General features: G+C 47.8%; 2 protein-coding genes across 4 annotated transcripts; one reads left to right on the forward strand and one right to left on the reverse strand.

The window, feature by feature from the left end:
• Window positions 1-20,496: 20,496 nt before the first annotated feature.
• On the reverse strand, window positions 20,497-40,401 carry LOC144170583 (uncharacterized). The gene is made up of 5 exons (XM_077700471.1): window positions 40,123-40,401; window positions 31,720-31,779; window positions 30,124-30,241; window positions 27,483-27,847; window positions 20,497-21,488 (listed from the first exon to the last, which is right to left on the reverse strand). The coding sequence occupies exons 1-5, from the start codon at window positions 40,235-40,237 to the stop codon at window positions 21,304-21,306; spliced, it is 843 nt and encodes a 280-aa protein (XP_077556597.1). The 5' UTR covers window positions 40,238-40,401; the 3' UTR covers window positions 20,497-21,303.
• A 12,377-nt stretch (window positions 40,402-52,778) lies between these two features.
• LOC144170591 (uncharacterized) lies at window positions 52,779-110,690 on the forward strand. 3 transcript variants are annotated; one of them, XM_077700483.1, is made up of 4 exons: window positions 52,779-52,860; window positions 105,094-105,332; window positions 108,302-108,721; window positions 110,089-110,690. In XM_077700483.1, the coding sequence occupies exons 2-4, from the start codon at window positions 105,155-105,157 to the stop codon at window positions 110,331-110,333; spliced, it is 843 nt and encodes a 280-aa protein (XP_077556609.1). In that variant the 5' UTR covers window positions 52,779-52,860; window positions 105,094-105,154; the 3' UTR covers window positions 110,334-110,690. The 3 variants fall into 3 exon arrangements, with proteins under 3 accessions (XP_077556609.1, XP_077556618.1, XP_077556627.1); XM_077700492.1 differs by lacking the exon at window positions 52,779-52,860 and adding an exon at window positions 101,038-101,171; XM_077700501.1 differs by lacking the exon at window positions 52,779-52,860 and adding an exon at window positions 101,038-101,171 and having other exon boundaries at window positions 108,305-108,721.
• Window positions 110,691-144,179: the final 33,489 nt, after the last annotated feature.

Genomic DNA, 144,179 nt, shown 5'->3' on the forward strand with positions numbered 1-144,179 from the left:
ATGGAGTTAGAGCCGTTTTAGGAATCGGCTGAAGCCGGCGGTTTGCGCTTCGTGTCTTTCTGCCATTCACCTGTGTACTGTGCGGAGTGTTCGCTTTCTTGTGGTAAAAAGTGGCGAAGAAGGAACAACCTGATGAGTGATTTGACCTTGACTGGGCGGAGTGGTGTGTCGCGCGGTATGGGCGTGAACATCGAGTGTCGATTCCGGGAATTCTCGCGCGAAACGGTGCCGTTCACTACGAACTCCACTTTTCCAGCCGGATGGCGTTCTTACAGTGGACAGTCAGCTGTCATGCATGGTCGCTTGGAATATCCAGGCGTGGATAACCTCTCGGCCTTTCCGTTTGCTTTTCTCTCAGGTAAGCAAATTATTTCCGAATGTCTTTGCTGATAATATATTGAACTATTTTTCTGAATAACGGCGTTTTTGCTGTATTGTGTAGATATACCTATTGACCTCAGAACTTCGCATTAGTTATAGTGTCAGACCTAGTTCTCTATCTAGCTTCTGTTGGACACGGATCACGCGGTCGACCGGGAAAGTTGAGAAGGAAGAAGGAAGAGGTACGTTTCTCGTTGTGGCTGGAAGTCGTTTCTCTCGTTAGCCGTCCGGTTTCCGTCGGTCTCGGCGTATGGCGTTCGGCATGTTTGGCTTATTGGCGGTAAACTTCGCGGCCGCGCTTGCGGTTCGCGTCGGTGGCCGTTCTCGGGCAAGGAGGCGCTACACCGCGGGTGAACGAGCCACCTGCTCACTCCGTTTCTCCGCAGAGCACTTCGAAAATGACGAAAAATATCGTATACCGCAATGCAGACAGTCAACGCCCGCATTACGAAGCGTTGATAATCATGTTCCATTGTGCATAACCGCCGCTTTAAGGCCACCTTAAAAATGTGCTCGTTTGTGCTGCACATCGCGGCAGACTTTCGCGTGTTGCTTGAGAGTGAAAACGCATCAGATTATAAGTATTATATTGAAGCTGCATGCTTTTTATCTTCGCCAGGTTTCACCCATGGACGTCGTTTGCCGGGGAACTGTATGAGGCGACGTGAAGCAGCTGGTATGCGGCAGAACCCTGAAAAATCGTGAAGATGCAACTGGACACGCCACTGGAAAAAGCCTTGGTGCTGTGTTTGTGTGTGTGTGTTACGTAAAGGACGTTACGTATCGGACTGCTTTCAGGCAGTTGCTAGGATTCATTCGGGTAGCAGTTACACGTGATGGAATCGACGAAATTCAATGGGCGCTAAAAATGCTACGCCCTTTGTAGATGAGACTACGCTTCGTCCGTGTTAAGTTCATAGCAATATTCACGTGCTGCTTTAAAGTGGCATCAAGAGTTCATTTGGAAACTATTTCATAGTCCCTTTCTTCCTTTCTCAGATTTCTCTGTTTGGAAGCATTCTTGTAAGTTATTGTGAATAAAAAGTTTCACTCAAATTTAAATTTGTTTTACTTGCTTGGTCTGTGTTGTTCCTAAACGTTGATTCAAATTCTCAACCTTCGCAGCAATCCTCACCAGACTTCCTTACTTAATTTTTTTCGCAAACGTACGGGTATATGTGCCGAAAGAATGGACATCACTGACTTAGTTGTGTAAGATTCGCTAGGTGCACTTGTTTAAGATGCTTCATGAACATTTGTGTTGGACTGCCTTCAACAACGCTTGGGTTTATCACAACCGGACTTAAGCGGCAATCATAAACCCATCTTATTCTACAAACACTACAAACTTTTCGACCGTGTAGAACGAAGAATTAACGCCGTAATCGCAACGTGAGGTCTGTCGATCCATGACTGGTGACTTTCTTAACGCTTAGTGAAGATGAAAAAGAGGATTTGTCCTTACCTGATGCCACATTCTCCAGCTGTGTATGAGACGCCTCTCTGACCGTCAGAAATTATTTTTGAAAAGCTGAAATAAGAATATTGTTTTGCCGTATTTAAGTGCTTGGTGGGTGCTCCAATCTACCCGTACCATAATTACGGCACAGCAACTATTGTCTTCTTTCAGCGTTTTTTCTAATCGATTTCTGATGGTCTTATAAACAGCTGGAGAATGCCGCATCAGGTGAGGACAGTCCTTTTTTTCACCTTCACTAAGCGTTAAGAAGGTCGCCAGTCACGGATGGCAAACGTGAGCGCTTAGCGTGATTATTCACCCCACCTAAAGCAAGCGTGCAAAAAATATCTTGTACTCACGCTTCACAAGCGTTAGGCGTCCCGCGAGTCGTGCTTAGAAAGCGTGATTTTTCAGCGTGAAAACATGTCATTCTTGTAACAAGCGTGCAAAAAATCGTCGACACTCACGCTTATTAAGCGTGAAAAAATTTAGAGTGTATGGCTCGGCTTTGATTACGTCTTGTAGGTCTTTTAAAAAATCCGTTAGGGGTGTAATCTGAAAAATAATTGTCGCCCTTTTAGCCGCGTTTCACGGTGAAGTCCTTAAAATTGTTAATGTGTATTTGCATGAGTGATACGTTTCAGCAGAAACCAATCCGATATATCAATCGGTCAGACGTATTACCGGAGAGTCTGTAAAAAAAACGCAATATATTTCAAAACGCAGAAGCGCAAGACGGGGTTCAATAGCGAAACCATTAAAACTTTTTGGGAGGATTTTTACGGATTACATATATAAGCTAAAAGGAGTTCGATATCTCAACGGGAAAGCGAAATAACCACAAATTTGCGAGAAAAAAAAACACTTTCTTCCTTTCCCCCATAGGGGTTGAGTTTCCGAAAATACAGCCTTAGTGAGCCCTTAAAGGAAACTAAAGGGTGGAAACAGGTTGGCCTGTATCGATAGATTAAGGCGCCGAGAATCTAAATTCACCATTCTCATAACTAGCAGTTGTTTAATATGGTAGAATATGCCATAAACATGAAAACGGGTGCCCACACCCCGCACGCTTTCGGGTACTATCGGTCTGTGACGTCACAATATTTGTGCATGGCGAGAGCTCATTGTAGAGGCGTCTATAAATGTTTTCCCGGGGATAAACAGTTATAAAGTGGTTGAGCACGTGAAATAAATGTAAATCAAATAGTTACATTAGCGTACGTAATTTAAAAACGTAGACTACAGATTTTATACAGTGAGAGAAAGGCTGCTTCCCTCCCGCTTGTCCGCCATCACGCTTTCAGTTTCTTTTTGTAAAAGGATTGGTGCGCAATTAGAGAAGCCAATAACCTACCACGGTGAGCTCCCAAACTATCGCAAGCGATATACCTGACAGGAAGCAGCTGAAGTGCCCTCATTAGAATCGGCGAAAGGATCAAGATGCACTACAGGTGGTTAAAGGAGCCATGAAGACAAAATACAAGTTGGGTTTATTAGAAAGACTGCTTAGACCCGATAACAATGATACCAATATCATCGCAATCTTCGAACAAATAACGGAGATATTACAGAAAACGTGTGAAGCAGTCGCGATCCCCTAGCCAATTTCCCGCAACTTTTCTATGACGTCACGGAACCTTGTTTGTGCGATTGGCGGCCGCCTAACTGACATGTCGCGACGACACATGACTTGACGTCTGTAATGGGGCCTCTAGTTCCATTTGACCGCATCACTTGAATGCTAACGTGCAGTTAACGCACTGAAAATTATGTTTTATTGTTGGCCCGTATGACGTCATTCTTGCTCATAACACGTTACTGTGGCGCAAAATTTGAAAGTTTCAAATACTTCTTGCTTTTTTTCGTTAAAAAACATCTTTTGTGGCTGTAATGGAGCTGAGTAAGATACTGAATCCTAGTTCTTTCAAATTAAACGAATTTGTATTTTCTCTTCATGGCTCCTTTAAACGAGCCGACCCAGCTTCCAATCTCCTGTTCTCTGCCGCCGGGGGAGTAGGAGGAGGATTAATATTTAATATGTTACTATGAGTAAATCGCGCGAGGTTCGAACATGATCGCCCGTGAATAGAACTTACTGCGAGTGGTTAGCTGACCGATCCACCCGTTCGCTTCGGGCCGCTGTTGATAATCCGTAAAGACTCCGCCGCTCTGCCCTTGTTACGTTTGAGCCAGGGGGAGCGCGGGCAATGACTGCCGACACGGCTGCAGTGAAGAGAGTGCATTTCACAATCGGTTCGCGCCGCTCGAGAAAAGATGGTATGAGATGGATGTGATCGCCAGACGAGGTGAAATTAAGGTGCCTTCCTGAGAACGCCAACCGGGAGCCGGGGACGCCGTTCTTGATAGTCGAAACGGCACTTGTTGCTTCAAAAAGGCTTCGTTGGCAGCGGGCTGGATGGGGTCTTGGAGTTTGGTGTAGTCGGGCACACCGGCCACTCGAGCATTTGAAAGTGTTTTTCATTCCGTCGGCGAAAAATCATAAACGTCGAATCTTCAGCCAGAGAAACGAGCCGTAGTCCGCCACGGCTCGAGACGTAAAAGCTACCGTTGCGGGCGTTGACGCTCAAGACCGCACCGGTGCTGCCGGTGCTTCGCTCCTAGTTTGTGACGCGATGGCTCGGTCACGAAAAACTGAACGGGAAGCGGGTGAGAGAAATGCCAGCTTTGTTTGCTCATTTCTCAGCAAATAATGCATCGTTGCTCGTCGAAAAGCTAAGAAAGATGTGACCTTTCAGTTAAAACAAAATTTCGTTCAGTCTTTAGTGCTCCTGTGCGCCATGGTAAAAAAGTACTTCCGAAATTTCAAGTCTCTAGGGTCAGCAGTTTCGTCTGGGCGCTGATGAGTCAGTCAGTCAGCCAGTCAGTCAGTCAGCAGTCGGTCGGTTGGTCGGTCGGTCGGTCGGTCGGTCGGTCAGTCGCTCACTTCTCTTTACACAGGGTGTCCCAGCTATCATGCAGAAGATTTTTAAAAAAGAGCAATGGTACTAATCGAAGAGAACCTCGGGCTAAATGTTTCTAGCACAGTGGAGTAGCGGTCAGTATTTTTTCTGTATGAGATTTAACTACGTAATCTCAATTAATTATCCGACTCGAGAAGTACTGTCCCAATCACTAAAGGGTCAATGATACACTTGTATATGTACCCACGAGAGGAATCTAACTGTAGTATTTTCAGCGAAGTACTAATTGTGTTCTCATTTATTCTCACTGATAAAGAAACCCCTGCCCTGATAAGAAACCACTGCCCTGCAAGGGCAGTGGCGCAATTGCAAAGCAAACTTTAAACAATTACGAGATATTAGAAAAACCGATGAAGTGTCGACGATTTACCGCCTACTTTCTCGCCCAGACTTGATGTTGTCCTAGCGACTATTCATAAAGCCACCGCCAAGAGATATGACGGTGGGATATATTTTCCGCCCTTTACATTTTTTTTTTTTTTTGAAATCGCAATCGTCGCTATGGAATCGCCCATCACGCTAACCTTTAAGCCTTCAATTTAGGTCTGCGTGCTGGCGCGTTCAAATACCAGTGCTTAATACCAATGGCACACGTTTTTTTTTATTTGTAACAAAACAGAAAGATCCTACAACAGGCACATAAATACTACCAAGGAATCAGATTATTTGGTCACCCTTAATAATTTGTTAGCTGTCACCTTATCGAATGTGCTAGCCACACTTTTGTTAAAAGTAAGCTTTAGTTAACGCTTAGTCACTGCATTATAGCTCTGACCACTGCAATTCCTTTTGCGATCGCTATACCGGATGTGTATTTCATACAATCAGTATGTCATCGTACCGCCTGACCCCCCGGCTATCGTTCCGTGTGCTACATTGCGGAATCTTATAAAAGATTATGCTGTTACAAAATGAAAAGAAAATTTGACGCGCGGAGCATGAGATGGGACTTTTTTTTTATAGACGCTCTTTAATTCGTCCACAGCAGTACTCCCCTCCGGAACGAGTAGCAGTAGAAGTAATGTGGCGAGTTGGGCAGTCAGTACAAGTGCACCTTCGAAAAAAAACACATCTGAAAGAGACAAAACTGCCTCATCAGCGAACGGCTTAGCCACTGGGCAGCTCCTGCGGTCACACTTGTCAAGTATTAACAATTTGCTGGTGTCGGACCTTTTAAACAAATTATGAAATGCAAAAAGTTTGCACAGATCGGGTGTGGGCTTCCGCTGTTGCGCAGTGGAGCACTCCTGCAGCCTGATTGCTCCAATAAAGTCGCAGCTAGGGAAGGGCAAAGTCGTTTTATATCCCCTGCAAGCTGCCGAGAATGACATTTCGTTTGGTCAGCTTGCACTACGCTCGCGCTTCCAGCAGCAACAGACCATTGCTACATTGGTGCTCATTCATTTCCCCTGTTGTAACATAGAGCGTGATAGTGTTCAGTTGTCTGGAGGGGAAAGTGCGCGAGCGGGTACGAAGTTGATGGTACGTGAAAAAAAAAAAAAAAGGCCTGATTTGCATTGACTGCGCAATATCAACAACGGAGGGTCGAAACGTTTCCGCATGAACCGGTAACCGTTATTTCTTTTTTTGGTTCAGTTCCGGTTCGGGTTCAGCGTGCTCAAAAAATAATGGTTTAGGTTCGGGTTCACTTCCGGCAAAAATACCGGTTCAGTTCCGGTTCGACACCCTGGTTTTTTCGGATATAAGTGCTCATCCCGACTTATGAATGGAAGTGTTCGTCTGAATTTTTCTAAGTGTTGTTGCTTCAATGGCGGTGAAGCTCCTGTGAGGCACAGGGAAAGAACGTCCCCGTAGGGTGAGGAGACGCTTGCAAAGTTTGTGGGGAGGGGAACGTGGTTGTCGTAGTCATAAGCGGCGCTGTGCGTGAGATAGCGAGCCGCCCGGTCAGCTGCCTCGTTCCCCTCCAAGCCCTTGTGCCTTGGCGCCCAAGTAATGTCATGCGCCTTTTTCACGTTTGAGGGGAGAAGCCCCCTGAAGGGCTTTGGAATTCTTCCTGCGGCCAGGAATCGCACATCCCATTGCGAGTCTTCCATAATTTTGAGACTGCGGTTTGAGCCGTTCTCTAGACGAAGAGCTGACAGGATATCCCCCCCCCCCCCCGCCACCGCCTTCTCTGTTCCACTGTAGAGGAGGGCCATAGTCTTAAATTGCTCCTCTGTAGTCCACTACTACAATCGGGAATTTGGTGCCATCGTACATGCGAGCATCCGTATACACTGCATTTTCGTGATCTTTAAATTTCCGACGCAGGAACTTGGCCCCACCTGTTTCCTTTTTTTGTTTTGTCTGGGCTCCAGTTTCCTCAGCAGGGGTAGTCTTTTAAATGTAGGCGTTGTTCAGCTGCCATATTTGTCATGGCATCGAGTCGTTTTCGTTCTGGGGGGGGGGGGCCTGATTTCCAGATAATGGCGCGGCCCGTCTTAGTGCTTTAGAGGCTCCTTTTTTTTTGCGCTGTGAACGTCGCTCACCCGGATTTCTTCAAAGGTGTTGTGGAGTGTTATAGAGACCTAGTTGAAGGAGTTTCTCATTCGCTGTGAAGATTGGGAGATTCAACGCCGCTTTGCAAGTCTTTCGGATAATGGCGTTGATTTGGTCCGAGGCCATCATTGATTTGGTCCGAGGCCGCACAACCTGAACCCGGTATCTCAACAAAAAGTCTCCTCTCTCTCTCTCTCTCTCTCTCTCTCTCTCTCTCTCTCTCTCTCTCTCTCTCTCTCTCTCTCTCTCTCTCTCTCTCTCTCTCTCTCTCTCTCTCTCTCTCTCTATCTATCTATCTATCTATCTATCTCTCCGTCGCATGTGATTGAGCCAATGATAGGGCAGGCTCTACGATATTCGACTCATGATTAATGCTTGAATGTGTCCAGTCGTGTCTCCCTCCCTTATTCTTGCTCTTCCCCTTGTGATGTGTTTTACTATTTGATCTATCTGGTTCGTGGTTTTCTGTAGTTTGGCTATTGTAATGTCGACTCTACCGTTTCTGTGAAGGTTATTCCAAGAATTCTGAGGTGGTTGTTATCGGAAATGGTGTTTTGGTAGATACTAATGTTGATCTTCTCTTCTTCGTCCGTGCGGATATGGCCGTGCACCCTTAGGATTTCAAGTTTTTCGGGAGCACAGCTAAGGCCGTTACGTGTCGCAAGCTTCACGGCACAGTTTACGGCGCTTTGCAGGTTTTCTTTCTTCGGTTTAATGGAGCCGTGTGTAGCCCATGACATTGCCATAATCATAAATAATGACGTGTCCAATTTTAACTATTGTTATATTAAATCATAGCTAAATAGTGGGGAAATAAAATAGTGGGGAAATAACTGAGCACTCAGAGGTCCCTACATTCGTAAACCCTATGGGATCAGAACGAAGTTCGTCTACGCCCGATCCACCGCAGCAGCGCCATCCTCTAGCGCGCCCCAAAGTCATAGCCTCCCAATATGCGGAAATCTTTCGTTAGCCCTGTGCAGGCGGCGCCACGAGTTTTGTTCGTTAGCACGGGTGTTGCTCTGGGCGTTTCACGTGGACCTTCGTTGCTGCATTTGGACATTTAAATAGATGCGAGTTGCAGAAAAGGAATGTATGCAAAGGAGTTTACTAAAGGGGATACAGGCCTGCATTGCAGTAACAATAAGGAAAACTGCATCGGCAGTTTGACAAAGCACTCGCCCTCCTACTGGTCTATTCGGGGCACGTGAACCTTTCTACAGTTTCCCAACTTTCCAGGCGTTCTTTTTTTTTCTGTTTTTGGGAGCCCGAGCGCGCGAATTTTGTACCGGATGGTTGGCTCTGCGTATGTGGGCGCGCTGCTCGGGCACATTTCGATGCGATTCATTTACTCCGAAAACGGGAGAAAACACACGGACACGTCCGAGTTCGGCCGGGGATAACCGAACAGCTTCCTGATAGCTCTAAAATCAAATTTCACATCAACCACCGATAACAGAAGAAACCGTTGCGTTAGGTTTGTTTGTATGTTTCTTTGTTTCTTTGATCTCATCAACAAAACTGCTTACCGTAAAGGCTAAATTTTGTTTACAAATACTGCTTCTATGTATGTTAGAAATATCCCGCACGTGTCATGAAAAGCAAAAATACGTAGAAACAATGACCCCCTCCTCTCCTTTTCGGTACACTGTGCAAAAGCAAAGGGAAACTTACATCACGTATAATTCATGTCTCAACAATACAACTTCTTCGGCATGCGAAGAAATAGAAGCTTGACGAAGCTGACATTTGGCGGTCAGTTTTTTTTTAACGTGAAACATTCATACGAAAGCCATGAAGGCAAAATATGTTTCGTTCATTCGAAATATTGCCTCCTTGGAATAATACTCACGCCCCATTTAACGCAGTAGTCCCTGAAACAAGCTACATAATGAGAAAAAGAGGAAAACAAAGAAGTGACAGGCAACTGACCGGCTACTAACATCAACTAGAATTATGACGCTTTACAGAACGCTTATGCGATCGGCTGAAACCATTGAAATCTAACACAAACTAACAGTAATAATAAACTTGCAGAATGAGCTATTAGCGCTTGAAATGTAATTTCTGACGCAAATCTAACGCAAACTAACAGTAATAATGAACTTGCAGAATGACCTATTAGCGCTTGAAATGTAATTTCTGCCCTTTTCTAGCAATAAGAATCATGAGGCGAACCGTGGGAGTTTCGAACTAGCAAGTAAACATATACGCCTCAAGCTTCGCGATCGCTGCGCCGCTTGCCGCCGCTTCTCCGCGGCGTTGACGGGATTTGAGCTGCGTGGCTGACAGGGGCGTGTGCAGTGTTTTGGTTCTGTTTTGCTTCTTTTCGCCTTTCCGCTTGTTATGGTGACGTCTATAAGCAAAGAGTACGTTTAGGTCACTTAAAAAGCAGCTGCGCCTTCGTAGAATACGCAATCGCCTGCAAGAGCTACCCGGGGACGCGGTTCTGCGCCGCTCTTTCGGGCATCGGCGACGGTAGCAGCATATCACCACTGTCACCTCCAAATACGTCAAGTACAAATGAATTCTGGTGCCTCGTTTAGACCTGATACTGGCGCAGTGAGAGGTTAACTTCATTTTGCAGCGTGGACGACGAATGCGGCTTCGTTTCGAATATATACGTAGTAGAAAAATGTTTCGAGGATATGATTACCCGATCCCGGACAACAACTTATGCCCTTGATAAGAATATAAACCACGCGAAAATATTAAGTGTATTGCAAGCCTGTGCGTCGTTAAATCTTTGCCCACACACGCCTTATAGCAAGAACCAAGACAAGTTAATGAAACAACTGAAAAATAAATGCTGTGCAAGTGCGGAAGAAATATAATAGCTCTAACGGAAATGAAAAAAAAAAAACAGTACAGCATCTGTCATGCTAAAGACGTTCGTCGAAACTTAAGCCAGGTAGGGTTCACCAGACCAACTATACGCGAAGTGCACTGCTATTTCGCGAAACATAGGTGGGGGGGAGCGGAGGGGGACGCTGTGTACAAATGCGGAACGGAATCAAGCAATTGACGTTTTAGTAATCACACACACAAATCTCGCGTTCACTGTCCTTTTGTTTTTCGGCTTCAACGAACAGCTGATCGTACATCGGGCGCATTTTTGGAAGTATACAGGGTAGGTAGTTCAACAAGCGAAGAAAGGGGTCGTTAGAAGAGTGTGGCATGTAATAACGCCCTCTGATTTCCGTTTCTACTTTGTTCTACAGGCTCCCTGTGCCATATGACGATATTTCGAAGAAGCATTTAGTCGCGGACGCGGATTATATCTAAGCCCGTCTCCACCCTGCTCGCAGAGGATATATATATGTAGCAGATGAATGTTTGTGAGCGCTCAGCTCACAAGACGACTCTGTCGTGTGCTGATCCCCGAGTATAATTATGCATTGCCCATCGTACTTTTCTTGAATATTCCCGAAAATAACACAGAATGGTTTGTACACGGTGATCAATATCAGAGGTATAATATTGGCAAACGTAACTGGCGTGCTGTCAGGTATGAGTGCTCCGCTGAATATGTAAGCGCACAAAACTGATTTACATCGTAGTGTATACCCGTAGCATGAAGATCTGAGGAACCGGTGGTTATGGAGACACTGCTAGTAAATTCAGGGCAGTGTAACTACAATCGGCTCCATCATACGCCGGTTCCTCGACGCTGGCCTGTGACACACACCTGGCGCTTATACAGACCGAATAATACCACACTAAGATCGCGCCAGAAACATTTACACTCTCGTAAACACACCCCATTTGCGAACACAGTGACTGCTCCACATAGACGCGGATTTCAAACGCCCGCAAACGGTAAATCTCGGTCATGAACATGCCGCAAAAGCAGCGGCGACAGTGGGTAGCGGGACGCGGACTTCCGCGGCTGCTTTCAAAACGGGCCGCTAGGGGGATTTCAGTGGCGCCCCTACTAGGGCCCCTACAGGCCGCGCTCGAGGCGTATACGCACTATATAGGGACCGGGCGGCCGTTGTATGTCACCACCGTCGCTTCAGAGAACAGCGCCGCCCGTGGCGAACCCCTCGTTAGTGGAATGCCGGTGGCGGTCAGCGCAGCGTTATTGTGCATGACTTTCTGTCGTTCTGCTGCGGTGCGGCTTGCAAAGCGTGCATAACCACAAGGAGATTTTTCAGATCGGTAAATCTTGAGCGTGGAGGTGACCTTTACGAGGCATGCCATGTGTGCGATTTACGCCCATACTCAGTAATTACAAATAGCAGACGACGCTCAATGCGCCAAGCTGGAAGTCAAGCTGGAAGTCAAGCTGGAAGTGAGGGTGTAGCCCGAAAGAACCCATTCCCGTTTGACCCCTCCCCGTTTGAACCCATTCCCGAAACGCCCTTCCCGCTTGACCCGTCCCGTGTGCGCCCGTTCCCGAAACGACCTTCCCGCTTGGGCGCTTCCTGTTTCAGCCCGTTCCCAAAACGCCCTTCCCGTTACAACCCGCTCCCAAAGCGCCCTTCTCATTTCAACCCGCATTGTTGCAAACCATTTGAATTTCTGAAAGTATGCGTTACCGTCTTCGAAACTGTTCCCCAAAATGTGCTTACAAGCAACGGGTCATGCACTAAAAACTTGTATGCACCAAATTTTCCGGAATCGACCGGTATTTCCGGCCGATAAAAGTTTCTGAATGCCTTAGGTCGATACTGCCCTCTTGACACAAAATTTGTAGCGGCGAAAGTGTACTATAAAGATACCCAATATCTTGAGGAATGCACGCATTGGATTTTTCTGCAGTTGGTGTTCGTACGTGCGGCTGAAATTTATTTATCAGCCGCTCTTATGCTCATTGTTTGGAGCGTAGCTTTGTCTTCGGGTTCGAGAGATCTATAGATCAAAGATGTCCGTAGGAGAGACTTTAAAAAAAGGCAAAAACATGTGCAGAAATCTGATAATTGGCTACAAATGCCTTTCCTACGTGAGTAATGGGCAGATATTTTTATTTATTTACTGATACTTTACGGCCTGGTCGGGCTCATGCAGGAGTGAACATAAAAGCACATCAGTATTGGTTAGCGTAGTTTAAAAACGCCCCACACAAATAAGTAAAAGACATAAATATGTAAAAGACGCAAAGGGGTCCGCACAAGGCTATGCATTCGTAATGTATTCCAATTTTAAAATGCGACGATTCAACCAGAACACATATTTACAATACGTGGGGAAAATTCATCTAACGATACCGAGTTCACTGTTCGTTCAGTTAACGTATTCCAGTAAGAAATTGCACGAGGAAACAAAGAGAACGTTCGAATAGTAATTCAGCTGATTGGCTGCCTAATAGTCTTACTATGATGTCTTCTGGCTGAACGTCTGAAAGGCCCTTGGAGGTAGTATTCCCGCGACAATTTTAAGTTTCTGTAGTAAAGAAAATTTAGGCTAGAGACGACCCTGCACTGCTTAAGTTTTTGAAGGTTTGCCCTATTATGCAAATTGAGTACGCTATAGTAACGGGAATAAACAGAATCAATAAAACGCAAAGCTAAGTTTATAATTTTCGCCGCTTCTCATGACTGTGATTTTTTTATAGCCAGATGTGGCATATGTATCCAGATACATAGAGTTACTTTATTTTTATACATCTTTTTATCTTTTATAGTTTTCATCTGGTTCTTTTCGACATTGATGTATGTGCACTTGCGCTAATATAACGATTAAATGTGTTAGTCCGCCACATACGATTTCTTTCAAAGTGAGGGTGTTTTTGCGATTTTTTGTTTGTTTTGGTTTTTGGTTTTATCATATTTGGTTTGTTAATTTAAAAGACCTGTTTGTTAATTTAAAAGATTTGTATATTAATTTGTTAATTGTTAATTTGTTTGTTAGGCTTTGTTAATTTAAAAAATTTGTATATTGGTATGACTTGAATTTAAACCAAATTTCGTCGTCTGTAGATTCAAAAAGTGAAGCCCAGGTTTGAAAAGCAGTCAAGGACTCTGGATGTACTGAGCATGCTATCGCAGCGACAAACGGAAATAAATGAAAAATAATATGAAAATGTTTTTTATAACGTTTCATAAACTGGGTACGTTATTCCGGGAACGGGCCAAATAAATAGGAAAATACGAAACGGCAAGGTTCTTTCGCCCCAGGTTGAAATGGGAAGGAACAAACGGGAAGGTTGAAATGGGAACGGGTTCAAACGGGAACGGGCCAAGTGGGAAAGGGCGAAACGGGAAGGTCGTTTTGCGCCGGGTTGAAACGGGAAGGAACAAGCGGGAAGGGTGAAATGGGAATGGGTTCAAACGGGAACCTCCCGAAAGTGAAAGTCCGTTCCTTCGTGCAATTTTTTCATGCCTGTATGCAGTTTGGCGTATCGAGGAGTATATTGCAGCTAATGCTCCCACAAAGCCGGTGTGTGCAACCGATCCAGGAATGCTGCGGCGCTGGCCTTTGCCAGTTGATGACGAAACGGCGTCTTGCACAAGCGAAAGACAAGGGGGGGGGGGGGGGGTTCTTTCTAAGATTTACCTCAAAAACCACATTGTGATGGACGACGCTTTCGTAACTTCATTACTTACGGCTGAAACGTGTTTAGTTTCACAGAAATGCTCTTACTACAGTCATCGGGAATCGTTTACAGAATAAATACCACATGATAGCAGAACGTTATTGCTTGTCGTGGAAAAGCATTGCTTTACAAGAATTGCAATAGTTGCTGACTAGTTGGTCAATGCTTTTTAAAAAACCAATTCCTGCGTGCCTGAAGGACGCGAGACAGGCGGGTGCCGAAAACCTGCATTCAGGTTCACAACTGAATGCTGCGGCCGGTTTACAAGCTGCTACCTACGCTTGAAAAATCATGCACACCTCCGTCTAACGACGATGATGGTTTATAGCTACGCTTTCTCGTGTGGGTTTCCTTGGTTGCCTTCTGAATTTAAACTTTGACTAGTTGAGCATTGAATCTGACCAGCACGCAGTTTGGTCTTTTGATCGCAGGGTCTTTGAATTTGACCATTTACCATTCTATTTCGCACGAAGAAAGCTTCGCGTTCAACCATCGCAATCGTTAGGCGGAGGGCTGGATGATTTTGCTGTTTAATTTTGAACTTCTATGCACCCCTCTCTAAATCCGAACTGCTTCCAGCGTGTCCCAAATGTGTCTATGCTGGAGGGCTCGGGCTGGTGCATCCATATTTGAGGCAACTATCGCGCGTTTTTAGTGTCTTCACAAGGCATTTCACGATTTTTTTGGTACTCTGTAAAGAATACTTAGGCATTAAAAAACACAGACTGACGTTAACACTGCCACATTTTTTTAACTATCAGTGCCAGATTTTTGTCCACGAAAATGACAAAACGAGAAGGGGAGAGGGGATGGTTTGTAGCTTGGGTGGTTGAATAACTTTGGCTTCTGACTACAAACGTGGGAGTTCCACTTAGGCTCTCAGGCTCCCATGCTGTCACAGTGTCGCTCACCAAACCCGAACGCACAAAACTCACGGTTACAGAAAAAAGTGTTAACTACCGCGACATTTCCACGGCTGTACGGTAATCCATCTCGTACGCAAGTGCCTTTCTCATCAAAGCACACGTATCGAGGTATCGCAGCGTTAAGGCTGGTGTGGAAACTGTAGTCATCAAAACCAGTGAAGAAAATTTAAAGTGGTTGTAATGACTACTAATAATAGTTTTGTGCGGAGCCATGCGCAGAGCGCGGCAAAAAGCGCTCATGTCAATTTTGCCCATCCCCAAACTTAGAAGCGTCAAATAAGTTTACGTAGCCGTTAGTGAATTTAAGAAGAAATGAATACTAATAATAGTATTTCTATTCATACTCATAATGGGTGGAGCCAAGCGTAGATCGCTGCAAAAAGCACCCATGTCATTGTACCCGATACAAACTTTAGAAGCGTCCGACAAGTTTACGTAGCCGTTGCTACATCTAAGAACCAAACGCATCTGTCTAGACTTAGTTTCACCGCACACATCCACTGACAACAACACCAGAACATTCAAAGCACCGAAGCAAACATGGCAAAAACAACGGGAGCTGTGTAGTCCAATGCACCGGCTCATTCCACTAACGAGGGGAGTGCCGAGTGGTGGCGCCACCCGTCCAGCTGCCCGGTCCCTATACGGACTTACCTGGGGCCAACGCCGCGAAGCACACCATCGTGCAGACAATTTTGGTCCTCGCTTAGCCTATGTACCACGAAAGCGGCCAACTGGCATAAGCGACACTGCCGCTTACGTGACCATGCATGTCGAGTAATACCTACTGTTTCCATGTATGACGCGCAACAAAATACGGGACGTGCAGGTCCGAGCAGAAGCAAGGTGAGCACGGGAACGGTGGCCGAGCGGCATCACTGCGCTGCTTAGGAAGGCCGATAGTTACCACACGCGTTTTGGCATGGCCTTCTGTCAGCCTCAGTTTCGGTTCCTGTTGGATTGCAGGGTTAACTTTGGATGCTACGTGGAGTCAAAATACTATCTATTTTAGGCACCTCGGTCTAACCCATCCTTGCTGACGTCACGAACCGTGCGATACAGCTGGAAATTTTCAATTTTGGCTGCAATAGCAAAATATCTGAGGGAATAACAATCGTTTGCTGCCGTACAAAGGGTACTGAACAACACCAACCTTTCGAATAAAACAAAGTTGCATGTTGTCGTCATGGCCCGTTTAAGCTACTCGCTTAATGTTTCTGCTACACTACACGCGATGCACGGTGACTCGCCTTGAGCTGAATGAGGTGGAATGAAAAGGAATATATGGTATTGATCTGGTTTAGATTATTTCCATACCTTTTACACAGGTTGACCTGGGAGCTGTCGAGTTTGACAAAACAAATGCTATCGCTTCTGTTTAGTTGGCGATTCAGCATACTTATGAGATAATTAACTGAAAGTACCATGAAGAGACCATACAACTTCGCTACAACCGGAAGATTGCCCTGTCTGAATAACGCCCATGCCAATTTTAGCGCAAACTTGAATAAATTAAAGTTAAGTACTGACGATAAAAAGAACAATAATTGCTGACTAAGTAGCTACATTATGCACTAACTTGGGACGAAATACATCTGGCTTTAGCGACTGGCTGATGGCGACTACATTTGTGGATTGCAGCTGTAGCTCGTACGTATAGTTTTAAAATTGAGCTTTATTTTCTGAAGAAAAGATGATAAAAATACCTATAGGGAAATAACGCAAGGGAAAAAAATGAATCGGAGGCGGCTGCTACAAGCGGCTTTACGAGCTGTGGCGACGCTTTGTGATCCCTTGAGTGGATACATAGTTTGAAATCTAAAGGACTGCAAACAAATTGGGCCCACTGTTTTCTCACGGGGCAATGAGAGCAAATACTATGGTCACGCCATTACGCCGCATAGGGTTATTACACGCGGAAGCCGCCTACTGTGTTTTTCTCGGTTTGATCAGGGATTTTAAATTTCCGCCTCTTCACGATGGCGTCAAGTCAGTGCACTGATTGCCTATTTAAGGCTGCTACCAAGGCTACTTCACAGGGGCTCTGTCCCGTCCCATAGTGGTGCTACAAGTAGGTAGTTTTAAATTCATCCCGTTACACGTTAATTACCGAGTTACAGCAGCAACGTATCACGTCGAACAAAGTTGTAGCGAGAAATGTACTGCCCAACCAATCAAATAAAGCAAAGTTATGTGTTGTTTCCATGGCTTCTTAAAGAAAATTCGTAGAATTATCGTCTTGCCCCAGAAAACGAACACGGGGTGGTTAAAACCCATTTTACGGCTGTTTTCCGAGCCTGACAAGGAACTGTTTCATAAGGCGCGAACTTCGCGTTATTTGCATTGAAACTGCGACTGCTCGTGATCCATAATACCGATGTAAATAGGTGTTTCGACATATGTGGAGCAGTATGAGAAGTAAAATTCACCCGCATGCTGAGGGATGAGCGCGTAATGTGCATGTTTTGAAATTAGATTGAATTGGACAAGCAGGTGTGACAATGTCACGGAGAAACTGAAAATTACCAGTGGTTTAAGCCGTGTGTGTTATCATGTTTGGTCTGCGTTGCGCACGTTTCATGTATCCGTCCCTGTTGCCTAGCATATCTTGCTCAATTTTTCCGGCCGTTTGTTTTTTGCGTGTATGTACGGTCGACAACGAGCCTTCGTTCTCGATACGCCGTTGTCTTTGGCTTCTGTTGACTCGCGGGGCAGCTGCTCGGCGAACAGATCGCCTCTCGCGTCGCCTATATACTGCCGCCGACTGGACCGTATGAAGGCTGAGGCCATTCAACACACCAGCTAGTCTCGTTCCGATGCAACCCACTGTTCGTTCTCTTTTCCTGTGCACTCCTGTACGCCTGACTTGGCTGAAATGTTCCTTTCGCGATTCATCGGCCCGTGTCACGTGCTTGAGCAACCGCTTGATCGCGTATTGCGAGGCTCAGAACAATGCCATCAACAATCGTTGCTACCGTAGGCCTGAAATAGTTCATGTTTCCCTGCTCAAACCGTGCGCATAGGTATAGCGTGCGTTCATGTGACCTCTTTTGCCTGAACGGGAGTAAGAGGGAGCGCCATCGCGACCTACTCATTTGAGCGCCAGTAAAAACACCTTATTTCTAGTTTTACACGCCTGTCATCATCGCATTATTGTCATCTTTTCGTTTTTCTCACTCATCACCATTGATTTTGGCTAGAACTTCCAGGGGCTGCCATTTTGCGAATAAAGCGTCTCCCTTCAAGAGGCCTCTAGTTTCTCAATACATGTGCGTGCATGTGCGCGTGTTTTCGTGGCTGCGCGCGTGTGCCTGCGTGTGTGTTACTGGCGTGACAATTTCTACCACATTAGGCTTCCTTGAGAGAAGTAATTGATTCAGCCCATGTTTAATTTTGTCTTTCGGCTTAGTCGATTTACAAATAAGTGTCCGATGGCAGCGGTCCCCAGAATGACATGGGAAAGGAGCTGAATTGCTGGAAAGCCACCTTTTTTGTTAAAGCCGACTTGGAAGCAAAGCTATCGATGTCCACTGGTGAAAGTGGCGTTGTAACCTTATGCGCTCGTCATCGACATGCACCTGTCCCAGTTGCGCAAGAAGCAGCCATATCAAAGCAATCGGAAGGACGCTTCTGTTATGGGCAGATGTCCGACGCGAACCGCTGACGAGACACAACTGGAAGCATCAGCGCAGTGGAGTGGTTGGAAGTTGCGCCATCTGTACTTACGTTGCCGAAAGTGTCATTGCCGATAGTGTGACATGACATAACTGTTAACTCGGCGCACTGCCATGAAGTAGCAGGCGGTCACTAAGAGGATATTGGGACCGAAGACAACCAGGAAGGGACGAAGAAGTCTCTTAACCTCGCACACATTTGATGAACAGGTATTGGTCGACAGCGTTCGTAGATCTCACAATGTGTTGAGACATTTTTTGGTTATTTAAATGGAGATACACAGCATGGCGGAGGAAAAAAGTTCCTTTCTTTCCAGCTGGTTCCCCGGCGAAATTTTGTGTTATCGTTCTTTATGTTCCCAATAGAATTTCTTACTCTATAAAAAACTGTATGATGTTCCCTTTTGTCGTTCAATGCTATTCTCAAGTACAGAGGGATTAAAAGAAATACGAACAACGGAGCACCCAGCCTCCGACTCATACCGCTCCGTCTGCCTGAATTGTCAGTAAACTGCGCGCATCCGTAGTTCTTTCAGAGGGTTTGAGAGTGTGGCCTACTGTTTGGGGAAATAATCGACGCCGGTCATTTATTTTGAGGCGTCTTTTAATACTGTGTCGACACTGAAGAGCCTGTTATCTACTACATTCGGGAGCAAGCGCGCAGCAGGCTGATTGCAGCTAGCACGATGCCGTCCAATGATCATCCCGCTCAGTAGCGACGCAGCGTGAAAAGGCGCCTCAAAATAAACGACCGGCGTCGCTTCTTGATGAAGCATTTCCTATAAATGTAGCCCACACTCTAAGACGCTCTTGAAGAAGTCCGCGTGCGCGCAGTTTACTGACTTTGCAGCCAGATGGTGCAGCATGTGTCGGAGGCTGTGGGCTCCGTTGTTCGTATTTCTTTTAATCCCCCCTTCACATTTAAGCTCCCGTCATGTGGCGACCACCGCGAGCAATTGCATCACCAGGCACTCTTCTAGCTCTACGCCCTGCGAAGCCCGTTTCTGGTCAAATCTGCGCACTTGTAAGCAGCGGCGCCAACGCTGACAAACAAGAAAAAAAGTGCCCTTCGAGGTGGCATCTAGAAGTTTTGAGACAAAATTTTAAGACGCCAGCAGAGGGCAGCACAAGGTATACTTACTGGCTTATGCAGTTTTGTTGCGTCGCTATAGCGTGTCGTCGGGGTGCAGGGAAGAAGGTATAGGCTACCTCTTTCCGCATCCGAGGCATGCAGAAAACAGGTCCCGAAGGGCGTTATGGATACCTAGTTGTAGATTCGGAAAGCAAGAGGTGACCATCACGGTGGTTGGCTAGAAATACTGCACTCGGGATCACCACCTTCTGACAGTAAGTAGAAAGGTCCGAACAATGGTTCTGCACGAAGGGATCTCTTGAGTTATTTGTTAGCTTCACCCATGCATGCTGGAAGGGCTCTGTATTCTTTGGGCTACAAACGAAAACGCTCGCGTGTCACGAGTGCGGCGCATGGTTGTCCCATTTAATCTTACTCCCGCTACGGCCTCATTGCTTCGACACGTAAGCTGTTTCTGTGGAGCGAAACGCAGGTAGTATCTTCCAACGGCTAGTAGGCTTAAAATTTACAAAATATTGCTGCGATGTCAGTGCTTGGAGGGAACCACAGGCAGACATCCCATGTATGCATGGGTGGTCGCTCTGGCTAGAAAAGAATTGACATGTTTGTGAACGAAAGTCGATTATAAGAAATTGATGGGCCGCCGGCAGGCCCGAAGCTTCGATTGCGTACAACGACAAGGGTCGGCTGTATTTTGTTGCTGCGAACTGTACTACCTTGTTGCTTGATCACCGCAGCCTTCTTTTTTGTTTCGTTTTATTTCGCACAATTTCGCTTGGACACGTCACAGAGCTTGCGGACATCGCGCCATCGCGTGTAGCCATGCCAACAATGACGGGCTCCGCATTTGTACTTGCACATACGTAGTTAAAGCAACGTATCCTTACATTAAGCCTAACTGCACAGCTTGAGAGCGCCTTACGTTTTTATTCATGAAACTAGCGCATTAGGGGGAGGGTGATAAGATGGCGTTGCACGAAACCAACAGGATATCTGCTCACATGTATTTCTCACATCGTGCAGCAAGTGAACTTTTGTTAGGCCTAGGAAGCGTGATTCTGGGCAGGCGCGGATCAAAAAATCAACGGAAGCTCGCTGTGACGGTCATCCATGGTGGCTCGCCTTATTGTACGAACCTGCGGAGTTTCAGATGAAGCTGTCGTTACAGCTATCACTCTGAGGTCCCCCTTCAGCTCTAAAGCATTTTCTGGTGCTCTTCTCTCCAACTGAGTTTTTAAAACACAAGACGACACCGCGGTGACAGGTGGATGCGGTACTGCCTCTGCTTAATAGGGGTGCGACGCAACTCAATCTCTTAGAAAAGGCAGGACAGTACACTGCACTGTGATACGTGAATCCACAATACCTTTGACAAAGACTCGAGAATAGCTGTGTGGAAAGCCTTGGGATACAGACCACCTTCTTGTGAACATTGTCGCCATCGGTGGGCACTGCAAAAGGGGTCTCAGGTACTTGATATTGGTAAGCTATTTGTATAAGGAATGAAAATATTTGAGAACAAAATGTATTTATCATTTGCATACTTTGGTTTATAGCAACGTATAATTCGCCCCCTTCCAGTGTGTGACGCTTTAGCGCACCTGGAGTGAGAAGCATGTCCACTGCGCGATACAGGCAAAGTAAAGCCGCATATTGATGCAGAATTTCCTCGTTGATTCTCTTGAGACTAGCGCCATCGGTGGTCGAGATCTTCGTTTGTGTACGGGCCCTTCACGATGACCTCGCGCCCTGTCAACGTGCCGCACCTAGATGCTGCGTGTCGTTGTGCCTGCGAAGGTCCACTTTCCTCTGGAAGGCCCGGCCGCACACATCGCAGGCGAACGGCTTGAAGCCTGTGTGCTTCCGGCTGTGGGTGATGAGGTTCGACGACTGGCTGAACGCCTTGCCGCAGACCTTGCATTTGTGAGGCTTTTCTCCTGCGAACGGACGAAGGAAGAACTCCGTGAGTGAATGCAGATGATGGAACTGCTTAGTGTTTCCCGAAAGTTCTCGCCTTACTCCGACATGGCTTACAAGGCACACGCCGCCGACATTTAGCAGCAAAGAATTGGTGCCTTGAAAATGATATTTTACCCATTCACTTGGTATGGTTCTGCGCCTCTGATTCGTTTTATTAACTCCGATAAACACCGTACAAACGCCTTCCTTATTCTGACCGGCCCAAAAAACTAATTTTGGAGAAATTCGTAACCTACGAACTCCTGTCCTTCTTTGTCTTTATATTTCAATGTATGAAATGTTCAATAAAAAGTGGAAGTTGAATTGGAAACTAGCCATTTCCCATGTTGTTGCTCCTAGTCCCGCCCCTCCTTTTCGCATGAGAAAATGCAGTATTCAAGTAACTAACAAGAGAACTGTCAGCGCGAAATCTGTTCATAAAATGGAAAAGAGTATCGGAAATGCTCTCCGGCTAATTTTTCCTTTCGTCTTAGCGATGCGCTCTTAACATGGTGGAGTCCGAATGTGCAAAGACAACATAAGGTGAAAGATGAAGCCGAGCATTCGATTTGACTAGAAAAATTGGCTCTGCACCTCGACATTACGCTATCCTAAGCACGGTGGTTTGCGTTGCACTATGTCACAGCACTCACAGCACCAAAGAAATTGCTGGTTGAAACTGTAGGCCGAGCCTATTTAGTCTTCAAATGTGGCTTCCTTAGCAGCACTGATTGACCATTCGAATGCACTGCGCTGCAAGAGTCCCACCGACAGTTTTTTTTTTTTTTTTTTTTTTAGAGAACGTGATTTCTGAAGTCCTTTGAACTATAGCCACATATTTAAACCGAAGAAATTTATACCGCAGAATGATTTTGTACTCTCATCGCGAACAAGAGCATAACAAATCAAACCAGAAAGATTGTTCTTGTATCGGCGAACACTGGGAAAGTGATTGTGGATACAGATGCATGCCACTTCAGGCCGTTTTATAGTTGCGGCAGTCCCTTCACGGTTCGCGCATTTTTCAAGGCGGTTAAGGTTGAATGCTCGTTTTTACAAAAGTGCAACCGAGAATGAGAGATTCGCCAGCTCTACGCGGCTCTCCCACCCACCTCCTCAGCTGAGACGTAGTTTAGTTGAGTGCAGCGGCCGATCGTTTTGCCTGAAAGGGATAACGGATGCAAATCTTGAGGCTGAGTCTTCTCAAGCCAAATGAGGTGTACACTTGACCAACAATCACCTTTCGAACGGACCTGGGTTTTATTGATGTTTGACGGCAAAAAAAAAAAAAAAGAAAAGAAAACTGGTTTTGAAGCAACGCCCAAAAGTAACGCCCGCTTTTGCAATATATTGGTCTGTATACTGAGGCAAAATTATCTGTATAGGTATAATGTCTCACATTGTTTATTTGGGTGCGTAGTGGTGCAATCATAAAAGTAGTTCATTACGTTCTTTCTCTTTTTTTCTTGTAAGCCGCGCATCCTGACTTCAGTTCACGACTTTAATGCTAGGAAGGTGAAGCTTGTGACTGTAAGCATAGTTTAGATTTGAAATCGCACCCCATTTCTTCTTCTCGTGTATGCTTCTCCCTCTATCAGCATTCCTCCCGGAAAGACATTTCTCGAAATAACAGCTCTTGTCGTAATTTGGTAAGGTTCACCATATTTGCTGCTCTCCGCCCCCCCCCCTCTCTCCCCCCCCCCCCCTCTCTCTCTCTCTCTCTCTCTCTCTCTCTCTCTCTCTCTCTGTATTTTCGTTTTGATTCGCACTTCCTTCTAGACCAAAAATTCACAAGTTGTTTAATGGCACTTGCAGTTACTCTGCCTTTGAGCGTATACCATTCATTGTTTACTTGTTACGCCCGAACGCGTAACAAGTAAAATCCTGAACGCTGGGCTCTAGTGCATTGCTCTTTAAAAATATGCCACTGCCTACCTTTAAAGCTATCAGGCTAACAGCCTACACGTCATTTGATTAATACTTCACTTGCAAACTATTCAGATTTCCCGCTTCTTCCGAGGAATCGTGCCATTATTTTTTGGGGTATTCTTGCCGTTGCTTTTGCTGTGGCGCTTTATATTTGGTTGATATTCCAGCTTTTAAATTGTTTGGTTGATACTTTTAGGTGCGATCCCCTACATTTCAACTGCGTTGAGATCCTCGATATGTTCCCTGGTGCTTCACCCCAAGGGCCCTTGCCCCACTTTATTATGGTGCCCATCTGCCGGCTTCGACCCGCAACACAGTTCTCGATCGATGCGCGGAACTTTCGCCGCTGCCGTGCAGATGGCGAGAGCGGCCCAGCGCTTTCGAGGCCGGGCAATGCTGACACGCGACTCCAGGTTCGTGGTCACCACGTGGTGGCAACCGTATATTGGCCAATTTCCATCGAATCGTTTCAAAATAACGCCACGCGTTACGAAGCCCTTAGGCCTCTCTTTTTGATTGGCATCCGTAGACTGCCTACCACATGATATGACAGGGCAATTTAATAGCTTTTTTCCGTGGTTGTGTTCTCTCCCTGGCTGGCGGGGTTTTAGATTCGAGGACGAAGCTTAAATGAGCCATAAAGACAAAACTCAAGTTTGGTTCATTCAAAAGACTGCCTCGTTAGAATCATACTGACACCACTTTTAACGCAAACTTCGCTCAAATAAGCTATATAATTAGGAAAAAAATGGAATGTCCATGCGACCCACTCGCTCATTTCCCGCAACAGAACCTATGATGTCATACCAACCAGCTGTGCGATTGGCGGAGGCCGGCAAAAGCAAACGCAAAGTAGGCTGAGCTTATAAGCTTGCAGAACGAGCTATTTGAGCTTAAATTTAGGGCACATTCTTTTTAAAGCTATAAGAATGGTGGAACAAACAGTGGAAGTTACGAAAGCACATGTAAACATAGAAGTACTGGTGCGTACTGCTGTTGGTACTGCGCGCACTATGCCTGGTTTAGCTGCACAGCACTGCGGGACATTGGGGTTGTCTCAGACGACCCTGCCGATTGACTCAAGCAACTGTGTCTTACGTGACCATATTTGTCGAGCGAGCACTATGTTTCACGAAACGATTATTTTCTCCCAGAACAAAAACGAGCCAGGTTTAAATACGGTCAAAAACAAACCAAATGCAGAAAATGGCTTGCCACGATATGGTGGCGCCATCTAGATTCAGTAATGTAAACAAACGCGCGAACGCCGCCCGGCCGTGCGCAATCGGCTGCAGAGTGGTCGGTTCCTGTGATGTCATTGCAGACCACGAAAACACGCGATTTAGCGGGGAAATCATAATTTTAACTTAAATCGATTAATTTTTCAGTGAATAAAGTATCGTTTGCATCTGTACAAGCGCTGGGGGCACTATAAAACACGAAATCTTTCAAAATAAAACAAACTTGTATTTTGTCTTCATGGCCCCTTTTAGCAGTGAATTACTTCTCTCCATTGAGTGCGGCTCAGTGAGCTGGTGGAAAGAGTTGGTTAGGAAGGAAAACTCGTGTTAAGATTAGATGAACGGCTTCATCTAATGGAGCTTCATCTATACAATATGGAGTCTCCTCACTCCATATTGTATAGACCATTGGATAAGGAAATGGGGGAAAGTATAAACTTTTGTAATTGGCTTGGCCGACTCCAATCATGATTGTTCTAGTCCTCTGAACGGTTACCCACCCTACTCCACCTATTTCTTTCCGATGCGCTTGTGCCTCTTTCGCTTAATAAAGGTACTACTACTATTCCCCGCATGTTTCTCAGAGAAAACAACGACAGCGTTGCCCAATGGAACGCGTAATTATCGTGTTCACGTAACATCTTGTGCCCTGTAGCGCAAGTGCCATCTCTTCCACAACCTCAAACTCTCTGGAAAAGCTTTCCACCTTGATCAAAATACCACAAATGACCTCTCGGCTGCCGGCAAGTCGTCTGCTCCCACCAAGCGACGATTTCGGGGCTGTCAATGGTACGGCTTTTAAAGCCGTTCCAGAAGATTCGGTGTTTTATTGAGGCAGCGTAATAATGCACTCCACCTCGATTAAACACCGAGATTAGACTGCAACGAAAAAAAGCAAGAAACCTCATCCCGGGAGAAAAGGAAAGTTGCGGCGCGAACCTGCGTACGCCGGCCATCGTAATTGTATTGCACATTATTGCCAAACAACGTCACTAACTTCGAGTTGGAGTTGCGAGTAGTCAAACAATGCGTTCCCACAACGTACAGCTGTCGCCATCCTTAGCTATGGTAATCTAAATGATGTGTGTTACGGGACTGGGAACATGATATGGATAGAAAAAAAGTAAAAAGAACGACAACAACAAAATCACATCACACGTAAAAAAACGAAAAATTCGGGACGCATGACCTTCCAATTGCTATTTACAATTTTCGTTTTTCTTCACAGGCATCGCAAAATGCTGATCATAAGGGGAGAGCAAACGTCGAAGCCTGAAAACTTTGATGCACGGCATGTGACCGGAAAATAATTACCGGTAATAGTTAATGGATGATAGACTTACACTGTAAAGAGAAGGTGCATGTTTCCTGCGTGCTTACACCTCGCATACAGGATTTACAATACAGTGCATTGCGCGTGGGGAAAAAAAGTCGGCGGATTAACTATCCTAACACAAGACAGGTAATCTGAAAGTCCAGAAAACATACGAGAATTTGGTCGCCGATACATAGCATTCGGTACTTTCCCTTCAAACGAGGGCAACTCGAGCGCGCAACAAATCTTTTTCTTTCAGTTTTCGCCTACTCTCCTATTCTCTTCCCGCCACACGGAGAGCATGGTATATACGCTGCATATCCAAAGAAAAGCCAAAGCAAGCTGTTCTATTCGGTTAGGATCTCTAAAAGTTTAGCGAGTTCGGAAATTGCCTGTAAATTTTTGCAGAACGTCTAAATATTTAAGGTGTGCCTATACTCGTAGTCAAAGCGCGTGGAGCAAGGCGTCTGCCATCAAGCCCTATTTATGGCCCACATTCGCCCAGGGCTGGCACTTAACTGAAAAAACGCGAAGTCTACCGGAACTGCGGTGCGTATTAAAAAAACTGGCGTAAACTTTCGACGTAGGTCCCTATAACCTGTGGACTCTCACTGTTGTTCCATTTCTCTTGAAAGAGTAATTATGACGTTCACCAGGGGTGAAGTTTTTAATTGCGTAATTAAGTACACGCTACTCAGAGTATTTTTCGGGCAACAGTACTTTGTAATGCGCTTTCTAAAAGCAATACTCAGTCTTAGCTTCGGAATTTCAAAATTCTTATGAGTGTTTGTGAGGCGCGAGGACGTTTTGGTTTGAAGAAAATTGGCGCAGCGTGCACTATTGGTGCAAAACTGTAAAAACAGCAGAGCCGCGGCCCCTCTCCCTTCGTGAGAGACCCGGCTGTTGCACCCCGCATTTATTTACGAACATGCCGCTGAAAGTTCGTTATGACTGGCAGGCCCGGATCGTTCGTCCGCAGGCTTTCACATCTCTCCCAAAGTGGACCGCGTTAACACGCGCTAGAACACGCAGCCAAGTCCAAAGGCAACGCCCGCGATACAAACCCAAAGTATGTGCTGTGCTCCCTGAATGCGATGATAGCTCAGTCGGGTAGACGCCGGTTGCAAAACGCGAGACAACCATGCTAGATTGCGACCACGGGAAGCGTTTTTTTTTTTTTTTTAATTGGCTGCACATGTCAATGCTCCACGCCGCTGCTATCCCCGCACCCCTCGGGCCCTTGGGGTGGCCCAGTGGCTAGGTTGCTATTTTCGCGGCGTAAAGGTCGTGGGTGCGATTCCCGGGACCTCCCTAACCATATTTTTTTCTTGGGGCTTCGAAGTTCTTTCGTGCGACGGATGGACAAAGCTCCGCCTATACAGCTCCGCTGTTACAAAAGATCATCCTGTATTCCATTTCTCATCCCAATGAGGAGCGTCGAAAACGTTATAAGCGAGGCGGCGGTATATGGGGCGCGTGAGACTCACCGGTGTGTATGTAGGTGTGCTTCTTCATGTCCGACTTTTGGTGGAAGCGCTTGCCGCAGTACTCGCACGGGTAGGGCCGCGTGTCCGAGTGGATGAGCAGGTGCGTGGAGAGCGTGGAGGAGCGCTTGAACGTCTTGCCGCACTGCTTGCACTCGAAGATGCGGCCAGAGCACGTGCGCAAAGCCCTGTCGCGAGGCGCGCCCGCTGCGGCCACGGCCACGACTCCCGCAGCCGTTGCCGCTGCGCCCAGACCCCGCCGTTTGATGGGCGCGTAGTTGGCAGACAGCAGAACAGTGCTCCGCACGGTCGGCAGAGACTCCAGTGGGTGATACCGCTCCGCATTCGTGGATACGCCACCAGGAGCGCTGAAAATGGACCAACGGGTAAGCTACGTGGCAAGCCTGGCCTTTCCTTGTGAAAGAAATTCAAATTAAACAAAGACACCACTTTGTGCCCGAACGAAATAAAAACCATAGAGTATATAGTGTGTGCGTGTGTGTGCAACATTGCTTGGCTGCCTATAAAAACCATTTGGTTGTGAGTTTAAATGTACAGTTGCACGCATGGCCATTTATCTTGGCTCCTCCTTGCTTTGGGAGGATGGTGCGTCTAGGGGGAGGGGAGTATAGGTACAGGGCCCCGCGGTTGGGTTTGCTTTTATGGGCATCCGTTGAAATATACCACTTTTGGACAGAGTTTGCAGTGAGGCAACCAAACAAGCACGCATTTTTAAAATTTACGAAGGTGCGTTCAACTCGGCAGTGATACGTTCATACTATCATTTCACTGTTACCGAAACAAATTACAAACAACTGAAAGTTTATCCGATTGGACGCATGGGTTACTCCTCTGCGCTGAACTAAACAAAGTATGAACCTCATAAAACACGAAAATAATCGTATTCTTCGCACATGGCGCCTTCGCCTTATATTAACCGTGATTGGGTAGTAATTATACAAAAATATAAAGGATGCTATGGCTTTCACTGAAGAAATATATACCGGAGACAGCTGTACAGTTTTGATTTTCACACGACCAGCCTGTGTGCCCGTGCCCGATGAGCTCGTTATCTACCACAGATGGGCCCCAAAGAAAACGGCAGCGGCGCTATCGCTGGTGAGTCATTCTTAAGAACGCTTTATGGGGCAGAAGTTGAAACGTCCGGAATTGAAAGCAACCATGACGATTCCGATGATGCCTTTAACGTTTGCTCACCAGAACTCATTTTTCAGAATAGCCCTCCATCGATTGGTTTTATTTTACAGGCAAGCGCCCCTCGTTTCGAAGAGGGATTGGTAAGCAATTAATTCTCATGTTGGGTAGACAAAAAAAAAAACGTGCCGACAAGTTTCAGCAGTTTGAGCTAAAGAAGGAAGCTGACGGGCATCTGCAATTGTTGTGTAGTTCGTGTTGCATGGGAGACACGTAAACATATATGCGATCTTTCGGCAAGTAATCTCTGAAGATTAGTTTCTGGAAAAATGGGTATAGAATGGCTATTCGTTGTCGAATAAAATCGTGCACCCCTCCGTCTAACGACGAGGATGGTTGAACACGAAGCTTTCTCTTGAGGGATTCCTTGGTTGTTGTCTGAGTTTGGACTTTGACTCGCAGACGTTTTACACTTTGACTTGTTGAGCTTTGACTTTGACTCGCACGCAGTTTGGACATTATATCGCCGCAGCTTTGACTTTGACCATTGGCCATTTGATTTCGTATGAAGAAAGCATCGCGTACAACCACCGTCGTCGTTATATGAAGGGGTGCATGATTTTTTGTCTAATTTTGCACGTCCATGCACCCCTCCCCAAATCCAAACTGCGTCTACCGTGCTGGAATGGAGATTTTGGATAGGCGTCGAATTTATAACGTGAGGGGCCGAGGTTCAATTCCGAACACGTGCAGCGTATTAATTTTTCTTCACTTCCCCCACGATCATCACCATCGTCAGAGAAAGCCGGCTTTTCTGCCGTGTGTTTTGGTTAAACTACAGACGACATCTGTCAGAGTTTGCTTCGCTTTAAAATTACACGGTGCACATGAGGCAGAGAAGATTAGGATGCTCCTCACCGTACAGGGCATGAGACACTAGACGTACAGACTTACAGACACTACAGCGCGGCTGTAGTGTCTGGCCTCTTTTATTATGTCTATTCGCGTTTTTAGTCTTTAGTAAAGTTATGCGGGCATCGCAAGAAAAATAAGGAATAAAGCCATCTTTAGGCTCGTTTGGTGCATATAATGGCGCATAGTAAATATTGGAAGCCCAGCCTATCGTGGGACACCGCGCTGTGTTGTCATATACGCATGCAGCCTTAGAGAATGTAAGATATACCTAGTGCCGGGTTTTGTTGTTTTTAAAATTAAATATTCAATAACTGCTTTATTTTCCCCGATCTTGTTCATTCTTTTTGCGTCTATCTCTGCACTGCAAGAACATAAGTGGTGTTCGAAAAGTACGTAAACGAAAAGGTTGCGGAGGTCCTTTGAATTCGTAATGATACCCTCTACATAATTTCAGTTCAACTCTTACCGTGCCAATGCACCTCTACATCAATAGGGGAGGGGGGGGGGGGGGCGAAGTGCACAAAGCACCTAGTAGGCAGAAAAATGGGCTCGCTTATTGTTGGTGCTTTTTTACCTTGTTGGCTCCGTCTTCAAACCGAGGAGTGCTTGAATGGAGTAGTCTGTCAGCGCGGTCGTCACGCTTCCGCTGGTTTCTTGGCAAGGTGGAGTGAGGCTTGGACTTCTGGAGAGCTCTGCGATTCATTGTTTGCGGATATTTTCTTTTGCATTCTCGTGCTCTGTACTACACTGCGGTATAATATAGGTACTACACTGCATTATATATATGTGCTACGCTCTGCTATACCGGCTATACTAAATCATACGTATTATACTGTACTACACTATCCTAAAAATACACTGTACTATACTACATAATACTATACGATACTACTGAATTGACCCAAGAGCGTGAGGGTGCCGGATAGTTGCTAATCCATGAGCTTCACAGCGCGAAAGCGGATCAGGGGCAAATCAGAAGAGGGACTACAAACACCCACGTGCCACGTGTATACAGCGCTTGTTTGTAGTCCCCCTTCCTATCTGTCCCTCGTCCGCTTTCGCGCTGTTAAGCTTATTAAATTAAATTCGGTTTAATCGACCAGATTTAGGGGAACTCCCCAAGGTGGAGTAAGTTTCTACGAAGAAAATGTTGACATACACTTCAATGCAGCCGTGCGGCTACAAAGGAAAGTTGTACAGCTTTCTCAGAAACTTCGCAGTTGAAGAAAAATTCGTCCTGGTCCAGGATTCGAACCCGGGACCACCGCTTAACCGGAGCAGTCGCTCTACCAACTGAGCTAACCTGGAGGCTAGCAGTTTGTAGCGCGAGAGCGAATTGATCAACAACTCGAAGTGACGGACAGGTGTTAATCGACCAGATTTAGGGGAAATCCCCAAGGTGGAGTATGTTTCTACGAAGGAAACGAAAGGAAACGAAAGGAAAGGAAAGGAAAGGAAAGGAAAGGAAAGGAAAGGAAAGGAAAAGAAGGAAACTTTCCTTCGTAAATTTGGTTTATTTTTTGCAAAATCTAGATATATCACGCAAAGAAAAAAAAACTGAAAAAGAGCTTGACTAGCCCGGGTACTCCGGTGCGAGATGGGCTATCTCTATACCATACTATACTATATACTATGCTACGATGCACTGTACTATACGGCGCAACACTATACTATACCGCCCTATACTGTACCATAATTTGCTACACTATTCTAGAGTATACTTCGAAGTAGTAATGTACTATCCAAGAAATATAATAACAATTTCAGTGAGAAAGCTCTGAAGCGCACTAAATGCGATGTGAGAGTTCTGGGTGCGCAAGCTGATATGTTTGCTTGCTCGCCCGGAGCGGTCATATCCACGTTAAGGGACTTGATTAACCTTGGTTAAATCAATGATGAATAAGGACCGTTAGAGCTACTAGTTTAGATTAACAAATGAGTTCTTCGATTTTCTTCCTTTTAACGCGTAGCGGCGCATAAATAAGTTGTGATAATAATTTTAGTTCATTTCTGCAGTTGGTGCGCTACACAAATTTTACAGCGTTCGTCACCACTGCTAGCGTACGTTAAAACGTCCAATCGCCGCAAAATAACTGCATATTCTGTTTACTTTTTGCAAGGAAACTAATACGTCGCAGGGATAGAAGTCAAGTTGTACTAATGGCCTTACCTTCATCACTCAAAGAAGGAGACCACTTGAAACCTGGATACCTTTCTGTTGCGGCAAGGGCTGCAAAAAGTAGAAAAATAAAGACAATGAAAGCAAATGCGAAACAAAAAAGCACGGACGTCCACCTAAAGATGATGCGACCAACAGCTTCAGCCGTTATCCTATGCGCCTATTCAAATGCACAGCCCTCCATAGACGATATTCCGTACGAAACATCTCAAAGTTGTCAATTTAGCTCGTGTTACATTGGAACGATCATCTGTTAGTTCTATTTGTAACCTAAGACATCAAACAAGAAACAAATTCTAGAAATAATACAAGGAAAAAAGTTTGACCAATTGTGAATGCTACACGTCCGAAAGCGTGAACTTACCGCGTGAAAGTTCAGTGGGAAGGCAGCGTATCGTGGCTCTCTATAACCTTTTCGTTGTAACCACTGAATTTTACTACTGCGAGTCTCAAGCCGCAATGATTATTTTGTTTTTCTGTGTATTTTTTTTAGGCGCGGAGAAATCCGCACGCCATTATAAATTTTCTTCCGCCTCCAGGGCCTCAAAAAAGGTCATAAAATGGAGATATAAAGCGCCGTGTTATGGCTCGTTATCAATAAAGGCTGGAGCCTGCCGACTTGCTTAGGAAGCATGGATTCCTCCGTTTGGATACCTTGAACTTCTAAACTGGCAAAAGCATTTCATTTTCGACTTTTTTTGCTTAGAGGCACATGCACCGTGATACCGGAGACAAACGCAGTCCTAGCTAGTGGTGATTTACACACGACGATTGACACATAGTCCCACTTTCCACCGATAAAAAGAGCTCTCCACACCAAACAACTGCTAACGCTGTAAAATCGGAATGAGCGTATACGCCGAAAGGTACGTTGTTGGTGCATATCATTTTATAAGCAAACTCCAACGTCATGAGTAGCTCAATTTTTCGGAACATCTCGATTTCTTGACTCCAAGAGACAGATGGCAAGACTGGGCATACTACATCGGTCTGTGCACGGGCGGCTTTATATGTTTTCGAGTAGCACTTATAGGCATTTTTTTGTGGGGGGAATTGATTGCGAGCAAATAAACGGTTTTAATGTTGTCTGATTCTTTATTGAATTTTTATGTGACTGTTGTATTGGTAGCTCCTGTTCTTGCAATATCGTATGAGCACTCTAGTTCACTACCATGTACTGCCAGACCTGCAACACTGTGTGGTGAACTTTATTAGGGTCAGGGTTTTGGAAACTGAATGGTCTGCTTTTTTAATGACCGGAGCCCCAATAATTTTTTCCTTTATTTCCTAAGTTGGCCTCACGCCCGATAGATGGCGCCAGTCACCGCTTCGTGTCGGTCTCCCGCACGTCCCATACAACATTTTGTTTGTCTCTTCCTTTCTATTGAGCAGGAAAGGCGCATCGTGAGAACTAAACCAGCACTCCAATATTTCTAGAGGTATGCTGTTTATTAACAAAATACAAACAGGACATGGTATTCAAAAACCTAATAGTTGTCAGCGTGTATTGTTAAATCGTAAACAACGATGACAGTTTGCAGCGAAGTGAGCACCCGGGTCAGTCAGTGGAAGGGAGCGCGCTGTAGACCCTCCTCGTCGTTGTTCGGCATCAAACACAGCTGAAGGTAACTCTGTTTTTTTTTTAAAACCTGTTCCCAAGCCTGTTTCTGCCTTCAGCACTTTTCGCACGTTACCACTAGTTTTCCCCATTTAGTTAAACGAACTTTTTCCCTCGAGTTCACCCCTATTCACACTTGAATGAAGGTCAGCTGCTTTTTGCAGTCATCGCCGCCTATAATCTCTAGGATTTGTATACACTGTGTCAGCAGGTCTACTGGATGGCACTAGTCCTCGCGCAATATTTCCACAGCGGCTGCTTTCTTCTGTTTCAGGGTGTAGGGACAGGTCCAGCCCCAACAGTGAGTTGAAGACAACTGCTGCAGTAAGCTAAAAAGGAGTTGAGCTACATGAATAACACTTTGCCTGTCCTGTTGGCGTCGCATCTACGCTTGAACATTTTTGGCGCTTTTTTTACACACTTATCCGTGTTTAATTTAGGACAGTACTTCCCGAGGTGGGCCCAGTTTCTGTTAGCGCGATACAAAATAATAGGATTTTTCGCGGTGTTATGCTGTTACGCGTGTTACGCTGCGAAATCAAGTACAAGTTCATGCTAGGGTTTCCCGCACAGAATCCACACCTTGGCTTTGAGAGAAGCCGTAGTGGACGGCTACGCATGAATTTAGGCTACCCAGGGGCCTTAACTATATCGCGACATCGCGTACGCACATGCGTTTTCGTTTTTAGCCACCGCCAAAAAACAACAGCCGCTGCGGCTTGGAAGCAAACCCGCGACCTTGTCCTCAATAGGTCAATGCTTCATCTACCGATCCACTGAGGCATGAGTGGATGTGTAGTAGAGCACTGCAGTTGCAAAGGCCGCAATTTCTAGGCCCGACCAGACCCGGCCCGGTAGGGACACCGCACGGGCCCCGCCCGACGAAGCCCGACAAAGTCTTTAATTAAAAGCCTGAGCACAGCCCTGGCCCTGCAGAATTTATTAAAATAAGCCAGAGCCCACCAGCCTGTTTTTAATTATCAGCCAGAGTCCGACAGGCTATAAATAGGAGCCCGAAAAAGTTTGCTGTCTTTAGCCTATAAACGTAAGCATAGAGCGAGTATATCGAATTTAATTTCCCCTGGACTTGGACCGAGCTTTCTAGAACATAAATATTCTGACTTAGAAGATGCTTTTTCAACAATCTCGGCGAAATATGCACTTCATTCGCGACAGTCTAGGCACGTAGAGGAGCCTGTGCACTTCGCTTTTTTGTTTTCATTAAACCTGGAAATATCAGCGAGCAATCTTTTTGTTATCAACAATTTGGAATTTGTGGCACACGTCTGCCGGGCCTCAGGCACCGCCCGTGCCGACTCGGGTCCGAGAAAATGCATGCTACCTGGCCCGAGCCCGGCGCACGGGCCAGGCTCGGACTTTCGGGCAGGCCCGGGCCCGTGCGGTGTGTGTAGTACGGCCCGAGAGCAGATTTTTTTATTGACACCAAATGATCAAACTCGCTCGACCCTCATATGAAAATGGCAGTCGGCTCTTTTCATACTGTTATCCATGTCAGTTCCTAAAACATACACATCTAAAATGCAGGCTGAACTATATCTTCCGCCTTTTCGGTCTCGCAGCAACCCATAAATCTGGTACATGCAAACACTGCTGTCGTGCCTCCATAAGCCTTTGTAGGAAGAGATGGAGCATGGGTGTGGTCCGTAGCACTGGCAAATGCACTATAGTTTTCTAATTTGGGCGAAAAGCCACTACGCAAGCACGCGCAAACAAAAGTTTGAGGGATGGGTCGGATGCTATAAATACGCACCGCGAATAATTTTAGCGAGAACTTTATTATTCGCCGATTCTGTCGCTTGGCTGAATGGAAAAGGAAGGCGCAAAAAAAAAAATATAGTGTTCGCTGTTTGCCGTGCATTTGCCTATTCACGAAAAGCGGGGAGAAAAAGAAAAACAATCTCCCTTTTTATCGATGAGAAAAAATCGGTTAAAAATGCTGATGAGAATACGACGTTAGAGAAACTCGCAAATAAAATCGAACATATAAGTCTCCCGCCCATGTCCTGGAGCGTGTGCTCATACAGCAAACTCGAAGCCTGCACAACAGGTGTCGAGAGCTTGCTGCAGTAAATTAAAAAAAGAAACTCAGAAAACGAAATCGACCTCTCGCTTGCATGCCTCGGCGCTATCACACTGCATTTCTGATCTCGCCCGATTGGGTTGGGTATATGGCGGGGGACCCCTGCGGAGCTATGCATCGGCACTGCACCGGTGCTTGTCGTGCTAAAGCAGGTGAACAAAGAGCTTTGTCGGTGATTAGGTACCTCGCTGAAATTAAAAGCGGCGCAATATAAGGAAATCTGCCACGTGTGCAAGCCGAGCTTCGTTTCTCTGCGGTAATGGCGTCACCATTGGGCCCATGGCACCCGTCAAGCGTTGAGCAAGAAACAGGTGGTCTCCGCAGAGGGTTTTTGTAATGGTGCTAAAGGATTCACAGCGCGAAACAGTTGTGGCGCCAAGAGGTTTCCTCGTGAGCGCTGCAACTGTGCTGCTTTCACTATTGGGCAATGTCAACGAAGATTTGCGCAAACGCGGTGCCACGGTTCAACTTTGATTCCACGCGTTTGGTGCGCCAGCTGCGCGCGCGCAATCTTTCAGGAACTTTCAAGTCTAGCTGTTCCCTTCCGTTGCCTTTTGATAGCGATTTCGGCGTCCCCTTATATGTGAAACCCTTTTTACGAATACTACGGCGTATTAGTAGTACGACATGTAGTCGATCTGGTTAAATCGCAATTGCTACCCTGTCAGAGTAACAAATATCTCGCATTTAATGTAAACTGCTTTTGACGAAGCCAGCTGGGTAGGAATATATAACAAAATGGAAAGGGGGGGGGGTGATTTCATGTGAACTAAACTTCCAATCTTCGCCAAATGATGTGATAGACACCCAGGTGTGCACTGCACATTTCCGATAAAACCCAACTACCAATTAAATTAGTTTTCCGGCACGAAAAACGAAGTACGTCTCGTTGAAATTCGAAATAGGTCGCCCCTCGGAGCGATCTCTGGGTGGTTCTCATAACAACTTGCGCGAGAACTAACTTCCCTCGTCTGAGCACGTTTTAAAGGCTGTCGTACGGCCCCTCCAGCCTACCACTCGATTAGAAGCACTGCGCGCTGGCATGGCTGAAGTTGTCGAAATCTAGCTCTATGATGGCCTGAACGACAGTATCATCGTCTAACGAAACTGTAGAACTCATGGTCGTGCTATAATGCACACGATTTTTCATGCTAGGCTTCATCGTAGTTGAGTCATGGATTAGTTCTGTCTGATAGGCGGAAAGTTATGGCTAGGCAGGAACTCAGCTCACTGGCTGCCTTTCTGACCCCCGCCCCCTTCCCCCGCCCAAAGTGCGCGCCATCAGTTACAGTGAAGGAGTTGCCGCGTTCCAAATCTACCACTTTTAATGAAGAACTACTAAGAGGTAGCCGCACCGTTTCCTGCCAAACAATGAAATAAACTTATGTGCTGTATTTGGCCATATTTTTAAAGGATAGCATATTCTGATGCAAGAAAATAGCTCACTTCAAAGTTTAAACTGTTTGCGTCAAGAGATAAACACGCGATTCCCTACACACTGTAACAAGCAGTAATTCACCAGCGTTCATGTTACAGTTCCGTCAGGGCAAAATCACTAATAAATTCAAACTCGCTCTCCCGTTTACATTAGTGCTTTTCTTTTTGCACAGTGCACACCATGTGTGTTCCTTTCTGCTGCAATTACAATTCAGGACGACAAAACATGGGGACCGGAACTTCCGCGGAAATAGTACACTTTACTATTAAAGCGGCTTTAGCTAAAAGGAATTTCTGCTCCGATTATTTAGGATTTATTTGATTAAATGCCGTAGTATATTGTATTTTCAATGATCATTTGCGAAAACAAGCTCCTGTAACTTACTCTTAGTGCCTCCAAAGTTCGGGGGAAAATTGGCAGACGACCGAGTGCGGTACAATTCCGGTGCAGCTGTAGCTGATTTTGACTCACGTTCCTGATGGCCGCCAGACGTCGCTGAGCATTGCGACGCACTCAAGTTGGACGCACCGTTTGTGCGACCACGCCACCCCAAAAGCGCAAACGATGCCGCCGGCGACAGTTATGATGGCTTTATATTTAGTTTCTCTGTCAATAGCCTACCTCGACGAAAACGACGAGGATCATGACGATCATTGGTTTCTATTGCTGACTGCCCACGCATCACCCACGGCGAAAGCGGCATTTATGATGGTCAACACACTGCCTCGTCGACCGATTTATGTCGAAGACTTCACCGAAAACGACTGCGCTTGTTCTGTGCCCACCGACCGACTGACCGAGCGGAGTGCTCCGTGATAACCCGACAACAAGGGGCAGAAGGCTGCCCTTTACAAAGCATTTTTTACAAAATCACAGAGCTTGTAAAGTAACACGAACGGCCAAAGTCCAGCACAAGTATGTCCTGAGCTTACACGCTGTTTATGTCGTTTCTACAACCAATACTACGGTATGAGCACCCCTACTGAGGAGGTAATCTTGAGCTCAGGCAAGGAAGTCTTCGCGGAGATGCGTTGAACACAAACTACAAACTGTACATAAAGAGCTTATTCATTCGCTCAATTGATTGATTGATTTATTATGAGGTTTAACACGGCGATGCTACACAGGCAATGAGGCTCGCCGCAGTGGAGGGCTCCGGATTAATTTTGACCACCTGGGGGATAACGTGCGCCGAAATCTCGAACACACGGGCGTTCTCGCTTTTCACCTACATCAGATAATTCGCACAATAAGAATGCGCTCATGAAGAATTTATCCGAAAGAGGCAATGCAAGAACGCCGAATAAACATTACGGCTGTGAGACGCTCGACACGTTACACCCATGTTCGCATACGAAGTTTGGAGCACAAAAATATGGTAAAAGCCTTATAGCAGAGATAAAGACGAAAAGCAAAAGAAGGAAATGGAAACAAGGGACAACATATGTTTCGAAGAAGACACTTTTCACGGTCATGTTTCTACGGATCATATCCCTGAAACCGCGTTTGTAAGAGTAGCAATGGCATCCGCACACCAACGGGAACAGCCCGCATGGGTAGGCACCATGCGTCACCCCATAGCGTTCCTGCAAACCCATAAAAAGAGCGCTTTGTGCCAAGGCCAAAAGGTGGCACGAGACGCTGAACGCGCACCGCTTGCCATCGAATAGGCCATAATGGTACCCCGCATGTAGAGGAAAAACAGCCCGGCTAGGACACAATAGACCGAGTAACACACAGTGGATCTCCCTCTGTCTACTGTGCTTTAGCGGCAGTGAATTCGGGAGCATTTGTTTTTGCACACATTCAACCTAATTCGGATACCCAACCAGTGAAGCACACTTTGTTCGGAGCTCCATTTTTCCTCCTCTGCACGATGACAATTGGCAAACGGGATAACGTGGGCACTGGCCCTGTCTAGCCAATCAATGCGTTCTCATTTCACGCGAACACTCAGCTTTATTGAGAGCGCAGCCTGATGGGACGAAACTTTCAGAAAATTTCAGAACAGGAAAGCTCCCTTGCACTTCTTAAGCCACGTCCGTTAGGGAGGACACATGCGAAGCCCAAGTATCCGTCCATAATAGTCACAATATCACGATGATAGCATGTATGGGCAGTGCTGTCACCAAAACACTTACATGAGCTGTGCTGCCCGAGCACGGTTGCAGAACAAACATTCGTACAACTGTGGTCGGGGAGGGGAGCACACTACATGTGAGTGTTTTGGTGACAGCACTGCGCATACATGCCATCATGTTGTCGCAATGTCGCAAGTGAGTTAAAAGCAGCTCCTTCACATCGTACGCTATGCGCCGATTTGAACAACTGTTAAAATGGCTGGCGGAAAAAAAAGAGAGAGGGCAGTCAGAAGTGAAAGGCGATAACTATAAGTTGAAATGAACTTCGTAGTGAACGGAATCAGACAAATGCTTTTTTTTACTCTTAGTGACCAACGTGCAACGACTACGTTCTAGCACAGTAAGAACACCAAATCTATCTACACGTTTAGTGGCGTCGGTGGCGTTTATAATCTTCTAGAGGTGACAGACTACTAAGGCCAGCTGAATAAATTGAACAACACGCGGAGATAACTGAAAATGTTTAATCATACTGTGCAATATACCGATTACGAATGTCAATTAGATGTGACAAATATTCTCCTCATCCCCCAGGAACACCCTCTGGACCCGCAGTCACTGGCCGCTAGAAATACCCAAACTATCACTAGCGTACACACTAAGATGCTAAAGCTCATATTGCGTAAATTACAACCGGCTGCTGCAATTATTTTCACAGCGAGTTCTTGCCCGCGATAGAAGTAATGGCACTGTAATGGCACTGCTCGCATGCCATTACAGTAAAAGATGGTGCATGCGCTTGGGGAAACTGAAATGACGAGCAGCCTTAACAATATTTACGTGCGAATGGGAGAAGAATGGCATGCGCCCCGAGCCAGTTGTCATCCTTCCCATCTTGCTAGAACACCCTGAAGCCTTCCTCCCGGAGCGGCGTCGGACAGAAAACTGGTTTTATACAGCCCACAGGCCGGCACTTCACGTCAGCACGTGGATTTCGTCCGGGTGAAATCAGTGCCAGTGCCCCGATTGTACGCGCATGCGAACTCTTCAGCAGCCAAAAGCGCGCCAACAGGCAACAATGCGCCGCTGCTGCCCCGGCCAGGAGTGCCGTTAGTGGGTCCCCCCTGCAGTAGCGGGCCCGCGTCGCCCCACTCACCGTGCTCGGGTCGGCGCAGCTGCTGCGACAGGAGCGCCTCGTCGGCGAGAGCCCTGACGGCGGCCCGCCAGCGCGCGAAGCTGCCGCAGCGGCGCACCAAGAAGGACCGGGGCATCCTGGCCGCGGCTTAATCACGGCCCTACTGCTGGCCGACACGCGGTCGCGCCGACGGCTCCTCCGGGAACGCCCGCCCGCGTGCCCGCCCTGGGCGACCGACGTCGCGCGCCGCTCTCCCCCTCACCGCTCCCTATCTAGCGAAGCGCCCCGGAACGCACCACAGCACACAGCTGGGGGAAGAGCGCCGAGACGCGCTCTTCCCATCCGTGTAGCCGCACGCCCCCTCCTCGTCCTCTCGGAACCACTCTGCGACGGCAAGCACCCCCTCCCCTTCGAGCGCCCTTCCCTTCGCGCGACAACTCAGTTTGCGCATCCAGCAACTTGTGGCTGCGGCGCCATTGACAGACACAGAAACAGCGCTGTCGTTTCATCATTGCCCCTCCTCACCCACTTTTATTTCCCCCTTCCCCCACAACTTCTTTAAGCTTCTCACTTGGTCCTGTACGCTCTCCACAGCCGGACACATTGTCTGTCGAAAGGGGGGTCCTCATTACCGAAGTTTACAACCCACTCACCCATATAATTACACAAAACCGTCCCGAATGTACGAGGTTACAATCTGGTGCCACAAGTGTCCTATCAGCACAAAACATTTTAGCCGCCTATCCAGGTATCTTTCGGAGGTTGTATTCGTGATGAAGACGCCCGTGTGCACAGTATATGGGTGCAAGTCTATACACCCCGGGTGGCATCAATCCGTAGCGCTTCCATACGGCGTGCCTCATAGCCAAACTCTATCTACCAGCGTTATGCCCCAGAACATTATTCTTCAGCTCGCTCTAGACCAGAACCATTCCCAACTGGGCGTTAAAATATCACAGACGGTTTGTCTGCGACAACCACGGAATATCGCGCGAAAGCAGCAAGGTGACCTGCCTAGAAGGCGTTTTCCAGTACGCCTGTGCGGGTTTGTGCTTCTCTGCGGGTATGTAGGCCTTCGTAGGCTTCAGAGAGCGCACACATAATTCAGAGCATACGGACAGAGATTTCCTGGGCCCGACCCTCCTAGTGCCTGCCCTCTAAGTGACTCATTGATTGATTCACTGACTGCTTCCCATCTGCCCCAGCATGCACCACGCCCCGCAGCGCCTGTTTCACTGTGCTCTTCAGCAGCGTACGCTCCAGCTTATAAGGAGTTGTCTAATGCACCACCGCGGGTGTGTGCTACCTGCGGGTCTGAATCGCTTTGTTCGAATAACAGCAGCATGTGGGCGATGCGCGCCAGAACTTAGGCCTAACGTTTCGCTTTGAGGTCTTACAATGTGCACCGGTATACGTAGCTTGAATATGTACTATTTTCAATGGGCACGGGTGACGACGTTGGGCCTAAAAGCGTGTGGGGAAGTCTTAACATCGTGTGATGTTATCAGGTTACGGGGACTGAAGGCGAGGTACTGAGACGCACCGGTCAAAGAATGCAACACGGGGTTTTGGAATTATGCGTGGAAGAATATTTATGGAGACAATGCAGACGGTAAAAAGAACAACATACAAAGCAGGACAAGGAGACGGAAAAAAAGTTCAGGTAGAGGAAAGTATTAGGAGAAATGTTTTAGATTCAAGCTGTCCAAGCGGGTTCTAATTGTGTAAGAAAGAAGCGCACAGTCGTACGAATTAAATGTCCAGCTGTGGTTGAAGAAGCAGATGACGACAGGCCGTTCAAACCACGATGGGGACATCAATGTATCAGGTCAAACAGCGCAGTAAAGAACGGTGGCACGATGTTCCGACCTCGGGCCGTTGTTCAGGATGGGGACGTGGTGCCTGGCTGTCCGGTCGACATCCGCAGGACAACGTGGCTCTAACCGTACGGTCTACAGGCCGCAGAACTTGACGACTCGCTCGCCGACAGGGCCCTGGGCTACCCGATGATGATGATGATGATGATGTTGTTGATGATGATGGTCTTTAGTGAATAGCACATACCCAAAGAGGGGATCGGCCAAACATCAGGGGTATGAAAAAAGGGGTTATTTAAATACAGGCTCCTGTAAATAGTAAATTTAGAGAGGTTGGCAATACTTTTTGAAAGCAAAATCCAAGATTAAAAAAAATAATAACAATAATGAACTGGGAAGACCTTAAACCAATTACGTAACTTTCAGCGTGTAGGAATCCAGTCAGAGCGGGAATCGATTAGAGTTTTCTGTGAAGCTCAGAAGGGCTGAGCACACATCCCGCCGGCAGAACCCCGCCCCGGACGCCCCAAGCGAGAGGAGGCTCGGCACAGATAATGTAATCCCCAGGCTGCGAAGTGGCCATGTAAGAAGCTGTAATTCCAGATCGCCTTCCTCATCTTCTCGGGCTTCCTTGTGGTAATGACGATGACGCTCAACCAGAATTGCCTTCTTCGTTGCGTTGCACACTGCATCCACTCTGGATTGGCCATACAGTTTTTTGATTTTGCCCTCCTGTCACATCACAGACACGCGTTTAGGTTTAACGTTGGGCAGACTTCAAAAAGGGCCTTACGACGAGCCAAGCAACGTCGTGCTCGCTGTACTTGGGGCTGCGGATACCGGCGTGCGCCAGACAAAAACTCGCACGGGGTCCCTAAGCATATGAGATGAGGACTCGAAAGCGCTTCTTTTGGCTAGGTGAATCATTCACGAGTCTTCTACCATTGTCAACGCTAAGCACATTACCTCTACATCGGAGTCACTGCAGATACCTGCTGTATAATGATTATTTATGCTGCTTTGACACCACCTCCAAAGAAGCTCAAGCCAACTGAGTATGAGTGCGAGATTTATGACGCACGAGCTTTTCATTGTGTTTTATGTTTTCGTATGCCCGCGCTGTAGAAATCGTCGCAGCCAATAGGGATTGGGCACGCACCGGGAGTTAGGTGCTTTGTGACGCTTTTTGCGGACGCCGGTCGGGTACCCCTTTTGAGAACGCAGCCGGGTGCGCGCTTTCGCCAACCTTGCAAACAAGCGTTCGTATCAATATAAAACACAAAGAAAAACACGTGCATGAGAAACCTCGGCAGCTGTCTCGGTTAGACATCAGCTCCTGTGCAGGCAGTTTCACAGAAGTATGGATAGTTATTGAAGTTCTTGCACTGATTCCGTTGTCGCCGTTGTCCAGGCGTGGCCTCGCAATCGCCACAAGACCGTCGACGAACCTAGCCAGGAGAAACGCTTTCGCTCTCTCATCTCGTGAGGATAGGCTTAGGGGTATTCTGCAACTTTTTAAAGGTGCCCTGTGCTATTTATTTCGCTCCCATTTCTTTCTTTGTGTAGGGCATTAAAAGCAATAATTCCCTTTCAAATAAAAAGCGGCATCTGCGCTTTGCAATAAAGCTTTCAGGCTCTATTCTAGACTTCGTGAATTTTTCGCGCCATGTTGTTTTATGTAAGAGATCAGCGACGTATGCACGGAAAAGTCTAAAGAAATGCCACGTAATTTGACGCCTATTTTACGAAAATATACCGAGGGAAGTACCTAATATTGAGCACAAGAGACATAAAATGACCTGATACGTATTTTTATTTTATTTTTATTTTATTTAGGGAACCCTTACAGGCTCCAGGTGGAGCATGGGATAAGGGGAGCTATACAAAACAGAAACTTTGGGGCTCACAGCCAACACATGAAAAAAGGATGTATAAACATGATTATCAAAACATAAGTATACATTTCTTAATGAAAAAGCACCCTGAAAAAATTGTAAACAATCACTTAAGAGCAAAATTCAAGGAAGGAATAAGCAGACATACAAAGACATAGTTATCGAGTATGTGGAAAGCACAAATATGAAACAAAAATATTAGGAAAAATGTGTATTTAGGTGTTCACGCAAACGGTTTTATATAGCAGCGATAGCGTCAGAAGGATCATTCCAATGAGACATGGCACGAGATAGAGCCGATGAAATGAATGCAAGCGTTTTTCCATAGATACGCTTGAAGGTGAATTGACCATGCAAACGTAGCGACATGCTTGAAGGGGGTTCGAGGGGGAGTGGGGATGGGTTATCACTGGGGACGTATTTGTGATTGATTGATTGTAGGGGTTAACGCGCCGACGCTAAACAGGCGACGAGTAGCGCCGTAATGGAAGGCTCCGGATTGATTTTGACCTCCTGGGGATCTTTAACGTGAGCGGAAATCTCGAACACATGGGCGTTTTTGCTTTTCGCCTCCATCAGAAAAGCGGGCGCCGCGGCCGGTATTTGTGAAACAGACACAGAAGAGCGATCATGCGACGAATTTGTAATGGTTGTAATGAATTGCGAATTTCTATCTGTGTGAGGCTTGAATTGCGATTATAGTTGTGAGAAATGAACGGGCGGCTCCATTTTGGATGGACTCAACCAGATTAAGTAAGTAACTTTGATGAGGTGACCATATCGATGAGGTGAATTCTAGCTGCGGGCGGACGAATGTGAAGTAGGACACTTTGCGAATATCTGTTGGCGCGTTTCGCAGGTTACGGCGCACGTAACCCCTTGTTTTAGATGCTTCTTGCGGAGATTGAAGTACTGTGAGTGGACCAGGAAAGTGCAGAAGTGAAGTTGATACCTAAATATCTGTAGGTAGTGGCTCGTGATATATAATGCTGAGTTATTGACACAGTAAGAGAAATCAGAGTACGCATGCTTACGAGAACAAGAGATAGTTTTGCACTTAGTTGTGTTTAAGATCATTTGCCAAGTCGTGCAACAGGAAATAATTTCGTCAAGATTTTTTTGCAAGATAACCTCATCTTGGGTGGTGTTAATTACACGATGTATGACAGAGTCATTCGTGAGAAGCCGCACGCATGATGAAATTGTTTGGCAAGTGGTTAATATAAATTAAAAACAGTAATAGACCAAGAACGCTGCCTTGACGTCAGGAACGCTGCCAATAACGCTACCAGAGGTGACGTCAGTTACTGTTGAAGAAGAATCACTCACAATGGTGAACAGTTGGCGAAGCAACCAGAAGTTTCGCATTCAGGATAAAGTTAAGGAGTCTATGCGGAGAGCTCATAATTTAAAAATAATGCGACAATGAGCCACATGATCAAATGCCTTGGAAAAGTCGAGGAATATGCAGTCGGTTTGTTGATTATGAATGAAGTTGAAATGTAACTCGAAGGAAAATTCAAGCAACTGCGCGTCACAAGACAAAGCCTTCTCTGAAGCCATGCTGATTATTGTAAAAGTACTCATTTTTCTCGAGGTTACTAAATATGTGCCATGCAATGATGTGCTCAAGCAACTTGCAGAAAATGCATGGTAATGAAATGGATCGATAGTTTTGACGTGAGGTTTTATTACCAATTTTGAATACGGGAATGACTTTAGTTATTTTCCAGTCTGTTGGTAGCTGGCCGCAAGTTTAAGCCTGTTTGAAAATATGAAATAGTATTTGACTTGAGGCGTGTACTGTGTTTTTTAGTATCTTAGTGTTGATGTTATCAGTGCCGCTAGAAGTGGATATTTTTACATTATTAATGAGGCAAGCGATGATTTCAGGAGTGATATTTATTTCTTCCATAAAAGGGTAATCAAGGTCGGCAACAATGAGAACATTAGAATGAACTTCCCTGGTGAAAATACTAGTGAAAAACGAGTTGAATGCGGATGCGCACTGTTCATCAGAAAGCGGAGTGTCGTTGTCGTCAAACAAGCAGATTTTATATCCATTAACACAAGGTGAAATTGTGCGCCAACATTTTCTGGGGTTGTTTTTGAGAATAGAAGAAAGATCCTGAGTGAAGCACTTGTTTTTTTGCCCCGTCCAACTCATGCTTGTATATTTTCAGGACGTTGGTGTATTTTTTCCATGAGGATGCGCAAGGCCCGTTTGTTGCGTTTTTGCATAATCGTTTCTTTTTATTTCTCAACGTTCGAAGATTTTTATTAGACCATGGGTTAGTTTTATGGTTACTAATACTAATTAAGGATATGCACTTATCGACTAACGTGCACAATTTGTCCTTAAAAACGAGCCAGTTGGATTTCATAGTACGGACGTTAAATGTGGGCAGAAATACTTCATGAAGAAGGACATCCAAAACAGTGTTCATGCCATCGTAATTTCCTCGCCTATAATCGCGAATTTTTTTATTACTGAATCCTCTTTCCGGAGTAGGGATTTAAACGGTTAACTGCATTGGTTTGTGGTCACTAAATCCACGCAAAAAGATAACGGGCATATGGTTTCAGGTGCAGGGGTTTAAACTAAATCTAAAACATTGTAGCCCCGGGTTGGTTGGCCTATAATTTGAGAGAAATTGAAGTCCAGAGTTAAATTGAAGAAATCAGTTTAGCTGCTACAGGTGGGTGACAACAAGGACCGATCCATTCGCGGGTATTTGAAGTCTCCAAGAAGGTAAACTTCATGTCCCCGGTATTTCTTCAAAGCGAGGTTGGTACTGTCATGCAAGTCGTCAATAAATGAATGGGATATATCGGGGGGATGGTAGCAAACACCAATTAAGATGTCGGTAGTTGAGGTAATGCAAGAGGCCCAGATTATTTCGATAGGTGACTCAGCTTCAATGACGAAGGATGCAATTGTTTTTTTGACAGCAAGAAGAACACCCCCACCCCGTTTTCGGTGGCGGTCCCATCGGTGTATGTTAAAGTTAAAGTTATATCTACCCGGAAGCATCTCACTAGTGGTTATTTGGACCTCTAACCACGTCTCGGTTAATGCCAAAATATCTGTGTCGCTGTCGTCAAAAAAATTACAGATATATTCTCGTTTAGACAGCAGGCTGCGGATATTAGTGAACCATATGTTCAAAGAAGGATGCGTAGAATGTGACCGAGGCGGCTTGGGGACATGCGAACATGTTATTTTTTTAGCTATCTTGTTAATAACTCAACAGTGTTGAAATCGTGATTGTACACAAAAGTTTCTTCACACATACGCAGTTTGTCAGCTGACAAGTTAATTTTTTTTTTCGTATTTTCACAAAATCCTCCAGTTTGCGCCTTGCTATGCTAGTCTTGTCGATGGTGAAACAATGCCTATAGACCGAGAAATAGAGAAAAAATTTCTGAGCCAGTTTTTAATTTATCTGATGGACGTGGAGTAGTAACGTTTGGTTTGAGTACTTTGGGGCCACCTAAACTAAGTACTGGACGCGGTTGTTGACTGTCCTTTAGAAGCATTCCAGTTTTAGAAAGAGGAAGTTGAAAATATTTTTTTAAATGATAAGCGTTAGTGGCGGATGCATTTTTCGGGACCATAAATCGGATCCTCTGGCCCTCACGCCCCGTGATCACCGTGCTTACGTTTCATCGTGAGCAACCCCTCCCTTATTTCGTGCTTTTGCCGTCTCGCCAGGTATCAAACAGGCTTATTCCGTAAACTTGTTGCTCCCATGCTCTTTAAAGTACGGTGGGTATGCTTCACCACAACTCACCTGAGCGACGAAAAATTGTGACAATAGGGCAGGCTTATGCGAATCCCATATGGGCTATGAGTCCATACGGGATTTGACTCGGAAAACTGCACGACGCAATGCAAGCGTCAAGTTTTTCATTGCGCCATAAAACAGTGCACGTCAAATTATGGAGCCTAATCGTGTGCCTGGACTCGTTCTACGCCATACCAACACCTTTAGACGCAGCGATTATTTTCTCAAGGGCATTGCGGCTAAGCCTATTCTCAGCCTTTTATTTTTATGGATTCTCTGCCACGTGTTGTTGGAATGCCGATGTTTTCTTTAACCTACTATCTGCCTAATATAAGGTTCTATAGCTATTAACCGCCGTTGATCACACGATCGTTGTTTGGAAACGTGTGTCTCACCCAACTATTTTCGTATGCCAACAGCCGCGGCCATTATCTGTGCAGTGTTTCTTCTTTTTTTCCATGTCTTTTGCTCTTACCGACTCGGGCTGGCTGCGCAAGCTATGAAAAATTCCCTTCTTGGCAAGTAAACTTTAAATGGGACTAGTCGTCCGTAAAGGTGCTGCATCTTGAGTCAGCAAGCCTAAAAGCGCGAATCTCAGCCCTTCAACGGACTCGCAACCCGTGGTATGTGCTGGCGAGTAGCGGGCAGAAGTCAATCCGCGCGGCGTTGTTACGGGCCCGGCCAGCGGCAGCCGCGGCCCCGCCGGCGGCTGTGTAGGGGGCGAGGCGCGGGTTGCGGGAAGGTCCACTGACCACGGAGCGGATGCGCGCGGCTGTGCCATCTGCCACATTAGGAAAACAGTCGGCCGATTACAGCCTATTAGGGACCTATCCGGGCTGACCGGTGGACCGTTTCGCGCATGCGCCGCTGGCCCGGACCACGCCTGGTATTTATTAATAGAGCCCCTAATCAGGGCGCGCTGCACTGTCCCCATTAGGACGGACGGGAATAGGGGCAGAGCGGCGGTCCTTTTACGGCCCGGGGTCTCTGCCCCCCTTTCATTAGCGTCATTGATCCTCCCGCACGATGCCCGTCCCGACGCGTTCGTGCTGACAGCGAGCAGGGCGTATTGACTCACGCTGGCAGATTTGAGACGCCGCAGTGACCGGGTGCGTATGGGCTTGCACGTGGTCTTGTGGTGGCTACAAGTGTCCATAGGAGACATGCAGATTTCTTCCGTCTTATTGTAAGAACCCCCAAGTTGAATGATTTTTCGACAGTTCCTCTTGTTTCCTGCGTATGCCGCGGAAAGCAGCTTCGTTAGAACTTTTGCCTAAAGTGGACTATATGGTCTTCAAAAGAGCCTAACGCACGTGCTGTTGTTTACGTTGTAGCGTAACATATCCTGTTAAAGGACGATCGTTCGATTATAGTGGCGTACTAAACGACGTCTTATAGCTCCGCGCCTTCTAAATACATACGTTTTTGCTTTAGAAACTGACTGCCTGCACTACCATTATTATTTTTGAGAGAGAGAGAGAGAGAGAGAGAGAGAGAGAGAGAGAGAGAGAGAGAGAGAGAGAGAGAGAGAGAGAGAGAGAGAGAGAGAGAGAGAGAGAGAGAGAGAGAGAGAGAGAGAGAGAGAGACTTTAATCAGAGTTGAAATGAGCACATTTGTGGGGTCCGGGTCTTCAGTCCAAGACTTCGTTGGTACGGCCGGATCTCTTCGCCCTTTCCGCCAGCAAAAGCTGCGTTTCTGGGCAGGTGCTGGTCAGCGTACTCTCCCATTCGGTGGCTCGCGTGAGGGGTTGGGTGTGGGGGGAATATCTAGGTTTAGTTGACATTCCCAGACTATATGGTGCAGTGTGCCTGTGGCTTGGCCACGAGCACATAGAGGATCATAAAGAGTAGGATGGATGGCGTGTAGTCGTGTTGAGTGTGGGCAGGTATTAATCTGTAGTCGCAGGATGACTTTCTGTTCTCACGTGGCCTGATCGGTGACGGGTGGATATAATGTCTCGCTAGTCGGTAAGGTTGGGTGATGTCGGCGTATGTGAGAAGCGGTTGCCAGGTCCGCTCCGACTCTTCGTGCGGTGCCCGGTGGGCGAGTTCTCTGGCCAGGACGTGTGCCGTCTGTCTGCCGCGAAGAGCAGAGTAGGCCGGCGTCCATATGAATCTGACCTGCTTTTGTGGGGGTCGTTGGAGGAGAACCCGAAGCGCGTGTCTCGAAATCCTACCTGCTTGGTATGCTCGGCAGGAGGCTTGACTGTCCGTAATAATTACTTTGGCCTTTGTCCGGAAGAGGGCAAGAGCGATAGCCGTCTCTTCAACCTGCTGGGTGTTCGACGACTGAATCGTCAGACTTGAAATAATGTCGGTTTCGGAGGTAACGACCACCGGATCTTACCCCGTACCTTGCGTATTCCGCCGCGTCTGTATACACGTGGTCTTGGCCTCCATAGTGTTTTTCTAACGCAGTAGCTCTTGCTACGCGTCTTCCCTCATGATGTTGCGGGATATCGGTCGGACAAGAATTCTGGTCCTTATGTCAGGCGGGATGTCCACTACGTTCTCCGTGATATGCGGCGCCGTGTACCCAAGCTTACGTAGTGTTTCCCTTCGCGTTGGGTTTGTTCTGTCTTACATTCTGCGACGTTAGCTGGGCCTCTACGACTTCTCGATGGTGTTGTGCAGGTCCTAAGCCGTGTCGTAGGAAGTGCCAGGGCTCGTTTGTATGCCTTTCTAAGAACTGCGTCTCAAGCTTTTCGCGCTCCGATGTCTCCAGAACCGCATAGGGAGCCACGTAAATTCTTCTGACGCCGAAGGCCTGAACAAGACGGACAATGTCGTTTTCTTTCAATTCAATGCTCCTGTTCGCTATCCTACGCAGCATCCGAACAATTTGAGCCGTGGTTTCTTGAAGTCTGTTGAGGAGCAGAGTGGTACGTCTTTCCTAATATCTTGTTTGAGGATGTCGGTTTGATTACTCGACTGTGGCAGTAATCGTTACCTGCTGCGTATTCAGCGGCATGTATCAGAACTTACTGCCGTTTTACCTCGGATGGCTTTGATCTTTGTACACTGTCATTATTTGTGAGACAGAGGAACATTAAAAGTGCGGAATAAGGCGAGCGACGAGTCATTTTTATTCCGTGGTTGAACACCTATCCAAGCGAGTGCTCAGCGCACTGCAACATTACGTCTCTTCCTTGAAGCAAGCTTGTAAAGAGCGAGCACCGCAACACCGCCGCACACAGCGCATCACCGGGGGCGTCCATGCAACGAATACAAACTCCCAGCCCTCAAAGCCTCCATAAACGCGGTCGTGCCAGTCTTCATCGGCTTCCCTTCATTTGCCACGAGGCCGGGCAGATTATTAATCTCGGCGCTCGGCGGCGCTCATCAGGGCAGCACATAGCGGTCGTGCCTTCTCACGGCTGCTGCTCGGAGAGCGACGTCTAGCGCCGAAACGTCATTAATATACCAGCACAAATATGTGCCACACAGAACCACACGCAAAGCGCTGTCGGCCCTCCTGCTCCCAACCTTCACTCATGGCCCACAACACGCTGCCGCCTTTGGCAGTAAGGGGGACCCGCTAAAGAGGGCCCGCGGAGCGCCGCAGATCGCGACCATGTTTGCTCAGCCGAGCCTCGTGGCCTGGGATCGCCGAGTGCCCCATTATGGTGCCCGAAGCGCGCGAACCTTGCGGGTCTTCGTCAGCGCTGCCGACGGGGGGAGCACGTCGGTAGCGGGTGCGCATCGCTCGGTAGCGTGCGGGCTTTCCAAGGGGCCGGCCGCTCCAAAACGTTGCGGCAGATCTTGCCATACAATGGGACCATTGCATACGAGGTGAAGATTTATGGACAACGTTTGCCGCTGCGCCACGCGTACACACATATAAGGATAAGCCGCCAGGAAGGCTTAACTCTCGGAAGGGGCTAAAAATGTGACGCCTTTATTAAAGTCGCTCATACTCACGCATCTAGTAGGGAGCGGCGTTTCAGGGGAATATTGTTTCCCACAAGTGCTACGATACGAGAAGACAAAATCCACCTTTGTTCCAGGTTGATCAACATCAGTTTATTTTTATCAATGTGCACACGCATGGGCTCATGTTTTCGGTTGACATCGTTGTGTCGTCAAATGGAGCCAAAATACATAGGCATACTTAAGGCAGTTTCTCATGGCCAATCGCTTCTACTCGCAGGTAACAAAAGTTTCTGTGGTGTCGAGACTCCTCACCTATGTTTCATATTTTTTTAGGTGCCCAGAAAAATCTCGCCCGCATTAAGCAACAATCGCTAGACTGCCTTGAGGGAATTGCTGCCTGTCACAAGCCGCGCGAGCGAGACGAAGACCACGGCAGCACGACTACGTAAACCGCACCGAAGGCTCAAAAACATGCCAGGTTCTGCTACGGCTATATAACGGAAAAAACGCTAAGAAAAACTGGTGGCAGCCGAGCAACCACGGCAAACATAACATAAGTGCGGCGACACGCCTTCTCCTCTCCCTCGTGTAGATGGCCGCTGGTCAATACCAATTCTAATTAACTTTCACGGGCAGATCGGCCGGGAAAGTAAGTTGTAATTTTCTGCACGCACGTAGCGTGCGTAATGAGGCGTTCTGTGCCTCTCAGTTAGTACGGTCTTGAACTGCGGACGCCTGTTGCGGAGCAGTTGCAACTTAATTCGAATTCGGCCGGCGTTAAGACAGCGATTAGGACTACTCGGCACGACACCGAAATAATCGCGTCAGACGTCGACGAAGGCCTTTTTGAGAGCCCAGCTTCGTCCTTACACCCACTAAGAGGCCCCCCTTTCATCGGAAGAACCTCCACAAACTTCGAGGCAGCTGACGATCTTCTGTCCCCGCTGCCCTGTGACTAGGCCCAAAAACTTTTGCGAACTTTTTGAGAAGGCTAGTCACGGACCCTTGCAGTAGATTTAGTTTTCGTTAGTTGTACATATAGTGTAGTATTATTTCTTTCTAACATTCGAAATTGTATGGCAGCATGCACAAGGGAAAGATTTGGAAGAGGGAAAAGACGGTTTACAATACGCGAAGTTAATGGGTTCAGATAATCATGTCATCTATCTTCACTCAGTGTAAGGGGGCCTAATCTTAGTTCCACTGTGTTCGTAACTTTCAACGAAGAGCCATAAAAGAGATAAGTTCTTGTACAGCGTTCATCGTTATACGAGGTGCTTCGCCCCATAAAACTTCCTGACTCCCTTTTTTTGCGGCTTGCATTTGCAATCCCACCGCTGCGCTGTAATGCATCGCCGCTGCGCCTCACTGAACACATGTTTAACGGTACGTTTTTGCTGTTGTCGTTTGTTGTGATCCAACGATATTCGCCGCTCTGGCTCTATCATACCTTCATATTGCGAGGCTACAGGTGCATGTGTTTTTTCTTGCTGCTGTCACATACGTTCTTCAGCGCTTATCGTCGTTCATTATACACAGGGCACTTTTGTCCTGCTTGAGAGTACATACAATCACGGGCTGAAGAAACTTGCGCTCTTTATTGATAAAATCTGGGTGGATTTTATTATAAACTATGGCCTTAACTGGTTAATAATCAGTTCCAGCATTAGGCTGCTGCACAGTTTTCTATCTCTGTGAAGCCGAGCTTGCTTATGTGCAATGAACGACTACACGACTATAGTTCTGCCTCACCAGGCTATGCGCGTGGTCCGTGATTTGAGCGATGTTCTTCCTCAGCGACTTGATGTATTTGTACCTTTGCCGTTCTTTTATCATGCTCGCTCGGTCATCGGAGAGGTGGAAAAGGTGGGCGCCGACTTTGGGTTCCATCAACATCCTCTCAACTCATTTCCTGTTGCTCTTGCGAACGTTGTTTGTCATGTTACTCGATGGAAGCCGTGTTTGTCATGTCATGTTTGTCATGTGCTCGATGGAAGCCATTGAGGTCGAGTGAGTGGCTCCCGGAACGTGTTCCAGTGGGTAACCATAGCTTCGCTGGTTTTCTTTTTGAGTGGTGTGGTATAGACATAGTTGGGATTGCTATTAGTGGTCGTTGCCCAAGTCTTCCGCTGTGTCGCATCTCTCCGCGTGCCTCATGTTCTTGGTGAGAGAGAGGTCCGGGCAGGTGCCTCGTTTCATTGCGTTCAGCCCTACCCACGTTAGCTTTGTATGACCAGTGATAGGTACCATGCCAGCTTCCTCCATGACACTGGCCAAGTTCCCTACGGCGAGAAGTGTAATCATAAAGGACGTTTTTGGCCCCTGGAACAGCAAAGACAGAGCGGTGCGGGGTTTTAAAGCTCTTGTGCGTTTCCTTAGCGAGACTGACCTAGACGCCAGCTTGTGACTGCCTCTCTCACTAACTTTTTTCTGTAGATATGTGTGCGGCTGTTCGTCTGATGGTTTTTCTTTTTTCTTTATTTTCATTATTACAATTCGTTTTAGCCTTTAATCCTCGTTACATGTTCCCCACCATCTCAAGTAGCAAGCCCAGCATTTTGCAGGGCGGACCTCTTCGGTCTCAACGAAGAACCCTCCCTCCCTTCCTCCCTTCTTCCCTCCCTCCCTTTCCCCCGCTCTATTTCTATTTCTCTCCCTCTCCCAATCTCTATTTCTATTTCACGTTTCATGCATCTATTTCACGTTTCATGTCTACGTTTCATACATCTCCTGCATTTCATGCTTGGTTTGTTTGTGAAGAAAAACAATTTCCTTTCCATCTCCGTAATAAACATGCGGACAGCGTTTCGCCACTGAAGATCACCGTCTTGCTCTTGCCAAGTATTCTCACTCCCACAATTGCGATCCCTTGGGTGCGCGTCCACAGGTCGGTCATGAGTTCTCGCATGAGCACAAGGATGATGGGAATGACTCCCCACAGCAGATATTCTTTAAGAATCACATAGTTGTCGACTTCGTACGTTTTTATCGCCGAATATTAGCTTGTTTATGTTGATGAGCACTATGGCAGTATCAGCTCTAAAAGTTCGCACACGGAAGGTGTCGGCTCCATTTCTGGGTCGTACAATGATAATGCGGATTGTAGAATCTCGGGGAATGTGATTCTTCTTGTAGGATTTCGGTAAAATGGGCAACGAGCACTTCTTCGGGCACTTTGCCTTTGCGATGCTACTTGCAAGTGCCCGGGTCTTAACGTTGTTGCCGCCTCGGTGTTCTAGATTCCCACTTCTTATACCTTTGACCCCCCCCCCCCCACCCCCCACCCCAATGGCCACCCGTGCGCTACGCCATTTTTTCTTTGTGGCCACCTTGATCGAATGGGAGCGCATTAAGACCCCGGTCTCGCTCAGCCGTTCCATCACTGGAGCTCATTTGGATTTCTTAAACATCCGCGAAAATTGCTTTAGACGCGACGGGTGGCGAAGAGGTAGGTTCGTCCTAGCCGCCAGCCATCACGTCCCTCGAGAACTCTTTCCTAGCCACATCCAGCGTGCAGCAGCCTCACAACCTGAAATGCTCGTAAAAAAGTAATATTGTACTCGCGGTCTCTAAAGGTGTACCTATGAGTGCCGGACTCCGACTTCTTTTATTAAACACCAGAATTACGATCCTCAGTCAAACTTATCTGACTCTGAAGGACTTGGAAGCGGGAGCCCATTTAAGCCCCTACACCATCGTCCTGGCGGCAGAAAGGCGGAAGATGGGCACCATCATACGCAAAGCCTACAAACAAGCCCTCGCATTTCCGGCAAGCGCTTCTACTTCTCTGCTGGTGGCGCCAGGAGTGCACAATACCATAAACGAGCTTACAGAGGCGCACCTGAACGCCCAGAAAGCCCAAATAAGCAATACGCCGTCAGGACGCCAAGTACTCATGAAAATGGAAACGAAGACTGCCGAAGACGTGTCATTGGAAATAAGATCGATGGTGAAGGTTACCTCACAGCCGATAAACATGAGCCCGGAGCACCATGAAGGCAGTAAAACGACCAGGGCACAAACCCTTGAAAGGCAGTACGGTGACTCAAAAGCAGCAGTATTCATAGATGCAGCGGACTACACACGTGCAAACGCCAAGACAGCGGTTGCCGCCACCCACACTGGTTTAATACAAGTGCCACCCTTATCCAGTTTCCCATCCTCGAAGCGGAAGCAGTGGCACTCGCACTAGCCATAGCCCAGACTCACGCTAAGGTCATCTTTACAGACTCGCAAGCACCGGGCCGAAAGTACACAGTCGGAAGAATTTCCAAGCAACAAGCACGATGAATCCTGTCCAAAAACAAACTATCAAAGAACAGTAAAGATAGTTTGGACGCCTGCCCACTGACCCCTTCCCAGCAATGCAGCCGCTCACGCTCACGCCCGAGATCTTGCTCGCCGGGCACCGCAGAAGCATGGCCAGAGGACCAGACACGCACTCATTGCATGCGACGATATCGCCCTGCACAACACGCTCACACGACGCACTTTCCTGCCCTTGGCTGAAAAGTAACAAAATAACAAAGTAACACCCCACTCGGCTTAACGCTATAGCGTTAAGACGAGTGGGGTGTTGTTGTTGTTATTTTGGGTGAATATATTCACTCCTCAATATACAACACCCTTTGCCGGCTCTGCGTCAATCCAGCTACACTGTATCATATGGTTTGGGCGTACAAGTCAAACCCAGACCTTTCATAAATTCTTTATCGTAGATAAGAACAGTGAAAGAGTGAACTGGCCAGCTCGGACCTAAGTAAGCAGCTTTGGCTAACTGAAAGGGCGAAGGCGCCAGACCGCACCAACGGAGTGCTGGACGGAGGACCCCGCCCACTAACCAGGTCTATTTTAATGCCAAATAAAGTTTCCTCCCCTTTCTCCACGTAAGCACGACCGCTACCACCCGGATGGAAAGTCCCGCGCAGGACAAAAAAAAAAGGCAGCATCTCCACTCCGTGGATTCATGATGGCGAGGGTGCAGAATACGGGGAATCACTCGAAATGACATCCACGTTACGCCCCTTGTGACATACGATTAGCGCCCCGACCGTCATTCGATTTGAGCCGTGAGTTGCACCTTAATTATTCCCTAAATGAAACTGCAACTCACGGCTCAAATCGAATTTCGCTTGATTTTCGCTTGATGGTGGTGTGCGCACGGATGAACGCGGACGGACATTGGGAGGTCCTAAGGTACTCCGCACCGTTACAGGCGAGGGAGTAAGCAGTTTGACTCTCGGGTACTAACTCACGGTCGTAGCGCAATCGGTAAGACGACTGACACTAACTCTGCCTTGACTACCAGACACAGGCTCGAATCCTGCCGGTGCCTGTGTGATTTTTTGAGATTGTAAATGCTATGCGCATGGACGCGGATGGACGTTGTGCGGTTCTAAGGAGCTCCACACCTAATACTTTACCCTGTGCATCCTACATGAGACCTTGTCTTTGTCTTTCCACGGTCTTGCTCCGAACAGACAAGAAACAAGCAGGCCATATGCTAGCTGCACTGCGCATCTCTGAGGACCTACACCCCATAAAGTACCCCCTTGTTGCACTCCATAATGTCATTTGAAAAGATCACAGGCGTATAAAGTGTAAACGCAAAAAGCAGTTGGTTTACGGGAGGAATGAAAAGGGAAAGGCCATGCACGTGATTTTAGAATAATACGCCCGGGGATCGAACACCAATAATTTTTGCTTTTTTACTGGCTTAAAACATATAACGAACACGAAACCATGATGCAGATTTTGCTATAGACATTCCTTTCATCGTGTGACCTTTCCCTTCACCGGACATGTCGGCGTTGCGAAGAAAGTGTGCCCAATGGAGCGTGGTATAATAGTTTTTCTGGACGCGTGAAGCGAACAAGCTGGCCTTTTTTGAACGCGTAGCCAAATGGAAATATAGCACACGTAACTGTTAGCTTATGGTGGGGGTATGAAGCGCAGTTTTTTCTTTTTCGAAAGGATCACCCCTAGGACGTACCCCTCACCTTGCAGGGACTACGCCTCTTGGCGTGAAAAAAAGGCGCCTCTAGAGTAGGCGAAACTATCTGAAAAGCAGGGCTGCTAGCTGTCCCGTTTCCCGCGCGGTAGTATTGTTGGTGTTTTTGCTGCTTCGTTTCCTTCAGTCGAGTTTTTTTTCGACAGAGTTAATTTACCGACTAGCTCAACGTGCACGTTGTTACTGTCGCTCCAGAGGGACGTGAAATCTTGGGCGTGCTGAGCGCGTTCCAGAGGGGGCGTGCTGTTGTCTACAAATTACGCACCTCCCTCTCAAAACGACATACGTTCCCTGATTGCAGCCCAAATATACCCTTATCTGTAGGTGATCGTACTTTAATAACATTTATTTGAGTCCGAATTATAGCGAAAAACGAGCTGGAAGGTGTCACGTGGAACGAATAGGTATTCACCCACATATATGCAAAACGACCGATATTCAGCTCTTACCGACGAAGCAGAGTTTACGACACAGGAAGCCAGGACGACGACGAAGAAGGAGCGGTCTCTTTGCGTTCTTCCATGCTCGTTGTTTTCGCCTGAATTCGTAATTACCAGCTGGTTTATCCCCTCTTGTGCCTTTTGATCCACGCTGCAACGTCTCTGGCCCCTCCACGGACAGTCGGCAAGCAAGAGGATGACCCCTCGGGGACGTCCTCTGCTTCGGATCCCGCTCACCGGCCGCTAGGCCTAGCACCTCAATCGCAGTCCAATTGGCGGGCACGGCACCGCTCAGCTATGTCCCAGATGTCAGCGCAACTGGCGGTGACCCTTGCTGCTGCAGAAGCGACTACGCACCCGACGCTAGAGGATTTCCCACCAATGGAGGTAACGCCACCGTTCCCGCTACCTCCGGCTGAGCCCTCCAGTTTATCTAAGCGTCCGTCTGACCAGGGGGCACCCCAAGTCACTACTGAAGACTCAACTTCACCTGCGGCCAAGCGGGCGTGTTCCTCGGATACAAACAAGCCACTTCAGCGGTCGGATGAGCGCAGTTCACCACCGGCAGCCGCTCCACCCCGTGCAGCGACCGCCGCTCCCCAGGGCTTTACAGCGACGGCCAGCTCCTCCACGTACAAGGTCGCCATCAAACCTCGAGAGCGCTTCAACATCCTGTCTCTTCCAACGAAGGTACTTCAACAGACTCTCGACAGCTGCCTGCAAACCTCTGGATTTACTGGATACGCCTACCACAGCCGCACCAACACTATATCTGTGTGGGTGCCGTCTCTAGAGGCTGTCCAGCGGCTATGCTCCCTACACCGTATTCCACTCGCGGCTGAAAAGCAGCTTACTGTACAAGTGTACCTGCTGTCGGGAAGTGACATCCGGCGATATGTCGTTTCTGGGGTAGATCCCGGCGAGGATCCCGAAGTCCTTCGTGCCAGCCTCCGGTGTGCCACTCACCAGGTGCTTCTTGCCCGCTACATGGGCTCTGGCCGCACGTGCCTGGTTACTCTGCGTGGCCCACTAGAGCCACCAGAACGACTTTTGTACAATGGCTGCGTACTTCGGCCCCGCCTGTTCAAGGCCGGAGTGGTGCACTGTTACCGATGCTTTCGTCAGGGGCACATGAGCACTTCGTGCCCATCCTCTGCCCCAGAACCACTCGCTACTTCTGAATCGGAACCGCCAGCTAACCCGTCGGCCACGCCGCCAAAGGTCACGTTTCGATGCGGTCTGTGTCGTAGCGATGACCATGACATTACGGACAAGAAATGTCCTACGAAATGCAAAGCTGCACTTGCTAAACGACGAGCGTGGCGACGCCGGTCTGAGCCCAAGGCAATCCATACGTCCAATCGCTTCGAGTGTTTGGCGGAGGATAACGAAGACGCTATGGAGGAAGTCGCTGCAGAGCCGGCAGAGTACATGCAGCCCTCGTACCGCGATGTGCTCCGTCGCTCCTCACGCCGACAGAATAAGCACAAGTTCACTGGAAATGCATCTCCGGTTACAGACGAGCTAGCAGAGGTGGACCAACAGTTGGCTGTGCTGCAAGCTGAGGTCACCAAGCTCAGCCAGCGCCGTGCTCGGCTAATTCGTCGGTCGCAGCGTCAGCCGCCAGAACAACCAAGCCAATCGAGTCAGCCCAGTCTCTCACAACCGAGCCTGCACCAGCAAAAGCCAGTCCCTTCCATCCGCACCCAGCAAGAGCTCCTTCAGTTTGTGGTGCAGCAGCTACAGAATTTGGTGTCTGTGTTAGCCGCCCAACTTCGCTAGACCTCTTATTACTATGCCTGACCCACAATATGTAGTACAGTGGAACTGCCGGGGGCTCACAACGAAGTTGGGTGAGCTTCGTGAACGTCTCCGCCTAGGCAAACTTCGAGCTTGGGCGTTCCTGCTCCAAGAGACAAACGGGTTACCTCGCCTCCCCAATTTTAGAGCCTATGCTACGCCTTCCATACCTGATGGGCGCTGTGGCTCCACCACGTCTCCACCAGGCAAAGCCGCAATTTATGTGCACACGGCGTATGCACAAACTCCAATTCCATTAGAAGCATGGTGTACGGCTTGGCAGGAAGTGGTTGCGGTAAAGGTGCAACTGCCCAGGTGTGCAATAATTCTTGTCTCGTGCTATGTGCGACCACACAGCGGACGTGCACCCCGGCTGCGATTGGGGTGGCTAACATCTCTGCGCCGTTCGAACGCTGGCTGTCCCATACTCGTAACGGGTGACTTCAATGCGCCCCATTGCAATTGGGGATACCCTACCTCAAGTGAACGCGGATGTACGTTACTTGAACATTTCAACGATGCCCACTTCGCACTTCTAAATGATATATCATGTCCTACGCGTCGATGCACTCATCCCCGGATGCCGCCTTACTCACCCGACTTAACCTGGTGGCTTGGTAGTGCAGTGGTATCTTGGCAGCGAGAGGCCGACTGCTGGGGCAGTGATCATCACCCTATCAGGCTTGGCATTGCCCCGAACTCGACGCGTCGGCTTCGGCGGAGCTACACTATAGTGAACTGGGATGAGTTCCGGTGCAACATCAACGCAACCATGACGGCCCCCAGCACCGACCCCACCACTGTGATTAAAGAGGCTCTGAGCAGTGCCAGTCGGATGACGTGGGTAGAGGAGTCCCGGCCAAAGCCTGACCTCCGACTTTTGCAGCTGTGGGCCCAGCGCAAACAGGCTGAAGTGGCTGCCTCGCGGGATCCCTCGTGTGCGCCGGCTCGAATGCGTTTGCAACGGTTGACCGCTGCGGCCAGACGACACGAGAAACGTCTTTCGCGGCAACGATGGCTTAGCTGGTGTGAGTCGCTCGGCCCTTCGTCCACCACATCGTCTATTTGGCGCACTTTTCGGGCAATGGAATCAGGCGACCGCACCCCGGATGCAGCAGCTAGTGCATGCCTGGCATCAGGCAAGAACCCGGACCAGTTTGCCATCGATGTGGTTCGCGCCTTGTACCCTGCATTTGACATCCTCCCGGCTAGCAACCCGTGCCCGTTTCCTCTACCGAGCCACGTAGGAGCCTCTCCTTCTGATGCCGCGGTCCGTGGAATGCAATCGGCTTTCACCATGGCAGAGTTCCTGGCTGCGATAGACCAGGCGAAAATTCGGTCATCTCCCGGCCCAGACGGCGTTACGTACGAGGTTTATAAGAACCTCGACGATCCGGCCCTGAGCCGTCTCCTCGATTCCATCAATGAGGTGTGGCTCTCGGGCCAAATACCAGAGTCATGGCTCCGGGCAGATATCGTCGCTATACCAAAGCCAGGCAAACCACCCGAGCATCTCCCCAATTTGCGCCCAATCGCATTAATGTGCACCTTGTGGAAACTGTTGGAGCGAATGCTGGCTACGCGACTTCAGTGGTGGATGGACACTTACCGGTGGTACCACCCGGCACAGATTGGGTTCAGACCTCGTCTGGGGACAGAGGATGGACTTGAGCATTTATCATCAATGGTGCTACTGGGCGGCCGGTCTCGCAAAGTGCGGACGTTGCTTGCCATGGACATTCACAAGGCATATGACAACGTCAGCCACAATGCTATCCTGGAAGTTCTCCAACGCTTGCTTGTGCCGGAAAAGGTCCGATCTTTTATCCGGACCTTCTTGACTAAAAGATCATTTTCAGTACGGATTGGTGGAACTAGTTATGGCCATTTTATGCCCGTCCGTGGAGTGCCTCAGGGATCAGTGATTTCACCCTTCCTATTTAACGTAGTTATGCTGCCACTTGCCTGGCATCTTGGCTCCATGCCAGACATACACCTTTTGGTGTACGCGGACGATATTACAGTATGGACTGTCCACCCAGACCTGTCTCAACAAGCCGCGAGCTTGCAACAAGCTTTAATCGACACACAGAAGTGGTGTGAATACGCTGGGCTCTCGCTTTCAGTCGAGAAGACTGCCCTTCTATCCGTTGCCAATGCTTGGGGCCGTCGTAGATTGGAGATATCCCCGATCGCGCTACAACTATCCGGCCAGCCTGTGCGCACTGCTACCTCTCTTCGCGTGCTGGGATTGGAAATTTCGTCGTCAGGGTCAGCTGCCTTGTGGCTTCGATCTGCCCGCCAACAAGCAGGTCAAATGCTACACCTTATCCGACGCATGTCACAAAAGGCTGGGGGCTCCTGCTTCAAAATAGCCCGACTCTTGGTGCGGGCAATACTTCAGCCTCGACTTATCTATCAGGCTCAATTCCAGCATATGACCCAAGCGGAGTGGGCCCGACTTGAATCAATTAATAGAGCTGCAATGCGGACAATCACCTGCCTCCCTCAAATGACGCCCATACCATCTCTTCAGGCAGAAGCTCAACTGAACACCCTGGATGAGCTTGTACATCAGCGCCGCTCCGCCCGCCAGCACAAACTTAATTTTGTTGCGGAGGCAGCGGCATTGGCAATTTACATGGGCCGTCCTCTACCCGCCTTTCCAGCCCACCCTGTAACTAGGCCGCCCTGGCTATATCATCAAGTGACCGACAACAGGCCGCTAACTAGACTCCACAGTCGGTCGACCGGGAACGCAGACGTGCAGACCGCGGGCGCACCAGTACGAGCGGCTGCGAACCAGCCCCAGGTCGTAGAGGCATTTGTGGACGCTGGGGCCCAAGACGGCGTTTTAACTACGGCGATCCAATGTCCCTCTCATTCAGAAGCGAACCAAAACTGCGCTTATGAATCACTTCGCACTTGGCCTTCTATGCTAGCAGAGCTCACAGCCATCCGGGACGGACTGCAAGCGCTACTACCAGCACTTCAAGCCCCTGGAAGTTTTACTGTACAAATGTACACGGACTCAACGGCGGCCATACGGGATTTGCGCCGTGTATCCTCCAACTCGTCTGTTTCAAGAGAGATTCATAAACTGCTGGACACATACCCCTGCCCTCTCCGACTGTCGTGGATCCGGCGTAATACTATCACCGCGCATATTGCGGCGGATACTTCCTGTCACCTCTCCTCGGTTCCACGACCGCTGCCCTTGCTGACAACGGACCCACATGAAAAATTTGTCCAACTAAAGGAAGATCTGCGTCGCGCCACACGCGCTCTCATCCCACCGTGTGGAACAGACCTTCCCAGTGGGCTCGCTCGCTGGGAGGAGGTCCTGCTGCGTAGACTTCGAGTTGGGGTGGCCCTATCTCCTGCGGTAACCCGGGCGTGGCCACCACGATACCATGCCCCGTTTACCAACACCTGCCCTTTCTGTACGGTTCCTGCCGAAGACGCCGACACCAACCACCTACTATGGACGTGCCCTTCCCTTAGTGCAGCGAGATCCAGACACCTTCGCGGCACAGGCCTGCATCCTGGGAGACCTCCTGATCTGCACCGATGGCTGTGGGGGCCCCACCACCGCTGTCTTCTGGATTTCCTCCGGGAAACGGGTGCCAACTTGTACCTATAAGACTTTATGCCGAAGGGCATACTATCGCAAAAAAAAAAAAAAAAAAAAAAAAAACAACCTCATACGCATTATCACGGAGTGTGCAGTAGAAGTCGAGGGCACGATGGCTAGACAGGATACTGGTAAAGTTTCCCAGGAGGCGAAAGATCAAATTAAGAAACGGCAAACCATGACAATCTCCAGCCCAGCTGACAGAATAGAACTAGCGGAGCTTTCAAAGTTAATCAATAAGCGTAAGACAGCTGACATACGGAAGTATAATATGGAGAGGATCGAATACGCTGTAAAGAACGGAAGTAGCCTGAAAGGAGTGAAGAGGCGTCTTGGCGTGGGGAAAAATCAGATGTATGCACTTAAAGACAAGCAAGGCAATGTCATCGCAAATAGGGATAAAATAGTCGCAGTAGCCGAAGAGTTCTATAGGGATCTGTAGAGTAGCCGGGACATCCAGAATAATGCCGAACGAGAAAGTAGTTCAGAGGAGATAGACATACCACCAGTAACGACAGAAGAAGTAAGGAAGGCTTTGGTCGAAATGAAAGAGGGCAAAGCACCTGGTGAGGATCAGATAAGAGCAGACCTCTTGAAGGATGGCGGGGAAATTGTACTTGAAAAACTGGCAAACCTGTATACGCAACGCATAATGACCGCAAGTGTACCGGAATCTTGGAAGAACGCGAACATCATCCTAATCCATAAAAAAGGTGACATGAAGGACTGGAAAAATTACAAGCCGATCAGCTTACTGTCAGTCGTCTACAAGGTACTTACCAAGGTAATCGCTAACAGAATTTCTGCAACCTTACATTTCAGTCAACCTAAAGAACAAGCAGGGTTCCGTAAAGGTTATTCAACAATAGACCATATTCACACGATCAATCAGGTGATAGAGAAGTGCGCTGAGTATACTGAACCCCTATATATAGCCTTCTTAGATGATGAGAAAGCATTTGACTCGGTCGAAACCACAGCAGTCATTCAGGCATTGTGGAACCAGGGTGTAGGCGAGCATTATGTAAGAATACTAGAGGATATCTACAATGGGTCCACAGCTACCATCATCCTCCATAAGGAGAGCAGTAAAATACCTATAAGGAAGGGTGTCAGACAAGGAGACACAATCTCTACAGTGTTATTCACAGCATGTTTACAAGAAGTATTCAGAACATGGGATTGGGAACAGGTGGGAGTAAGGGCTAATGAAGAATACCTCAGTAACCTCAGATTTGCTGATGACGTTGCCTTGCTAAGTAACTCGGGGAACGAATTGCAAAGCATGCTTTCCGCACTGGACGAACAGAGTAGAACCGTGGGCCTGAAAATTAATATGCAGAAAACTAAAGTAATGATCAATAACATCGGGACAGCACGGCGGTTTGAGATAGGTGGCGAGGCAGTGGAAGTGGTAAGCGAATATATCTACTTAGGCCAAGTTGTGACCCCAGATCCCAACCATGAGGCAGAGATAATTAGAAGGATCAGAATGGGGTGGGGTGCATATGGCAGGCATTCTCAGATAATGAATAGCAGCCTACCATTGTCGCTGAAGAAGAAAGTGTATGACTGCTGCATCTTACCGGTACTCACCTACGGGGCAGAAACGTGGGGGCTCACTAAGAGGGTTCAACTTAAATTGAGAACGACTCATCGGGCAATGAGCGGAAGGTGATAGGTGTAACATTAAGGGACAAGAAGAGAGCGGAGTGGGTCCGGGAACAAACGCGTGTTAAGGACATATTAGTAGAAATTAAGAAGAAGAAATGGACGTGGGCAGGGCATGTAGTGCGAAGGCAAGATAACCGTTGGTCATTAAGGGTAACAGAGTGGATTCCCAGAGAAGGCAAGCGTATCAGGGGGCGGCAGAAAGTTAGATGGGCAGATGAGATCAAGAGGTTTGCGGGGATAAATTGGTCGCAGTTAGCACAGGACCGGGGCAATTTGAGATTAATGGAAGAGGCCTTTGCACTGCAGTGGGCGTAGATAGGATGATGATGATGATGATGATGATGATGATCATGATCATGATGCAAAACCAAAGTTCCCGTGATTACAGCTTTAATAGGTTGGCTGAGCGTTAACTAAATGTTATTTTAAAAATATTGTCTTCCAATTTGCAGTAGGGACTGCGAATAAATTGCCCTAGATTACCAAAGATCCAAATTCATAACTAGCATTTAGGGTAGCTGCTGTAAAAAAATTGTTACGCTACCAGTGATCTAAAAATACATAGCGCGCATTTGAACATGTCGCCATCAAACGCAGGAATGTGGCGCACTGATCCAAAGGTTTATTTCCCAGCGGTTTCATGCCTGGTGCGATTGGGATTTCAACAGAAATACAAACGGAAACGAATCATCGCGACAGAAGGTGGCTCTGATTGAGAGGAAGCTAGTTCGCGAAATAACCAGCAACTTGATATGTACGTAAATGTGGAAAGTTAAGGGACGTAAAACTCGCTTCGGCAATCCAGCCATAGGGGTCAAGGCGCGTTTGCGAAGCTAAAGCCTATGATTCGCAGCAATACGTGACATGGCAATGCAACAGAAACAAAATGAAAAAAAAAATGCTTAGGCATGTTCCACATGGTGCTACGCAGTGCAGTGTCCCTTGAATTATTAATAAAAATTAAAATATTGGGTGGAATTTGGTTGTTCGTTTACTTTATTTTTTTTTAATAATTGACTTATTCTAATTGATTTAATTTTTCTTTCGATCCCCGTTTTACTGCGCCTTAGTCAACCAGCTCTGTGAAAATGCGTTAATCGGTGTGTATGTTTGAGGAGCGATCGTACAGGGTAAGGCGAATTACATCATCCCGTGAAGTTCCTATCGGTTGATTTTATTGCTTGGTTGGTGTTGTTTTATTTCCAAATATCTTTGGTTGATTTATTGATTGCTAAATTATTATTCAATGAGTTAATGTAATTGCGAGAAAGTTGTGGCTACTGACAATATCCGACGAGTTCTACACAAGTAACGGTAGGACAGTGCAAGAAAATTAGCCGCATGGACTCAGTCTTCCATTGCACATTTACTCAATACGGGATGTAAGGCGGAGAAGCGCAGGTGACAACCGAACAATGAACGTGTCGTCATAAAAGCTTGCCCATGTGGACGCACTCGAGTGCAGACCGAACCGAGGACTCGACTAGCTGCTATCTTTAAGCAGCTCTGTTGTAATTGTGCATACAGGCGTGTGCGAACTTACGCAGCTGGATCCCCTCTTGAGACTTTTTGTCGAAGGTGCAACAAAAAGCCTTTGTGCAGCGTCTTTTTAGCATGGAAGCCCATTCGTGTCAATCTCTGCTTATCTAACTTTGTTTTGGTTTTCTGTGTATCAGTCATCTCTACAATTCATCCCCCTCCATCCTCCCCCTTTTTCACGCTATGGTGCTCTTTAGAAGAAATACTCGCGCGTACCGCAAATCACTGAAAAACACCAGAGGTGGGGAGTTATGACGCACTGATTAGGTTCAGGCGCATTGATTCGCATCTATGAGAAGACTTGGTTCTAACCAGCTGAGTAAACCATTCGACTGGGCAAAATGATAGCTGGAACATAAATGGTAATGTTTTACCCAAAGGTGTTTAAGGCCTTAGTTCCCCATTCTGCCAAAAACTGTCATCGTTGTTGCTGTCCTGTACGAATAATGGCGGTGGCTGTAAAGGGTAAATAAAAAAAAAACACGTTTGAATTCGCACGGTATTGGAACACATGTCTCCAGAGTGCGGGCCGAGTGTTACCACTGCGCTATTACGGCACGCTGGCAGCGGGGGGAACACAAGTTTTCGTTGTTGTTATTCCTTTCTTCGTGGCACATACCCACTTTGGCGATTGGCCCGGAATCGGGAGCTTTGAGGGCATAATGCGCTTACTGTACTGGATTATGGATGGGAAGTGGCAGAAAGAAAAAAAAATTGTTCTGAATGTTCTGAAAGCAATGTTCTGAATGTATGTATTGAATCGTGTAAAGGCACCGAGGCCCCGTCAGGCATTTCTTGCCTTAGCCTCGGTGCCCTCTTAGGCAGTGTCTGAGAAAAATAAAAATGAAAAAAAAAAGTTATAGAATAGTGTGGGCTGCGCGAAAAATGAACGCAATTGCACATGAGTAGAACAGGTACGCACCAACCACGCAAAAGCGTGATTCTAGGTAATCCGTGGTGTGCGCAAGTCTGCTTTTTGAAGAAAAGAGCCCCAAAAGACGAAGAAACGAAAGCGACGAAAGAGAGGCAAGAGACGAAAACACAGTGTGCAGAAAGGAGCCTGTCCAAGTAATTGGCGCCAAAAGCGAAGAAACCAAAGCGTAAAAAGAGACGCAATTGCACGTACCTATTAAGAAATCATTGGTAAGTATCGTCAGGCTTTCGCCTTCGAAGCATGCAAGAAAGCATTCTCCGGGTATTTTTTTTTTTTGCCTTCTTGGCCAGAACTGGAATAAAGGTTTAACAGAAGTTAGTGCTTTACGATGAAGAAGCTCATACACACATCTAGAATTAATACTCGATATACCAGGGCTTAATTTTAGGGCTTTTATAGACCTAGGGGTTCAATTTTTCCTTTCGTGTCGCGTGTCAGGCAATGAAATAAAACAGATTGTTGATATTGGGCCGGCAGCCGGCAACTTATCTGAACCAGATATTGTGCCGGTTGTATTGCATTTAATTTAACAATTAATGTGTTCAAAAAATAACACTAAATTTTGCCCCCCCCCCCCCTTACTTTGGCCGGTCGCGACTATGTGACCATCCTGCCGGCATTTTTTTGCATGCAGTCAGCATTTTACTATCTCCCGCGCAAGTGAATTTTTCCCGTGCATGCTTTATTCGCATATGTATTTTAAAGGAGTACTGACACGAAATTTCAAAGCTGAGATAACTATGTAAAACGCTTCCTTTTTATCAGGAGATATCTCCCAGCAAGTTTCAACAGCAACCGTTCAGCGAAACATATTTAAAATCCATTTTAATCTTCGTCCGCACGAGAAAGCCCAGAGCGGGCCGACGTGACATCATCTGCTACGTGCCCCAAACTGCCGACGTCGGGGCTCCCGTGACGAAGCCGACGCGCCGGCTGTGGTTGGCGCGCGCTGCTCGGGCGTGTGTACACGTCATGGTTTTGGGACTGACGTCATGCTGCCCGGGCCTGTGGGGACGGCGAAGACCTCGGCCGGTCTGGGCGCGCGCGTGCGCTCGCTCGCGCGCGCTTCCAGAGAGGCAGCGATACGGCAAGGATGGTGACGCCATGTGATACATGCTGTCATGGCGGCCGCTCGGCGTTTTTTTGTCGAAACCGAAACTGGCACGAATAAACGACGCAGTAAATGAATGTTTACGCTGCGCTCGACCGTCTAATCTGTCATTCTATGATTAGTGGGCTGGTAGGCATGCATAGCAGCGAAAAAAACGTGACATAAAAATTTCGTGTCAGTACTCCTTTAAGCAAACATCTGACCTAACAAATCCTATCTAACCTAACCTAACCTAACTCAACCTAACCCAACCCCACTTAGCTAGTAAAGGAGGCACTACCCCAACCTAACCTAACCTAACCCAACACATAAAGGCAGGTCTCGAATAAATAATAAAAACAGAATGCCTAAAAAGAACTGAGTGTCTGAAATATTAACACATTGAATAAGGCCAAGAAGATCACGAGAACAAAGTTTAAAAAATGAAAATGAAATCAGGAAGAACGTAGGTTCAAACGGGCGACTCCGCGATCAAAAACCAGAGGCGCAAACACTGCGCCACGCTAACCACGGCCGATTTCTCGCCGGGCAGAGGCAGGCATACCGGTCGCAATGAAGTAAGCCTGAACAGCCAATCAGAAGACAGTGCCGGCAAAATATCTCTACCGGGTAAAGTGCCGGCTGCCGGCAATATATCCGTTTCCAATAAAATATGGCTTAGCAGGATGCGGCCATACTTCAACCAACGCAAGACAGCGGGAATGAGGCAGCCTGAACAGCTGCAAGCACGCGTTGATTGCCATTCGTTGCAGGCGTTGCAAAAGACTAAGGTCAGCTACTTTTCCCCCACTTCTAGCGGATTTATTCCGCTTTTACTACAGTATGTTGTATCAAATGGAGTGTGGGCTTTACACTCTAGGTCGTCGGGTTATATTCTCACCAGCACGAAGCCTAGCCATACGCAAGGCTTCGTTGTCGCAATGTGCTAGCATTGAATAAAGCCGTGTCAAATTGCCAAGAGTCTGTGCGAGTGCTAAGCCATGCAGTCGTGAAACAATTCGAAGTAGTTATTCGCTTAACACTTCGCGCGACAATTTTTCGCGCAAATAAAAAAGCAATTCACACCAGTTGCATTTTCAATAGTCAGGAGTGACGGAGAGCAATTTTTCCGTCCGTCAGCGTTTCGGCCTCCGGCGTTCAGATCTCTGACCTACCAGCGTTCAGGCCATAAAAAAGAAAGCGTTTGGATGGTCAAGGTCATTGATCGACAGTACGCACGCATCCATGCATCCACACACACAACACGCCATAGCCGGAGGAATGGCGTAAAAATGTTTCGCGTTAATAAAATGTTGTCGTACCATGATACTCCGAGCGAGCCCTTCGTCTCTTCCTCCGAAAGCAAAAGGTAATGACAACAGTACGTGCAGGAGATTATCAGGAGTGGGAATGGGAAATGCATGAAGTGAGCAAGTGCAAATGAAGCGAGTTCATTACGTCCTTTTAAAACGGTGGATATATAATCAGAACTAAAATTAAAAAAAAATACGAAAGGTGATGTGCCACATCCGCTCTCCATATGCGAGCTCCACGTGTATACCTCGTGTGTGGTTAACGAAGTCGCGGGCGGTCGGTCAACCCCGCCTGCACACAACTTACTCTCTTTTGGTCACTATAGCGTCACTAAATAAGCTACGCTTAAGAGTACCGCCACTTCGTGCACCCGGAAGCGTCTGGGGGCAATTTTGTTTCTGGCTTGCAGTGTTGCCATCTCTCCCAACGAAACCGCCGCCGGTTGTGACGAGCGGAGTGCGACCGGCCGCTCTAGCGTCCGCGCAGCAGAGAGAGAGAGAGAGAGAGGAGAGACGCCCAGAAACAAAATGGCTGCGCCCATATGCAAAAAAATATCACGTGGTACCGACCGACCAATCAAAATCCTGGCGGCACTTAACAACGAGAGAAAAGAGTGCCGATACTCTTAAAGCCTTTATTTATTGACACTAGTCACGATAGAGAGGGATCGCAGTGTCGTTGTTGCTAGCTGTTCTCAGATACAAACAGTACCAATGGCCACTATCGCACTAGTGCAACGATGTCTAGAGTAAATAAGGGAAGGGGTTCACATTCATTCACCATTCCCGGCCCTTTCATTCTGGAATTATCTCTTCCTCTTGTTACACCTCGGAGCGCAGCGTTATTTATCGTTGATGACAATGATTCCTTTAACGACGCCTCATGATATGTCGCTCGCTTTTTCGGTGTATGCAAATCATTAGTGTTTCAAGTTCAGTACACCACAGATGGCTTAAATAATGAGCTTAATTCCAGGTAAATTCAAAACAAGGGTCGACGCGGCTCAGTAAAATGAATTGAAAACGTTTTTGTTTTACTTTTCGATACGCGACGTTGTTATGTAACAGCCCTGGCAGGAATGAGTGACGCTGAAGAGTTTGTCGGTACCATGTTTCGAATCAATGCACCGAACGTTATCATTTTTGTCGTCGCCGCCATTGGACCGAAGTGAAAAAAGCAAGGACGGCTCGGGCTCGATACCGACGTTAGCCGATATTTTTTAAATACGTGTTCCAGAGCTTATATAACAAAAATAATATCACGGAAGAAAAAAACACGAAAGTTAAAAGCATACTGCAAATCGCCCATCAATTTTTTTTCGGTGCTGCTGCATTACATAAAACATGTCCCACGGCCTATAATGTAAATAATAACGACAAGACGGGCAGCGCGAAACTGCTACCATATGTATCGAAAGTTCATTAAAAACAGCTTATTATAGCCCGCGCAGTTGGGGACCACGATGACCTATTAAAGAACATTGTCGCCAAGAAACTTTTTTTCGAAAAATGCCACTCTTCCCGGATGTTAGAGAACTCGGTGCACACAACAAACCTTTTCCACTCGATCCGCGTGTGTTCAGGAGATTCATCCTTCGCTGATTTGTTAGAACTTCTGTTTTTGCTTGGTGCATTTATTCCAGAGCGCTTTCTTCCCCACTTTATCAGTAGTCACAGAGCTCGACGAGTAATCGCCTGGATAGCAGAGTGGCGTATGCTGCGGTTTCTCGGACAGTGCAGAATGCTATCAGCAGCGGCCTCCTCCGGAAAGTTTGCACGGGCTCTCCATTCGATTCCCATTGTCCGCTGCGTGTTGTCCCTTTCTAGAGTATCAGGTGTGCGATGCTCGGCGGCACCTGTTCCAGCCTCCACACACAGCTTGGAAAGGTAGAGAGAAGTGTTTGTTTATAGCTGAATGGAAGCGTCAGCTGGCCAGCTCAAGCGGCGGCAATATCACCGCTGCCGTCTTGGCTGTTGGTGGCCACTTGCATTTCACATGCTACGTATGTCTCGGTTTCCGCTCCGCAGCCCCTTAGGCTTTTTTGAAGGTAGAAAAAAAAAAGCCTGGCTAGCCCCACCTTTCCATGGCAATGGTAAAACAGTAGCAGAGGATGTGCGTTGAACAACTCCGCAACAATTCTTAAGGATGGTATAGCCCACTTCCTTTGCGAACCCATTTAAAATGACCCACCCGAGACAATTGTGGCACACTGTAAAAAAGGGCAATTATAGAGTGTATGGAATGAGAACATGTACCTTTAGACAAAGCAAACAAGGAAGCAAGCGCGTGGCTAACAACCATTATTGATTGAACAATGAAACATAAGAAATTCACCATGAATTAAAAAAAAAACTGCTCTAGGAGCAAACTCGCAGCAGTCTGATGGCCGAGGAAGCCACGCAGATCCATGGAATTCTGGCTGACGGCTGAGGGACGGAGACCACCCAAGTCGTCTACCCTTCAGAACCCATCTTGGGAATCAAATAAAGCCATCTCTCTCTCTCTCTCTCTAGGTTGACCGGGAAAATTCACCATAGCAATTTTATATTTTTACCAATTTTATTTTTTCGCGAATAATACTGTGCGGATCATCGCTAGGTGGCACGTCGTATGAAGTCCCTCATAAACGGTTGATTGATTGATTGTAGGGTTGTAACGCGCCGACGCAACGCAGGCGATGAGGCGCGCCGTAGTGGAGGGCTCCGGATTAATTTTGACCACCTGGGGATCTTTATCGTGCGCCGAAATCTCGTACACACGGGCGTTTTTGCTTTTCGCCTCCATCAGAAAAGCGGCCGCCGCGGCCGGGAATCGAACCCGCGACCTCGTGCTCAGCAGCGCAACGCCTTCGCCACTGAGCCACCGCGGCGGGTCCCTCATAAACGGCTAAATTAACTTCGCTGGCTGCGATAATTTGTCACGCGGAGTCATTGGGGCGACGGGAGCATTTGAAAGCGTAGTTCTCGCGCACAAGGAATAAACCGTGAAACTAGTGGCATAATTACTGGTTTCCACCACTTGCTGTATTTTAAAACACACGCTTATTGAGAGCGATGATGAGGCCTCATCGTCACTCGGAGCTCTTCGTCCAGTAACCAACTTTCACGGGCCTAAATTTTATTTAAAAATATGATACCTGCCTATCTACGAGCGAGCACGCGTCTCTTCGTACGTAACATTACAGCATCCCTGTCATCATCGGCGTCACCGTGCGGGACGAGGCGTGAGAGCGCGAGTAGAGAATAAGGACATGGCACGCCGTCGTTTCTCTCATGGCACGATCATGATCCCTGAGGTCCTTTCGGGGCACAGAGATTACGTGTTTCATTCCGTTTCTCACTTCAATGAACACACCCGCCGCCTGTCATCACAACTTTGGCATTGAATGTCTTGCATAGAAAATTATAATTGTTACACTCCTCATCCTTCCTTCCATCACTCTTTCGGCCGACCCCGGTTTTCTTCAGATGTGGTTCTAGAGACCACAAATGGGCCTCATGAGTTAGCGCCGGAAATAAGCATTGATCTTATGGCATGCTTAGTGACATAGGCGGCCTACTGTTCATTACTCGACACAGCTTCCAGAACTACTTATCAAAGGTTTGTATGCGCCCTGACCATTTTGTCGAAATAATTGCGATCATGCAGTTATTTTGCTAATTTTAAGTACAGCGTGGCTTTCGGGTTCCCCGACAGTACTTCTGATTTTTCTATCCTGATGCTTACTAAGAGGTACTCTGTCTGAACATTATTCATAAAGATTCCCCAACAATGCAACTACCCTCATCAAAATACTAAATTTTCGGTGTATGAGGCGCAGGTCAGTACAATCCCAACAACCATTCAGATCTTCCGGAGCAAATTGATTAAGCTTTGACTTATTAAGAATTGACTTATCTTTCATTAAAATCACTTTAATGCGCTTTAGTTTGCAGGAAAATACAGTAGAAACTCGATTTTGCGAAACCCGATTTTACGAATTTCACGATTTAACGAACAAATTCAGTTTCCCCCCGAAGTTGCCTATAGGCTTAATGCTTTTACGAACTCGAAATAACAAAACAAACTTCACCGCCGAACCCGATTTAACGAAGCATTCCGAGAAAAAAGATGCATAGAAGAGTTTTTCCGAATTTATGGCATCTAGAATGTCTGGCAGTGCAAGCCAGGCAGTGCAAGCCAGCGCAGTGCAAGCACACGAGCTGGCAGTGTGCTGTTAGCTCGTGTTGCGGGCTCCCTAAGCCCGCAACACGAGCAGGAAGAGGCATCGCCCAGTTGTTGGGAAGAGCTTCATTGCCGTGACGAGGTGGCCGCAGATCACAACTTTGACGACTTCGTGAACGCCGACGCAGACGCGCACACTGACACAAGAGTAGTTCTCGACGAAGAGAAGACAGTGCAGCTTGTTTCCGGCGCACGACTCGAGGAGTCTGAAGATGCGAATGATCCGCACACTGTCGAAGCTCCCGTGACCACACCAAGCCAGGTGATGGACGCCATCGACATTCTGAGGCGGTTTGCTGGGGCCCACGAGGGTGTCGAGGACGCTCTGACTTCACTGGTCAGCTACGAGAAGTGTGTGCTCACGCTGCTCACAAAGGGCGCGCAGGCGAAAATCACAAGCTTTTTCACGAGGCAATAAATTTGTCGCTCTCTCGAACGAAATTTGTAGTTATCTCGATTTTACGAAGTTCCCAATTTAACGAAACAATTTGCCGGCCCCCGGTGGCTTCGTTAAATCGAGGTTCAAGTGCATATCAGAGTCAACACAAATTTTTCAGGAGCCCTCCAAAACTTTTTATCAGTGAACCCCAAGAGGGCGTGTTTCGGTTGTGGTGTCAATTTATTAGCCATTGATTTATTGTACAGTGTATACATACGTTTTACCGAAAGAAAACCCAGAGTTGGAAACTGCAATATGATCTCTTGTTATAACTCTACACTAAAGTGAAATATTGGCAGTGATGAACAAAGATATAATCGGGCACAAGTCAAGAACGGCAATGGCTCATGTATAACTCGCCGAAGCGACGGACCCAGATGTCAGCGCGCCCGCGCGTTTTGAAAGTAGATTAGGCTTAAAGGGACACTGAAGTGAATTTGTCAAGCTCCCGTTTTTGCTTGCACTGCGTAGACTGGCTCAAATTAGCACACTTTTCATCGTTTATCCGGTTGACAAATCGGTAATTATTTTACAAAGCGCGAAAGAAGAAAAACTACCATGCGCGGTTTGCGGCGGCCGCACCAACTAAGGCTGTGACGTTGGGAGGAGGGGCGCCGTGATTGGACGATGCCCAAGGTTAGCAATCACACAAGTTTCGGTTTCGGTTTCGGTTCTGTAAAACATAACCAATGGCGTTGTTGGATGGGCATTCTCAATATCTCAGTAATCATCGTACCGCGCTTCTGCCATGTTGTCGGCTGTAAAATGCACAACATAAGCCTCCCAGGACGGCTTGTAGTCGTAGCATTCACTAGCCGAGACCTACGCAGTGCATGAACGCCCTCCGCGTACCCGCAGACGCCCAAATGTCATGCGCTTTTCCCCCATATTTGGAGCTTGCCTCCCTCATGCCTGTATCGTAAAAAGCGTGTTCGCACCAGTCCAAGGGTCTGTTCATTCTGGCCTGTGCCCACTGCCTGCAAGCAGTCGGTGCTTATGGCAACAGCACGCCAACGAGAACTCGCTAGCGCGCCAGTTCCAGCCTGCGCGCGTTTTGTGAACTAGTTCGTGTAGCCATGAAAATTGCGGCCCAAAAAAAGGTGAACTCAATATAGAAAACATCGGAAGAAAACAAAAAAGTTAACATACAAAAAAAAAAAGCACGCACCCGCGGGGATTCGAACTCGTGACTTGCAAAACATTTGCGGTGACATACCCAGCGCCCCAGACCACTGAGCCACGGAGCGGGACGCGGAGGCCTTGCTAATATAGGGTATATATTGTACAACCGGTTTACACTTTTATTTAGTTTTGGTATTTCAAGCAGCTTAGCTCACTATTTGTTGTACTGCGATCGTGCAGTAAGCATCGCCCGAGTTTCCACAATATCTCACGTCTAGCAATTGCATTTCGTAGACGGAAAAGCGTTCGCAGATGCGTAGTCGTGCTGCTGACCGCTGTGCTTGTTCGCCCAGCGCAAAAAAGTGCTTCCCGCGCCCTAGTTTTACGCTGTGCGGTAAAAATATCAGTTGATTTTATTTCCTTAGTACCTATATTGACTTCGCTGACTCTTCTCCCGCCTTCAAGAGGCCTTATATTTTCCTACTGGCGTACCAGTCAGCGAAGCGTCGCATGTGCGCTTGTGCAGCGCTTGTGTGAAGCGACCTTGACTTGGAGCTAGATACAGTGTACAAACAAACCAAGTAAAGAAAGGCACATTCTTCCATTCACAAACGTGTCCTGGCTTCGTTTCAACTAAGCGAACGAATTGCGACCAAGCAATTTTTTTAACCTCCTTGATTGCGACGACCCGCCGGCGGCCGGCGGACGAAACGCTGGGCCGACTGACTCTGTCGGCCGGGGAGCCGTGCAGTAGCGCAGCCGTGGCGCAGCCAATTGCCGGCTCATCTCCTCCTGACGTCACACGAAAACGCCACAGAAAATGGGCGAGCGTAAAGAGAGGAGGACAGCATTTTCGAATTAGTTTTTCTACTAAATAAAATCGCGTAAACGCGCCTAGAGTGGTCGAAACATGGCCTGGGGACTCCGGACTACAATTTGCGCTAGTAATCCCGCAATGTTTACATATCACTTCAGTGTCCCTTTAATGCGCGAGATCGTCGGCTCTTTCTGGGGTAGTTTGTTTTCTCGTCACGAAAGTAATTTACAAGCCGATAAGGTCCGAAAAATCACGAAAATGACTCGCATCACGTTCAAAATGCCCCCAGTGACGCACTCTTTGCGTCGCTCGGTGGAACAGCCGGCTGGCGTGATGAGGCGCAGGGGCGACTTCCATGGTCGTTCTTAAGTTGTGCCTGAGTATAGAGACCTTTTATTCAGTTCTCAGTACTGGTGCATTGCCACTCGTTATGGCTGCACGCATAAAAAAATCGAAATAGTTAAAGAAAACAGTTGTGCAAAGAATCAAAGCGTTTCGGCATTTGCAGTATATAGATGCGGAAACAGTGGCGACAGACCACATGCCACGAGGGACCCGTACAGTTCAGGAAGCTGTGCTGCATAATAGGGTGGGAACGAAATCCGCCGATAAAGGAAAGGGGAGGATCATGTATTGTGGAGTTTATGTGTTCCTTTAATCTTTTAATCCCAACCCAGGTAAAATTACAATTGGCTTCGATCTGAAGTACACTCATTCCAGATGCAGAAATCGCCAAACCCAGCCATCAGGTAAGGCTTTTGGACAGCGCACTGTGCGCATATGCATCTGAAGTCTGCCCCCGGGACACCGGAACAATGAAAAACAAGGAAGAGAAACATGCAGGGCCACCAGACAGGCCGAACAGTAGCTGCAGCAGCAGCGGCAGCGGGAGAGGTTCTTGCTCTGCGTGGTGCACATGGCAGCAAGGGCACCGTACCGGGAATCGTGCGGGACTCCCTGCGAACGAGGGTCAAAGCAGGGGCATCCCCGCAAGAGACGCAGACAACCTGGCCGCGCTGGCAAAGCACGCCGCCGCGGGAGGGCGACGAAATGAGCCACAATCCGTACCGGAAGGGCGGCAGCGGGTCAAGAGCCCAACAACGGCAACTCGGTCTGCGCGCGTGCGACAGACGGGGAGCAGGGCGAACGTGGGCCTCGGCCACCGGTTCGACTACTCGGGGAACTACTCAAGTGGAACCGGCCGCCGTTCGGAACGTTCTGGCAAAAAACGACAGCACTCACGGCGGCGGGCCCTCTCCCTTCTGGGGAAACCAGCAAAGAGAGATAACGGTGCAGAGAGTGAAAGCAGACGAACGAAACAAAGGCCCACTACCCCGCCGCTCGTTACGTTTTTCCCTGCGCCGCTACTGCACCGGTGGAGGGGGCGAAGGCACTTCAGGTGCGTGCACGAGCGTGTCCGTGCGTGCGCGGCGCGTGCACAACGCCGCGGAGTCAGCTGGTAAACGTGGCCACGTGCCACATGACTTACGGCCGTCGCTCACTGATTTCGAGGGCCGGGGAGGGGGTCGCTCCGCTCTCTTGGCGGTCCCTGGAGCGGCACTGAAAGTGGGCGGCTCGCGCAACGCTTCATGGACCAGGGTCTGAACGCGCGCTGGGCGTCGGGCTTTGTTTTACGTGTCACGCGCACGTGCGTGGGTGCAGCGTGTTTCTCCGTGCTTTCGGCTGGCTTTTATTTCCGCGGTTTGTGGAGGGTGAGTGAGTTCGCGTGCACGTTTGCGTGCCGATTGTGTATATGATTACGCGCTCCGGTTCTGCGCACAGGCTGCCCGCCGCAGGTCTCCGTTCTTTGGTTAGATTGTCAACACCCCCCTCCCCCTGTACTCTTCCTCATCTTGTCCTTACGTACGTTTACATCTGACATCAGCTCGCTTGACCTCCCGGCGGAAGCTTGTGCATTATTTTGAGTTTTTCGAATGAGAGTTACAGTTAAGTAGTGAGAAGTTCTCAACGTAGAGACGATCTGATTAACGATGGCACTTATAGTGGGCACAAATGAATCCCTGGGATGGCCATGTCCAGCATTCCGGGATATCACCTTACTTGCGGGACTAATTACGCTGTAGTTCTCCAGTGTTCTGACCAGCTTTCCCGAATAGCCAGCTGTAAAGTGAAACCGTGCTTTGCGTTAAATATCACATTTAAGGGGTTGTTCTACTACATTCGAGAGAGACGAAAGCCATCCAGTGTATGTGGGCACGAAATTTTACAATTGGACGGAATCTATGGAGATTTCAGTTATCTCATAAAGGGCTGTGTGGGAAATATCTGCTGGAGAAAACTGTTCTACTTGTTCACCTTCCCTAACAGCGCGCACACACGAAGACTAAGACAAAGAAGGGGACAGGACGAGCGCTGACTCACAACTAGTTTTTATTGAAGAAAGACATGAAATTATATACTAAAAAACACCAGTTGCGCATGACAATACAAAGGAAAAAACATCAGATTAACATAAAGCTTGATATGGATAACCGAAACCAAATCATCAGAATGTTACGCCACTGCAAGAAACAGAGCTTCACCGGTTATCCAAAAACTCGAATTCCTCGTGGCTAAGCGATATCGACGGATGGCTGACGCACGTTATATAATTTCATGTCTTTCTTCAATAAAAAGTAGTTGTGAGTCAGCGTTCGTCTTGTCCCCTTCTTTGCCTTAGTATTCGTGTGTGCGCGCTGTTAGGGAAGATGAATAAGTACCAACTCGCCCAATTGTCGGTTCTTTTGCTTTAACTGTTCTACTTGGTTTCGAATCACCAACCCATGGGCAAAACTGCTGGCCATGGCAGGGGCTAATGCATTCAGCGGATACGCAATGCGGCATCTGAGGAAATTAATGCGGGCTTCCAGTATATTTTTGCAGAAGCGGAATAAACAAACGTTTGTGTACCCATGTGGTCGAACTTCATATCCAGAGACTTTTTTTAAATGGGCGTTTGATAACAAGGACACGCGTCGCATTTAAGCCAAAATTTGAATTGAATGCATTCAGTTCGGCTCTGAAGTTTGTCGACTTTGGTAAACTCGAACATTTCAGAAAGAGGTCACAAAGGCCATTCTCACTTTCTCTTGTCTCTATATAGCCACTGCAGTCTTTACTTCCACTATGTATAACCCATGTAGTGAACAACAAAATAAGTTCAATATCTGGTGCCACATCAGCGAAGCAGGGCGCTCGTGAGAAGTTTAGGAAGTGGCAGCGCATCCGCCGGCGTTGCGTCGTTTCGGGGCTACGATTGCCACGCTGAATGCCAAGCGAAGGTGGTGTCCAGCCACGAATCGTCCTCACACTCGAACAGCTTGCGTATTAGAGGTTGAATGCAAAAAAAAAAAAATGAAAATAGTGACTGCGGTTTGGCTGCTCGAACCATGAAGAATAGTGTGAAAGCTTATTTTCTTGAGCCAAATTACCCGTTTTCTTGCCCCAAGTTAGGCCTTGCTAGGCGGTTGTCTGACCGGTTGCTAATCAAATGCTTCGCAGTCGCGATGTCGTTTGAGCATGGGCATGTGCCAATTGTGATAGTATGGATCCAAGCACAGATACCCATATAGATGCGATTTATGTATCAAGATAGGTACAAGCCTATACCACTTCCGGTGCGATGCACACACAACACACATTAAACGTGTTGATATGCCGCGAGCCACCACTAAACTGACCTGAAACATACAAAACCACTTTTATTTACGAAAAGAATGCCCAGAATTGAACTAAGACATTTTACAATAAAAAAATCACGGGTCTTCTAAAAAGTATTGGCATTGCTGGGGCTCGAACATGGGCCGTTCACTCAAAAACCGATTGTTCTACCCCCTAAGCTGCTCAGGCAGAATATCCGGACACTTTTGGAAGTTGCATGAGAGAATACAAGGGTGCCAAGCCCAGCAGTAGATGGCGGTGGGAGCGCACAGTAAATGCCTGGCTTGTACAAAAGCGGAATCACACCGCACTGATACGGGCCATGCCCTTTTCGGTCACTCAGCCATGTCCATATGTTTCGCGTGTGCTTTCCTGGGGCTGACGCGACGAATCTCTTATTTAGGTATTTCAGATGAGTATCCTGACTTTATTTATTTGACACATATGCAAGCGGGCTTTGTTGAGCGCAAGGAAAGACGGCAGCGCCTGTAGCAACGCGCGTTGCTTAGACACGTTCAACGCTTTGTTCATGGAGAACAATCAGCCGCAGTGACATAATCTGTAATCGGGTTCGTACCGAGGTTCGGAGCCATCCCCGGTAGAGTTTTAGCAGCGAAGCCCCTTAGGGGCTGGGGCTGTCGGCGTCTCATGCCGTCGTTGTAAGCGTCGTCTCATATAGTCACGGTACTAAAACACCGGGAAACTAGTTTACGCCTCACGCTAGAGAAAGAAAGAGAGAAAAAATTGGATTGAATTGGAAGAACTTTTATTGGGCCGGCGGTTAAAGCCCTACACTAAGACTTCAAATTTGGGTGGAGTCGCCCTCGCCGTCGCTGCCAGACCCGAGCCTCGCTTCCCGTCATCGGGTCGCTCGGGCTCCCGCCTGGTCAGCGCTACGAGAGAGAGAAATGACTTTATTGTTTGCCCAGGATGGGTTCAGGGGTGGGGTAGGCTGGAAGCCGCTTCCCTCCCTCTTCAGCCATCGGCCAGGAGCCCCTGCTCCTTGGCGGCGAGCTTCGTGCTTCAAAGACAAGAGACGTTTACCGCAAAGCTATGTACCTCTGCCCACCTCCCTCCCTTAACGGTTTCATCTCCGTTGGCGAAAACGCCAAGGCTCAAAGAATACACTTTACACTGCATGCTCCTCCCCTCCCCAGGTTTCACGTTATTGGAGACGGCCGGGATTTTTTTTTTAATTTTTACTAGCTCAGTAGAGGCTTCATACAAGCAAAGGCGAAACATACTTTTCTAAGCTAGCGGTACTTTCGCACTAAATAGCATTTTCATTAGATAACAAGAAATGCTGTCATGCCAGGCCGTGTTCCCACACTGGGGGCAATAAGTCTAGCCCGAACACTAGCGTCGATGTGAGACAATTTAGCAGGCCGCCTACTACAGGCGTTTCGAACTATATACCGCGAAATACGGGGATCATAAACCAACGGTCTCTCTTGATGGAATAATTGAAACGTTACTCTCGAATTACGCTCTCGGCAGCGGCCGGGGCGCGCTCGCTTCCGCTCATCGTGAGTCACGCGTGGCCAGCCTTAATGGGTCTTGCGCTTGGAAACAAGGAAGCGGTGCAGTCATGGACCCCAGCTGCTCCCAACCACGGCCGGCCACCGGCACGGAGCTGTTCACGAGACCTTGTTAGGGCCTTCCTCCTTGGCCTCTCTCTCCGGATGACACGACAGCGGCTAGAACACTTACCACCGCTTGGTTGATGCACAACGGATGGCTTTTAAACACTTTTATTATGGTTCGATCAGCGGGCACGTGGGAGCCTTGCTGCATCTTTTTTCTTGAATTCGTTGCAACAAAACACGTTGATGGGCGAGGCGGTTCGCGTTTACAGTAGACAACAAAGTGCGCACCGAAAGAAACATATCGAATGAGGGAAGGGACCCGGTCTACTTCATTTGAAAAATCGGCGTTTATATCGCAGCGTTTCACGGACAGAAGAAAATCGAAGGAAGAAATTTGTGCTACCATATATCAACTCGACAACTGCACAAAAATATGTTCGCTTCCATGCCCCTTGAGGGTGAACAGCGGTTTCTTCTCGCCGCAACTAAAGTCTCACCTTTCGCACCCAGATGACTTTTGTTGTGGTTGTTTCAGCTTTGGTTCGCACTTCCAAGCAATGTAGGCTGAGTGAAAGTGCGAGCCTGTGTTGGTCAGGGGTTATAAAGAGAGAATTCTTTAATGAGACTGAAGAGGTCAGCCCTGCATAATGCTGGTCTTGCTACTTCAAACGGCTGGCGACGCTCGCGCATGTGGTGATTAGTACATCGACAAAACGCAGGTCTGGTTCAAAGTGGTTCACAAATAGTCGCCAATTAAAAAGCCGGTTTGATCAAACTGTCGCGAAATTCTTCTTTACGGAACTTTACTCATAATAAACATCCCATAACACGACAGGATAGAGAAAAACGGGACTCTATTCAGTGAGGACTATCAAATTGGATATAGAGAAAGAGCAATTATTGATTAGTATATAGTAGGGGTGGGCGATTTATCAATGACGCTTTATTCGCGATTAATTTTTTAACCGGTTAATCGGTTGAAACCGTGTGAGCAAAATTAAACAAGGGCGTCATGTTGAAATTGTGAGCAAGTATGTCGAGGATCATACTCGGTTTAAAATAACCCGCTTTACGTCCCAACAGAAAACGGTGCAAGTATGCTCAGAGATGATAGTGATTAAAACCGCAAACTCATAGCCAAGACAGCATAGAATGGCAACCTATCAATGCAAATACACACGGCACAAAAATATAGAGCAGTAACGCACACAGTTTTTTTTTCGTTCTATTAACCAACTCTGGAGTAAGTAAACCACAATTAATCGGCGCTGCCTGAAACCACGGCAAGGGCTGATGATCGTGATTCTAGAAATAGTGCGAATGAGGAACGAAGTAATAAGCGTTTAGCCCGCACCAGCGCCACGATGAAGATCTGCTTACCTCATCTCGAATTTCTGTGAACAGGATGAGGAGCGTATTGATATTATTTGTTATTATATATACTGTTATGATTTTGCATAAAATTCTAATTTTATGGTTTTTCTTTAAACCAATGAAACTGGTTATTCGATCAATTAACCGATTGAAACCTGCCGATTAATGGGATTAGCATTTTTAACTGACGCCGGGCCCTAGTATATAGTATAATATGTTACCAGTAAAACACGTCGCCATTGCTGGGTCTCACTGGGACGTGGTGGGCGCCTGCGTGCGCTGGATTAGGAAACGCTGCCCAGTACCACGACCAACGGTCACACAGCAAGCCAGTCACATAGCAAGCCTTCCCATGGTTGCTGAGTAGGGTTTGAAGCGGGACGGATGCTAGATCTAAGGCTAAGATGGTGTGCAAGGGAGCGGGAAGGTATGCACAGCGGGGACTTTTAATATGCGATTGCCGAATGGTCTTGGTGAGGGGTTGGCGAAAAATGCAAGACTCATGTCGCGTGAGTAGACGGACCGGATGGGAGTAAGTTTCCAATCAGTGCGGGCATCCTGAAGGCATGTAGCAAAGTTGAAAAGGTTCCTGCTGGGATTGGATTGGGAGACTTCATTGGGGCCTGCGAATAAAGTCCTGGAGAGAATGGCTAGGGTTGGCAGTGTGCAACCACCACGCTGGAAGAAGACGGTCTGTTTCAAAACCTGCGATTCGGACGGGGCAAATGGTCTGCCCATCCAGGCGAGCGAAAAAAGGGATGAACGATCTCTCTAAACTTTCGGTGGGTCTGCTTAGCAACAATTAACCCGAATCACACATCGCTGCACCCACGAGAGGAAATGTGGGCCTAGATTCACAAAGCTATTTGCGCGTAACGTATCGTGAGAGCAGTTTGTGATTTGGAAGATACCTTCTCTGTCGTGTCGGTTTTTTTTGGGGGGGGAAGCAACAGCGTATTTTCGGTGGCCATTCGAAGCCTGGACATCCCTGACCAATAACGCCGGCCAACATACGATTTAACTAAATATCCTGATATGCGTTATCATGTAACGCGGTGCAAAGCGACATTAATATTGCCTGAGGCAATGCCCAAATAAAGAGTACATTTTTTATTCGAATGATTTTCTGGGCCTTATCGATGGCCTGCTTTGTTCCACGACTTTGATTGTAATCAGTGATCGTTCGCGTAAGCTGCGGTGAAGTAGACCGACAGGTGTCCTCGAGAGTACAGTACATACAGGAAAACAGAATTCACGAGGTTGGTCGGGTGCGTTCATGGCAGAGCGTCTACAGAAACCAACAAGGCAACAGTCGACACCTGCTGTTTATAACGGCGTGATCTAGTCTTGTGGGTGGTCTAATCAGCCAGGGGGGTTCAACAGTAGCGACGTCTCCAGGACTAGGCTACATTACCAAAGGGCCCATTAATTTCTAGATATCAAACACGGAGGCAAGACATACGTCAGAGCTGTCCAGAAGCGCAGATTAATATTTCATTTTTTTAACAGACGTCCGTGGCCGGAATAAGAACGTGGTTTGGTACACCTTAGGGTATACGGCCTGGCATGGTATCATTTTTTTCTATGCAAGCAAAATTCTTCTTGAATTTTACCTCTACGACGATGTTGCTGGATAGTACCGAGAGGGCTCATGATTCGACGCCGCCCTCGTCTGGCATTCAGAAGGACAATCGCACCACTTCAACCACGTAAGGCTGTTCCACGCGATGACCAGTTCCTAAACCTTGTTACACGCTGTTCGGAGCAAACTCTTTCGTTATTAGACATTAAATTATTCTGTAGGCCACTTCATCAGTAATACATGGATGAAAAGAAGGGAATACATTGTGAAGAGGCAAAAAATTTGCCGCGCATATACCCACTTCGCTGCAAATGTCGCCGAAAGCGATAGTCTTCTGTCGCCTCTGCCACGTAAAGGCCTCTGTTTTCTCCCCCGCTTACCACTCACGCTCTTCCCCTCCCTTTCGCTCCTCCCACGATAAGCAGAGTGAAGGTTTGCTAAAATCAATTCAATTTTCCTGCGTTGCACGGCGCGTCGCCATCCACTGGAACCTTTTGTTACTGCTGAACGTGGATCACTGCCACGAAGTCCAGGCTCGCGCGAGCACATTTTGTCTTTTTGGGTCAAAACACTGTTTTTAACACCTGTTGTTTATTTTCTATAGCAAATATCAAGCACACACTATTTTCAATTCAAAGAATACTGGGAGTACCAGTTGCTCATTGATATTTGCCTCAAATATGCCTAATGTTTTGTTTGTGCTCAAAAATGTTGACACGTATAAAGTATATGTTTCTACGTTGAGCGGTTCGGAAAGCTTTTGGCAAAAAAGCTGAAACGAGGGACAGGCAGACAGACAGACAGACAGACAGACAGACAGACAGACAGACAGACAGACAGACAGACAGACAGATAGACAGGCAGACAGACAGACAGACAGACTTTTTGTGTTTAAGTAGCCCAGGAAAGACTGTCGTCTTTAAAAAAAACGTTATGAATGAGTGGTCCGTGTGCTTATCGCCTAATTCTGTGCATGTCTGGCACCGCTCTGTGCATGCACAAGGAGGGTGTTGACCAGGTTTTGACGACATGTAAAGGTTGTTCGCACACCGGCACGTAATTTTAGAGAAATCGAGCAAAGCCCGTGATATTTCCTGGTAAAAAGATGCCATCCTTCCGTAACTGTCAGTGAAAGCGGTAAACATACTCTTCCCTTATCTGCGGTACACCGTCGATCTTCCTTCAACGTTGTAGCTATATTGTTGCGGATCATGAGCACTGTAGTTGCTAAAACGTGTGCGTGTGTGCGTGTGTGTGTGTGTGGGTGCGTTTGTGTGTGCGTAGGCGTGTGGGTCTGCGTGTGTGCGCGCGATGATGTGTGCGTGCGTGTGTGTGCGTGCGTGGGTGCGTGCGTTTGTGTTACAAGAAACCGGTTGGATTTGCCTATTTTTGTTTATTATGTGACATCTCTTCCGAATTAAACTCTGAACCCTTCGTCCCAGCACGTGCCACCCTGCTCGGCTATTAACTGACGTTTGCACATATATACTGAAATGCTCGAACTTTTACCCAGCAAAGTGCAAAAGGAACTGCCAATTAGATCAAATAGAAGGAAACGCAGCTCGCAAACGCGTATCGGTTTCCGCATGGCGGGTCTGCACTGCCGCAGTCGCTGATGCCAGGAGGGGGGTGCGCATTCGCGGGCAGGTAACGCCTGCTCGACGAGGCCAGGCGGCCTAAAAACAAAAGAACTGAGGGGAACAAGTAGAGCGCGTAGGGGAGCAGGGTTGCTCGTCGGGAGAAAAAGCCGCCGGCCCTTCAGCCTCCCCCTGCGGGTTGGTGTAGCGGCGCCTCCGTGACTCATGACAGCTCCCGTTGACTATAATGAGCGTCCACAGAGTGCGCACGCCTTCGGCGGGGCCCAGCCAGCGGCTCCTCTGGCTCGTGGAGCGCTACGATAATGCACCCGCTTTAGCGTCTTCCCCGCAATTTCCCCCATCATTGCCGCCTGTTCCGGGACCGGCATATGCTACTGTGTAACCTTTGCCGTCCAAAGGTGTGCGCTGCGTACTCGCTGAGTTTTCCCCGGCACACGCCATATTTTACCCATCTCCGTTTCGGCGCCCCCCTTGCCCTGCTGCCGAGGCGCACCGCTGCTGGCGCTCGGTTTTTAACCCCGAATTCAGCTATTTGAGGCCGCGCAATTTACCCAGTGAAGCGAGGCCGAAAAAGCACCCGTTTTCTAACTTTCTTTTTCTTCGATAGTGAGGCAGTAACTACATTTGTGTAAAGGCCATGCTCTGGTAGTGTCTGTAACCATATGGCGCTACTGACACCTCTCTTTGGCTGCCCCATACCTTGCTTTTTAAGCATTCATTTTTTGGCTCGGCCTTGCGTGTGCACTCATAAAGGTCGCTGCCGAACCCTGTATGATTGCGACGAGGGAACTGGAGCTCGACCGCCGCTCATTTCCGCCGATCACGCAGGCAATTCTAATGTAGGCAGATCAACGCAGACCATGAGTGAGGCGAGCCTACAGCGACATGGGCGCCAATGAATCGGGAACGCCTGGTAGCATTACTGGTTGGGTCATAGCAAGATTGCTTCAATGTGGTGACTTACCATGCTGGCGGCATAAAAAGGAAAATATTCTGATTGAAATTTATTTCCGGGCGGGGAGCCTGGCCGAGAATTCAAAACATTGAACCCATGGAATGGCAGCTAAGGCCGTTCGACGGTCTTAATCCTCCAGCACATACGTACAAGTCTGGGTTTTCCCTTATTTATCTTTTATCCCAGCATTCTACTCTGCCAACTGAGAAGCCTTCGCCTGCGTTCGCAAGCGCAGACTATTTTTGTTCGTGGTACAAAGATGTGAAATGATATTCTGTGGCCCGAACAAGAAATTAAACGACTTTATTAAGCGCGTAAGCGCATCTTATCTACCGGCAGTTCCTTAACGAGCAGCGAAGTTACTCTGCCCCCGAAAAATATTAACCGCAACCTACGATCGACGCGCTGAACTTGAGCTACGATGGAATAAACACTTCTATAGTGGGAAGCAACCACAGCGGCTCACGACAACAGGCATCAATTACTGCAGAATTTTGCTTGAATTGTACCCAATCCGCCTCTTTATTCCAGAAACCCAAGTGCGCGTGCATGCTGTTTCAAGCTGGTTTCAATGGAAGACTTATTATGAGATGATGGACTGATTCCTAAACACGCATCCCAAACCGGTTGGCTATAGACCTTTAAATTTCAAATTTTGGGGGTTTAACACGCCAAAGCTACACCTAGGCAATGAGGCGCGCAGTTTCGGAGGGCTCCGGAATAAATTTGAACGTACGTTGAAATCTCGACACACGGGATTGGACATACGAGCCAGCGCAAGTTGATCTTGGAACGACGGCGCCACCTGGGGGATTCAGAGCGAAATGCACGTTTGGGATTCATGGTGGGAAGGAGTCAAATGGTGTATCAGACGATCAGAAAATGTGAAAGCGGGTTTTCTGATCGTCTGCTAGCTCACTTGGCTCCTTCCTATAGGTGCATTTTCTGATCGTCTGCTGCACCATTTGGCTCTTGAAAATAAAAACTGGCACCGACCAAGAATGTTTTTTTTGGGGGGGGGGGGGATTTTAAACATTCTTGGTCGGTGCCAGTTTTTATTGTCATGCGTTTTCCTGACCAGATGGGTTTCCGTCCAACCCTCGATTTCGTTTGGCTCCTTCCTACCGTGAATCCCAAACGTGCATATCGCTCTGAATACCCCAGGTGGCGCCGTCGTTCCAAAATCAATTTGCGCTGGCTCGCACGTCCAAATCAGCCGCCATTTTCCCATAGGCGAAAATCGTTTTTATTTATTTTGAGAATAACCAGGTAAGTACCGTCGTTGTTCCCAATGTCAAACAAAATAGACCACAAAATGCGACCTTCGTGTGAGGTTTAAGCGCGAACAGAGCGGCGGTTCGCTTAAGAAATTTTTTTAAAGTGTTCTAATTATCGTCGCATCACCCTGCTGAGAAACTCGAGTGATCATCCCATTCAGCGATGCTAGAGGTAGCATGAAGACTTATATGCAGAGCATATTTATTTAACCTATGGACATATTCCTTGAACTTTTAAGATAGAATATAGTTTGACATACAATAAAATTTGACATTTCCCAGCTGGTTGTACTAAACGTCCTTCGGCCGCAACAAATTTCGGTCGGCTGGTAGAGCTAACGAGGTTTATCGGGGACAACAAGTATACGTGTTTTGTCTAGTAGCGTGACAGTATTGTCTAAAAAAGTGCGCGTTCTGCCATGACGCAGAAGGGGGCTAATTGTATGGCTGAAAGAAGCGGTGATACGATAACAATGTTCATTGCAATATCTACCGAGAAAGAACGTAAAATTAATAATTTTTCTCAATCTTATTTTTTTATTCAATGGAGTACATAAAAGGGGAGTCAACGTGCGGATACAGCTGAAGGCCTTCACCCACCATCACGAGGGACCACACAGTGCGGTCTAATGTCAGGATGTATACCACGAGACTGCTGTCCTAGTATGTGCACACTACGGCTGGACAAAACTGGTTGGAGTCAACTGTAGTACGTTCCCGATAGAAACAATGAGTCTGGGCTTGCGTTTTAGTCAGCATACTTGGTCCGGTGAAGCGATAGCAAGGACGCATTCGCAAAATCAGTGCGCTACGCGAAACGCTCCTCCTCTTGCGCGAATCCCGGCGCCCAAGACTTTAACCGAGAACAAAGACATGGGTCACGCGGTGAATACACTTTTTGTCTATAGAGATGGGCCAATAAAGAGTCTGCGGGGGCTGTGACACTGTTTCGGATATATCTAAGCATATTGTTATTCCGTTGGACCAGATTGGAGGAGCAGAGCAAGCACTGTATGCTGCTCGCGTGGAGCCGCGATTCCTAATCCCAACACCTCCCCCATACCGGTATTCTGTTCTCTTTAACCTTTTATGCCTCCTCCCTTCTTTTCCTCCCGTTATTTTTTCTTTTAATACGTTACACGAAAATTATTAGAGAGCTCCGTAAGAGCTCCTGTACTCTAAGAAGGGTTCCCCCGGTTTTTACCAGTCGAGTTGCAATGGGACACATGGCCTGTAAGAGGCAAGACGTCGAGGGCACAGCTTGGTTGATTCTCACGGCGTCCGGATGCGCGCGCCGGAGTTCCGTGCCTCGCCAGTGACCGCAAGAGCGAACGCTTGTCCTTCGAGCGGTTTGTTGGCTGCATGCAAGCGGCGGCCGCGGGCACCCACAGCAGGTGCTCGCGGTCTCGTGCGCGTCAACTCTGCCCGCAAGGTGTCGCGAAACGCTTATCGTGCTTTGTACACCGATAGGCTTCAGGACATCGAGCACCTGCGAGCGCGTCTCGAGTGCGAGCCCTCTATTAAGAAGCTTCTGCGGAGAGGCTGCCCTCTTGACTACGCGCGAGCTTTATCAAAGCATACTTACTCTCTGTACACTGCCTCACAAGGAACACACCTCGCCACGCCCCGTAGTGTCACGATGAGGATGTGCTGTCACGTGTTAAGAACAGTCACATGTTGTCACGAATACAACGAGAGCTCCAGCTTCTTCGTGTGGTCAAGGCGCTCTGTTTCCAATTTTGGCTAATTTTAATAGCAGCGGATTGTGTATACACGGTACAAGCTTCCCAGCTGCGTAGTTAATGAAGCAAGCGTAACAACGTCTGACCGGAGAAAAAAAATATTCGGGAGGGGTCTCTACTGCCTATTTCAATTTACTAGGTTTTGCTCGAGTAATATCTGCATATTGGAGAAATTTTGATGCGTGTATAAGCGCAGGCGCTCAGTATCCTCGTGTGGCTAACAACCGATTAAGAAGCTGCAGGCAGCACTTCACGGACGTAATCTTAGGAAACCGCATGTTTTTCGTGTGATTTGGAGTGGTTAGGTTTCGCTGTCGTGTTATCGGTTATTGTTTTTATTGTCTTTTTTGTTTTTTGCTTGCGCGCATGACATAGCGCTGTTATGCGTTATCTATTCCACCCCGAGGCGTACCATTGTGAAAATAGTACCGAGGTGGGTTCTTTGTTTCGTATCTTTGTTCTTAACAAACATGCAGCGTGGCAACATGAAAAAATTCTGCGCTAAGGTATACCGTGCTCGGCACTGATCCTTCTTTCTAATTTGCGTTACATCGACTTGAGTCTCGAGGCTAGCTTACAAGGACAGTATAACAGAGGAGGCTGCTAATGCATGCCGATTGGGAGAAGCCGTGACTACTACAATAGGAGGCACTGAAAAAAAAAAGAAGTCCTGTTTCTGTAGCTGATCGTAGACTTCGTAAAAAAGAATTTGCACAAGTTTGACTATGGAGTACGACAATGCGAAAAGTGCGGAAACAAAATTATTCAATTCTGTGAACCCTTTTACAGGCTCTGAAACATTTTTTTTTATCTAAGGAAACATTTATAGGCCAAGAGAATTTACTGGCGGCTCTCACGCCCCGATGTTTGTTCATAATACTGCAGCGCTGTTTTGGCGTCACCGCAGGTTGGCGTTCGCAAGTCTGCAGCCGGCTTCCTCATTTTACTCTAGTCTTGCGAGGGGAAAATGGAAGGTTTGGGTTGGAATACCAGTGATCGAAATTTGCGCACAAAGTTTATTAGGACGCGGGACAAATTACTCAAACTGTACGTGCTTCATGTTAACTTTGCCCTAACCTGATCCACGTTCCTGCAAAAGCTAAATCGGTAACGTCTTGAACAAAACTTATGCTTGGCTGTTTTGGCAGTGGCGGGGGGCGAAAGCGAATGTTCCCCTCCCAAGTGCGTAGTAACTTAGCGCTAACAAATCTACAGTCGGTGCCATATAGGCCACCCGCCTCCCCTCCTAACCCCCATCCTCTTACCTCTCACCTGGCCATACTGCAAGGTACCTAAACCAACCGAATTTCAGCTGAACGAAAAATATAGGAAGTTAGAAGAGGAAACACTGACACAAAGCATTGTGTCATGCGATCTTTCTACCGTCCTTTCTTTTTCGTTCAGCGGAAAATCTCAGTCAGTATGAACCAGCAGGGTTAATCCCAAGCACAACCTGAACGAATACAACTTAAGGTGGGCGTAAGAAACTAGCGGTGTTGGTACGTAAATTAGTGCCTCATCCTATTTTTCCTTCTTTGATGACCTCGTCTACGTGCACATATAAATTTTTAGAGGCCTTACCAACTAGCCCACCAAGACATCTTTGTGAAACCTCATTCGCGCCCCAATTGTGATGTTGCACAGACGTATTTCACTAAATGGTTCAGAATGTGCGCACTTTTGTATGACGCAGCGATTGAGGGCGCACAGCAACGGCAGTTCATGCTATCGCATTTAGACGTGCGCCTGCTGTCGCGGTTCCGAGTGTCAAGGTCTACGACCGTTTTCGTACTTTTCATTCGAAGATCAACTCCATCTTATTCGTATGTTTCCGTAGGTCGTAGCGACGCGCTAGCAGAGTACGTGCCCGTCCCGCAGCAACAGCGACCAAGCCTGCTGCTGTGCCACCAACTGGCAATCCGCGCAGCATAACGTTGGCGTGCATCGTTCGGAAAGCAGCTAAAGAGACTGCAGTACATCTCTGCCCGTTCGTCATATTCTGAGGGTTCATTAAGCATTTATGCACGTTTATTGTTTTACGTTTTCGTTCATTACTTCACTTTTATATTAATCAATAATTTAAAACATTATTTTTCAGTATTCAGGGATCCTAGCGCCGCATTCAGTGTCAGGGCAAGAACATGAGGGGATAGAATAATATGATAGCAACAACATAAAAAAAATGAAGGAGATATAAAGAAATGAATGAATGAATGAATGAATGAAAGATTGCCTTCCTTACTAAGGTAGAAGTTCCCAGCTAAACGATCTCTACTGGGCTTATCCTCGTTGCTTCCCCAGTGACGCCAAATATATCGCATAAAAATCGTTTAACCTTTCAGGAAAGAATCGTAATTTGTTTTAGAAGCTTATAAGAAAACCGTGAACCTTCGAAGTGCCTGTTCGCTCATCGTGAGCTTATGCCACAAAAACAAGGAGGAGGGCAGGAGGTGGGGGGCATACTGAGTCAGAAAGATAATTTTCGGTTATCACAGGCGTCGCCTTTCGGTTACAGACCGTCGCCACGTCTGCCCAAACTGAAACAAACGGGTATTCACAACGTGGAACGCTTCACATACCCGCGTTTCTCCCATCTACCCACAGACATATAGACGCCTTGGCCTTCCGACGGCTCGTCGCGGACCGTGTGCGCCTTGCATGCGGGGAGCGCGGCGTTCTCGCAGGCGCTTGTCAACATCCAAGCAAAAATAATCCATCGGCGTCGCTCAGGGGAAACAGCAGAGAAGATTCGAGTCACTCCAATGAGCCGACATCGCCGTCTACTTGTTTCAGACCCTCAAAAAACAGACCCCCTCCTTCCCCGCCGACGAGTAATTGAAAGTCCAGGCGGCGGCAACGCCATCGGCAGCGCGGCGCCCGGCCAATCAGAGCACTTAACCTCGTTACCAGAGGGGCGCCGCTGTCATCGTCGTCTGCTTACAGGGTTACGGCGTCTTCTCTCCTCTGCGTTCCGCGTTGCTTCGCGTGCGCGCAGGCACGAACGCACAGCGCGGGATGATGCTGCGGCGTCCGAGATGCCGGCATCCTCCCACGTAAATCAAGACGGCTCCACCACCCCATTGTAGACACGCGACCTCAGCGAGAGCGGGCAGATTCGGCAACTTGTCTATTTACGGGCTCTGACGTCGGCTTTTTGTTTCAACGAAATGGAGGCTCCGTGACTCCGAGTCGTCAATGTACCACCACCAATGAGTCTAAGAAAAAGCGTGAACGTTTCTTCGTGTTTTATAGAAAAGGAAAAGAGGATGCCCAGACGCGGGTAGCGTGTGTACAGCAACCGTAGTAATTTTGGTCTGTCTGTCTGTCTGTGTGTCTGTCTGTATATCTGTCTGTCTGTCTGTCGATTCATCCTCCTGGCCAAAAGTCAGAACTACTTTGAACGAGGCGTTTATATAGTCAAAACATTTCCGAACAGCTAAATTTTGAACCACACTTCATACCACACTGTTCAAAAAAAAAAAACCTTAAATATATTTGATACAAAACATGAGAACATAAGTGGTATATGCAGTGTTCTTTTAATGAAAAATAGACGTGAGTACAATTCTTGCTATAGCAAACAAAAAACGCATGAAAAACAATATTTCAGTCACAAAATACAAAAGAAGGGCTCACGCACGAGTCTTGGCTCGCGCACCAGGTGAAAATTTGTGTCTCAGTACAAGGAACGCCAGCAGTGAAAACGCGAGAAAATTGAACTGAATTCACCAAACTTTCATTGTGTTTATCGTGGGAGGACCGAGATACGAGGGGAATATGTAAGAGGTGGGAGGAAGAGAGGGGAGGGATATTTACTTGGCAAAATCATCTTCAATCGTCTTTCGACGATGATTGCAGCGAAGTGGGCACGTAGACTCACTGCCAATTCTTCTGCTTGCAGAGTTCGTGTGCATAACCACTCAGAAACACCCGTGCGCCGAGCGACGTGCAAGAGCTCCGCAGTTCTCAGGCGAAGCTCTCCGCTGAACAGGTGGAATACCGACGGCACCCGCGCTGTACTATCATTTGTTCTCCCGTTTGGTGCTGGCCCCACCCAGCGTTACAGTAGTTACACGGAGTTTTACAATTTCAGCCTCCATTACTCACAAATAAAATCTTTGAGGACGATTTGTAGTGAGACAACGTTCGCTGCCGACGATGTACATACTATAGTGAGGCAGGCTCTACGCAACGCAAGCCGAAGCTGGCTTTTAGAGCTTCAAAGATTAGGCGGTTGGTACTACGTGAGATTTATGTTTTTTTTTAATAATATTGTAGGTTTTAACGCGCCGACGCAACGCAGGCGATGAGGCGCGCCGTAGTGGATGGCTCCGGATGAATTTTGACCATCTGGGGATCTTCAACGTGCTCCGAAATCTCGTACACACGGGCCTTTTTGCTTTTCGCCTCCATCAGAAAAGCGACTAATGGGGTTCGCCGAACTCTGGCCGTACCCGTATAGCATGCCTATGTACACGTGTGCGGACCTTCGATGTAGTCGCCTTCTTCGTGTATACCACAGATTCAATAACCCCAGAAGTTATACAGTTGAACCTCGTTATAACGAACACTGATAAAGCGAATTATCAGCTATAGCGAACTAAATACAAACTTTGGTTTGTCACGCTTTATTTCAATGACACTCATCATTTTATAAGGAAACTGAAACCGTGAGAGCCGCCCGCAATATCGGATATAACGAAGAAATATTGGACCAAGGTTCTGTGAAGCTACTTGAAAAAAAAAATGGCTGTCAGAAACTGCAGAAGTATAAAGGTCCTTAATTTGTTCGTAGACACTGTGAAAATCGTCAACCTGCTCAGTACTGTGAGTAATCACCAGACGAAGATCACATCCGTATTAAAAAAAATGAGGATGCAGGCCTGTTTTATCCAGTGAACAAAACTAGACTTTGTGAACAAGTGAAAACAAGTGAACTTTGTTCTGTTGTAAGTTCCACGTACTCGTGTTCCGGTTCATTAAGGTTGAAATGCAACAAGGAGAAAGGTGAGGATTGCCTTGTTTCTGGTGGATTCGAGGCCTGAAAAAATACATTTTTGTATAAAGTATTTTTGCGTGAGCCAGACTTTTGATTTGTTATAGCTGAGTTTTACCTGTACTGTTACAATTAGTATCGGATATAACGAACTAGTATGCTCTCCCATTACTACTTCGTTATAACGAGGTACCACTGTACAACATCCGGAGATAGTTACATTCCGGGCCCGGTCCCGATGCCCCCCCCATCCCTTCCTAAAAAATACCTATTATTTGTTCTGGCGCATGCGGATCTAAAGAAAAAGAAAGAATGCACAAAAAAGAGTAGGTGAATGTTTTTGGCGCGTGTTGTGCTAAGTACAGCGGAAGGAAGGGAAGGAAAGCACTGTTGCTTACTCCTCCACAAAGCGCGTTTGTCAACGTCAACGGATTTCGAGAATAGCTAGTGGCATAGAGCTTGTCTGTGCCTCGCAATATTTTAAAATTAACTCTTTTTAACGCGGCACTTTTCGGTCGCGTTCTGTTGAATACAGCATGACGAGGTCTATTCATCGTTCAGTGAATTCAACCGTTCGTGAATCTTTGTTTATTTCGATGTGCTTCGAAGGGCAAACTTGTGATGACTATAATTTTGGGGCTCATGAAAAAAACGAAAAATAGAAACGGCGTAACAGGTGCGTGCTGCTGCGCAACGGGTGGATGTGGAAGACATTCAGTTGATACATACCAGTGGCATTGCCATAGATTCTTACCATCTAGGCGTTAAAGTGCCCTGTTCGTACAGTTGTGAGTGCCAGCTTGTCCCGTCATTTTATTCTAACTGTGTCCTGTGTTCACCGCTGGTTTTTCATCCATTCATATTATGCCTGTGCACACCCCTCAAAGTCCCAAAACAAAGTTACCGTTAAGACTGCCGTTGTTGCGAGATAGAGGACTTCTATTAAACTCACAGACCTTTGCAACGCTAAGTAGTAGCGCTCAGTCACGGGCTCTCTGAGCTGCATACGATTCAGGCTGCCTCTTTCTTGATGTGGTTACTGCGCGCGCGGTTATAGGGGCAGCGTAATCACGCAATACAACTTTTTCTTCGAGTGGCCCCATTGTAGCCCTCTGATGGGGAGATGCATATTCGAGAACATACAGATTCCGGAGAGCTTGAAGTATTTATGATACACCTTTCAGCGAGCCTCATGCCAGCCTATGGTTTTTTGATGGAGAGCAGCAAAAATCGCGGATTGGGCCACTTCGAAACCAATTCGAATTTCGGAGGTTAACGCGCCTGAGCTACCCGTGTACTACGCTGCACGCCGCCGGAGTGGAGCGGTGCTCTACGCAGAGCGCCCTGGATCGCTGGTAACTGCTCCGAGTTTGCCCGCGTCGCCCGCTCCCACTGCGCCGCCTGCAGTTCGGTTGGCCCCTTAGCAACGATGACGCCATTGCACGCTCGCAGCCACAGGAGGCGTCACTGCAAATAGGAACGTCAGGCCGGGGCATACCCGCGTTCGCAGCCAAATGGAATCTAGATGTCGTTTCGATACAGGCGCCGACACCGCCTTTTGCTCAACGGGCTATCAATGCGTATTAAAAAAAAAAAAAACGTTTTTCCCGTAGTTGGAGCATGCACGCAAATTATCAAAGCGTTTCGTATGCCCTAAAATACGTTTCGTATGCTTCAATATTCGCAGCACGCAAGAGTACAGAAACATTGATAAGTGGGCACATAACAGCAAAAGAAAATTTGCGGTTAAGGGTTTGAACTTAATAAGATACTGAAGGCCAAAGTCTAGTTGGACCTTCCGTTCACCTGCCGTTGAACTTTCTATTGAAACTTGCGGCCGCGCCCATCACCACGTGACCAGCGCTGTAGAATGCGCCTTCCTAAGCGTGTTCCGCTCGTTTGCCATATTCAGGAGCCTTCCGTTGATCTGCTGTCGGTACTTCCACCTCTCGAGGCGGCTCGAATTGCACGGGGGGCGGCAGCGGTTACCGTCTTCCTTTGGTGCAGCTGTTTCCCTTTCCCGGCACGCGCTGCGTCGTCCTTCCTCGGAGCCCTCCTCCGGCCCTTCCGCCGCACTGCCGTTTCCCTCACCTGCGCGCGCGCGCTCGCTACGACCACAACTTGAACTTTCTCTGTACCACGATTTTCTGCCCCTGCCAACTCGCGTGCTTTAAACCTAGAGATATCAGTCTTTCGCTTAAAAACCAGCCAATAAACAGGGGCAGGCGCCGCCTAAAGCTTTCGGGCAACCGGTTTGATTACTGTGGCTCCATTTCCTAACTTTGTGCCTGGCTAGCAGCCTAAGTGCAAGATGCAAGAGCTTTTATTGAGGCAGATATTTCGAGTGGAAAAGTGCCCACATATTGGTATAATATGGGGAAAGCCGCATGCGAAGAAATTCTCTTAAATTCTCAAAAACCGTGTCCATTTACTTTTGATTGCACCTGCTCACAGATTGAAAGGTGTAAAGTAACACTTTCATCGGGGACACTTTCAGGGGAGAATTGCGAGTGAATTCATGACGTCACTGCAGGCGGGCATGCGCTCAGTCGGCTACCTTCATCACACGTAGGATTGGTTTTTGTTGCGATAATATGCCCTTCGAGATAAATGAACACACTATCTACAGGTCCACGTTCGCTGCCCTGCCCATGGAAATCAAGAAGAGAGAGGTGGTGGGGACCCCAGAGCCAGCGCTGCAGATGTGCATGGAGATTTCGAGAGAGCAATGTTTACAGACCATATTGGCCGACACCTGATGGCATCTTCCGTACCAGCGGCGCGCTTCAATCAATAATTTAGTGAAAGAAAGACGGGGGCCTTTATGAAGTGCGAGTTCGACGCAATGGCGCACCTACACTAGAAACTGATGATCTTGCTGGACAAGCTCTGGCTGCACACAGACGATTGCTTCGGACGCGCAGGGGCAAGAAAGTCATTATCATGAAGATGGCCGTCATAACAGCTGGGCCTGTAATATCCGGTCTTTTCTGTTTTACGTGAAAAAGCGTGCATAAAAATGCAGTAAACCCTCGTTATAATGAAGTGGACAGGGCAGCAAAAACGATTGATAAAACGATAATTCGACATACGCGATTGCTTCCTGAAAGCTCAGTCAGGACTGTAGAATGTAGAACTCTTCAGCTACTACAGCTAGTTTATCCCTATTTGTGATGACATTGCACTGCTTGTCTTTAAATGCATACATCTGAGTTTTCCCCATGCCTAGACGCCTCCTCGCTGCTTTGAGGCTGCCTCCGTTCTTTACAACATGCTCAATCCCCTCTGTATTATACTTCCGTATGTAAATTGTCTTACTCTTACTGATTAACTTCGAAAGCTCCGCGAGTTCTATTCTGTCAGCTCGGTAGAGGGCGCGACGAATTTACCCAGCGTTCCCCGTGCGGAAGTGCCTGCTCGCCGGCGGCGGCGTCGGCGGTGCGTCTTTGTCGTCTGCTTTAGCGACGGTTGTTTTGGGTCTGTTTTGGTGCAGCTCCGCATTCATTGCACACTGCCTTCGCACGGCTTGATGAACTTGTTCGACAGCACCTCCAGGGTAACCCACATCCGACGGAATTAAGTGGTCGTACGGCAAAAATATGTTTATGATTGGTTTGCAGGGCGGAAAAACAAAATGTAGAGACCACGTACGGATATCTGGCCGCTAGAGAAACGCTACCTTTTGCGCAATGCTTGCCTCGAATGGGACTCCGTTTTCTAAATTGGTGAATACCATTTGGTTGTGTTTTAGAGGTATAAAAAAGCGAAAGCAGTATCTGGTTCTGATAAACAACGATTATGAAAGTTCCCCCAGCTTTCTCGCAATTCTCAAACTTATTAAAGTGACTAGTTTAAATCGGCATAAATGGAAATCACTAAGCTCACATGCCGCATTGTTTCGGTGTCTGCGCTTGTGTCACGCGGTGGTGTAGCCCCAAGCTAGCACATCAGGATGGCTAGGTTCTGCTGTCTGAACCTTCGAAAGACGCTCCTCTCCGTTTTCTTTCTGCCGATTCACGGCCTCGCTACAGTGGTGGCGTCCGCTGCTCTAGCCCGGCCGCGGCCGACGCTACTGCTGCGTTCGGGACGCCGCCCCCGCGAATTCCAGGTAATGGCTGGCAGAATGTCTGCTTTCACTCTTTGTAGAGCCACATGTGTGAATTCAAGTAAAGTCGCATGGGCAGTTGTTGTGGGTGTCGTTTAAAGCTTTGCTTTCCAACCACCTCCACAGCTTGGATTGGGGCCATTTTTTAATGATTAAGTATTCTTTGCTCAGTACCTAAAAAATCGTGTAATCCCTTGTGAAGAAACCAAAAATGCGCGACTAGTAGCCTCAAATAGAGGTGCATCAGCCCGAGGCCTCCAGCACAGACGCATTTCCAACACATTGGAAGCAGTTAAGATTTGGAGAGGGGCGCATAGAAGTGCAAAATTAAACAGAATAATCACCCAGCCCTCCGTCTGACGACGACGATGGTTGAATGGGAAGCATTCGTCATGCGAAGTAGAATGAGAAAGAGTCAAAGTCAAAGACGCTGTGCTCAAAAGACGAAACTGCGTGCTCATCAGATTCAAAGCTCGAATAGTCAGTTTAAATCCAGAAGGCAACCAAGGAAACTCACATGAGAAAGCTTTGCGATAAACTATCATCGTTGTTTGACGAAGGAGTGCACGATTTTTCAAGCGCAGGTGGCAGCTTGAAAAATTCTACCACAGCATTAGGTTGTGAAACTGAGGGCAGGTTTTTGGCACCCTCGGGTCTCTCGTCCTTCAGGCACGCAGGCATTGTTTTTTGATAAACCGTCAACCAACTGGCCACAAACTACTGCAAGTCTTATAAAGCAATGCTTTCCCAGGACAAGCAATAACGTTCTACCAGCATGCGGTATTTATTTTTTAAGCGATTCCCAATGGCCGTAGTAAACGTATTTCTGTGAAATTAAACATGTTTCTGCTGTACACTGTAAAACCAATCCGTAATTTTACGGACAAATCACGGACCAGATGGCCGTAATAAAACAGAGCCGTGTTCCGTTTGATGCAGAATAAAGAAAACACCCATAATTTAACGGAAGTGTGCTCCGTCCCTCAGTATACGGATGCTCTCTCGGTTACACGTAAAACGGAATCTTCTTCTGCTTTGCAAAATACGGGCGTTTCGTCTCTATGATGCAGAACGGAAACAGATCAGTTTATTAATAACTGCAAGAAATATATTGTCGTGTCGATCGTCGGGAATTGATCGAGAAGCGAAAACTGCGCCCCGACAACATTCGTGGCGTAATGAATGCGGCTCTGTTTCGTTAGTGTCTAAAGTGTAGTAAACTTAGTGAGGACCATGAGGCCCATACCGCTCAACACGAGCGCTGTATCTTGTCTTTACGACGCTCCGGCGACGTCGCTGCCCCGGACCTGAAAACTGCACATGCGTGTGTGACCGGCACACTTGTAGAAAATATAAGGTCATTTGCGTGCAGAAGCAGAGTTGCGGAAGGTAATTTAGTTCTTAAGGAATCAATATCGGACGAAATATTTAGCCCAAAGCTTAAAAACAAAGCACAGCAAGCACTATTCATGCAGTGTGAAATCGCAGTCGCAGCCAGTCACACACATTTTTGCGAGCGCTTTCTCGAAACAGCGGAGTTGATGGCGATCAACTATTGCGGGGGCTTCGTGGAACCGTACTGCGCAAGCGCTATTTAAGAAATCGCACTTTATCAGCCAGGAAATCTGTAAGCCAGCTAGTAGACACCGATGTATGGCACACACAGGGTGGGCATCTATGTAGTATACAGGTTGTTCGGCATAAGTGCAGCGTTCGTGCGGTGGTGCAGTGGTCTCGAGCGTCGTGCCCATTCGATCAACGTCGCGGCTTCGATTCCTCGTCGAGGTATTTAGTTTTCTTTTCTGGAGTTTCTATCAATTACGGAAAGGCGTGCTTTTTGAAACGGTGTGTTTGTTTTGTTACGGACTTTCCGTACTACGGAATGTCCGTTGTTAAAATTCTTTCCGTTGTCGAAATTACGGAAATCTGTCCGGCAACGTTTTACCAGCAGCTTTCTCCGTAAAGTTGGCCATTTTTTACAGTGTATAGTTAATGAAGTTACGGAGCATCGTCAATCACAATTTTTGTTTCGGGTTAAATCTTAGAAGGCACCCCCCCCCCCCCCCCCCCCCCCCCAACTTTGTCTTTCGCTTGTGCACAACGCCGTTTCGTGATCAACTGCCAAAGCCAGCGCCGCAGCATTTCTGGATCGGCTGCACACACGGGCTTTGTAGGAGAATTTAGCTGCAATATATTCCTCGATGCACCGACTGCATGCAGGCATGAGAAATTTGCACGAAGGAACGGACTTGCACTTCCAGCTTGGCTTGCAGCTTGACGCATTGAGCGTCGTCTGCTGTTTCTAATTACTGAGTATGTGCGTAAATCACACACGTGGTATGCCTCGTAAAGGTCGCCTCTACTTTCAAGATGTACCGATCTGAAAAAAGAGTTTGTGGTTATCTAAGCTTTGCGAGCCGCACCGCAGCAGAACGACAGAAAACCATGCAGAACTACGCAGCGCTGACCGCCAGAGGCATTCCACTGACGCGCGGTTCTCCACGGGCGGCGCTGTTCGCTGAAGCGACGGTGGTGCCATACAACGGCCGTTCGGTCCCTATAACGCCCGGCATTTTTACAACAATGCAGATTTTGTGGAAGTTCCTCGTGTAATCCTTATAATAGCGTAAACAGAGATAATTGGTCGTACAAAATTTTGAAAACGTAAAGGAAATAAAATAAATATAAAGAAATACGAAAATGACAAACCGTTAACCCCCTTCATTTGAACAATAATGCAGATTTCGCGAAAATTTCACCTGTAATCGTTATAATAGCGCAAATGAAGATAATTGGTGGAGATACTGGCTTTCGAAAATCCAAAAAATTGGGTGTAAAGAACGCACACTCAACACAACCGGCGTGAGTATACAATTCTCTGGATTTCTGCAGAATTTTTTTTCAACCACTGCCAATCATAAGCTCATATCTAACACTTTTTCTTACAGTACGTTTTGACTGGATTTGACCTTGTTTAGTATGACCATAACTTCCGAGTGCCTAGATTCCATTCTTGCCTCTAGAGCTGGTATTGCAGCAAACACTTCCTTCACAGGTACGGGGTTTAACTCAATATCATCAGATATAAACCGCAAGTTGACGACAAGCACAAAATCGCCATCCAGCAGTAACATAGTATGTGGGCATAGGATGAGCAGCAAACACGTGTTGCAGTTCCTTTTACAAAAAATTGAGTGAGCAGGAATAAGCTGTACGTAGAACAGCAAAAGGTTTTAGCAGCATCTGCACCATTGCTGCTCTCCCATGCCCACTGAGGACAAGGAGCAGGATCTGTCTATTTATAGCTGTTGCACTAGATGCTGGCGGTGGCGATGCGATTGCGTTGTGGTTGCGGAAGTCGGTCGAAGTTGCCATTGCTCCAGCGAAGATACCGCGAACGCATTCTCGTGGCCCGTAGATGGCAGGATGACGGAAGCAGGAACAGTGGCTTTGGGCGCGAAGGCCAGTGGTAACCCCGCGTAGTCTGCAGGCGGGACACAATGCAGCAGCCAGCAATTGTACATAGAACACGAAAGGTTTTTGCAGCGTCTGCGCCATTTCTGCTCTCCCAGTCCAATAAATATTACGATTTTGTTTGACGAAGGTTTAATCTAGCAGTAATGTTAAAATATAACAAATGACAATAACATATCCCAAAAATAAAAACAGCAGTTTGAAATTTAGTATGTGCTAATGGCCAGACAAGCCTAAGGAATCCCACCACCTCTGCGGCGAATGCTCCGATCTTTTGTAACTTTCAAACAAAAGCTCCGACCTCGGACGAGAGCGGCAAGGCGAAGAGAACCGTGGCGCAAAGGTCACTTGGTACGTCATCCTAAAAGCCCTACGGCATATTCCTCGGCCGCCTGAATACCTCTTTGGAAGGGTGGCAGGGCTTCCTGATGGAGTGCTCATCATTGTCTTCGACTAAGCTGTACTGGGCAAGACAAACACTGCCAGCGTGCATCTAGTGGCAACTTGCACATAAGCATGCAAGGACACTTCCACTGAATGACACACGCTTTACTTACCTCGATGCTGAGTATCTTGGTTCCTGAAACAGTCATTTGTATACCTGTTACTTCACTGATTTACCAAACTCACGTGTAATACGCCAATTTTAGGGCATGCAAGGTGTATCATAAAACAAACTGTGCTGAAAAAAATTCCCCGCATTTCCCCGAGGGGAAGAATGTGAAAGTGCGAATGCACGAGTTGAATTTGCGCGGTTCGGTAATGTTCGCGAAAGAAAGATCACACACACACACACAACTACAAAGAAAGAAAGATGCATTTATTCACAGACACCTATTTGTGTTGTCGTTGTACTTGATTGCTAGAGCGGATCTCAGCTTTGAAATTTCGTGTCAGTACTCCTTTAAGCGGGTGTATTAGCCCTTCTCACGCCCGATTCCTGGCCAATCCCCCACGTGGGTATGTGCCATGTCAGCAGGAACAACAACAAGAATGAGCCATGGGGACGCGGCCAGGCAGCGCGCGCCCATCTCCCCCCGTTGCTAGGGAAGACGAGGAGCGCGCGCACCCGCAGCTGTTGCTATGCGGACTACGGCGGCGGACGATTCAGGCTCGCTTAAGAAGTGCATTCGCACTTAAAAGATCAGAACATGTTGATTACCCATACCACACATTGGAATGTTGCTAGTAAGGACGCTCTAAGCCCCGTGTGGGTACGCAGCCTGGGATAATGCCGCAATATGGCTATATGTGTACGCCGCCAATGAGGCTTTGATGAAGACGACGATGTCGTAGCTCCGGCCGCGCTGAGCGCTGAGCGCTGACTTCTTTTCGCTTGGGTGTGCCTCCACTTAATCGGTACCTATATCGGGCAGCATCCACCCCCTTGTGTCACTTTTAGCACGAAATTGAAACCGAAGAACATTTTTTCCTTTTTTTTTTTTGCCGCCGATTTTCTAATCATCGGAGAAGGCTGCTAAAGACTCGCCTGCGATGTCTTGGACTGTCATTGACTGTACCAGTGCTTTTGTCATTTAAGGGCACTAAGCTGGGCCAATGCCATTGGGGCGTGTGCAACGCCATCCATTTCTTCATTTCGGAGACAGCTCATCTGCCGTGCTAAACATATGCCGATTAGGCTGAATTTAAATAGTTTTCCAACTCTTCTCTTTGTTTTTTTTGTTTTCTCTCTATCTCTTGAACTTAGACTAAATTCTTGCTTCTGCTCCTATATTTCGCATCCCATGATTAATTACAATGGAAAAAGAACTCTTCTTGGCCAATCCCCTTAAGTCGGTATGCGCTTCACCACCACCACACACAGGATCGTGAAGCTCGCGCCCCGTCTTGCGTGGGCTGTTCTGCTGTGTCACCACATTCGACGGCTCGGTCATCTCCTTCAGGTTCATGGCGGAGTCGTAGATAACATTGGCGTCCTCCTCGCTGGTTGGAGGGCTACTGCAGCGATAAGCCACCGTTTAGCGTTCAGCAGTATCAAGGTGAGAATCCTCATCGGGGCGGGGAGCTGGGCCTCCGGGTGGCGTCCGCGCAGTTCACAGTTGGCGTCCCAGATGTCATCAAGCCACTTAACCACAGATCTCAAAGTTTTGCTGCGAAATTGGACGGAAGCAGTGCCGCCGCCATAGTAGTCGAGCTGGGAGAAGTACAGTGCAAACTCAGTCGAACAAAACTGTTTCTCAGTTGGCTGCGCTCCTTTGGCGTGAACCCGCAGGGACTGAAGCGGACCGTGCTATCACAGGGACCAGTCAACCGTGGCCAGGACAGAGCGCTCCATGGCGAGCAAGTCTGGACTGGAGAACCCGACCGACATCAGTTGGGCCAACAGGGTCGCCGGCGGAGGAGGCGGCCCCGCGTACGTGGAGGCCGAGAAGGTCGCTGCGCCCAGCACGTACGACAGGGAAAGCAAGTGGCCACCTTCTGCAAGTACCTGTCCGCCAAGTTCCCTGCCAGGTAGCCTGTCTCTTTTTCAACAGCGCGGCTATAGCAATGTATTCGTGAACAATAGCATAAAGAGTGACCCGCCGCGGTGGCTTAGAAGGCATTGCGCTGCTGGGCATGAGGTCGCGGGCTCGATTCCCGGCCGCGGCGGCAGCTTTTCTGATGGAGGCGAAAAGCAAAAACGCCCGTGTGTACGAGATTTCGGCGCACGTTAAAGATCCCCAGGTGGTCGAAACTAATCCGGAACCCTCCACTACGGCGCGCCTCAACGCCTGCGTTGCGTCGGTGCGTTAAACCCCACAATCAATCAATTAGAATAAACAGTGGAGGCTTTTGCACAAATTTTGGAAGCCCTCGTTCGCTCCGAAGTCCGTTTCTAAAATCCGCATTAAAAATAAAACACCCCATCGGATTAGCCCAACAGCCAACGCTTTATTTCTTACTATTCATTTCGTCACGGAAATCCGAGGGGACTTAAAAAATGAAATTATAAAATAAAATTATCTCCCGCATTCCGTTTATTTTCATCTTTTTTCGTGCAACGTCTGGAGAAGTTCATTAACAGTCAGCAGTCAGAAATTAGAAATGATCTGGCCACGTAATTTCTGAATTATTGGCTTACGTGACCTTTGAACGTATCAACCTAAATTACTTTTAAAAACCTGCCGTTTTGCTCGTCCTTGAAAGAACGCTAAGCTTGTTGGCGTATATAACAAAGCGCTATGAAACTTCAATTTATAACTACCGACGCATACAAGTTGGTTTTACTCAAATTACATTATTTATTTACCCATTCAACTAGTGCGAATTTCGGTTTTGGTTAGGAGTAATAACTAGTCTAGCCTGGCTTTCTTTAACTTGAAAAATTAAACATTCTATTGACGATGGCTACCTTGTTGGCTCACTTATGTGGACTTACTAAAGATATTATACCCTTAATCATATAATTTTATTAAAAACACCTCATAGCAATGGAATTACGCGCACTTCACAACTACACTCAAAATGCATATCTAAATGAATGACACGTCATAATTTTGTTGGCACGTGTCATCGAAGTGATTACTTGAGCTCTAAGTAATTTTTGATGTCGCAACTTGGGCCCCTTATTTACTAATCCACTCAAGGTGCATATCTGAGGGATGAGAAGTATGAGCTTGAGGGCGAAATCATGTTTTGAACGATGTGCAAGTTTGGCGGTAACCGCGTGGAAATAGCACACGCACCATGAAGTTGGCTTTTAGCCCCTCGCGCTGTAGAGAGACACGTGCAGTCTCGGGAGCTCTAAAAACGACTGTCTTTCCTGGATACTTCACCGCCAAACATTTTGTCTGTCTGGCTGTCTCTCTATCTGTCGATTCCACTGCCCGGCCTAAGGACAAGAGAATTCTTGAACGATACGACATGTTAGGCAATCCATTCCATAATGAATAAATCTCGCAGCATACCATATGGTTGTCAACATTGTTCAGCCAAAATAAAAATTGAGAATATTTGATGCAATCCAGAAATATAAAACTGATAACAGCCTCGTTCAAACAGACGTGGGCGTCATATGTGCGGTAGCAAAAAAACATACAGTAACAAACAGTCCCAACAGATAGGGCACCGGAGCGCTAACACGGTAAAATGAACTAAATTCAACATACAGTCATTGCGTCAATCTTGGGATTACCGAGATAAGAGGCGAAGAGCATGAGGTGGGAGGGGAAGAGAGAGGTGGTTACACGGCGCGGGCGGCAGCAGAAGACAATTGTTTTTCGACTACATCTATAGCGAACCGAGCAGATACGATTCAATTTTTTTCTTGACAGTTAAGAAAAGATGCATGAAACCATTCTCATACCGGCTTCGATTAAAAATACCCAAAGAAATAGGGACTACATCGTGTACAGGACTAGCATGTTTTCAGATTAAAAACTACTACTCAAGGCAAGCCCCAGGCGCCGGTACTTATTCCCGTGCTGTTCATAATCTACATGGACGACCTTTTGAATTGTTTAAATTCATGTAATTGCGTTTTGTATGTCGACGATACTACTATAACATCTACAGACTAGTCCATCACAGGCCTTACATTCAACCTAAACATTGAACATATTTACGTGGAAACCTGGTGCCCGAAAAACCGCTTATATATTGTTAGCTGGGGGCAGGAAAAAGATGAGACGAAACATGCGTAATGGTGAAGCGATGTCTTTACAACACGATGAGATCTATGTACAGGTGCCGCCAGAAGTAATTGGAATACGGGAGCTGTGGCCAAACCGTAGCGGAGCGCCGCGTAGCTTCACCGGCGGTAGCTACCCTACGTGCGGTAACCGAAAGGATCAGAGAACGCATGCGCGCCTGCCGAAGGTGATAGCCCATGGATACCGCTTGAATCACTTCTTTTAACTTGGCTTCGGGCATTGTCCGCAGCCTACTCGTCTTGGCGATGGCGCTGATACCAGATGCCCATAAAAATACTTGAAAAGAAAAATTGTCACTGCAGACGCTTGTGATAGCGCAGCGTCTCCATGGAGCAGGTCGCACGCGTGGAAAGTGTGAGAACGACGCTGCCAGATGCGCCTCTGCTATTCGCGCCATTGTTGGGACAAGTATGCAGCGAAAAATGCTCGAAGCCAGTTTACCAGAAGTGGTGTGAGAGGTATCGATGGGCTATCGCCTTCGGCAAGCGCGCATACGTGTTCGGATCCTTTCGGTCACCGCCGGTGCGGCTGCACGGCGCTCCGATACGGTTTGGCCACAGCTCCCTTGTTCCAATTACTTCTGGGGGCCCCTGTACAAGCGTATATGGTGGTCCCAGTCAGACTGCGTGAGGCCCACTCCGTCGTATTCGTCGTCTGTGGGTGAAAATGGCGCGAGAAATACCTTTGGCTCCATTTTTCTCCTCGTGACATGATGAGGTTGACTGATGTGATGACCGCAAGCCATAGATTAGTTGATGCCGCCACTCATGACGATGCCTGCTCCCGCAGCAGCGATGTCAAGGCAGCGACGAAACGCCTGGAGTAGTCGCATCCACGTCGGACGACAGGGCAGGAAACGCGACGTCTTGTGTTCGTCTCTTCTCGTCTCGTCACTGCTGCTCCTGATGGGCTGGTCACGGACTGGGATCACGGGGCGATGGACGTGGTCAAGTGCTGGTCGCGGCTCGTCGACGCTCGGAGAGTCCACGCACAGCCTGCCGATGGCCAAAATTTTCCAGGGGGACAACGCTGAATCCGAGTGGGCGTACTGCTGCAGAGGAGAGTACGCGTGTGCCAAACGCCGAGGAAGGCTGCAGAACTGTCGCGCGTCGAGCCAGAATGGTCTGGAGCCACAGCAGCAGCAGTATTATCAGGCTCTGCAGGCTCGCGTCCTTTGTGAGGGCAGCCCCTCCGTCGTCGTCGTAGTCGGTGGGTGGACACGGCATGAATACCTTTGACTCTTTGCCATGTCGTGGCAATATTATCCCAAAATAAACTAGCCCTATATTCTGTAAAACTAGCCAAACTCGAATATCCTCTCTTTTATCGTTAACACTTAGTCCCGAACTCACCCCCATTTGCATCTCTTCCTTTTTTTTTCAAAACAAAACAAAAAGTAAAAGAGTAATTCGAAAATCAGCGATACCATCAAAAATAACTGAATGGGGTTTTCGCCAAAAAAATACCTGTTGTCTGATGCTTCTTTATCTGTTTAATTTTCTTTTATTCATATTCATACAAATTATGGGATCCCGGCGCGGGACAACACATCTTTGTCATAGGTCCTCAGCACAACACATCGAAAATCAAACCATTCTTATAAACACCAGGAGCCATACTCAATACGGAGTCAATGTTGCGCCATTAAAATGTGTTATCAATTCATAAGTCGCTTCAATATACTTAACGCATATTAATTTTTAGGTCTTTGTTTACAACTGCATTTTAATTGTATCAACTCCTGATCGTTAGGAAACCATAACAGGGCAAGGTTTGAATCGAAAAGTTTTTTTTTTTACTTCCGCGTCTTCGAACTAGTTGTGGCAAACTGACTTCGCTTTGCAATGCCATGCAGAAATCGAATAACCGTTTACCACTTCCTGGAACCCGCCGCGGTGGCTCAGTGGCTAAGGCGTTGCGCTGCTGAGCACGAGGTCGCGGGTTCGATTCCCGGCCGCGGCGGCCGCTTTTCTGATGAAGGCGAAAAGCAAAAACGCCCGTGTGTACGAGATTTCGGCGCACGTTAAAGATCCCCAGGTGGTCAAAATTAATCCGGAGCTCTCCACTATGGCGCGCCTCATCGCCTGCGTTGCGTCGGCACGTTAAACCCCCACAATCAATCAATCAACCACTTCCTGGAAAATTAACTGCTTCTTTTCGTTTAAATCATCCTTTAAAAACGATCTTTTGCGTTTGTAATCTTGTTTTTTGTTGTGTATTTTTAGATGTAGTTTATTCTGAATATGCAGTTGATGTGATGGCTGATCTTGTATCATTTATCTCGAAGTACTTCTTCCATATTTATGATTAATAAGTGGGGGGTTCATCCTTTTTGTATAATATTGTAGTGCCTAACATTGCTAAGCAAGTTCACTTTACATGTTAATTCTTGCTCCCTTAATTATGTCAATTTTGCCGCTGTTATGGACTTACCTAGAGTCCCGGCACAGTGATATACTTCCTGACGATTGTATAAGTTTTAATATTACTGCACTTCAATAAAGTTCTCTGTTTGTTTCTTTCTTCCTTTGTTTGTTCTTTCTCATTTTTTCTCATTCTTCTTCGGAACATTTCAGGCAATCTCGAAGCTGGCCTAACATGTCCACCAGAAGCCCGTGTTCTTCCTCCTTCCTTCCTTAATGGACAAGAATCCAGCGCGGACCACCTGCTCCTTCTCAAGCACAAGTCGGTTTCCGAAGACGTCTTCAGCGTAGGGAGGAGCGGAGCAGGATGCGTTGTCATCTTCCGAACCTCGTACACTAGTCGTCCGACGGAAAGGCAAAGTAGGAGCGTGGCAGCGACCAAGGCGGGGGTGCAGTGAACATTGACTCACCCGTTCCGTTCTGAGCGCTGTTATGCCCCGAAACCGCCGTGTCCTCGAGGGGCTGTAGAAAGACAAAGGCGCCGGGATTATGCACTGGACATTCTGCCAATTGGCTGGCCTGGGGCACTGGTGGCGTGCTTAGTGTATTTTAATTGCCTTTTAATTATTCTAACCAGTTTTTTATAACTGCCGGTTTATGGTGCAATAATACGTATTGCGTAACCTGCTGTGCTTCTTATGATTGAGGCAATACTGCGCGCCTATGGTCGGGGCTGCAAAAACATTTCAGCGCAGTGAATGATGCGCACATTTTCGATTTTCTATTTTTTTAACTTGGAAATAAATAAATCAATAATCGGCATAGCTCGGTCTTCAGAAACACGTTCTTTCGTAAGCTACTTCCGCTTTTTATACTTGCATGAAAGTTCTCGGCGCATGTGCTGCCGATTTTATGGATGTGCGTCTTTCTTTAAACATTTGATTGATTGTAGGGTTTCACGCGCCGACCCAACGCAGGCGATGAGGCACACCGTAGTGGAGGCCTCCGGATTAATTTTGACCACCTGGGGATGTTTAACGTGCGCCGAAATCTCGTACACATGGGCGTTTTCGCTTTTCACCTCCATCAGAGAAGCGGCCTCCACGGCCGGGAATCGAACCCGCGACCTCGTGCTCCGCAGCACAACGCCTTAGCCACTGAGCCACCGCGGCGGGTCTTTCTTTAAACACTTGCTGTCTTTCGTGGCTCAGTATACAAAAGTAGTTCACTATGTGCGTGATATATCCATCAACCTAATAAACGCTCGCTTTCTGTTTAACACCTTATAAGAGACAAATCGGTCCCATTAACATGATCAACTTTTTTAGGCTTTGCTAGGTCCCCAAAATATCTAAAAAACAATACACGCAAAGCCCTTATGTATTTATTAACTTGGTTTTCAAGCCCCAGTTCGTTACGGTGAATTTGGCAGGTAAAAAAAAAGGAAAACATCAAGGCAACTAATTTCCAGGTCCAGCGTTGTCCACGCAGTCTATTCAGATTGGTCGCATCGTATTAGGATGTAAGCTAATAAGGGCCTGAAATGGTTTTACGAAGCAATGCCCGAGGCCTTGTGGGAAGTACAAGACCAGCCTCCGCTAAGTACAGCGGTTAAGTTACAGTTTACGTTAGCCATAAACTACCGCGTGTCTCAAACCAAACTTTCAAACACTATTTTATAGCGTATGTAATCCTCACGCAAGCTGTCAGGCGGAAAGTTTTGGCTTTCGGCTGGTGAGGCAATCGCTGTAACAAATGAGTTTTGGGGGCCATCGTTATAAGTCGCGCTGAAACACAGATGAAGCTTTTTAGGAAAACCGAAGATATTGGAAGACCCTAAGAACGGCAGAGGTGTAATAACGTTATATTGATGCGAAATATTTTAGTTTGGTTCATGTACACTAAAAAATGTTCGTGGATCTGCTTTGCCCCATATCCTTGCCCCGTGTGCGTGGAAGGAAGGAAGGAAGGAAGGAATACGTTTTATCCTCCATCGGGATCAGGTATTAGGGGTGGAGGAGGCCCACAGGGCCGCCGCGACCGCCAGGGCCCGGTAGGTGGTCAGGACTTGGCCTGGCTCTCCCGGGTCACGCAACATCTGCTCCCAGTGGTGAGGGAAGGGAACGGGAGGGTACGGGTCTGCGGGGCATTCGCAGAGGGAATGGTAGTGAGTGTCCGGTGCCCCGCAGGCTGGACAGGTAGGGTCAGTAAAGAGGTGTGGATGACTGTGTATCAATTGTGTTCTGTGTGGGAAGGTGTGTGTTTGCAGGATGCGCAGCATGTGGCCCGCCTCCGGAGAGAGGTGTGGGTGCGGGGATGGGTATTGGCGGCGGAGATCTGCTGAGCGCGGTTCCCGCGGAAACATTTGGCAAATAATGAGACCCGATGTCTGATTTAATTAAAAACTTGAAACACACTGCGCCATCGAGCAATGCAAAGTGTTGTACTTGGATTGCGTGACTTCAGAGCGAAGACCACACAGTTCGAGTCAAATATTATGCTGGGTGACTTCGGTGGCCTATTCTAGCGCTTTGACCGCAGTGATTGGCCTTCTCTGTGTATTGTGGGAAGCAGACTCGGGGACATTCGGTGAAAAAGAGAATACTCCTTTCATGGGAATACTTAAAAGACGACTGCACCAGGGGGGCTGGAAATTTTCTCGCCGTTCATCTTGTCCTCATTGAAATAAAATATTCGCTATTGAAAAATAACCGAGAATATTTTATTTATTTATTTATTTATTTATTTATTTATTTATTTATTTATTTATTTATTTATTTATTTATTTATTTATTTATTTATTTATTATTGTTGACAAAATTGACAAATTCAGACCCTTTTTGGGTATGATTGAACCTGCGGGTATGTTACAGACGACCATGCACGGGTGCTGCACATTTACCCACCTAGTATATGTGCTGATTTATTTATTTATTTATTTATTTATTTATTTATTTATTTATTTATTGAATATTTGACTGATTGATTGAATGATTGATTGGCGTATGAATAGTGTGAGCGCTTACTCGTGTACTCGTAGACTCGTGGAACTGTCATAGGCCATGCCTATTCACCGTCCACCGCTGTGGCCAATCTCTCACCTGTACATAATCATTACAATCGTCATCTGTACATGATCATCATCATGAGTGTCTGAGTTGTGGAGTCACGATCCGACGAGTAAAGGTGGAACCGCTCGATCTGCTGCCTTCCTGAGAGAAGCGTCCTGTCTCCTTACAAGAGGTGGAGAGAGAGAGAGAAAACATCTTTATTTGTCCTGCAAACGCGACGCGGCCTCACGTCGTGTCAGCCGGCCACTCGGCTACCGTCGCCTACTCATGCCTACCCCCGGGTGGGGGTGACACTTTCGGGCGTTGAAGCTCGAGGGCGTCCGACACTTGCTGGACGGCCATGTGTTGTATGACGTAGTCTTTGCACGCCGCCGCACTGACAAGGTACGGCGGGAACGTCTCTGCAACACTGGCCTCGCTCGGGTGTCTTCTGCAGTCCCACAGGATGTGGGCCGCCGTGGCCCTGTCCTTCTTGCACATCACACACACATCACTGGGGTACACCTCCGGGCATATGTGTTTAGCTATTACTGGCGTCATCAGCGCACGTGTTTGCAGCTGCCTAAACACCACTGCTTCGCGTCGCGTCAGCTTAGGGTGGGGTGGGGGTAGCGTCCGGTGGTTAGTCCGGTACCACTCCAGGGTGTCCTTGTAGGTGGTGAGTGGCACCACCTCGTCGTCTTCCTCCGCCGCAAGTTGGGGGCTCGGGCTCGCGCCGCGGCTGGTGAACGCGCGTGCCGCCCGGTCCGCCTCCTCGTTGCGGTTCTCGCCCGTGCTCAACGGGCCGGCGTGCGCCGGGAACCACTTAATAGTCACCGATGATCGTCTGGGGTGTAGGGCCCCGCACACCCTCACAACACTGAGGGAGACACTATTCGTAGCGTAGTGCGAGATCGCCTGTCTAGCGTCACTGATGACTGTGGTGCACTCTGGGTTCGTAAGGGCTAATGCGATCGCCATCTCTTCGGCCTGGTCCGTGCTCTTGGCCCTGACGCTACCGGCCGTGTACAGCGCCCCGGTGGTGGCTGCTACCACCGCCGCGGCGTACGTGTTGGGCCGGTCCGGGTACTTGGCTACGTCCACGTAGTATGCTCCGGTGTCCATCGCGTGTGTCGCCGTGAGTGCCTTGGCTCTGGCGAGCCGTCGTTCCTGATTGTGCTCAGGATGCATGTTCCGGGGGATGGGTGGCACGTGGAGGTTGCGGAGCAGGTCCCGCGGGAGCGAGGCTCGCTCCGCGCCGTCCTGCGTTCCTTGTTCCTGGTGCCCGAGCCGCTGTAGGATCGCGCGTCCCGCTCTCGTTTGCCTTAGTCTCGTTATCTGTGCCGTGCGCTGGGCCTCGGCTATCTCGTCAAGAGTGTTGTGAACTCCCAGCTCGAGGAGCTTGTCCGTGCTGGTGTGCGTGTATAGCCCGAGTGCCGCCTTAAACGCCTTGCGGATGATGGCGTCGAGCTTTTTGCGCTCCGCCGCCTTCCAGTTGTGGAAAGCCGCTACATAGGCTACGTGACTGACTGCGAATGACTGGACGAGCCGGAGCAGACTTGCTTCCTTCATCCCCGCATGCCTGGTGGACACTCTCCGGATGAGTCTAGTGGCCGTTTCCATCTTAGTTTCCAGCTTCCTGATTGCGAGGCCGTTGTGCCTGAGCGCGTCTATGTGGAGGCCGAGGACCCTCAGGGTCTTAACGTGTGGGATGGCCGTGCCGTCTCGCGTTCTCAGGGTGATGTCCGGGGTTGTACCCTTGTACCTTCCGTTGGGTGGCAGAATTAGGAGCTCCGACTTTGCAGGCGAGCAGATCAGCCCGGTTCCCTGCAACTGGTTCTCGATAACGTCGATCGCCTGCTGCAGTGCGGCCTCAATGTGGCCGTCACTGCCTCCCGTCATCCACAGGGTGATGTCGTCGGCGTAGATCGTGTGCTTGACGTCCGGAAGGCCGGCGAGCCTGTTGGCCACCCCGATCATCACCATGTTGAACAGAATAGGCGATATCACCGATCCCTGCGGCGTCCCGACACTGCCCAGCGTCTTGGTAGGTAGCTGTATATCCCCGACGTTGATTGCCGTCGTGCGCTCGGTGAGGAAATCCCTGATGTAGGCAAACGTTCTCTGCCCCATGTCGAGGCGGGACACTTGCTCAAGGATAGCTGCATGCTTGACGCGATCAAATGCACTTTGTAAATCTAGGCCCAGGACCGCTTGGTTGTCTAGAGAGTGGGTCGCTTGGTCGATCACCTCCTGCTTAAGCAACAACATGGCATCCTGAGTGCTAAGCTTAGCCCGGAAGCCCAGGATCGTATCGGGGTAGAGTCCTTCTTCCTCGAGGTACGACTGCCATCGGTTGAGAAGCACATGCTCTAGCACCTTGCCCACGCACGACGTAAGCGATATCGGACGCAAGTTGTCGATGTGAGGGGGCTTACCCGGTTTGGGGATGAGCACCGTCCTCGCCTCCTTCCATCGCTTGGGTAGCTTGCCGTTGCGCCAGCACTCGTTGTAGTACAGTGTGAGAGCCGAGATGGCCGCGTCGTTCAGGTTGCGGAGCGCCTTGTTCGTCGTTCTGTCGGGGCCTGCCGCCGATCTGCAGTTGATTGTCTGGAGCACCGCCCTCACTTCCCACTCCTCGATGTCGCCGTCGAGCCGGGCGTTGACCGCTCCCGTGTAGCTTGAAAGGGGCTCCGGAGGCGTGGACGGTAGGTACTTCTCGTTCAGGCGTCGGCGAACCTCCGCCTCGCCGAGTTCCTGCCGGGTCTTGTGTAGGGTGCGGGCCAGGACGTGCTGTTGCGTTCCCTTGGTCTTGGTCTCATCGAGCAAGTGGCGGAGTAGCTGCCAGGTGCGACTCTTGTGCATCTGCCCGTCGGCCTCTTGGCAGACCGCGTGCCACTGCTGGCGGCACAGGACGGCGCAGTGTTTCTCTATCTCCCGGTTGAGCAGTGCCACTCTCTTGCGAAGCTTTCGGTTGCTGCGCTGCTTCTTCCATCTGTCTCGTATGGAGTTCCTCGCCTCCAGGAGGTGTGCGAGCCGGCTGTCAGCCTGGGGTGCGGAGTCGTCCAGCTCGATTTCAGTGGTGGCCGATCGGGCTGCTTCGTTGAGGGCTTGCGTCCACTTGTCGATGTCTTCGATGTGTTCCGGAATGCCTCCCAGAGCTTCGCGGTACGCGTTCCAGTCGGTGATGCCTTGTGTTCTGGGCGTCGGCGCCTTGGACTTCAGCGGCACGGTGATTTCCAGGATGCAATGGTCGCTTCCCAGCGTCTCGCCGGTGGAGGTTGCGCTTTCTCCCGGCCTCTACCTAGTCCACCTACACCCCTGGAGCTCCGTTCCGGCCGCCTTTTGTCAGCGCGAAGCCCTCCGATGGAGCGAGAGAGCGCCCCGAACCCACCCGCTTCTGCCTCACCGCCAGGGGGGGAAATGTGAGCGCTTACTCGTGTACTCGTAGACTCGTGGAAGTCGTAGACCATGCCTATTCACCGTCCACCGCTGTGGCCAATCTCTCACCTGTACATAACCATTATAATCGTCATCTGTACATGATCATCATCATGAGTGTCTGAGTTGTGGAGTCACGATCCGACGAGTAAAGGTGGAACCGCTCGATCTGCTGCCTTCTGAGAGAAGCGTCCTGTCTCCTTACAAGTGGTGGAAGTTGCGCTTTCTCCCGGCCTCTACCTAGTCCACCTACACCCCTGGAGCTCCGTTCCGGCCGCCTTTTGTCAGCGCGAAGCCCTCCGATGGAGCGAGAGAGCGCCCCGAACGCACCCGCTTCTGCCTCACCGCCAGGGGGGGAAATGTGAGCGCTTACTCGTGTACTCGTAGACTCGTGGAACTGTCGTAGACCATGCCTATTCACCGTCCACCGCTGTGGCCAATCTCTCACCTGTACATAACCATTATAATCGTCATCTGTACATGATCATCATCATGAGTGTCTGAGTTGTGGAGTCACGATCCGACGAGTAAAGGTGGAACCGCTCGATCTGCTGCCTTCCTGAGAGAAGCGTCCTGTCTCCTTACAAGTGGTGGAGGTTGCGCTTTCTCCCGGCCTCTACCTAGTCCACCTACACCCCTGAAGCTCCGTTCCGGCCGCCTTTTGTCAGCGCGAAGCCCTCCGATGGAGCGAGAGAGCGCCCCGAACGCACCCGCTTCTGCCTCACCGCCAGGAGGGGAAATGTGAGCGCTTACTCGTGTACTCGTAGACTCGTGGAACTGTCGTAGACCATGCCTATTCACCGTCCACCGCTGTGGCCAATCTCTCACCTGTACATAAACATTATAATCGTCATCTGTACATGATCATCATCATGAGTGCCTGAGTTGTGGAGTCACGATCCGACGAATAAAGGTGGAACCGCTCGATCTGCTGCCTTCCTGAGAGAAGCGTCCTGTCTCCTTGCAATAGATTTATTTATTGCGTTAATAATGTCATTCAAACTGTAAATTGTTGATTAAAATTGGTATTTATTTTGTTGACGGTCGTATTTTTCTTTAGCCTCCTATCTGGTTGTTTCCGCGAACCTCAACTGGTACGTACATCATCACTTATGAGGACATGAAAAATGTCACACTTCACGGACGATGCCGGAATTCACACCTGACGCGGTAAAAAGAATATCGGGTGTTGCCTGGGTTTCTGAAGGAATGCGCTTCCTCAAGGGGTGCGGCACATACGCTGGGTCAAGTCACCATAGAAACAGCTGTGGTGATCTATTATTGTAAGTAAATGGAGTGGGCAGAACGCGACTAAGAGTAGTTTACTTCTGCGAGCCTCCTATGCAGCTGTTTACTACGTGAGGAAGTCCAGAGAACATAAGCGTTCGCCATACACCGTGATACGAGTGCCGTTATCAGATATTGGGTAATGTACCCCGAATTTAGAAGATTGAGAAAATCAGGCCTGCTCATGGACCGTGCTGTGTGGGAAAGTGTGATGGTTATTGCACCTTTTCGCGTAAGAAAACTCCACCTGAACCCAATGGGTTCCTAAAGCTCCTTCCTGTCGCATATTTGCGAAACACGGGTTTTGTTTCCTTACTGTATCTTTAACTGTCTTCAACTGTGGCATTACTGTTGGCCTGCTGTCGACGATTTCTCTCCGTGACATGCTAGGCAATTCAGCGATGCGGTGAATATTTTTGAGAATAATTGGTCAGAAGCGCCGACAACGTCGCCAACCCCGGCCCGGCCAAGCCTGGCCGGTTTCAATGCTGTTAGCATTCGGCCACATGTGAAAAAGGAAATGTATGTCTTTGCTTCTCTATTTCACGCGACTAACTTGGCCCTGACGGAATTGAGACCCTTTACGAAGCGTTAAACGGTATGAAACAGTCTCTGAGTTCCTTGTAGCAGAGCACGTCGTTCATGAAGCACCGAAACGCCCTGTAATGCCTCCAGCTGTATACACCCATGTTGACTTCAGCGACACGCATGCACTAGCCAACGTTTGCCGCAGAAATCAAGCCACTTGTCAAGCTTTCTTATGAATACATTTTCTGTTTGAATTGCGACAAACCGTTGCTTTGATATATCCGATTATAACCTTTATATTTATGGTGGCCATAAATTACTTTGCAAAAAAAAAGGATTTAGAACAAAATTTACTCCTGTTGGAACAGCAATTATGCGGAAAGTTGATGCGTGGTAAGCGGGAAGGAGTATGTGTGTACATCAAAAAGTGCCCATACTAAGTTTCAAAGCCCATGTCAATTTCAATTCCTTTCCATTTCTCCCTCCCAAAAACAAAACAACAATTGACAGTAACGGCAACCGTACTAGCAAAAACATACGGCAGGTTTACAGCCAACAAATTCGAGGAACACTGTCGAACGCGTTAGCGAAGGGTTAGCAGCTGTTGACACTTTTTTTTGCGGATGATACCTCGGTGGGTGGGCATTCGGTTGACGCCGGCCGGGTGCGTGCATTCGCTAGTCCAGCCAAGTAATAATTCCGCGTTAAAGACATCTCAGTTGAGCACACCGTCAAGCCCACAGAATGAGAATCATAAAAAAAAAACTGAGCACGACGAACCGAAAAAAAGACAAAATAGCAACGATGGCAGGACGAGTGAACGCGTATACAGCGGTGAAATGGGGATTAAATGCAGCGCCAGCCGGGGCAGTGGTGTCGGAAAAAACTAACAAAAAACCAAACAAGCAGTAACAAATTCGGCACGTGGAATCGGCGTGCATAGGCAGGTGCGCTATCTATAAAGCCGGTTGTGGTCTTGACAGCCTCCCGGGCCCTGCCGATCGCGGTGACCCTCTAGGCCTCCTCCACCACCCATACCTGATCGCGAAAAACGAAATAACGTCTCCCTTCTTCATAGCCCAGTCCTGTAAATGAAGAGCCTTTACGCCAACGAAAACACCCGTTGCCGATAAACAAGTAAATCCTGTGGAAATAGTGCGGGAAACGGCCATGTACCGTAATGATGTGGGCGAGTCGTCTGGGTGTATAAAAGTAGCGCGGTATAGCGAGCACGCTGGGAACCCAGCGAAGCAACGTCGTGCTGGTGTTGTCAGTGTACCATCGCTGCTGCCGCTCCGGCCGACCATGCCCTGAAGAGCCTTCCCCTGCCGATGCGCCTAGAAGCACGCGCTCCGACCTCTTCACCCCTGGTAGCCGCACGTTTGGCAACAATGTCCGCAAGCTCATTTCCCCACACTCCCAAGTGACGAGGAACGCCAACCAAAAAAACGACAATAGAAGAAACCAAATTTAAATAATAGTCTGCGAGATGTTGAGGGTGCTTACGAGAGCTAAAAGTAGGGATAAACAGTCGGTACAGATACAGACAGTGCTCGACGGTGTATTGCTTTGGACGACGTAGAGAAATTGCTTCCAGGTCAGAGGCGCTTGCTGAAGTGCCAATCCGGAAGCGTTGAGCTGTCAGCATAACGTCCGGATCCCTGAACACGATGAATGCGGCACCAGCAGATGTCATGGTGAAGGAACCGTTTGTGTACGCGTGTAACCCGGGCCTTGTGAAGAGTGGTGAAACCGTTCGGGTGTCAGTTCTATTGTGCGGAATTTAGGAAAGGAGGGCAGGATGACAGCCCGTCCAGGGAAGTGGGTGGTCCACCTTTGTGGGAGATACACGTGTATTGGCCAAATCAAAGGGGCCATTTTTAGTCGAAACAAATTGGAAAGGTGCGTTTCCATGTCCAGAAGGGTGGACAAGAGGCGTGGATTGGCCACCTCTCGCGCTGTTGTACGGGTGGTCTTGTAAGCTTGTAAGCCGCAGCCACCGGAAACAGCGGAGAAAGCATTAAGGAGTGAACTCTCCCCTTAAGCAAATGATGCTGTCGGGCACCCCACCATATATAGGTGATGCATAGGTGATAGCTGGCAGAATGATGCGATGGTAGAACAGCCGGAGGTGCTTCGGTCTAAAAACGAGTACAACCTTACAAGCGCTAATGGGGCAGTGGACATCTTTTCCATTCGACCCTGCAGGTGGTTCGCGTGGGCGACGAATGTGAAGTTCCTGTCGAAGACAACTCCCAATAGCTTTAATTCTGTGACTCATCTGCTGCAATGTTGAGCCCCCCAGTTTGATTGTGGTCTTCCTCTGCTCTGCCCGCTCTCCCCTAGAAATCACGAGGCAAGTAAATTTGATGGGGTTCAGCTGCAACATCGCGTATTTTTCAATTTTAACACTCGTTTAAGGGTCTCAATGTCAAGATGCTCGATCGCCCGCCGCGTCTTACCCTTGACTACAACGACCGTGTCGTCCGAGTAAGCTTGAAGGTGCACTACTGGCGATACAGGAAGATGCAGTAGGTTGGGGATGACAACCTTCCAAAGAAGTGGAACGAGCGACGGGCCATGAGAGCGGCCTCTCGTGGTCTGCCCCTGCAAACACCCAGCATCCCTTAATTGATTGTGGGGTTTAACGTGCCGACGCAACGAAGGTGGTGAGGCGCGCCGTAGTGGAGGGCTCCGGATTAATTTTGACCACCTGGGGATCTTTAACAGGTGTCGAAATCTCGTACACACGGGCGTTTTTGCTCTTCGCCTCCATCACAAAAGCGGCCGCCGCGGCCGGGAATTGAACCCGCGTCCTTGTGCTCAGCAGAACAACGCCTTAGCCACTTAGTCACCGCGGCGGGTTATAGTGAACCACCCTATTGGGCAAAAAATGACTGGAGAAGGCTCTAAATGTTCAAAGGGCAGCAGTGTGTTCACAAAAGGTGCAGGAAGTACGAGTGCAAGGTGGAATCAAATGCCCCCTTGAAATTCAGACATAAGGAGCGCCAATGATCCTTCGTCACGGCCGGCCTGAAGGTGTGAATGTAGGGAGCGCAGCGCTGACGTAGTAGTTCTCTGCCCTGCTTGAAGCTGTAATGGTTCACGGGCAGCAGACCAGACTCATGTAGGCGTCCATTGAGCATGCGCTGTAGAAGCTTGTGTATAGCAGGGACGAAATACAGATGCTCCTGTATGGCGAAGGGTCATGTGGCGGCCGGCTCGGGTTTAGCAGAGAAGTCACACTCGCCTCCTTCCACGCTGACGGAGAGTGGCCAAGAGTGAGGTACGCATTGAACAGGGTAAGCAGGAATGAAGTATTTCGTCACACCAGGAGGGCCAAAATGTTTCCGGTGATTCCGTCGGGTAGAGGAGCCGATTTGAGGTTTAAATTTTGAGCAGTTGATAGAATTTCGTATGAGGTAAAATCATGTTCTTGAGAAGATTGGGCATACGGTGTTTGTACAATCAGTGTCCTCAAAGCTCGATGAGCGAGAGTGTCTTGTTGGTGGCCGTCAGCCGGCAGAAGAGCTTGTAGCAACAGCGATGGCGATTGCAAGGTGGAAGAGGTAGTCGAATTATCGGGTGAGGGGAGAGGGGGCAGCACGTAAGGAGAAATGAACTTTTGAAAAGTGGTTTTGAAGGGGGTTCGAAATAGGTTCTTCTGGGAGGAATGCCCAACTTCATTGTTGGGCATTCCACGTCAAACGACCCAGAAAGTTTGCTCGACCACCTACGGTTAGACTATAAAATTTCATGGTTGATTAATTATTTGTTCACGGTGCTCATTTCTTACGAGTTTTTTTTTCTCTTAGCGATTTGAAAATTGAGCCGGTGACGAAAACCGATGTTGCGAGAAAAATTCGCAATATTAAAATAATATACGGACAACAAGGAAATAATGCCGGATGATTGAAAAAGAACCTCGCTTCTTTGTACAATACATTGTCAGTTGCTAGTGTTTTCGAAAATGAGCTTTGCGGTGAAGCAAATTGGCGTTTTTGAGCCATTCTTTCATATTTTTTACAGCTGTTAAAACCTTTTTTGAGACAACGTAGTTGCATACTGTTCATATTGTTGCCGTTAAGTGGGGAACAAAATAATGGCAACCGGGAAGCAGGTAGTTCCAGCGCGGTAAAGACATGAACTTTGAAAAATTTGCAATATTGCTCATGTTCAGACGCTTATCGCTCTGTGTGGCAGTCCATGGAAAAACGCAAGTTTGAGCTCATTTAAAAGGGTGTACGAAAGGCACTAATTTCAGAAATACTAGTAGGTGTACATTCTGTTTTAAGCGAGAAAATAATTTTTATATTGAGCGCCCACCACGGTCGTAATTCCGCTTCACTGCAACGACGGTTCTTGCACGGTAGCGTGGCGCCAGCGGAGAGGTGCGGCGGCAGCGCAGGTCGGTATACTGCACGTTTTCTTGGTTTGTAATGATGCTGCCGGCTTGGTAAAGTAATTTGACATGCATCTTGCGCCTTCCACAGTGCCACAGACGGAATTTGTTAATCTCTTGTAGTTCTTTCACACAGTTGTTCGAAATACGAGCGCATGGATAAATTGTTTGAGGCATACTCGTTTTGCAAAGAAGTTACGACTTTGCTGAACCTTACAGGGCGACAGGCGCGCGAAGCTATTTGGAAAAGACGCAAGGACGGGGCTCTTGGCGCACCTTCAAGAAAAGCTGGACGCCCCATCAGCGATGAAGCGAAATGTTAAGATTTTACGTGGATGAATCCGTTTCGTACTGTTTGCCAGAAGAGAAAAGTCGTAATACGCAGTCACCAAATACGTGGTCGGGAATAAAGGCATAATAAGAGGTTGCTAAAGCTGAGGAAACTGTACGAAGCGTAGAAAAAAAACTTGCTCTCTAAAGTGCGGATTCTCTTCGTTCGCAGCTCCACGCGCCCCTCACGGATGTTTAGACGGCGGATGTGGCACCCACACAGCTTGCGTGTGCACGGCACATTAAAACTTGAAACTTATGTTTCATACATCAGGCTGCAGAGAAACCAGAAAAGAACTGCTGTCAACAAGTGTATGCAACACCGACGATGAAGCCTGCATGTGCAGCCGCTGACCAGCGAGCCCCGGCAAAGATGCCCTTCTGAGAATTTTGGAGAGCGCACTAGATAGGGACAATGTTTATTACTTTCATTTGAACATGGGATCACAGGTGTTCGCTGCAGACGGGAAAAAAAATTAAGTTCTTCCGAAGTTCCGAAAAATCTCAAGGGAACCACTTCATAAGCAAACAAAAACCAAAGTACGTGCGAGAGCTAAAATCCGCTTAAAAGATGAGGAGATAATTCTTCTTTTATATTTCGTGGAGAAGTATAGCTTCTTCGTGCAAGATGCTCCAAAGTAGTACCACTAGGTATATACGCAAGCCACGATACACCGTTAGTGGCATTCCATCGTCCAGAAGAGGCTGGACACCTGTGTGTAGAATCGCTTGCCGCACGTAGTGGCCATGGCTACATTTCAAGCTGAGGAGTTAAACGTTCTTAAACACGAGTTGCCTGCGGTCCGAAAAATTCTCTTGTTTTCTTACGGCGCATCATCGCAGTACAAGAACGAGAAAATTTTCTACATTTGTGCTACAATTAAACCTGGACGTAGCAAACCTCTTTGTAACAAATTTCTGGATTTAATAAAGTTTTTCAATTTCCCATTGCCAGCCCTATTTAATCCCATGTGTTTGCGACCTCTACGTAATGCAGGCGTTGCGACGGTTAACCTTGATGTAACGACTTTACTACGCTGGTGCGTTGATGTTTTTTGAACTTTTTCTCAAAACTCGGCTGGAGATATGCACTAATTTCGTAAACCTCGCCCGCACCGCAGACTACCGCACGTTTCCAGTGTGAGCGCGGTGTCGGTGCGGTGCTATGCCTGCCTGTCGCCGTGTACTCGCGTGCCTCCATCGCTGTCTGTAGTGTCGGTTCGTCGGTGATGAGTTCTGCTTCCAGAAAACGAAAAGTTATGTTCTTCAAGACAGGCTAGTTATTTTAAAGGCCATCTCTGCCAGCGAGAAAGAAAAATGTCACCGCCCGGTACAGTATCCCAGCTAGCAACCTCTCACCAATTTAGGGTGTGGCAAACAGCATCAAATTCGCGAAAAGGGGCCATTTCAGCATACGTTTGGTCCTTGAGGCGCGTTAAGGCAGCGAAAAACAGGTAGAAGTGATACTTAAGTTACTTTTGTAAATACAGGGATAAGTGAAGGAAGGATAGAAGGAAGGAACAGTACAGGAAAGGCAGGGAGGTTAACCAGAATACTGTCCGGTTGGCTACCCTACTTAGGGGGGAGGGGATACGGGAAATGAAGAGGAAGGAAAGGACAGCGGTACATATTAAAGGAGAAAATGAGAAGAAGAAAATGAGGAAAAACACAAGGCGTGACCATGGCAACTACAAAGGTAGTACAAAGGACGTACACAAAACCAGAAAATGCACAAAACTATGGCGGTACACTAATAAAACTGGCGAGCTAAAGGCACTGCATAGTAGTAATGTCCCTACAATCGCCCAGACAGGCCCGTGTACTTCAACAAGCGAAGTAAGGCTTTTGTAGCCTTTTCGGCCTGTGACGGACAACGCCTATGACACAAAATTGTCTGTGCTGTAAATGCGTCGTCGTCGAGTCGGCGAAGTGTGGTGGAGAGGTGTTGCCTCGGCGTTATGAATCGGTGCCAATGGCACAGAAGATGCTCAATCGTCTCACAAGCAGGGCTGTTGGCCATTCTACAGGTGTAGGAGTACTCACCGGTGAAGGCAACACCTAGCCACAGGCGACAAAGTAAGGTGACGTCCGAGCGTGGCACGTTATTAGGTAGGCGGCGCTGCAAATCAGGGTCGAGCGAGTAAAAACGAGCGTTCGAGAACTCTGGTGTGTCCCACTTAGCGAGAGTGACTTCGCGGGCAATGAACCTCAGCGACCTTGCTGCATCAGTGCGTGATGGAGGGATGCAAATCAATCTTGCACTTTTGTGGCCGCCATGAGCCGCTCTATCCGCACATTCGTTCCCAGTTATGCCGCAGTGGCTTGGGAGCCACTGGAAAACAATATCATTCCCATGCTTGACTACTGCGTTACATAAGCACCGGATTTCAGCCACAAGTTGTTCGTACGGGCCGCGGCGGAGGGCCGACTGGATTCACTGAAGAGCAGGCCTGGAGTCACATAGCACAACCCATTTTTCTGGCGATTCACGCTGGATAAATAGAAGGGCCTCTCGAATAGCTGTCAATCCAGAAGCGGTTTACGTCGTCGAGTTTGATAGCTTAAAATGAATGTCGATCGACTTTTCTGGTATTATAACAGCACCGGCAGAACTGTACGTGGTTACCGACCCATCCGTGTAGACATGAACCCGGTCTCTGTAAGCCTAATGTAGAAAGAGTAGGGATAGCTGTTGAAGACCGCTAGGTGGAAGGTCCGCTTTCTTTTTTATTCCAGGGATGTTTAGGTGCAGTTGTGGCTGTAACAGGCACCAAAGTGGCGACGACGGCCGAGACGGCATAGCTCGATGGCAAACTCCCACTGAAAGCGGCAACCACCTTACAAAAAGATGCCTGTGGTCGTGTTGAACGCAGGGATGCAAGGGGGCCCGAGGCAAGCGGGTGACTTGCCTAATGTGTGCCCTCAGAGTCTCCACGGTCATGTGGGTTGTGATCGGGTGATCCCTTGCAATACAAATTGTGGCCACAGTTGAGGCGCAACGCGGGAGACCGATACATGTCCGAAGACCCCAGGCTTGTATGGACTGAATTGCCTGTAGGCGTAAAATACCGAGAAACAGGGCATCGTATAGGTCTAACATCGAGTGCGCGGAGACACCCCACGTCTTTCCGGCCAGAAACTTGAATAGCTGGACCACTGCAGTTAGTCTTTTTTCAGAAATGAAACATGAGGAGTCCATGATAGATCCCGATCAACGATAACTCCCAGAAGCCGGTGACTTTTGACGCAAGGAATATGGTGTCCATTTAAAGAAACCTTATGCTGCGACACGACATTTTTTTTTGCAGGTGAAAGCAACCAGGGCACATTTCTCCGGAAATATTTTCAGGCCTTTTTGACGCACGAACAAACATGTCAGTGTAGCGGCTTTCTGAAGTCGGGCCCGAATCTGAGGACGTTAAACTCCTGATGCCCAAATGCAAATGTCATCAGCATAGATGGAGATGTGGACGTTGGTTGGTAATGCGGCAATAAGTCCTATCAAAGTGAGGTTAAATAATGTAGGTCTAAGTACACTCCCTTGCGGGACGCTACAAGAAACAAAGTGCTGTGATGTTGGGCCATCTGAAGTCTCAACGAAAAAATATCTTCGTGATAGAAAGCTTTGTGTCCATCTAAATGTCCGTCCACCGACTCCCGCATCTTGTAGGCCGGCCAGAACGGCATCGTGTATTACGTTATTGTACGCTCCTTTTATGACGAGAAACAAAGCGGCTGACAAACGTTTGAGTGCCTTGTTGTGCTGTACCGATGTGACAAGGTCAATTACGTTGTCGATGGATGAATGTCCGCGTCGGAATCCAGCCATAGCATGGGGGTAAATTTTATGGTGGTCGAGGTACCATTCCACACGACCCAGAACCATCCTTTCTATTATTTTTTCAATGCAGCTTGCAAGGGCTATAGGACGATATGATGCCGGGTGAAGAGCAGACTTGCCTGCTTTTAAAACTGGAACCAGGCGGTTACCATTCCAATCCTGAGGGACCAAACCATCTTGCCATGACGGGTTCAGCCGATACAAAAGAGTGTGACGGGCTTCTTGGCCGAGGTGACGCAGGGCGGCGTACGTCACTCCGTATCTACTTCGGCACAGATGTAACGCCGCATCGAGCTCTTCTATTGTAAATGGGACGTCCATGCAGGAGCCGCGTGATGCGGGGACGACGTGTACGTCCGTTTGGCTGGTCGAAGCTGGACGATTGGCAATTCTTAAGCAAAAGTCCTCCGCTACGTCGACCTCTCGGCGTGTCTGATAAAGCGCCAAAACACTGAAAGGCCGACGTTGCTGTGTTGTTGTTCGAAGGACTCTGACAGTGTTCCAGGTGTGAGGTAGAAGTTTCCGAGGATCACGTTTCTCGCAGGACGATTTCCAGCGCTGTGCTTGCACCTAGCTGTACCATACGACGTTGAATTTTTTTCTGTGTACGTCGGGCCTCACGAAGGTCATGAATAGACTTTGTGCGCCTGTATCTTCGTTCTGCACGACGACGAATAGCTCTGAGATGTTGTAGAACTTCGTCAAGTTCTGTAAGCTTGGGATGCACCCCGAAAAAACGCATGGAATCTTGCGCAGTGCTGGTTACGGCACTTTCAAAAGTCGAGGAGAGCCCTTCACAGCAGAGATCTTCCAAGCGAGATTTAAACCTCTTCCAGTCTATTCGTCGGATGATTTTCCCAGGAAGAAAACCATCAAAGCCCTCGATCCTCAGGTATGTTGGAAGGTGGTCATTTCCACGGGTTTCCATGTCTGTGAACCATTGATGCTGTCAGTGAAACTTCTCGAGACAAAAGACAACTCAAGACAGCTACTATACGTTGTTCCGCGAAGAAACGTTGGGCTGCCATCGTTGACACAACAAAGCTCGTGACGGGACGCCAATGAAACCAGCTTTCGACCTCTTGGATCATTTCTGTGGCTTCCCAGGACCATATGATGGGCATTAAAGTCCCCCATAAGGATCCAAGGTCCAGGTGTGTATCTGATGATTTTGTCTAATCTGTTGGAATCGAAGCGTCCTGAAGGAGATAAATAAACTCCTATGAGCGTGAACGAGATACCTTTCTTTTTCACTGTGAGGCAAATGTACTAGTTGCTGTCATGAGGTTCCACAGAATGGACATCATATGTTAGTTCCCGTCGGACGAAAACCAGTACTTTACTAGACGCAGCACTAGTTGATGACACAAATGCTTCATATCCAAAGAGCCTGAACGCGTCAGTGGTGTTCGGTTCGTAAATAACGATGATGAGGAAATTGTTTATAAGCACACTCTGTTTAAAGTCTGAAAACGGGGCTTAAGGCCTCTTGAAATCCATTGGAGTATAGTGGCGCGTTTGAGTTCATATCGAAAGGATCTTGAGTTAGAGGCCATTATTCTCCGAAGGGACATTAAACTGGGGTAGGAGCGACGCAGTAAACCCCACCATGCTGAACCTGGAACATGTCATTTTGGGGATTAGTGACTTTCCTTCTTTGGTGTGCCGTGTAGTGACTAAGTTCACGGGAAAGCAGAAGACGCAAATCACCCAGTTTTCACTATGAAATAAATTCGTTAAGGGTGAGTTCACCATCACTGATGTCCAGCATTTTGGTTTCGTTTCTACTTCATTCTCGCGAGCCTTCACGCGAGCCTTCACTCGAAATCTGGGTGTAACGAAACCTGAATTTAAAGAAAAATGGCAAATTTTCGCCAAATTCGTTACATCCAGGTTTATCTGTACAGTTACACTTGGAATTAACGAACCTCTATATGATGGATTCCTGGATTTAACGAAGCTTTTTAATTCTTCATTCCCACACCCATTGAAGCCCACGTTTTTTGCAACCTTTATGTAACAAAGGTGTTGTGACGGTTAACCTTGATGCAGCGAATTTGCTACGTTGATGAGTCATTATTTGTAGCACCTTTTCAGAAAAAAATGGCCGTAGAAATGCTCTAATTTAGCGAATTTCGCCCGCACCGCGAGTTACCGAGCGTTTGCACAAGTGCGTGCGGTGTCGGTTAGTAGCTGGCCAGCCTGTCGTCGCGCGTCTCCACTGCCATCTGTGGTGTCTGCTCGCCGGTGATAAACGACGACCTTTGACTTTTCAAAACAAGCTGCAATTTTACATGCTTACTCCGCTGGTCACAAAGAAGAACGTCGCCGCCTGGTACAGTATCCCAAATAGCACCCTCTGAGGAATTTTGAGCGCTGAAAAGACCATCGCTGAAAACGCTTTAAGCAATTTAAGCAAATGCTTTAAGCAAACGCTTTAAGGCACCGATAAGGGTCAAGAGGCAAAAGTGACACTTAAGTTACGTTTGTGAATGCGTGGGTGAGTGACCTTACTTCTTTGGACTGCCGTGTAGTGGCTAAGCTCGTGGGAAAGTAGCACGCGCAAATCACGCCTTTTTAACTGTAAAACAAATCCTTGAAGGGTGAGTTCACCGTCACTGATGTCTAGCATGTTGGTTTCAGTTCTGCTTCATTCACGCAAGCCTTAAATCGAAACTTAACAAAAAATTGCGAGTTTTTGTCAACTTCGTGATATCCAGATTTAACTGTACCATGAAAATGGCTTCAGTTTATCGGCTGAGTAGAATTCTTTTGCAACGTCACCTGGAAACAGCCCTTGCGACGGGGTTGGCGGCACCGTTAAGTGATGGGCAGACAGGGCGAAACTTGAGAGACCTTACCAGAGACAAATATTTACACCCCACCAACTTTTTACGTGGCCGGAAGATAAGATTAGAGGTGTATTCCTGCTCTGAGGGCAAGAAAAAATGGCAGACTAAAAGAAAGGGCAACTCAGAAAAAGGTTTGAGTCGATCGTTTCTTTGAAAACTGCAGCCTTTTAAACGAAAACTGCAAACTGAAATCTGACCACAGCTGACCCCTGACCAAAAACTGAAAACTGACCACAATGAAAACTGCAGCCTCTGAAATACCGCAAGGACGGACTGGCAGCCGATCTCGTAACTACATCGGTATCGCATGCATGTACGGAGCTTTGCGGAATTCATTTAGGCGCACCAACAACTTACAGTCTGCCGATTACGCCCTTCAGAAATCCAGCACCACCCAGAAGAACTTTTTAAAGCAGCTATCCACGGGAAAACTCAAAACTTGTGCGACCAGCGCTGCCGCCGCACCTATCCGCTGTCGTCAGGAACAGTCCTTGTAGTGAAGCGGACTTATGGCCCGCCATCTGGGGCCGTGGTGGGTGCTGAATATAAAAATTATTTTTTTGGATTAAAAAAGAACTACACAAATTGACCTTCTTTGGATAAATCCCCTTTGTACATCCTTTCAAGTGAGCGTAAGCTTGTATTTTTACATGGACAGTCACACAGCGCTATGAGCGTCTTACCATGAGCAATTTTGCAAATTGTTTTCATGTCTTCACCGCGCTGGAACTACCAGCTTCCCGGCTCCCATAATTTTATTCTGCACGTAACGCCAACAATATCAAAAGTATGGAACTAACTTGTCTCAAAAGAGGTTTTAACAGGTGTAAATAATGTAGAAAAATTGCTCAAAAACGCCGTTTTGCTTCACCGGAAAGCTCATTTCGAAACACACTAGCAATTGTCACTGCATTGTAGCAAGGAAACGCGCTTATTTTTCTCACCTGGAACTATATTACTCTGCTTGGTATAATGTTTTATTTTCGCGAATTTCGTTTTCGCAACGTAGGTTTTCATCAATGCCGCGATTTTTATATTGCTGTAAGAGAAAAAAAAACATTTTTCGTCAAAAAATCAGCTACTAGTGTAGGGAAAAGATCAACCATGAATTTTTATAGTGCAAACGGAGAATGTTGAGCGAACTCGCAGGGACGTTTGCCGTGGAATTACCCTCTTGGCTTCTTCAATGTGACGCCTGTATCGACCTAGCAATTTATAAGAGCAGAATTTCAGGTCTGCACGAAGTCGCGGATCACGGCACGTTTGATACTTGGGGCGCAAGGAGCTCACAGACGATTGTTCCCTTTCCAAATCACCCGACCCCCATGCATTTCTTCTGCGCGGTTTTGGAACGCCTTCCACTCCCTCCCACTGTCGGTTCCCTTTTTTTCATAAAATGTGTTGACGGTGTCTTTTAACTTCTGTGGAGACGGTATGCACGAAGAGACTCTATCAAACCAAGGATTCTGGACAAGCTCTCCCACCAGGCGAGACTCTAAAGCCTTTCTCAGCCGTTTCTTTCGCGCAAGGGGGCCTCTTCAACGGCAAGGACAGCGTTCATGCTTGCCAATCTTCATGTTTGCCAATATTGTTCAGCAAGAAGAAGACATTACGCAAATATGAGGCAGCAAATCAATACATAAGTGATATTTGCAGTGTTCCTTTATTTAAAAATTCATGGATGCTTGGGTTTTGCGATATTAAATGATATATTATATCAACTGCAGAAAATCGCCGCCTGCTGTTGCCCGCGCCACTATAGCTCCTGTCGGAATTTTAAGAAATCAAACGGCAACAGTAACGAAAGGTTCCACTTGATAGGTTCCTCGTTCCGCTTGGAATGCGCGTGCAGCAGGGCAACGTGGTTCTATAAACATTGTAGTAGGGTGCCTAGAATCACGCGCGTCTCCGCCGTACGGCAGCGCTGGCATCGAGGCACCCGGCCTGGAGCAGTAGAACGCGGTAAATTTAAATTGTCTTGAGCAAACCTCTAGCGTGTTATCTTGGGAGGAACAAGATGGGAGAGGAACAGCATGAGAGGTGAGCGGGAAATTAGAAGGCGTGCCAGTCGACTATCATCTTTTGTTGACATTTGCAACAAAAGGAGCAGATACGCGGCCATTTTTTATTGTGCGATAATATGCCCTTTGAGATAAGTTACTATAATCTTACATATCGAAGTTGGCACCTTTTTCCCGGAGGAATTGAAGACGAGAACGATAGTGGGGCCCCCAGAGCTAACGCTGGAAATGTGACTGTTCCCAGGGATAGCAGTGTTTACAGACTGTATTGGTCGACATTTGATGGCATCTTCCGTATACTAGCGGCGCGCTTCAATCAATAATTTAATGAAAGCAAGACCGGAGCCTTTGTGAAGTGCGAGTTCGACGCAACGGCGGAAGCTACACTAAAAACTGATTATCTTGTTGATCTGTTTATTCATTGATATATTGTATTTAACAAACTGTCGTGTAATACGCCAATGTTAGGGCATGTGAGGTGTACCATAAAATAAACTGTACTGCAAAAGTTCAGCACATGTTGATGCCCCATTCCAAACACTGGAATGTCGCTGGTAAGGACGCGCTATGCGCCGTGTGGGTACGCAGCCTGGGATAATGCCGCAATATGCCTATGTTGGTACGCCGCCAATGAGGCTTTGATGAAGACGACGATTTGGCAGCACCGACCGGCTCATTAGCGGGTTTCGCCATAGGTGGCCCTGTACTAAAACTTTGTCCGAATCTCGTAACTAGAACTGTGGCATGTCTTCGTAGATATTTCTTACTCAGTTGGCGGTCCAACGGTATCCTAGATAGACCAGAGTATGCTTACCTAAAATTCAAATGGAGTTCACCATTGTGTGTTTACCGCCAGTGTGAAGTGGCCCACACAGCCAGGAGATGCCGTCTTCCAAAATAAACCAGTATTTGAGCAGGTCAGGATTGGCATTAACCGACGCATGCCTGTTTTGTAATCAACCCGAATCATTAGAACACTATTTGTTTGAATGTCGCCGTTTCACAGAGCAAAAAGAAAAAAAAAACGTTACCTTACTCTCCCATTCGAACGCATTAGACTTGAACTAAAAACTTCAGTTCTTCTTTCATTCGGTGCTAGCTGCCTCGGCAAAGCAAGGAAAGAAATTTCCTTCCTCCTTCACGAATGCATCATGGCTACCGGACGACTTATAGGCTAGCGGATTCGTACAATCATTTATCTGGCCCCGCCCCTAAGTAGCGTAGTTTTTTATCATTAATTTTCTATTCTAAAGAACACTTTTTGAATTATTAGACAAACTTCAAGCTTTGGCCAATCCCCCTCAGTGGGTGCGGGCCATTACCAAATGGAGAAGAAGAAGAAGAAGACCTCTCTGAGCGCGACACACACACAGGATCGTGAACCTCGCGCCACGTCTCGCGTTGGCTGTTCCGCTGGGTCCCCACCTTCGACGGCTCCATCATCTCCTTGAGGTTCATGGCAGAGGAGTAGATAAAACCGGCATCCTCCTCGAAGGTTGGAGTGCTGTAGCGGTGGTCAGCCCCCGTGTTTTTTTTTTTTTTTTTCTTCAGCGTTCAGCAGTATCAAGATGAGAATGCTCATCGGGGCGAGGAGCAGGGCCTCCGGGTGGCGGCCGAACAGTTTATAGTTGGCGTACTGGATGCCATCAAGCCACTTAACCACAGATCTCAAAGCTACTGCTGCCAAATTAGACGAAAGCAGTGTCGACGTCGTAGTAGTCGATATGGGGGGCGTACGGTGCAAATTTGGCCGAACAAAACTGTTTCTCAGTTTGCTGCGCCCCTTTGGCGTAAACCCGCAGGGACTGAAAAGGACCGTGCTATCCCCGGCACCAGTCAACCGTGGCCAGGACAGAGCGCTCCATGGCGAAAAAGTTTGGGCTCGAGAACCCCGCCGACAGCAGTTGCCCCAACTGGGCCGCCAAAGGACTAGAGAGCCTCGCGTACGTGGAGGTCGAGAAGGTCGCTACGCCCAGCACGTACGCCAGGGAAAGCAAGTGGACACCTTCTGAAAGTACCTGTCCGCCAAGTTCACTGCCAGGTACGCTCTCCTCTCTTCAACAGCGCTGCTATAGCGGTGCATTCATGAACAATAACATTGATACCAAGAAACAGTCCACGCTGTTGCACAAATTTTGGAAGCCGTCTTTCGCTACGAAGCCCGTATCTACATTCCGCTTTAACAATCAAACCTAATCATATTAGCTCGACAGCCAACGCTTTTTAGATGCCCCTGTCCCGCGTCGTTGTCGCGGCGTAGTCCGCATCCTCGGCGCGGCAGCTGTGCGCTCCGCCGCTCTCACCGCAGCGCCATCTGTGCGTCAGCGCGGTCAGCTTGCTCCCGTCGCCGTGCCAGCTGTGCGTTAGCGCGCAGCTTGCGCTCGCGCTTGCGCTCGGTTAACACATGCGCATGCGCTGCTATGCGCTGCTCTGCGCTGCTCTCTCTCATTCCGCTGCATATAAACGCGGTAAGTGCGCCGCTCCGCTCAGTCGTTCCGCCGCCGGCGCTCCGATGACATCGTCCGATGATTTGAATAACGCAACGGCAACCCCCGATGCGTCGCATCTACCCCATGGTTCCCCTCGCGGGAAGATGGTGTAAATTTTTTTCTTTCCATTTCCTTACGATCATCTAAAGAGACTTACCTTAGTTGATTGACATAAGTGGATTTACCTCAGGCATTCTCTTCATTTTTGATTATTAGTTTAGCGCGCCGACGCTTAACGGACGATGAGGCGCGCTGCCGTGGAAGACTCCGGATTAATTTTCACTTCGTGTGGATCTTTGACGTGCGCCGAAATCTCGAACACACTGGCGTTTTCGCGTTTCGCCTCCATCAGAAATGCGCCTGCCATGGTTGCGAATCGAAGCCGAATCATTGGAGTAAGCATTCCGTTGATTTTTATCATTTTCCCTGCAAGGTCGGAGAAGTTCATTAATAATCACAAACTTTAAAACGCCAGGCTGGGTTTAGCCAAAATCTGGGCATATAAGTTCTAATATCTTGGCCTACATGACCTGCGAACGTCTATTTAAGTTAAACTTCCATTAAAAACACGCCCTTTAGTTCCTCCTTTAAATACCGCCAAGGTTGTTCTCGTATATAAAAAAATGACGATGAAACTTCAGATACTAACTACCGCCACATTAAAATTGTTTGCACCCAGAGTAAGATTGTTGAGAAGTTGTTACTTAAGCGTTAACCTGTGTATTCAGATATAGTTAACCCTTTAAAGGAATGCCAATTTAGGCTTTGTTTAGGTATAGCAACTAGTCTAGCTTGGCTTTCCCTAACTGATCACATGCAACATTCTATTGACGATGGCTATTTACTTGGCTAACTTTTCTGAACTTACTAAAGCTTTTATACCCGTAATTATATCTTATTTACAGAACTGCTCAACGCAAGGGAATTACTGGCCCGGTCCCCGCTCTTCCAAAAAATCGGGAGCCATCCCACTCTGTAAAGTTGGTGGACCGGGGCAGTCTTTTAGCACACGACGTAGGGGCTACGCCTAGTTTAGGTGAAGGATTTGGGCAAATTTTATTTTTTCTCAGCGTAGACAGCGGTCATCACCAGGAAACTCACATACATCCACGCGCACATGACAATACTCGAAATGCATGTCAAAGTGAATGCACATGTCATTTTATTTTAATGACTTGTGTCATCAAAGGGAAGCCTTGAGCTCTAAGTAATTTTTGATCTGGCAATTCCTTCACTTACTAATCTACTCAAGGTGCATAGCTAAGTGAAGACAGGTATGAGGTTGACAGCGGAATTGTGTTTTGAATGATGTGCATGTTCGGCGCTCATCGCGTGCCAATAGCACACGCACCATGACGTTCCTTTATCAGTGCATCGCGCTGTAGAACGCCTCGCACTCGAAAGACACGGGCAGCCTTGGGAGACGACAATCTTTCCTGGGCTAGTTAACCGCAAAGATATTGTCTATGTCTGACTGTCTGTCTGTCTATCAATTGAGCCGCCCGGTGAAATGTTAAGAGAGTTCTTGAACGATACGATATATTAGGCAAAATATTCCCAAACTGCGAAATCTTGTAGCATAGGACATACTTGTTACCATTGTTCAGCAAAAAGAAATCATTAGGGATATTTCAGCCAATACTTGAATACGCAACTCATAACACCCGTGTTCAAATAAACGCGGCCGTATTTTTATAATGCCAAACTAAAAACACCTTAAACAATAAGAAAAAGCCCCAACTGATCCTGCACCAGCAGTGCTAACGCGGGAAGAGTGAATTACATTCAGCAAACCTCCACAGCGTTTATCATAGGAGGGCCGAGATAAGTTGTAACAGGGTGAGTTATGGGCAGGGGGGGAGGGGGGGGGAGGTGGGTACGCGGCGGCAGAAGAATAGTTTTTCGACTACATTTGTAGCGAACCGAGCAGATGCGATTCAATTTTTCTCTTGACAATAACGAAAAGGTACATGGAACCCTACCCCGTATGAGCTTCGCTTAAAACAACCTAATAATAATACATAATGACTATACGTCGTGTACAGGACTGGTATGTTTTCAGATTAAAAACTACTACTGAAGGTCAATACTTAGTTCCTTGCTGTTCTTAATCTACATGAACGACCTTACGAATTGGTTGAATTTGAATTGCTTGAAGTGCGTTATGTATACCGATAATACCGCTATAGCATCTTCAGAACAAACCTTACATTCAAGTTAAACAATGAATTCTTTTACATAGAAAACTGGTTCCGTATGAACCCCTTATATATTGTCACATGGCGACATGAGAAACCTGAGATGAACTATCAGTGATGGTGAAACGATGTATTTACGAGACGATCAGATCTATGTACTATCAGGATAAATTGAAATAAGAACAACGTAGCGCGTGGCTGCCAGCACATGCCGCGCATCCTAGCGACGTTCCGCGTGTCCGCAGTACGAAAACGTTACGAGAGTTTGGGTTCAACGTTGGTGTGGAAACACCGTCTTTCGGCGTGTGAGCGTTTTGGTTTTTCCCACCGCGTTCGGGGCCCGCTCACGCAAGCGTTATCTAAGTTTGTTGCTTCCATAAGTGAAAACGGCACACGCAGCTATATTCCTTTTATTTAGCGCTGAGCGCCCAACGGACGATGGAAATACGATGGTCTTTCATATCAAGGTTGGTCCCGAACTCTGGCAACTTGTTCGCACTGCACATACGCGGCCCGCTGCGAGGTTGCGCGGCATGTTCTGAAACCCACGCGCTACGTTGTTCGTATATCAATTTATCACGATATTACAAACGTTCATGGCGGTCCCAGCCGGGCTCCATGCGGCCCACTACGTCGTAGTCGTCGTATGTGGTGAGCATGGCGTTATGAATACCTATGACGTTTTTTTTTTTTTGTTTGTTCTCGTGACATAGTCCCCCGGCCTAAAGCGACCGGGACCCACGGCTGAGTGGTGAGTACGATGAGATTGAGCGATGTGATGACCGCAATCCACAGAGGAGTTCCTGCCTCCGCTGATGATGATGATGATGATGTCGTTGATGCTTGGTCCCGCAACAGCCACGTCAAGGGAGCGACGAAGCACCTGGGGTAGTCGTAGCCACGTCGGACGACGGGGCTGGGGACGCGGCTCCTTGTGTTCGTCTGTTCTCGTCTCGTCAGTGCTGGTCTTGATGGGCTGGTCACGAGCTGGCGACACCTTGGCGTGGACGTGGTCAAGTGCTGGTCGTGCCTCATCGACGCTCGGAGAGACCACGCATAGTCTGCCGATGTTCAAGGTATTCCAGGGGGACAACGCCGAATCCCAGTGCGCGTACTGCTGCGGAGGGGAGTACACGTGTGCCAAACAGCGAGGAAGCCTCCAGAACCCTCGGGCTTCCAACCAACAGGAGCTGGAGCCGCCGCACCCGCAGCATGGACAGGTCCTTTGTGCGTGCGGCGCCCTCTGCCGTGATTGTCGTCGGTGGGTGAACAAGGCTCTATGATTGCCTTTGACTTTTTTTTCTCGTGACAATATTACCCCCAAAACTAGTCACATGTTCTCTAAAACTAGTTCAGCCCAGATATCCCCACTTCTAACTTTTTTTACACTTTGTCCGGACCTCATCGCCATTTGCATTTCTTCTCTTTTTCTGCGTTTTAGTACAACAAAAATTAATTCTCAAATCAGCTTTACTACGAAAAAATACTGCATGCCTTTTTTCGGCCATAAAGTCCTGCCTTTTCTCTCATATGGTTCTCTTTTATCACTTTACTATTCTCTGACTCGTACAAATTATGGTATCATAGCCTGGGACAACACATACGTTTGCCAATTTCTTCAGCACAACATATCAAAATCAATTCATTCTTATAATCACCTGTAGCCATTCTCAATACAATGTCGCGTGTTTGTTGTTCCATTATGCACTGTTATCAATTAACAAATCATTTTAACATACCTTAAGCGTATTAGGTTTTATGTATGTGTTTCGAACTGAATTTTGATTGACAACTTCAGCTTGTTAGGAAAGCATAACAGCAGCAGGCTCGCATCAAAAAAATTTATGGCCACATCTTCAAACTAGTTACGGCAAAATGACTTCGACTTGCCCTGCCATACCGATTTCGAATAATGGTTTAACACTTCCTGGAAAATTAACCGATTGTCTTAATTTAAATCATCCCTGAAAAGCCATCTTTTGCCTTTATAATCTTGCTTTTGCTGCATATATTTGTAGTTTATTTTAAATATGCAGAGGTTCTGACAAATAGAATTTATCTCGAAGTACTTTTTTCCGTTTTATGGTTTACATGAAGTGAATTCATCGTTTTTGCATATTCTTCTAGTGCCTTACATTGCTAAGCGAGTTCGCTAGGGATATTATTTCTTGCTGCCTTAATTATTTCAATTATACCCGCTGCTATGTACTCCCCGAGGGTCCCGGTACAGTCTACTTCGGGACTATTTTATACGTGGCAATATTACTGCACTTCAATCACGTTCTTTCTTTTTTTCTTCTGTCCTTTTGCATGGACAAGACTCCCGCGCGGACCAACTGCTCCCCCTCAAGAACAAGCGGGTCTTCAAAGACGTCTTCAGCGTAGGGAGAAGCGTTGGCATCTTACCAGCCTCGTACACAGCCTTCCGATAGGAAGGCATAGTAGGAGCGTAGCAGCGACGCAGGCGGCCACTGGGCATCGACTCAGCCGGTCTGTTCTGAGCGCAGTTATCCCCAGGAGCCATAGAGTCCTCGAGGAGCGCTCGAAATTTAAACGCACCGCGTAGATGCGCTGGACAGTGTGCCGATTGGCTTACCTGGCATACTAATAAGGCGTTTAGGAAATTTTAATTTCTCAATATTCTAATCAGGCTCTTTTATAATTGCTTAATAAAGGTTGTAATATCATGTATGGTGAAACCTGACGCGTTTCTTGTGTTTTACGCAATGATGCCAGCCAATGGTCGGGGCAGAAAAGATATTTCAGCGCAAAGCAGGATACCCACATTCGCTATTTTTTCAGCTTCTAAATAAAGAAATGAATTAATAAGCTGCATATCTCGGTCTCCAAAACCACGTTCCTTTGTAAGCTACTTCCCCTTTTTATACTTACATGCAAGTTGTCAGCGCAATGTGCTGTCGATGCTGTCGAGGTGCGTTTTTTCTTACACACATCACATGAAGTGCGGTTCCCTCTATGTGTTTATTCGCTGGCTTTCCTTTTTAAGTATCGTAAAGCAATTAACTATGTGCGCGATACATCGACCAAGTTAAAACAACTCAGTTTTAGTCCAGGAGAAGCGAAACTTTATGAACGCTTTCTTTCGGTTTGGCACTTTAACCCATTCACATTCTTTTTTTTTTCAGACTTTGCTAGATCCCCACTATATCTAGAAACTAATACACGCAAAACACTTAGGGCTATATCAACTTAGTTGTAATGCCTTTACGGTGAATTTGGCAGGGAAAGAGGAAAACACCAAGGAAACAAATTTTCATTTCCGACCTTGCGCATGCACCTAATAATAAGATTGGTCCCACGGGATTGGTATATAAGGTCATAAGGACCAAAATGGTTCTCCGAAGCCAGATTTAGGCCTCTGGAGACGTGCAAGAACAGCCTCCGGTTAGTGCAGTGATTAAGTTAGTTTACGTCAGTCATAAACTACTGTGTCAAAAACCAATATTTCAAACACTGTTTCTTGGCGTTTGTAATCCACAAGCAACGTTTTAGGAGGGAACGGCAAATGTCCATGGTGGCTTGGTATACTTTGGTGGGCTCTGGTACACTGGTGGTAATATAGCACGTACCTCGGCTTCCGAGTCACGAGCCAGCGGATGCTCGACAGTCCTGGTCATAAACTGCAAGCGTGCACGAAGGAGTTCTTGCTGGCAGAGAACAGTTGGAGAGAGTCCCAAGGGTTGAAGTATTTTTAGGCATCTCAGGGTACACACGAAGCACTTTGGCTTGTAATCCTTCTAGAAGCCGTGAGTTCATTTTCGTGAGAGGCTCCAGGGCAGGCAGGCTGTTACGAAGCAATCCCTCGCAGTGTGCATTGCAGAGCCTGATGAGCGATGCAACCGAGCATCCTCCCATGCTGCTGGAGGTCATGCGGAAGATCGATGCATACGCCTCGAGCTTGTGCCTCAGTTGCCGTATATGTGGCAGCCATGTCATGTTCTTGTCAAAGGTCACTCCTAGAAGTATATGACTGTCAACGTAAGGTATAGGAACACCTCCGAGTAAGAAGATACCGGAAGAGATCACGCCTATTGAGGCTATCTAAGCAGACTTCTCCGTCGATATTTCGAGGCCACGAGCTGCTAGGAAGGTTGCCATTGAGTTAACGGCCCTTCGAAGCTTTGCGCGCCAAATCCGCCAGTTGCTCCCTGAGCCCCAAATGCATATATCATGAGCATAAAGGGAAATTTGAACGGATAGCGCAAGCCTTGCTCTACTCCAATTAGGGAAACATTAAATAACGTAGGCTTCAAATTCCTCCCGGGGGGCACCTCGACGCACATTGTGAAGTGCTGTGTCACCAGCCTTCATGGACATGTACAATGAACTGCCGGATAAATAACTGCACAGCCATACATACATTCGGGCTCGAACTCCGACGGACTTCAAGACTATCTGGATGGCTTCATGCGACACACAATGCTGCTTTAACATCAGTGGACACCGCAATGGTGATGCGACGCAAGGCTTTGGCTCGTTTATCATGACTAATGATGGCCAGGACATTATCAATGCTGCTCCTGTCTTTCCTGGAACCAGATATCTGCTGAGGATAGATGTGTCTGTTCATCCAGTCCCAATTTAGACGCAAGAGCACCATTTTCTCCATACGCTTACTGGCAGAACTCAGTAGAGTGATTTCAGAACAGGTACTATGAGACTCGATTTCCATCTGGCCTCTCAAAAACCGGATTCGCACAAGCGATTGAAAATGGTCAGTAGAAATGTTTTGGCCTTGTTACCAAGGTGAGACAATGCTGCGTATGTAATGCCGCCAGGAGGCGAATCTCGGTTAATGAACCTAAGCAGATCTAAATGTCCCGCCATTGTGAACGAAACGGTGCTCGCAGCACTACATTGTGAAGTGTTGGTTCGGGTTCAGCTCTTGAACAGCGGAAAAAATACGGGATTCGGATCATTTCAATCAGGGCATAATTCGGGTTTGGTTTCGGTTTTCGGTTCCGTTCCGATTCCGGTTCCGGTTCATCCCCCTGCGCACAACACACGCTCGCGCTGTGACGGTAAATCACTCGACTGGCCCGCAGTTCCCCTGGCGCCCCACCCCGGGCCACCCGCAATCCGGCGTCGGATATACCGGCGCCGCTTCGGCCGTTCCCTAAACCAAGCACACATGACGGGACTGAACCGGGAAGATGACCGGCCAGCACCCAGTCAAAGGCACTGAACCCTACCAATGTAAACACCCCCACCGCTTAATTAAAAATAAAAGGAGCAAAGAGAGCGTGTTGTAACGAGGGGAGTTGCGAACAAATCGGTCGCCTACAATATATAAATTCAGTGAATTTCAAGAGAGAGTCGAGCGGTGGAGTTTGAAGACATTATTTGTTGCAGTTATTTATTCAGCCATGGTACCGGTATAGTGATCGACATTAAGACCCTTGTCTGCAAAAGGTCTACTTTCATAATAGCCTGTTTACTGCGCTTAATAACCGGCTTTTTTTCTTCTTCTTCGCATTCCTGGGGATCTCGAAGCTGGCATGGGCAATCCACCAGGACTCCGCCTGCGGCCCCGTCCCCGACTCCACCTGCGGACGGCTGCTTTCCACGAATGTCACATTGACAAGCGTGGCTCAAGCACACGGCGAATCGTAGCATGCAATGTCGGCATCCTCCGCTCCTCGTACACAGTCGGCCAGCAGAAAGGCAGAGGGGGAGCGTGGCTCTGACAAAGGCAGGAAGGGACCACTGGCACCCGGTCCCATGGGAGCAGGGTTATTCCCAGAAGCCGTCATCTTCTCGAATGATGGTGGCAGGGCGTAGCAGGCGCGAATATACGCCGGAGAGCCGGAGTATTGGCCTACGGGATGATGTAAATACGTAATAATTGAGAAGCTTGCCGGGATTTTTGCGATTTAACACCACCACCCACGATTTACGCAACACTGACCGACAAAGGTCAAGGCCGCAAGGAGATGTTCAAATATTTCGCGCTTTAAAATAAATAAATAATAGTAATAAATCAGCCGCATAGCTTCGTCTTTACAAAAGCGCTTCTTCGCAAAGCCTACTCCGGTTTTTTGCCTGCAGGCATGTCTCCAGCGCATGCGCAGCTGATTTCGCCGAAGTGTGTCTTTCCCTCCAAAGATTAGTTCAAGTCCGTTTGTGCGTGTTTTTCTACGTACGTTTCTCCGGTTTTTCTTCCGCACTACCCAAAGCAGATCACGACGCGCGTGCTGTGTTGGTCAAGTTCAACCAACGCACGGTAAGCTTTTTGCCCGCAAGCATGGGGAAGCGCATCAACGTTCGTTTTCATTTTTTTGCTAATTACAGTAACAGAATGTGGCCTGTTGAAATATCCATCCTTTCTTTCGGCCTTCACTACCTTCTCAAAATATCTACGAAACAGCACACGCGGGCCTCTTGGGGCTAAAATAAGCATAGTCTTAACATCGTAGTTCGTTTCATTGAATTCACCTGCAAAGAAAATTAAGGGGCCTACCTTTCGGCTCCAGCGTGATCCACGCAGATTACAAATAATCGAATATTGGTAAACACCACTGTGGGGTACATGTTTGTAAGGGCCAGAATAGGCTCTAAGGAAAGCCCCACGGGGAAGAGTTAAGAGCCTGCTGAAAAGTCGGGGGTTAAGTTACACTTTACTTCAATCATAAAATACCGTGTTTCCAAATTTAACTTTCAAACACTACGTTATAGAAAATCTAATTCGAGCCCAACTACTTTGTGCTTGGGAAGCAATTGATGCCGCAAATGCGTTTTAAAGGTCATCATTATAGAGGACGCAGTAAGATTTATTTAGCTAAGTCAAGCAAAGCGAAGAGATTTGGAGGCCCTCAGAAAAGCCGAGGTGTGAAAACGTCTTCTTGTATGAAACGTTTGAGTTTGGTATCAGGAGAGAATCAACCTTCCGCTGCCGGAGAATGAATTGCCATATTCTTGGTAATCGCACCCACACCCTATCCCACCACTAGGATACTCATTGACTCGAAAAGTTACGTATCTAACTACAGCTCAGGTACCATATCCCCGCTCGCCATCCAGCCCCTCCTGAAGGCTATACCTGGCTCCGACAAAAACTCCTAAAATGGGTACCCGGCCAAGCCACTTACACGGCAGCACATGTGCAGGGTCGGGCTGCAGTCACCCTGGGTCTCAACTTCGACTGCCACTCGGGCGGTACTCCCTCTCTCGTGTCTAGCAGAGATAGCCTCATCACCTACTCCGGCCTCCTTGCCTATATTAGAGACCCCAGACAATTCCCACCATCGCATGCCCAACTCCAGCACCAATGCACCACGACACACCGTAGACTACAAACTCGATCTTTCCTCCCTCCGAGACTGGCTAGCATTACACGCCCACAAATCTAGCGTGATGCCTGATCATGTTGCATCAAGTCATCTGACGCACTTCAACACAAGTTACGCCGGTTCCCATCCATCCCCTCGAAGTGCAAGTGCCTGTACTCTATCACCGGAATCACAGCGCCGTCGTCATGGGAGGCCGCCTCAAAGCTGCCCCAGCCTGTCTCCAAGAACTGTTCCGCATAGCGAAGGACGCCATATGGCTTCCTACTGATGTTCTGCGTCCGTGGACACTAACGCAGGGACCCCTGCGCAGTCGGTGGTTCTGTGATAAAGTTGCTTTTCTACCCCTCCCCCCCCCCTCGTGCCCATCACACAGGGGGGGCTGAAAACGTTTTCACCGCTGAAGTTACTATTCAATCAAACTACTCAATCTAAATTAAGAGATGAGGTTGATTTGTCAAGGTTTGACTGCTGCCACGTTTTGGGTATGGTTGAATGTGCGGGTATGTCTGAGTGGCGCCCGCAGAAGGGTTCTACACATTTTATTGATGGCTTGGT

Source organism: Haemaphysalis longicornis, unplaced genomic scaffold (genome assembly GCF_048455015.1).
Source record: "Haemaphysalis longicornis isolate Haplotype H1 unplaced genomic scaffold, Haemaphysalis longicornis Haplotype H1 scaffold_1, whole genome shotgun sequence".
Taxonomy (NCBI): Eukaryota; Metazoa; Arthropoda; class Arachnida; order Ixodida; family Ixodidae; genus Haemaphysalis; species Haemaphysalis longicornis.

Excerpts from the sequence above, each read along its gene's own strand:
- LOC144170583 (XM_077700471.1), bottom strand. The coding sequence starts at position 40,237 with ATGCCCCGGTCCTTCTTGGTGCGCCGCTGCGGCAGCTTCGCGCGCTGG. Across the intron at positions 31,780-40,122 it reads GCTGCGCCGACCCGAGCACG|CCCTTGCCGCAACAGAAAGG; the intron begins GTGAGTGGGGCG and ends TACTTTTTGCAG. Across the intron at positions 21,489-27,482 it reads GCACACCTACATACACACCG|GAGAAAAGCCTCACAAATGC; the intron begins GTGAGTCTCACG and ends GTCCGTTCGCAG.
- LOC144170591 (XM_077700483.1), top strand. The coding sequence starts at position 105,155 with ATGGCGAGCAAGTCTGGACTGGAGAACCCGACCGACATCAGTTGGGCC. Across the intron at positions 105,333-108,301 it reads TCCGCCAAGTTCCCTGCCAG|CAGCGATGTCAAGGCAGCGA; the intron begins GTAGCCTGTCTC and ends CTGCTCCCGCAG. Across the intron at positions 108,722-110,088 it reads CTCCGTCGTCGTCGTAGTCG|GCAATCTCGAAGCTGGCCTA; the intron begins GTGGGTGGACAC and ends GGAACATTTCAG.